General features: G+C 39.0%; 2 protein-coding genes, 1 long non-coding RNA gene and 2 other non-coding genes across 13 annotated transcripts; all 5 read left to right on the plus strand.

Moving 5' to 3' along the window:
• The first annotated feature begins 18,683 nt into the window (after positions 1-18,683).
• supt4h1 (SPT4 homolog, DSIF elongation factor subunit) lies at positions 18,684-27,112 on the plus strand. The gene is made up of 5 exons (NM_001016679.2): positions 18,684-18,762; positions 19,600-19,706; positions 23,446-23,501; positions 26,125-26,178; positions 26,798-27,112. The coding sequence occupies exons 1-5, from the start codon at positions 18,694-18,696 to the stop codon at positions 26,863-26,865; spliced, it is 354 nt and encodes a 117-aa protein (NP_001016679.1). The 5' UTR covers positions 18,684-18,693; the 3' UTR covers positions 26,866-27,112.
• A 3,725-nt stretch (positions 27,113-30,837) lies between these two features.
• Positions 30,838-35,300, plus strand: LOC116408800. The gene is made up of 2 exons (XR_004221257.1): positions 30,838-30,921; positions 35,087-35,300. It is a non-coding gene; the product is annotated as an uncharacterized LOC116408800 (long non-coding RNA).
• A 1,458-nt stretch (positions 35,301-36,758) lies between these two features.
• Positions 36,759-36,844, plus strand: mir142-1 (microRNA mir-142-1). The gene has a single exon (NR_049586.1). It is a non-coding gene; the product is annotated as a microRNA mir-142-1 (primary transcript).
• A 1,128-nt stretch (positions 36,845-37,972) lies between these two features.
• Positions 37,973-38,058, plus strand: mir142-2 (microRNA mir-142-2). The gene has a single exon (NR_049587.1). It is a non-coding gene; the product is annotated as a microRNA mir-142-2 (primary transcript).
• Positions 38,059-51,673: 13,615 nt separating this feature from the next.
• On the plus strand, positions 51,674-116,178 carry tspoap1 (TSPO associated protein 1). 9 transcript variants are annotated; one of them, XM_031896730.1, is made up of 32 exons: positions 51,674-51,786; positions 56,655-57,894; positions 65,805-65,906; positions 66,471-66,599; positions 67,431-67,607; positions 69,961-70,203; positions 80,613-80,696; positions 81,634-81,723; positions 82,581-82,703; positions 83,975-84,079; positions 84,977-85,027; positions 85,112-85,132; positions 85,509-85,704; positions 88,039-88,128; positions 88,972-89,186; positions 90,262-90,371; positions 90,962-91,071; positions 91,937-92,737; positions 93,580-93,731; positions 95,222-95,857; positions 98,074-98,325; positions 98,893-99,069; positions 99,620-100,615; positions 102,988-103,093; positions 103,193-103,386; positions 105,450-105,618; positions 107,179-107,217; positions 107,669-107,769; positions 108,076-108,147; positions 109,093-109,206; positions 111,143-111,204; positions 115,045-116,178. In XM_031896730.1, the coding sequence occupies exons 2-31, from the start codon at positions 56,761-56,763 to the stop codon at positions 111,164-111,166; spliced, it is 6,813 nt and encodes a 2,270-aa protein (XP_031752590.1). In that variant the 5' UTR covers positions 51,674-51,786; positions 56,655-56,760; the 3' UTR covers positions 111,167-111,204; positions 115,045-116,178. The 9 variants fall into 9 exon arrangements, with proteins under 9 accessions (XP_031752590.1, XP_031752588.1, XP_031752585.1 ...); XM_031896728.1 differs by having other exon boundaries at positions 111,140-111,204; positions 115,045-115,133; XM_031896725.1 differs by lacking the exon at positions 111,143-111,204.
• Positions 116,179-121,896: the final 5,718 nt, after the last annotated feature.

Genomic DNA, 121,896 nt, shown 5'->3' on the forward strand with positions numbered 1-121,896 from the left:
CATGCATGCATGTATTGCATGTACAAGATTTAAAAGCGATACAGGAACTCAGAAAAACCAAAGCCTCAAAGTAAAGTCCTGCAGTGGGTAAGAAAGAAAAGCGGGTACCCTGCAGATAGGATTTTTAGATGCCGGTGTACATGCAAGTTGGGTGACCATGGGTCGGGTTGCAGATCTTATCCATATTTCTTATCTTATTATATAACCTATATTATCTATGTTTTTAACATGTTTTAAACATCTTTTCTACCCCTGCCCACTTCTGATGTCACTTTGCAGCAACAGCACTTCCTTTATAATGGTGGTCAACAGTTTGTGGATTGGGTTGCAGTTGCGTGTCAGGTAGCGAGTCAAAGCAAGTAAAAATGTGGCCAAGAAGAAGCCAATTAGGTGAAACACGTCAGGCGTGATGCACTTCCTACCAGCCCACACTGACACGAGGGGAAAAGAATGCTAGTTCATCTTTATCCGGAGTTTTTGTTCACAAATCAAATTGGAGGATTGGTGGGAGTCAAACAACTTTGGTAGGGATTGGTTTGTATATATATGGCTCATTATGTGGAATGAAGAGCACTAAGAGTGTCCCAATAACCCCCTGAGGGTGGTCTCCTCAAGGCATTCCAAACCGTATAATCCAAGAATATGGTTAAAAACACAGATCTTTATTAAAGTACACAGCAGCAACAGTCACCTCATGTGTTTTGGGTGTCTCCACCCCTAATCACAGGCATATGCCTAGAATCTGCATTTTTAACCGAAGCCTTGGAGTGCCAAAATCTTGCTGAAATTCCTATTCTTGGAATGTTTGTATATATATGAACTGCAATTATGGCAAAAAAATTACCCTTATAGACTTGATGAGCTGTATATAACAGGTCCCAATATCTGTATTATATTAAGACTTAGTTGTAGTCCACTTTTAATTGTTTTTAATTCACTTTTTTTCAGTTGGTTTGTTATTTTAGTCAAATAAATGTAAGTTTTATTTCTGAGCAGTCCTGGACCAAGATGGCCAGCTAACCCAAATCCCCTGCCCCCTGTAAGGGCTGGTAATGGTAATACATTTCAATGTTCAGCAGAGATTCTGACTAACATCAAACATTTGTACTGATACTGATCTGGAGATTTAGCGTGGGCGATAAAACGTCCCATGTGCTATCACCCTTAGAGATGAGATTTCCCAGCAGTTTCAGGCCTAATCCCAAAACAGGAAAGAATGAAAACTGAAAGGGATCATAAGTCAGTTAATGACTTTCCAGAGTCAGCGAGGCAGATAGCTGAAATTAAGTGAGTGTTTCTCGCTATGGAAAATGTCACTCCCCTTGTAAAGTTATTTCAGAGAAGACAAAGAGATCTTTTCATTTACTGTCAGTTAATAATAAAGAAACCCATCAGGGGGTATGGCTATACATATTTTGATCAGACAGGCTTGGTTAGCAGAGTGTCCTCGGCACTGCTTATGGCAGAGGCTCTAGTCTAGAGCAAGCTACACTGCCCTTTCTTGATTCTGCCGTTGCTGCCCCTCATATAATGACTGGGACATTCTTTTAACAACGTGAATGGCATTGTATCTATGAAAGTATATGTTACCTTCTAATATCTCCACCCTCTTTATTACAAGAACTAGGTGCATGTATGGGCACCTTAAGTCAGTTGCCAGTTTGGCTGCCCTTAACTATAAATCTATAAAGCAAATTATTTGGGCTGGTAAAGATACATGGCAAATTTGCAGCTTCACCAACTGTGATTTTTTTCGTGAATCCATGCTAAAGTGGATCATTATTGCCTCGAGATTGATATGTCTGATATTCCTGTGTCAAAATAGGAACACCCAACACCTCTGCATCAAGACTGACATGTCTGACATCCCCACAGCCAACATCCTTGCTTTAAAATTGACATATGCAACCGGAATGTAAATTTTCCTTTCCATTGACGCCAATGCATTTTGGCTTCTTCCTCTCTCTCTGTACATGGTTTCTTGCATGTAGAGAAAGCCTTACTGCTATATTTCACACCACATCATACATCAGTGTAAACAAGTAGAGGGCCATTTGTAGAGGTTGCTATCACTTTCTTTGAATGCAAGCATATTGGCATTGTTTTCAGCAGAGCTCACAGTGTTCTTTTGAGCACTTTTGCAATTTACATGATTTGTTCTTAATCCTTTCCCTGCCAACAACATAGATTCTACTTTGTCTGCATTTCATATTTACAGTTTTTCACTGCTAATAACATGAATGTGTAACAGGAATACCCAATGCTGTTACTATTATGTTGAATGATGCTTCTCTGCTTAGTTCTAGATCTGCTGTCACATGGAGAGCAGAGTAAACTTAGATGTTTCCTGCATGAATTATGCATTTAGTCACAGCTGTCCTACCATTTTTATTGAAGGGCAAACACTCCCCTTCCTTTCATTTGTCTTTTTATTTCCAACTTTAATCAACTAGTTAGGGAGCATGCTGAGTATGGGCTAAAGCTGCTGCTAAGTAACATGTCAGCAACAGTTTATTTAATGAATCGCTGACTATTTACTTAGCTGCAAATGAGAAACGTGGGAGGGTGGAGAACTACCTTTTGATGTGTGTACAGTATTTGTTATCCAGAAAGCTCTAAATTATGTGAAGTCCATCTCCCAAAGACTCACTTTTAATAAAAAAAAATTAAAATGTTTTGAAATAATTTTTTTTCTTTATAATAATAAAACAGTACATTGTACTTGATCCCAACTAAGATATAATTAATCCTTTAACCCCAGGACCCAAGCATTTTGGATAATAGGTCCCATATCTCTGGTACTGTATATTTGTGCTGCCTAAAAAGATTGCAGCCTAAAACTCACATCCAACCCAGACTTGGATGACGAGGATTGGGGGGAAGTCCTGGAAGCCCCAGTCTTGTATCATTTAACGCCAAGAGTAGATTAGTCCAAATAAAAATATATTACCCCTGTGCATATGTGTAAAGCCAAAATGCAATCTAACCATAACTGTCCTAAATACCAATCACCAGGTGCAAATCTATTATACCTTATGTGGAGTTGCCCTGCAGTCGCCCAATTCTGGAGTAAGGTCTGGAGATTGTTATCCCTGGCTACCACAATCCCAGTCCAGGTATCTCCCAAAATATGTTTACCTGGGGTTGTAACGTACCTTATTAAATCTCATTGCATACTAACAACAATACAAGAATCACTATTCTTAGCTCGTAATTGTGTTGCTCTTAAAGGGCTCTCAGGTGACCCCCCCTCCCCTATTACTGGTGTGTGGAAAAACCTTTTGCAGGAGCATCTCACCATGGCACGTTTGGCATACATCCAAAAGGGTATACCTGATAAATCTGACCATGTTTGCCAATGTTGACTGGATTCTTTAGATATGGAGGACACCCCACATTAAGACCAATATTTTATTCCTGTGTAGTACCGTATTGCAATGGTATTCTTCATTGTGCCTTCTATTGAAAACAGCAGGTACAACCAAAAAAAGCAATGAACTGTGCATGCCCACCTATTCTTTTCTTTTGTTTATCTATTTGTTTTTTAAAAGCAATAAAAAAGATTATAAAAAAACTCACATCCAACATGTGTCAAGAGAGAGTTACAAATTAAGCAAGTTTCTTTGGTAATGTTAATGCTAATTTTGTAACTGGGACCTATTGTAGGTGTAATAGGTCATCTATCATGTGATGAATCTCCAAGCCATGTGTGGGCTGCGAGGTAGGAGTTTTAGGCTGCGATCTTTTTAGTCAGCACAGATATACAGTGTCAGAGATATACAGAAAGAACAAGGCAGGCCTTTGTTTAACAGGTATGAAAGCAACAAGAGAGTATGAATGGGCCAATTGGGCCCAAGTACCAGCTTAATAATGTTGATTTCAATAGTTTTTTTCAGCTTATCTTAAAGGTATAGATAGATATTTTTTTTAACAGAGATGTAACTCTGTAGTTTTATTTTAGAAAGCAGAAAGTAGTCAGATCATTGACCCTACCCCATCCCTGATGGCACTGACAGCTCAGTCTGTGATATGATTAACAATAATGTGCTGTGCTTTATAAAATAAACATTTCTTTAAAAATGTTAATTTTGTTTAAAATGCTGCTAAACACACTCTCTAGCCTGTACTCCAGGCCATGCAATTGCAACACAACATGTTTCACTGCTCCTCACCCACACCCACACTGCCCTAGCTGTACCACATTTTTGCAACCTGAACTTTATACCCACTCTGCCCTCCAGCTGTCTGTCCTACTGAGAGAAGAGACTCTGCTGCTCAGTGATAGTTCCTAGAACAGCAAATACATGTTGACCCAAATCGTGCCTTAACTGGCAATCTGGCTGATCTTGCATGCATATCTAGGGGAGCAAATAGGCATTCTCCCCAAACCTAACTTGCCTTCATGCTAGGTGACCCACCACCACTCACTACTACCCCAAGTAGTGGGGAACAGTCCCACTTTTGAAATCCACTGCCATAAGAGATAGAAAAGACAAAAAAGCAATAGTGGTAAATACTTCTTAGATAAAGGGTCAAATATAACCAGAAAAGCTGTAATACTCCAAAAAAACTGCAGGTGGAGCAGGTTTCCACGTTGTCCCACCAGCAATGCATATACCGGTATGCATGTATATTATATATATGGTGTTTTTAATGATATAGCACTACATGTGTATTTAAATGGCAAGTTACAAATTCACAATAATTAGACTAATATGTTCTTAAACAGGCAAATACACCATACAAACTATTTAGAAACTATCTTTTATTAATTTGTGTTTTTACCATTTTTGTGAGTTACAGATGAGTGAACTCGAAATACCATTTCAGCGCTGCACAAGAGGAGAGGTGCCAAGAGTGTATGAAACCACAAAGTTAATTCCGTTATTCAGCATTAGCATGAAGTCTCTTATGTCGCTTGGTACATGGGCACCCATCAATAGGTTTAATTTTTTTACTGCCATGCAGTAAACTGCAGTTTAGAAAATAAATTACCATAATGCATAAAGGGCAGGCTGGACATTTTTCTGCACCCATTTACACATCTGATTTACAGCTTAAAGGAGACTCACCTTGACAAAACTATTGTTACCAGGCATGATGTTTTTCATTCCTTTCTTTTTTATATTTTGCCGTTTTTCCAGAAAAGTATGTATAAAATAAATTTGTTTGAATTTTCTTTACACTCCTGGAAGTGCTGCTAAAGATGCTGTAGATTTTTTATATAACAGAAATAAACTAAATGTAGAAAGCTATTGAAAACATTTACTTTTGTGTACCATTTGTTTTGGAAAGGGACACAAACTTTTGCCATAAATCAATGTATCATTTAGTAACAAAAAGAATATCTCCCCAGACCATAAGGCACAAAGCAGAAACAATAAATAGTGCAAGGATTTGCTTTTACATAAATCCCTAGAGTTCTTCCACTTTTCCAAATAATATTATTCATATGGCAGGAATGTCTTTTTGAGCTAAGGGCTCTGAGAAATCCTGGTGTAATAGGCATACTCATGCCATCACTGAAGCTGGTGGAGACCAGACAGGGCTCAGTGGGTGAACCAAGGAATTCCACACCCCAGCACCTACTTTACACACTGATAGATGTGCACATGAGCTGCTGGTTTTGTTATAAGGACAGTGACATGTTATTTATTGCATATGTGAATATCTTTGTTTCCTGCTCCTGGTACTGGCACACTTCATTGATGATGTAACTGCAGTTGCTCGATGAATTCTGAGGTGTATAGAAATATCTTATCTGCTCAAGTTCCAGTGAAGTGTGCCAGTACCTGTGGCAGCCATACATGCCCAAGCCATAACACTCCATGTTTAACAGATGAGTTGATATGCTTTGGATCTTGGGCAGTTCCTTTTTGTCTCCACAGTTTCCTTTTCTCATCACTCTGATACAGGTTAATCTTGGTCTAGTCTGTCCATAACACCTTTTTTTCAGAATTCTGCAGGCTATTATAAGTACTTTTTTCCGCAGACTGTAATTTGGCTATTTTTGTAGCTAACTAATAGTTTGCATCTTGCAGTGTAGCCTCTGTATTTCTGTCTTCTGTGGATAGTAGTCTCTGACAAAGACACACCTACCTCCAGAAGAGTGTTTCTGATCTGTTGGACAGGAGTTTGAGGGATTTTTATTACCATAGTGAGCATTCTTCTGTCATTGGCAGTGGAGGTTTTTCTTGCTTTCTTGGCCTACCTGTTCTTTTGCCATTACTAAGCTCTACAGTGCAGTTTTTCTTCTTAATGATATTCCAGACAGTTGATTTTGGTAATCCTAAGGTTTTAAACCATGTCTCTAATTGTTTTATTCTTGTTTTTCAGCCTCATAATAGTTTCCTTGACTGTTGGCACAGCTTTTCTCCTCTTGTTGAACAGACTCCAAACGGTAGAAGCAGCCTGGGTATCTTATCCCTGCACTAACGAAGCAATGCAACACTGAGTAATCACCAATACTTGTGAAGCCAATTGTCCCAAATATTATGGTACCTTTTATGTATGAAAGTGTTGTAATTTCTACATGGTGAAACTGAAATGTATGCAAATAACTTTAGATTAAAGTTTGGAATGTGCACTTTAATCCCTTGATTTTAAATTGTACACTGAGGAGCAGAGGGGTAAATCAAAGAAAATGTGCCTTTGTCCCAAACATTATGGAGGTTACTGTACATTTCCCTTAAGTTGCCGAGAACTAGAACGCCCAGCATACTCAGTAAGTGAATTGTTATGTGGTTGATGTTATTTGTAGCACTGGTAAAAAAGCCACAACTTACCAATGGCACCTGTATGATACAGATATTGTATGAGTGGAAACTGTCACCTACCATCAGCATTCTAAACAGATAGCAGTGGAACTGTGAAATGTATTTTACACCAGTAGAAGCACTGCTCTAACAAGATTATGCTTAAGCCTTAGTCCAAGCGAACAGCATGGAAACTCTCATAAACACAATTATTTAGATTTGGGCAGGGCCCTCTTTACCTCTTCATCAGCTGCTGTTTTTGTATGTAATTTGTATATTCACTGTATACACCCATTTATAAATCATTTATAAATACATGATATTAATAATAATCTGCTGAGAAGCAATGTTCTGGGAGCACACAATCTGTTTCTCAATAAATATTGTCAATTTAAGAGAAAATTATTAAAGGAGAAGCACTAATTACTAAAAGGCCTATTTTGTGTCAAATAATAGAACTGTCAGTACTTTACAGAGAGGAAGTGCTGGCAGCAACTTCTGTATTTACTTTACAGAACTAACAGCTGTAACTGGCTGTATATGTAAGGAGCTATCATTTACAGCTAATAGCACATACAGTGGTGTGAAAAACTATTTGCCCCCTTCCTGATTTCTTATTCTTTTGCATGTTTGTCACACAAAATGTTTCTGATCATCAAAAACCGTTAACTATTAGTCAAAGATAACATAATTGAACACAAAATGCAGTTTTTAAATGAAGGTTTACGTTATTAAGGGAGAAAAAAACCTCCAAATCTACATGGCCCTGTGTGAAAAAGTGATTGCCCCCCTTGTTAAAAAATAACTTAACTGTGGTTTATCAATTTCAATTTTCAATTTCAATATCAATTTCTGTAGTCACCCCCAGGCCTGATTACTGCCACACCTGTTTCAATCAAGAAATCACTTAAATAGGAGCTACCTGACACAGAGAAGTAGACCAAAAGCACCTCAAAAGCTAGACATTATGCCAAGATCCAAAGAAATTCAGGAACAAATGAGAACAAAAGTAATTGAGATCTATCAGTCTGGTAAAGGTTATAAAGCCATTTCTAAAGCTTTGGGACTCCAGCGAACCACAGTGAGAGCCATTATCCACAAATGGCAAAAACATGGAACAGTGGTGAACCTTCCCAGGAGTGGCCGGCCGACCAAAATTACCCCAAGAGCGCAGAGACAACTCATCCGAGAGGCCACAAAAGACCCCAGGACAACATCTAAAGAACTGCAGGCCTCACTTGCCTCAATTAAGGTCAGTGTTCACGACTCCACCATAAGAAAGAGACTGGGCAAAAACGGCCTGCATGGCAGATTTCCAAGGCGCAAACCACTTTTAAGCAAAAAGAACATTAAGGCTCGTCTCAATTTTGCTAAAAAACATCTCAATGATTGCCAAGACTTTTGTGAAAATACCTTGTGGACCGACGAGACAAAAGTTGAACTTTTTGGAAGGTGCGTGTCCCGTTACATCTGGCGTAAAAGTAACACAGCATTTCAGAAAAAGAACATCATACCAACAGTAAAATATGGTGGTGGTAGTGTGATGGTCTGGGGTTGTTTTGCTGCTTCAGGACCTGGAAGGCTTGCTGTGATAGATGGAACCATGAATTCTACTGTCTACCAAAAAATCCTGAAGGAGAATGTCCGGCCATCTGTTCGTCAACTCAAGCTGAAGCGATCTTGGGTGCTGCAGCAGTACAATGACCCAAAACACACCAGCAAATCCAACTCTGAATGGCTGAAGAAAAACAAAATGAAGACTTTGGAGTGGCCTAGTCAAAGTCCTGACCTGAATCCTATTGAGATGTTGTGGCATGACCTTAAAAAGGCGGTTCATGCTAGAAAACCCTCAAATAAAGCTGAATTACAATAATTCTGCAAAGATGAGTGGGCCAAAATTCCTCCAGAGCGCTGTAAAAGACTCGTTGCAAGTTATCGCAAACGCTTGATTACAGTTATTGCTGCTAAGGGTGGCCCAACCAGTTATTAGGTTCAGGGGGCAATTACTTTTTCACACAGGGCCATGTAGGTTTGGATTTTTTTTCTCCCTAAATAATAAAAACCCTCATTTAAAAACTGCATTTTGTGTTTACTTGTGTTATCTTTGACTAATAGTTAAATGTGTTTGATGATCAGAAACATTTTGTGTGACAAACATGCAAAAGAATAAGAAATCAGGAAGGGGGCAAATAGTTTTTCACACCACTGTATATAAGGCCTCGATGCAGTATATTTGGGTATGTACTGTTGAAGCCAAGTTTGGTATATTAGGGCACAGTGGTCAATATATTTTTAGTTCAAGCCCCTAACCTTTGAGGTCCAATATTATTGTCCAGCTGTGTAAGAAGGTTCTGAATATATCAAATATATAAAAACATCATATCAGTCATTCTGAAGCATCCAAGTCAGTACACCGAATTACCCAAATCTCTCCCTGGTCGTCCCTCGCATACACTGTTTTGGGTACTCCCTCTCTGTATCATGGTATACTGCATACACTTAAAACGTAAATAATAAATAAGGTCACTTTCGGGGTGCAACTTACCCCCCCCCCCCCCAGTGTGCATTCCCTCTGACCCACCTGATGCTCACCCCTTTCCTCCACCGTTGCTTGCTTTGGTGCAATCACTTCCGATAGGGACTGGATGGGTGGGAGATTCAGATGTCCCGCCCAGTCTTTAGTTAAGATGCAGCCAGCCACCTGGTTGGGTTGGGAGTGGGTTAGGGTCGGCAAACAGGCAAACACTCCTGGTAACTTTCAAATTTCCAGTTTTGGCACTTCTAGTGCGGAGAATGTTATTGAGCTCTCTGCACTAGCAAAATGCCCCCCCACCGCCAAACCCCTTCCATTGCAGGAAAGGTAAGCACTGGTGGGCGAGGTTGGGACGGCATTGCAGGGTGATAACTGCCTGACTTAAAGTGATGTCTAATATGACAGTTTTAGTCCAATTTTTCTTTACCCCACCTGCTGGAAATCTTGACTTGCAACAATGTTATATTGCACCAGCTGCTCTTCTATGGGGCACTGCAGTATGCAACAGCGATGGTATCAGTTTGAAGTCAATTTAGTTATTTGCTATGAAATTATTTGGCCAAGAAAAAGTGGGCAGGGCCAACAACAGCCAGTCAGATTTTACCTATAGACTTCATTCGTTTAAATTTAAACTGCTGCCATTCTTCAAACATTAATACTAAGGTCACCAAACTTTGCAGAGCTAGTCACCAGGAAACTGCGGTTCAGAGTTAGAAAAAGTGGGTGGAGCCACCAACAGCCAATCAGATTTTAACTATTGATTTTCAATGGGGAAATTCAACCTGCTGCCATTCTCACAGTATTAACACCAGGGTGACTAGCGGGCTGCATTTTTAGGTTTTAAAGAGTGGGTTGAGACACCAACAGCCAATCAGACTTTACCTATTGAATTTTTTTGGTTTAAATTTAAAATGCTGCCTTTCTCACACTAGTTATGTTAGGGTGCCCAAACTTTGCATAGTCAGTCACTGGCTGACTACGTAATCAGGGTTAGAAAAAGTGGGTGGAGCCACAACAGCCAATCACATTTCACCTATTTACTTTCACTTCGACTCAAGGTTACAACAAATGGGCACACCCACCAACTACCAATCAGAAAAAGTGGGTGGAGCCACCAACTGCCAATCAGATGTCAATCTTTGACTTTCAATGGAAAAATTTAAATTCCTGCCATTCAGACACTATTAAAAACAAGGTCCCCAAACTTTGCACAGTGGTTTTTACAATATAACTGTGGTCCAAGGTTAGAAAAAGTGGGCGGAGTCAACAACAGTTCAGATTTAATTCAGTGCCTTCACGTTTTTCAACCCAACATGAAGTTTGTTTTCAAACTTCCCTTTCTAGTTCTGATATGTCAGAAAAATAAGAACTAGGCCTGGTTTTAATGTCAGGTTGAGAGATCCTCTGCTTTGGGCCTAGTGCTGCCACCAGGCAATTATTACACTAGTCTAGCTGGCACTCCAAATTTACTGGTAATATCCTTCCTGATACATTTAAACTGTTACACCACTATATTATTATATTGTGTTACTATATACATCAGGGTTCCCAACTAGAAGCCCTCCATCTGTTGTTGCCCTGCAGCTCCCAGCATTCCCATTAACAGCTGAGTGCTGGAGGCTAGACATTCATGATTTGAGACACCCTTTAGATTAGACCCCCCCCTACTCTCTTAGCCCATTAAGAAGGATCAGTAACAGCTCATAAGAAATATTGTCACTTTTGGCTTATGTCTTCATTTAGCGTTTTATATATTTAATCCCATATTTTAGGGTAGTGCCACAAGTATCTGGTTCATGTCTGTAAACTACCCATTCTTGTGCCAGCAGTCACACCCAGCTTGATATGCATTGGGCAATAGCTGGACAATGGAAATTCTAGTGTGAAAAGTGAGGTATAATGTTGTGTAAGGGCTCTGACCTGCATTTTTTATGCATTTTACCGAAAGGAAGGCATGAGTTGACACAGATCATTATTTCCTATATTGTGTTCATGCTTTACGGAAGCACCAAATGCAGGTTGAAAGCATTAAGTTGCATTATTTGTTGCTTCCCTGTGACACAGTGAGTACACTTACACCTGTGTTCAGTACTTGTGCCCGTGTGTAAGGGCCATTAGAGAGTCTTCCCTGTTCAGAGCTCCAGCAGCAGAACTACAACTCTCAGAATGCACCACCTTAACCCTGACTCCAGTTTCTGACAAGACCACCATGCAGCCACAGCCACTGCTGCCTTTATTGTAATGCCACTGACTATATGATACATATGATATTTATCATAAGCTTACCAGGTAAATGCAAGTTGCTGAGCTGCACTGTGCCCACTGCTTCATTTAAACTACATGCAAACACTAAAGCCCATCTATCTGGTTTTCTAAACGTTCCCCAGTATTCTTATAACCTGATAAACTTATTTTAACAACAGCTTGATAGTTTCAGGCTGAAGGTGGCTCGCTTCTTTATGTGTTTTTCCAGTATATGGCCTAGTTGTTGCTGTTTAAATAGGATTACATGTTATGTTTGATTAATGGCATGTACTGAAAGTTCATAAATGCCCTCTATGGTTCACTAGGACACCAAAAGGTGAATGGCATTTGAAAGCAAATGAAGCTATGGATGGGAGCCTTTGTACACATGCTTTTGTGATCTCTCAGGCAGATCAAAACAAACAGAGCCAGCATGCAGTTTGACAGAATAAATGTTTGTGCAGTAAGTGCTCTACCCATAAGGATCCGCGATACTTGTCTATTAATTTAACTGTTATTAGATGCAATGATTAATTTGAAAACTTTGGCATGGATTTACTAAAATTCTAACTGGAAAACCTTGCCAGATTCCCAGCATTTACTAAACCAGTGCAGCCAAGCTGATTCCATTACAAATCAGGTGCATCTTAGCCACACCTCTTTTTCACCAAAGGCCACACCTGTTCCATCCACGGATGTAGCCCAGTTCTGCCATGGCCACTATCTACGCATTTCAATATTTTTCAATAAGGAATTGTCAACAGCAGCAAATCTGTGACAAATCTTCTAAAAATACCTTGCCATTCATTAACCTGCTGAAGGTTCTCGATGTTAAGGTATTCTTAGGAGATTTGTCACTTGTGGGTAGTGCAGATTGCCCAAGGGCAACAAATCTCATAGTGTGTTATTACCCTAAAGGTGGCCATACGTTACAATAGTGATTTTTATTGTGACCACTGGACGTTCAGGGTTGAATTGTCAGATATGGAGGAATTCTACCCCTATCTAATGATTCAGCCCTAAAACACAGCCTTTTCTTGGGCGCCTTCTTTTTTCCCGCCCGATCGACAAGACAACTGATATCCAAGGCTTTTGGGATCGCCTCGGCAATTCACCGTACCCGCACCGACTATTGCATAAAACCTCGTTTCGTACGATAATATCAGTGCGTGCATGGCCAGCATCAGTGTGAAAACTCTGGAACAGGATGACTGGACCTTTAATGTAGGTGACAGGGTACAAGTGTAAATTTCTATAATTGTGGTACCCCAAAGGGGCACAAAAAGTAGAATATGACCGCACCACCTATCAAAGATCACTTCCACAGATTTGTTGCTGGGATATTTTCCAAAATATGTCAGTCTGAAAGTATATTGTGGATGGCTGGCTGGATATTATTTAAAACTTAACTTTTAATTATTTTGTGCTAAAAGAAATTAATATACACATCTCATACTTGTATTTAAATGCAATTAAAAGATGTACAGAGTGAGTTGTATGGGAGATTTACCTACTTAATTGTTATGTGTCCTAACGTTCACACACTGCCCTATGTCATTAGGTGGAACCTCCCGCTTGTCATAACAATGCCCATGATTCACAAAATTAGGCTATATGCCTCATTTTTGTGCTCACTAAAGCTGACATTGCCCAATATCAGTATAACATTCACAGGGCTGTTGATCGTGTGGCTAGTACAATGTTGAAATGTGTGCCTGTGAGTATTAGGTGGTTACTTTAGTTTGGTGGTCAAAGCTTTCCCTGCCTCATGGGGTCTTGCCCTTCCAACTTCCAGCCCCTTCCAACCACCCTTTTATCAACTCCCCCACGCCACCCATTCACAGCCCTCTGATGATTTCTATTAGCAACTGCGCCTGATTTCCCCCTTTTCCCCCTATTTTGAACAACAGCCCTGTGAATGTTATATGCATTAGGCGTATAACCTAATATTGCAAATAATGTGAATGATACATAGGAGGTTCCCCTGAATGATATACAGCACAGTGTGAATGTTAGGACACATAACAATTAAGTAGATAAATCTCCCATACAACATGCTTCATACAGTTGATCTTTTAATTGCTTCTAAATATCACGAATGTATATTAATTTCATTTAGCACAAAATAAAAGTTTAGTTTTAAATAATAGACATATGTTTGGAAATTTCCCTGCAACAAATCTGTAGAAGTGATCTTTGATAATTGGTGCAATTGTATTCCACTTTTTGTACCCCTTTGAGGTACCACACTTTATATAAATGTTTCTTTTGGTTTGACAAGCACACTAGGTTGGGTTCTAGTCAGATCTTGGAGTGCTGTACAGTAGTGAAGGTGGAAGGTGCAGGGTTCATTCTTCTCTCTCTTATAATTTACAAGGGTACTAGAGGAACAAATAATGTTACTACCGAAAAACTAGGCTGAGTTGGCATGTCTGCTAAACACTTTTCTTGCAGAAGAATGTATTTGCAATGAGCAAAGCTGATCTCCAACATTTGGCACCCCCAGTGATTATAACTATCCTTCTCCTTTAATCTCGGGCAAGACAGTGACCCATGCATGAAAGGGCATGATTTCAATGGGTTTATGACCCAGACAAAAATTAATAGACATTGGATGAAGTGTAAGAAGCTTACATTATGTGTAAGTAAGCCTTAAGCACTGATAGTAACAGATAAGTACAGATAACTGTAGAATAGCTTGATTGTGTTAAGGGTGAAATCACAAAGGTAAAGTAAAGTAAGGCAGGAGTAAGGAATAGCAGAGGACCTGAAAGAAAGAGCAAAGAATGGTTGGTTGCAATGTTCAGTGACATGTTCAAAATCCAGATAGCTTTTATTAATTACATGTTGGAAAGGGGAAGTATAGATAGGCAAATAACTGGCAAAGCTTTAAGACAGAGCAGGCCTAGTAGTGGCCCAAGCTCCTGCTGGGCGATGTCAGCATAGTGTAATAGTTTAAAAAATGGACATGGCTTACTGGGCTGCTATTGTAAGGTTACCAAAGTGAAATCTGGGAACAGAAAGGGGCCTGCAGCACACGCAGTGCACTGTGCAAAACTGTTATGCCACATCCACTTCTAGCCACTCCCACATTGCCATACACCACTCAACCTCACAGCCACATAATTTGTAATTTGTATATATTTTCCCCTAGAAAAGCTCCAAAATTATTTTATACATATTCCTTCCTTCAGCAACATGCTGGCTTGGGAAGTTTGGAAGACGTGGGAGGAGAGAAGAGAGTCAGGTCACTCCTTTCTTCCTTCTGTCCTGCAATAGCAGTAACTGGCTGGGGGGGGGGGCATTATATTGCCAGATTCAATCCAAATAACCTGGAGAGTACACATGTTCTTCAGTGCAACAGTGTAATTTATTGAGATATCATCGCACATGATTGCGATGATATCTCAATAAATTACACTGTTGCACTGAAGAACATGTGTACTCTCCAGGTTATTTGGATTGAATTTGAAAGTTGTACAGCCAGCACGGGGCCTGTTACCTGTTGTTGAGTACTTCCTTTGAATACTGGAACCTACGGTAGGACTCTGAATTTTCAATTGCATTATATTGCCAGGGGGACAACATTAGATGCAGCATTGCTTGCCACTGTCAATTTTCTATGGGGAGGGGAAATCTAAAACGGTTAAGTCCTGACTTAACCGACTGATAGTAACCATATGCTACAAATAAAAAATAAAGGGTAATAACACCCACAAAATATAAATACATTGTAAAATAGAATATAAGGTCAAAATGCCGGGAAAACTTTTAGGGTGAAAACACACTGAGCTACTAGTAGCAACTACTTGTCGTGGCTACTAAAATAGACACTGCTGATCTTTTACTGATAATTGTTTTTATGTGTGTTTTAGCAGAGGCAATTTTCAGTGTTGTCTATGGCAAGGCATTTTCCGGAGTTTAGTAGCCATGAAAATGTAGCTGCTACTAGTAGCTCAGTGTGTCTTTGCCCTTAATTACCCAGTTCAATCTTTAATAAATCTGCCTTTAAACAAATTCATTTTAAAAAATTACATTTTAGAAAGTAAAGATAAGGGAAATCAGTCAAATAAAGTCAGTATTTCTGGTGCAATTGCTGAAAAAGGTTTTGTTTTTTTTAAAGTAAACTACAGGCATAAGAATTAGTTTGCAAACAACAATATACTTACTACTCACTATACAATCTGTATAAAGGAAAGACAAAGTAAATTCCGAATGAGAAGCTGAACATCCTCAGGATATGTTTAGTGTAAAGCCACAAAAGGGCATCGCCTCAATCAGCACAAGCAAATCATAGGTATTTTTTTTTTCCAAAGAAGACCTTAAAGGCTGTACATTTACACTCAACAGCGGTTTGAAAGCTAGAGTTTGAAGGTTACCTGCTCGCTGCTTGTGTTTTTATATGCCCTAGTTCCTGCTGTTTAAATTTGATTACATATAACTTTTGTTTTTATGACCCCAATGGTCCACTACTTCATTCAAGCAAATAAAGCTGTAGATCATGAAGCATGTGCTGCTTTTGTAAACTGCCAGGCAGATCAGAAGAGACTGTATTCAGTTTTACAGAATCTCTGTAAGTTCCAGCAACACCAGCAGGTAGGGTTGCCACCTAGTTGCTATTTTACTGGCCTGGCCAATAAAATGTATGCTTTATGCCAATGTTATTAATGAAGCAGTAGGGACTGGGAGAGCACTGTGATGTTGGGGGGTGGGCTTGTGATGTCAGGGGCATCCTGCAACTCTGACAGATCTTAGATGATATCTCATATTTGCAGTGCCTCCTCTGTGCATCTTCCTAAGTTAAGATGAGAATTATACCTTAGGTGGCAGTGTGCAGCATTTTACCATGGACAAAAGAAAAGCTGTTTCTGGTAACTCTGAGAGCCTAAATTCTATTTTTTTTTTTTTTCTTTGAAGTGGAAATCGCGCTCTTTTTCTTGAGAATGCTACGGGGGGGGGGGGGGGGGGGGGGGAGCAGCATCGAGTCGGACCCTCAGGTGGCAGGAAACACTCCTGCATGTTTGAAATGTAATGTGCTGATATACCATGTCAGTTGGTAGATGGGCAGATAAAAAAAAATAAAGAGATGCAGTAGATTCTCTTTACTACTTTTAGTTCCCATTATTTGTACTGTTCAACCAGACAAATGAAACAATTAAAGATGGCCATGCATGACCACTTATATCGTATATGTCTGCTAGGCAATTTCAAAAATTTTAGATTATGGTATGGTTTATGGTGGTTTTTACTCAGGGACCGTTTAGCATTTAGTTATGCTACTGGTTGTTATGGTCCTGTGAAAGAGTCACACATTTAGAGTGACAGTTACACATTATAGTGTGCATGCTGAAAGGAAAGGAAATGACTAATTTCATAGAGGCATAGTTGTCAAAGACTGAAAATAGCACCAGTTCACCAGAGGGTAATTATAGCCAACTAGTCCCTTCTACAGGAATTTAGGGGCATGATTTATCCAAAGATTAAAGCAGAACAAACACTGTAATTGCTTATTTTCAGTATGTGCAACCTGACAGCTAGAACTACTTCTTACATTGTGGTAGCAACTTAATTCATTTTGGTCACTTTGGTAAGGGAGGAAGCTCCAATGGGATGCAGAAACAGTCAAAACTAACTGAAAGCTGTCACAGGAGCCATGCATTTAACTCTTAACAAATCTTTTAATATTATTTCAGGGGAATGTAGTAATATCCCCAAATAGAAAAAACTGCACAAATAATAAAAATGAGCATTTGGCAATGTAATATTTTCCATTAGACTGTTATTGCATTGAGAATTCTAATAGCACATTGCGAATGTTTAAGGCATACTTGAAGATGGTGTAATTGATAGGACAAAAATAATGACTTTTTTTTAGACATATTGTAACCCCTAACTACAATATACTGCACACTGGTGCAAGCTATCCTAGTCACATGACAGGCATAGGGTTTGCAACAGTTATTTTGCAAACATTTTCCAATGCAAATTGGGAACTTTTCTTACTTTAGCAACCTATATTAGGTCTTTATTTAAAGGAACAGCAAAAAATGAAAGTGTATAAAAGTAACTAAAATATAATGTGCTGCTGCCCTGCACTGGTAAAAGTTGTGTGTTTACTTCAGAAACTCTACTATAATTTATATAAATAAGCTGCTATGTAGCCATGGAGGCAGCCATTCAGGGCTCTGGCACACGGGGAGATTAGTCGCCCGCAGCAAAACTCCCTGTTCGCGGGCGACTAATCTCCCCGAGTTGCCTTCCCCCTGCCGTCCCATCGGCCGAACATGTAAGTCCCCGGCGGGATGGCAGACGCGGCGGCGCGATTCCACGCAGGGAGTTTTGCCGCGGGCGACTAATCTCCCTGTGTGCCAGAGCCCTCAAAGGAGAAAAGGCACATAGCAGGTAACAGATAAAACACTATAGTAGTCTACAGAACTTATCTGTTATCTGCTGTGTAACCTGTGCCTTTTCTCCTTTTTTCCAGCTTGAATGGCTGCCCCCGTGGCTACACAGCAGCTTATTATATAAACTATAGTAGTGTTACTGTAGCAAACACACCAGTTTTACCAGTGCAGGGCAACAGTACATTATATTTTTATTACTTTAAAGCTCTTTCATTTTTTGGTGTTACTGTTCCTTTAAGGTTCTTGGTTTCTGCAACTTTGTGTACTAGCACTTAAAGCAGGAAGTTAATGATCAGGTTGCTATGGTCCTACTTACTGTGCAATACAGTCAACAGGCAGGGTCCTAGTGTTCTTGCCTCCAAGATCTATTTACCTCAGAACTAGTGATATTGACATGTGACAGCTCTATGCAAGAATAAAAATAAATAATAATATAAATATGAGGAGGATATGAATACAATTCATGAATACAGATGTATGAATACATCATCAAAATGTATCTCTTCCCAATTTGTCTCATCAAACATTTCAGGGAATTAGAGATAAATTGGGTAAAAGCTCGCCTTTTCTTCTAATTATAAAAACAAAACCCATAGCGATATTTTGTACCCAGCGAGGAGCTGGCAGATGGCGCAAGAACGCCCAACCCGTACAATAGAGTATACAAGCGCATACAGTACGTCCAACCTCACATTTGCTTCCTGTTCTGGAATTCTGCTTCCGGAAGTTTTCGTGGCGTGTTTCCGGCCCGGCAGAGATGGCGCTGGAGACTGTACCCAAAGATCTGAGGCATCTGAGGGCTTGTTTGTTATGCTCGTTAGTGAAGGTGAGATATGTTATGGGAGAGCTTAGCAATAACCACAGGCTAAATATTAAAGCGACCAGCAGCTGCGGCTCTCCAGTTGCGGGCTTCAGTATCAAGTGAGGAGTGCTGGGGATTATAGGTCGCGTTGCTAATCAGTTTAGTTCTCTGGAGTGTGAGATTATTGGTAGTATATTTGCCTTGCTTCCAAAACCGACAGTAGGTTAATTAATTTCTACATTCGTAGTTAGGGTGCACAGGGCGACTTTAAAAAACGCATTATTCGTAAAGATGCAGCCTCGGAGACATGCTAGCGGGGTTCAGAGAGGCAATTTGGCAACTCTCACACTCACAAAAATGGTTTCTGCAAATCGTGGACTTGTATCTAATACTTTAGGCAAAAAGGATTTCAGCAATCGCCAGCCAACTCACCTCTGTAATCTCCCCTTTAAGGTGGCCATACACAGGGCGATCTGCTCATTTGGTGAGGCTGCCAAACCAGCAAATCATCTCCTGAGATGGCCGCTTGCGGTGGGTGATATTGGGCTACTTTGATCATTTGACCCTAGGACCATTGATCCAACAACCGACAAGCTGATGGGAAAACCAAACCTGCCCAATCGAGATCTGGCCAATTTTATGCCAGATATCAGTCGGGTAGGCCGGTCAGGGGTGCCCATACACGGTCAGAAAAGCTGTTGAATTGGTCTGAAGGACCCCAATCAGCAGCTGAAATCTGCCTGTGTATGAACACTGGTCCCTCTCTGCTTCATTTCAATTGTTTTATTATTGTACAATTATTGTATGCGCATCCGCATCCTTTGTGAACTTATATTAAACCAATTTTATTTGCTTTTGCAGACAATTGACCAGTTTGAGTATGATGGCTGTGACAATTGCGATGCCTATCTACAGATGAAGGGAAATCGGGAGATGGTTTATGATTGCACAAGTTCGTCGTTTGATGGGTATATCCATTTTTTTTCCTGTGATACCTTATTAGGAAACCGAAGCCATAACAAGTTGATTTTTATTTGTTTGGAAGCTGAAGGTTGCTTTGCTATTTCCGGTGGACAGAAGCTCTCTACGCCCCTATAGTTATATGACTTAGTTTTCTCCCATTATTCTCTGCTGTAAACCACCTCCTCAAAAATATCCAAATAGCAGCACTTATCACCTAAGGCTGAAGGAGTTTAACCCAGTAACTTTAAGGCTAATGCCACATGGGACTGATTCTTGGCCTGCAGATAAATGCAGCCTGTGCACTGATCAGCTTTCAGATTGTTCATTTTGGTGCCAAAATCTGGTCTTTGTGCCTACATCTGGGAGCATAGGGGCTGATTATTGGTCTGCACCATTAGACCATACCATTATTGTGTGCTACACAGCGCACAACATTTTGTGTGTGTGGCAAATGTTATTTGGTGAAACTACTTCAGCCTTACCTTACGGTGATCACAGCTGAGCAATAGATTCATATTTGGGGAATGCACTGTTACATAGTTACATAGGGTTGAAAAAAGACCAGTGTCCATCAAGTTCAACCCATCCAAGTAAACCCAGCACACCTAACCCACACCTACCAATCTATACACTCACATTAGTGCTGGGCGGTATACCGGTATATACCGAACACCGTTTTTTTTTTTTAAAAAAATGATAAAAATTTTTAACTTACCGGCATACCGGTGTGGGCGCCTCCTGGCAATTTTTCTTACTATTTCTGGGTTGTGCGCGCTGACGTTACGTGCGCGCTGACGTTACATGCGCGCTGACGTCACGCGCGCAACCCGGAAATAGTAAGAAAAATTGCCAGGAGGCTCTGTGAGCTGTCGGGGGTGCCTGCGGCTGCCTGGCCAGTAAGTTATATTTATGTGAAGGGGATGGGGGGTGTTTGGGGTTGGATGGGGGGGTGTTTGGGGTTGGATGGGGGGGTGTTTGGGGTTGGGGGGGGTGTTTGGGGTGGTCACCTAATCATGCATGGGGAAAAAAAAATACCGTCAAATACCGTAATACCGATATAATAAAAAAAAATACCGTGATATAAATTTTTGGTCATACCGCCCAGCACTAACTCACATACATAAACTATAAATACAACCACTAGTACTAACTGTAGATATTAGTATCACAATAGCCTTGGATATTCTGATTGATCAAGAACTCATCCAGGCCCCTCTTAAAGGCATTAACAGAATCTGCCATTACCACATCACTAGGAAGGGCATTCCCCAACCTCACTGCCCTCACCGTGAAAAACCACCTACGCTGCTTCAGATGGAAGCTCCGTTCCTCTAATCTAAAGGGGTGACCTCTGGTGCGTTGATTGTTTTTATGGGAAAAAAGAACATCCCCCAACTGCCTATAATCGCCTCTAATGTACTTGTACAGAGTAATCATGTCCCCTCGCAAGCGCCTCTTTTCCAGAGAAAACAACCTCAACCTCGACAGTCTCACCTCATAGTTTAAATCTTCCATCCCCTTAACCAGTTTAGTTGCAGTCTCTGCACTCTCTCCAGCTCATTAATATCCCTCTTAAGGACTGGAGCCCAAAACTGCACCGCATACTCAAGGTGAGGCCTTACCAGGGACCTATAAAGGGGCAAAATTATGTTCTCATCCCTTGAGTCAATGCCCTTTTTTATACAAGACAGCACTTTATTTGCTTTAGTAGCCACAGATCCTTCTCCATTAAGGATACCCCCAACACACTACCATTCAGTAGATAGTTTGCGTTTATATTATTTCTACCAAAGTGCGTAACTTTGCACTTATCAACATTGAACCTCATTTTCCAGTTTGCTGCCCAGTTATCTAATTTTGTCAAATCGCTCTGCAAAGCGGCAGCATCCTGCATGGAACTTATAGTTTTGCACAATTTTGTGTCATCAGCAAAAATAGAAACAGTACTGTCTATGCCCACCTCCAGGTCATTAATAAACAAGTTAAAAAGCAAAGGACCAAGGACTGACCCCTGCGGTACTCCACTAACCACACTGGTCCAATTAGAAAATGTTCCATTTACAACCACTCTTTGTACTCTATCCTTCAGCCAGTTCTCTATCCAATTACAAATATTATGTTCTAGGCCAATATTCCTTAATTTGATCATTAACCTTCTGTGAGGTACTGTATCAAACGCTTTAGCAAAGTCTAAGTAGATGTAGACTCTGGAGCTTTCATACATAGTAAACCCCCTTGTTCCCATCACCCAGGGTAAAGAATTAATTTTGGGGTGCAGGGAAGCATTCTGCATACAAGGGCATAACTTCTTCTTTGGGGTGGGCTTGGGATGCTGAACTAGATGTGCCATCCCCCAAATACATCCGCAGACATACATAACTGGACCTTTCATTTTTAAACCAAATAACAAAATAGTAGAGGCTATCTCCAAAGAACCAGGCTACCAGTGTGTAGATACACTTACTATTTTACTCTTCCTTTATATTTCATAGATATGAAAGCAAGCATTTAGATACAGGCTGTGCAAATGTAGGGGGCTCTGTCCAAAATGTAATACTGTACCATATGACATGGTAGGCCCCATTGAAAAAAAGTGGATTTTTGACAACAGCCATGATGTAAACACAACATTATGTGGTGTTTTTTCAGTGTAATGCATTGAACTTACAGTTCCCATTATATTGCAGGTGTTTTCGACCCTACAGTGATAACTTAGCTAGAAGCAAACCACACATTGTTAAAGTTGGTGCACTCCTGTTATAGTTATTTCCCTCTTCCACACTGTACTTTTAATGTTCAGTGACTTGTGTTTATTGTTTAATTAAAGGAATACAATTTCTGATGATATGACCGTACTTGCAACTTAGCCCTTGTATATAGTCCTTGCAGATGCACATACTTCTAAAGGGGTGAACTGAAAATGTTGGGAGAGGATTCAGAGATGAAGCTGATGAAACCTATCTAGTCATATAGCAGCTCTTTCTAACACAAAGATCTGGACATGACTGAGGACTTAATTTGAAGTGCTAGACTGAAATTGTCAGCAGTGAATGATTTTGAGGTGATTTCACCTTTTCAAACTACTGTGGTATGGTGGACTGGAGTATAATAGCCATTGAAATCTATTTCTTTTGGGTTGTTTTAATTGGTATATGTTTGTAAATATATAGAGATACTGTTTTTATATATACTTGTAGCATTTCATCAATACTGTTATCTAATGTCTCTCCTAAAGGTCAACCATCATCTCTTAATGGGGCGGTTCTTCTTTATGTTAACTTTTAATAAGTTATAGAATGTCTTATTTCCAGCAACTTTGCAATTAGTCTTCATTAATTCTTCTTTTTGTTTTGCCTACCTTTTACGCCTGTTTCCAGCTTTCACATAGTGGTCATTGACCCCAGCAGACAAAAAACTATTGCTCTGTGAGGTTACAATGTTATTGGCTTTACTTTTTATTACTTATCTTTCTATTGAGTCCTTCACCTATTCATATTTCAGCCTCTCATTCAAATCACTGCCTGTTTGCTAGGATAAAAAAGACCCTAGCAACCAGATAGCCGCTGAAATTCCAGACTGGAAAGCTGCTGAACAAAATACTAAATAACGTAAAAACCAAAAAAAAGCAGACCAAAGCAGAGTTTCTGAGAATATTAAAATCTAAAAGTTGATGAGAAACACTTTGAGAAACAGAACTAACCTACCAACAAAATGTAACAACCAACATTATTGTTACTTTTCCAGGATTGTGGCAATGATGAGTCCAGATGACAGCTGGGTATCCAAGTGGCAGAGAATAAGTAAGTGGGAGCTCTATTTTTACTGGGCTAGTGTATAAATATACAGTGTATGTGTATATTTGATGTATTCTGTCCCTTTCAGTGGTGCCATATGACCCAATTTATTGTTATATAATAGCCTGGAATTAAAATACAATATAATACAATATTCAAGGCACTGCAAATCTTCAAGCACTGCTGTGCAGTTGTTTCAAGTTAGTAGAAACCTCTTCATGTTGCTTTCTCTTTATTTAGAAGCAAATGTATATAAAATCTTCATACTACACCAATTTTGTTCCCCAGGCAGTGCACTACTGAGCTTTATCAATCCATTCTGCAGCATGGACAGTTTGTTTATAGGTTGCATATACGCTAATATCAATTGCACTAGTGATTGATGATGCCAAAATACAAAACCAGTCCAATTAGGTACCTTTCTTGTGGATGTGATAATTGGGCAGCCTGAGTCACAAAACATTTTCTTAAGCATGAAAACATTATTGGGTTTGCATTATTTGACTTAAGTAGTGATGACTGTTAGTTAACCTCATTGCTTAACAATACCTAACCATGGGTATTTTCGGCTACAGTGGCCATGGGACTGCAGTACAAGGGACAAATGGTTCAGCTGAGCTGTATGGATCTGTGGATGCAAAGTAATGAACGTTGAAAGGATTAGGACTCATGCAGTTGGATAGGATCATTTATTCCCATTGGTGTTGTGTAGCTTAGCATTATAGAAGATATGGATGACATAGGACCTTTAGCACAGATGGCTTAGGTACCTTAGCTACCTATTATTAATAAGCCAAAATCTAGACTTCAGGAAGGTATTCACTTTGCTCAGGTTGGCACACACCAAAGGTATTCTGTGTTCATGTGTGAATATTTAAATATTGTCTAATTGTATAGGTTTGTGCGACCTGGGAAGTACCAATACCTGCCTGAAAACTTTGCATTTACTCTCTTGTCAATTTTGTTTCTGGTTCTTTCTCAATTTTTGTGCCCTTCCTACCTTCTTTGTCAAAGATCTATGTGCCTTCTGCTCTTCTCAAATCTCTTTATGCCTTTTGTCTGCTCCCTGCTTTCTCAATGGGCTAGATTCCCTCTTCCTCCTTCTCCAATCTGTGCCCCCTGCCCCCATATCAGTTGTCTTGTACAATATATCAGTCAGTATTTTCAGTCATAATAAAACATCTTTTAAATTTATGATAGCCTGTAACTAGTTATTGTAACATGCTGTTCTTTAAGTAAAATTAGTACAGCTTTATTTTGTTATGAACAGCCAGTCTTCAGGCTGGATTTCAAGATAGATAGTAAATTATGGTAGTGCTGGGCGGTATACCGCCATATACCGAATACCGTTTTTTTTAAAAAAAACGATATTAATTTTTTAAATACCCCCATACCGGTGAAGATTGGGTTGCGCCCCGTGCGTACGTGACGTCAGTACGCACGGGGCGTCCGTGCGTACTGATGTCACTTACGCATGGGGCGCAACAGAAGCGGCACAGGCCGCATCGCTGGGCGCATCACTGGCCAACTTGCTGTATGGGGGGTGGTGCTTATAAATAATAATCCTAATTATAAGGGGAAAGGGGGGGGAAGCTTCCTGCTTAGCTGGTCACATGCTCCCTCTACTGGCGCCTCACTGGGACAAACCTCCCAAAATTGCACATTCCAAGTACAGAACTGCATGAAGCAGTGCTTCATATACCGATTTAGAACCTCTGAGGAATTGTACCAACACGAGCCTTTCCATATATTTTCAACTTTGTTCCCTGTGGATTAAATACTAATTGTCTCAATAGCAATATTTAGGGGCCCTGGCCACCAATGTTAATTGGAAAAAAAAATACCGTCAAATACCGCAACACCGATATAATTTTGAAAAACACCGTGATATAAATTTTTGGTCATACCGCCCAGCACTAAATTATGGAATTGGGTCAGTTAGGTAACATAATCTAGGTAATCCAGGTAGTTTTTTTTTCTGTAGGGGACTCCAGCCTTTTAAGTGCTACTAGTGACTTGGGTCCATTTAAACTCAAGATAACTGTGTAAAAAGCATCTACTCAGTTACTTTTTTTTTTGAGAGTAGTTTTTACTTCTGTACATGCAGTATACAAGAACTGGGAAAACACAACAATCTGTCTCTAGTATACATCTACCCCGGGGATAGGCAAACACACTCCAGAGGGCTCATTTACCAACATAGCTGCTAAAAGTGCAGTTGCTATTGGCAACTACACAGCAATTAGTGTTGAATAGTTTACTATGACTGCGTACGACCTTTATAAAACATTTTTTTTCCATACAGTTTTTTTTTTACCTTGGTTGCTGTGGGCTATTGCACTTTGTTTTGATTGAAGCAATAGTGTTAGGTCAAAGTTAGCGATTGCCTCCAATTTAAAAGAACTGCAGGTGCCTTGTTTAACTTGTGATCTTAAATTGTCACCCTACTATTTATTATTTGTGACATTCTAAGTAATAGGAAGCTGTCTACAGAAAATAGTATAATTCATTGTCAATCTGTCACTTTTTATTCGAATATAGAGTACATATTAGATTTGCAAATCAGCAAAGTTGACCTAATTTCAATCTTTTTTTTTTTTAATTTATTTATTTATTTTTTTGCTATCAGCAAATTTCAAGCCAGGAGTGTATGCAGTGTCTGTCACAGGGCGTCTTCCACAAGGTAAAGCATTTATCAGCACGTTGCTTTTTGGCATGGGTATTTTTTTTTTTAAATTGCTGTATTTACTTATGAGAAATTAATAATTAACTTGGAATAATGTGATATAGAACTCCTGTTCTACGCGTGTGTGGATTTTTTGGTGCATTTATCACTGAAGGCAAATGAATATTAAAAAAAAAACACATTTAGCAATATCCTGTCTTTGTACCCATTTTATGTGGCTAACATGGTAATTTGCTCAGAATTTTATGAAGGCGTTACCAGGGTTCATATACTATTTTCTTATGTGTTCCACCACTGTAATGCAGTGTGTTCATTGGTCCCTGAGGGTCTGTGCCCATTAGGAGAGACACCAGTCCTAAACTCAGTGTTGGATGCACATCGTCTGCATAAGAAAGCATTTGAGACAAAATACTCAGTCTTACTGTAATTGACTGACTTAGGGTAATTGCTTATTGGTTACTGTGTGTTGCCACACAGAAATTGGTGAATTCTACCCAAGGGTTTATTTTAAAGGGCATATTACCTTTTGTTAAACATTGCAGTTTTATTATTCATAAAAAAAGCTACATGCTTAAGTATGTTTACTCCGGTTCTAATTGTCATCTCTTTCTTGCAGGCATTGTAAGAGAGCTAAAGAGCCGTGGTGTGCTTTACAAATCCAGAGACACTGCCATCAAGACGTGACTCAGAGAGGGTCTAAAGCAGAGATTGGGTCGAAGTCTACGTCTTGTCTTCCGTTGGTTTTATCTTCCTGTTGTGTTGCTGAAGCTGTGGTTTCACTGTTTCTGGGGGAAGGGCGGTGGCACTGAGCTGCCACACTTATATATTTGTCCTCTTTTCTGTTCTTTACAGACACTTAACCTTGTGACTTGGGGAGGGTATTAAGAGGGTTATTAGATGTACAAATAAAATAAACCTGTGCTTTTCCAAACTGCTCATGGCTATCTTCTCATATACACACAGTAAAAGTGGGTACTGTGGCAGTTAGGGCCACATATATGTTTTTATTATTAAACCTCCTGCTTAACTCTGCCTTACCGAGCTCTTAACTCCTTCCCTACCGCAGAGACGTCATATGGCCTAGACTATTGGTGCTGTGGAAAGGAAGTGGTTAACAGTTACTGTGAGAGCTGAACTGATGGTAACGGAAAGATGGGACTAAAAGCTTTAACTCTTTCCTTGTCTTATGTCTTTTAATTTCTTTTTTATTTTATATCATGTAAAAGTAGTATATTTTTGGGCTTAAAACTATGATTAGGTGATTAATATTTCTGTATTTAAAGGTTTTCTGCATTAGACTTTGGGAACAATTCCTACACGCTGTTTGAAACCGTTTATGACACAATTAAGTGTCATTGTAACTGCATGGGAACGCATAGACAAGGTTTCAAAATTGTTTGTTCTTCAAAAAGCTTCTGTGTGGGGTATAACCGCATAGTCTATTAAGCCTCATAGTATTGCTATTAACCATAGGTAAAGGTACAGTGGAAAGAAGAGGTTAATATTGCATGCGCCGTACTTTACCATTTATGGGCACAACTAGCTCGTTTTAGCTAGCTACTCTAAACCGGCGAGTCGTAACAAGCCTTGTCACTTCCTCTGCGGTGAATGCAGGCGGGAGGCAGAAAGAGAAAAAGTTTGGGGGGGAGGGGGTGGAAGAGTATCTTAATTAGCCTCTGAAGTCCTCCACAATTTCTTTTAAAATCGCTTTTCTGCTGACTGTCAGCTCTTAGGGTTTCTTAGGGATGCTCATTGTCACCTATTTAGGTATGGGCAGATGAGGTTCTAAAAGAAACGTCAAGAACAGCAATTATCGAACTGTATATGGTGATAGGTGTTTTATATAGGAAGATATATCTAATATATAGATATACACACATACTATATAATTTTTTTTATCAATGTGATAAACTGCATAAAAGGAGCTAAAATATAACTGGCAAATCCGAGTGCAAGTGAGAGCCATTACACACAACATACTCCTTGTTGTAGCTGGCTAAACATTCATTTTTTCCTCTGAGGACACTCAAAGGTACAATTGCTAGTCTCTGTGGCTCGGCCCATAAAAAACACAGCAGGTAACCAGTTGCCAGATGCTGTTCTAAAATTGGCCTGACCCATAACAAGCAAATTGTAAATGACTTGGCTAGGTCTAGTACAGTGGGCTGCACATTTAAATCTGTTGTTCAATTAATTTTTACTTACTCAAATGCCGATCTTTCTGTATGTCAGGTCTTTAAATGAGGTATTCAAAAGGGAAAGTTGTGCTTGCTATTATGTATGAGGGATGGGTGTGATCACACAATTCATACAGATATAAAAATAGACCCACTACATTCACCCATATCAATATATTCAATGGCATTAAGATTTAGTGCAAAAAGTAAGAAACAACTCTCTCACCTTTAAAGGAAAAATATAACTCCTTTTTGACAAGAACACATTCAGTTAGTGTATGCACCTTTACTGAACTTCCAGAAATAAATATGCATTCTTTGCTTTATTTCTTTTTTTTTTTATTTAACACAGACATAGCTGATTACACTGATTAAAAGGAAATCAGGATAGACTGTGTCTGTGGTCGCTTAGGCCAGTTCCCCACCCCTCTTTACAGTGTAATGCAACCCTTGGCTCACCTTGTTCCATTGTAAAGTGATGGACTCAAATTTTCTCTGTTTTCCATAGTGGTTGTTTTACTAAGGGACTGGGAAGTGGAGGGACTTCCATAAGCCCAAACGAATGAGCTAATGTCAAAGAGAAGGGGGGGAGCAGTCCCTTTAAACAAACAGATTGTTTCCATAGTGTTTTTTTCACAGAGAGATTGGAAATCAGAGGGACTTCCATAAGTCCAACCAAATGAGCTCATGTCAAAAAGGGGTCCCTTTAAACAAAACACAAAATAGATTGTTTGTCCAATATTTTAAGGCTGGGCAACTAGGTCAAAATCTTCCCTGGCCTAGCCAGTTTAGTTAAAAAAAAAAAAACATTACAGTTATGGGATTTATTATCTGGAATGCCTGAAACATTAGGATATATTGCTCTAGACTTCAAAAAAAAAAACAAAAAAACTTCCCCTTTAACATTCTTTCTGCCAGTATTTTGGTGGGTTTTGCTGTTCTTTGGGAAAGATGTGTTACTAGGCACCAAATAGTTCCCGTGACACTTTCAAATTTTAAACATATTTAATTTTTTTCTAATAATCCAAACTAAGAGATTAATCCATATTGAAGGTAAAACAATCCTATTGAGTTTGTTTAATGATTTTTAGTAGACAAACTATGGAGATCCAAATTATGGAAAGACCCATTACCTGAAAAAACCCAGGTCCTGAACATTCTGGATAACGGATCCCATACCTATATATCTTTATGTAGAACCTTATACATATTGGGCTGTAGAGTTTTACAATGCAATAATTCTGTGAACACGGGGGCAAGTAATATGCTAAATAAAAATAGCTACACACACACCAATAAAAAAAGAGGGTTAACAAAGATGAAGTTGCACATGTTTAGAGACACAGGAGGAAGGTGCCAAACATACTTCTCCATTGTCCCTATTGGCCTCCTCTTCCAAGCAGAATGCTAACCACAGCATGTTGGGCCATAGGCTGCATATAAAGATAAGGTGTATCTATATAGTGGTTCCAGCACTAGTGCTGACTGTCACACCTCCCCCACAGCGCTCCTCGCTTCTCCCAATGTATAGAGCAAGTGCCTTTCGCAATCCTGCAACCCTCTGTCATTGCTTCACTGAGTACTTCCCACCGTGTTTATCTATGGTTACAAATGCAGTTATATCCACATCACTCTAGGGATTCCGAAATCTTTACAAAGGGGACAACTTGAGCAGCTTTGTTCCCTATACCAAGAGATATTACCCTACTTGTAATTGTGGGTGTAAAATATAATTTGCCACTTGCAGGGGGTTCTATCCCGAGGTAGAACTGAAAATGACCTAGATTTGTTCTCAAGTTAAGATAAACAAGTCAAAAGGTTTGTCAATTATTATTTTAAGTTTAAAAAAAAAACTGTGGCTATAGGCCATGGACACAAGTTGGTACCTCCTACATTTAGGCACAATTTTGTATTTAGGTCCTCTATAGATTCAATTTGTGACTTATCTATTATACATATTGGACTTTACCATTGCTTAGTGTTGTTGCCTATACAATGGTTCATGTCTTCCACTAGATCATAAATACAATGATAAGTTCTGATTATGGTCAGACAAGAATCATAATCCATCTCTATGGGCTGCCGTTTGTTGTCTGTTATCAACAAATTACTTTCTTCTATTGCTAAATAGTTACCTTCCCCATGTGCATATAGATTATATTTTTGGCTTCATGACATCTAAAATTTTACGTTTATAATAGGTTTGAATATGTCTATAACTCAACCCTCAGGATGACCAAGGCCGAATTCAGGCAAATGTGCTTTTGAATTTGACTTGATAACAGACATCTCTCTCCCTGGTGTTGGGATGTCTCTTTTTTGTAACAAAGCACTTGCAACACACAGAAGTCTCACATGGTAACAGTCTGATGTCTGGTTTATGGGTGGGACCATTTTAGTTCCTCTCTCTGTGGTCAGTCACGTGGTCTAGAAAGAGGTTAAAAGGAGAAGCTTGACTAGCTGTTATCCTTTTTACCCATCGGTCCTCCGTGAAGACATAGGGAAAATGGCGCCAAGATGTGCAGAGAAGGCACCAGCAGGAGAATGAGTTGGAGAACATACAGTAAGTGTTAGCTGCAGAACAATGGCATTTTTTATACCAGTATATCTTTCTTAAAGACATAGAATTTTTCCCCACAAACTTTAGTTCTTCAAAGTTTTACTTTTTGCAAAGTTACACAAAATTATTATATTTATATAAGATACTGGAATATAAACATGGCAGTGCTTGTTTACTAATTGCTTGTAATGCACAAAAAAGGCATTTGCTTGTCTCTTATCACAGCTGTGTAATGCTCGCTCCAAGTCAGCTCCTCTTAATCCATATACATTCGAGTTATCTCTGTGAAATGCTCTGTACTCCTGTGAGGCTATACCGTTACATCAAATGCATGTTTTAGACTTTGTATTCTTGAAATGAAGGGTGGCTGGTCTACGGGCATAGTGGGAAGTGTCTGACAGTACCCACAATATATACACTTTTAGGGTGAAGACACACGGAGCTACTAGTAGCAGCTACTTGTCACGGCTACAAAAATAGACAATGCTGATCATTAACTGATAATTGTCTCTGTGTGTTTTAGCAGAGTCAGTTCTCATTTATTTCTATGGCAGAGTAAATTCTGCTGTTTAATAGCTGTGACAAGTATCTGCTACTAAGTAGCTCTATGTGTTTTCGCCCTTAGTATTTGGTTGGCACAGCACCTACGGCATGAGGCGTATATGAACTCAGCTAAAACAGTGCTGAAAATAATAAATTGCAGTTTCTGTCTTTTGTTGTCAGACTGCTTATTCTATTTCTTCCACCCCAGTATGGGGTTTTATCAAATGTTTTTAGAAAACATCTTAGTGCTAGGGACTGGGTTAATTATGCTGAACTTTATCGATTTTTTTTTATAATGCCCTTGCCAGGCTTATTAACACTGCCTTTTATACGACTGTGCATGTAGAGTCAGAACTTTAGGTGATAACATTAATTTAGAATAGAGAATCACAGTAATCCCATAGAACTTCCCCTTCATTGCTCTACAGAAGGAACTTTCCACAAAGTCATATAGTTTGGCTGCATTTCAGAATACAGACCGACGCACAAAATCTACAAATTTTATGTATGCACAAAATCAGTAGCAGATTTGCATTGCTTTGTGCTCCCCTTTCTGTACAAAGTGAATTATTACTGATTTGGAGCAGTGCAGCTGCTACTACTGGGCCCCGTTTATGGATGAAAATGTCCCAAACTGTATTTTCACATGGAATTTATGGAAAAAAATACAAAAACATAAAATAAAATTAACAGAAAGGTCCACTATTTTATTGCCTTAAGGGTTTGTGCAGCAGTACTGCAGAAAGACCCATTTATAAATCTTTATCCTATTCTTGCCACTCACAAAGAAAACCTATTTAAAAATATTAAAAAAAAAGGCTTTACCCGATATGTTTTCTTTATCAGACTAATAATTTTCTTTATAGATGGTTCCTAAATATATCTTGGGCCCTCAAGATAAAATTAAACTATTTGTAAATTTGCTGTGAAACTGCGTACGTTATGACATTTTGAAGATTTTTAATTCAGTTAATTGCAACTTTCTCTGCTTGGAGGCACCTTGCATGAAAAAGTAAAATGGCTGCCATTTCCTGTTGGGTAATGGGTTTGAAAGCACGGCCTGTACATGCGAGCCATTCGATTATCCCAAAAGCAGAAGTGAAACAGCATTTGGCGGGAGGTGGTGATCAGACAGCTGATATAGGCCGCAATCTCCTACATGACTGGGGAGGGTGTGGGTTAACAGACTGTGAAAAAGGGTGTAATGGGGCCTTTTTTATTACAAGAACTTCGAATTCAGTTGTTCAGAAAGTCGCCAACTGTTAACAAATGGCACCTGGGCCAATGTGGTTCAGAACGATAATTGTGCCTTCTTCCCTATACATTGTCTGCATCGCTATGTCATTCTCTTTGTGCATAAAGAGTCCCTCACTGCAGTGCCGCCAGTAAAATTTGTTATCTTAATTTACATTAATATTCTTATATATTTCACATTTAAAACTGGTGCTGAACAATTTACAGTATATCATATTAAAATGGGATTTTAGTTTTTGCAGTATATTTTCATTATTTACTAGTTAGCAGTAGAAAAAATCAATAGTGAACTATTTTTTTCAGTAGAACAGTGTAAGTACTCCAACATACAATGCATATTCCTAGTATAATATTATATTATTATACCCAACATAATATTATATTTGTGATTTACAATATAATTATTATTAACAAGTATTTGCTGTACAATAAATGGGTGTATACACCTGATTACATACAAAAATACAACCTATAACTGACACAAGAGGTAAAGTGGGCCCTGCCTAAAAGAGATCACAGTCTTAATGTTACCTAACCCATACACACCTAGTTTACTATTATGTGAGTGTTATGTAGAGAATCCCAGGCAAATGTGCCTTTTTGGTTTTTTGATAAATATATCTCATTATAAAAAGAATAAATAGTGTTGGCCATACAAGTAAAGATATATTTGTTTGGTAGATTTAATGAATAAGTTGAATAGTCGGCTTGGTAAGCTAAATATAAGTGATCCAGGAATTCGACAGGGGACCAGTGTGGCCCTAGGATGGCCAGATTTTCAACCAGGCATTGAACTCTGAATTGAAGGCCATCTCTGCCTATGCTCGTTAGCCTCTTGTCACGGAGCAGCAGTCCTTCTCTGAGCAAATAAGTGCATGCAGAATAACTCTATATAAACCTTAACAGATAAACACTATACGGTTTAGTGAGCTTCTTATTAAATATCTGGTGGCAGGGGGTTTTATATATCACCCATTCATATATGTAATATGACAAATTATGCCTTTCCACTCCCATCACTTAGTGCATCTAATGCCATTTAAGGACTTGATCCATACAAATTGTATGTTTTATGCAAGGGCTTGTACAATCACTGTGGCATATTACTGTTTACATGTTCACCTCTTGAAGTAGAGGTGGTTGGGTCAGAATTTGCCATCCAAACAGTGAGCTATGTAAGTTCAATAGAGGACATAGTTAAAATATTCACTATTGGTTCTGTTAAGAAATTGTAAACCAAACTCCGGTTGCCTAAGCTCAGTCCACCCAGTTTGCCATTGTCCTGGCACTTAACCGTGTGAATTATTCCAAGAAGACCCCAATGCCAGAAATTGCAGAGATTGTTTCCCTTATTTCGTATATATTTTAGTAATATTCTTTATGTCTACATTCCCTCTCCCCTTTTTTAAAGGGAGGCTTATAAAGGATACATTGTGCAGGGCTGTGCTGCAGTCTATGCACTCCCATATATATAATGGAATGCGTGCAAAATACATGTACAAAAAGAACCCGATTTTTGTTTCTCATTTCTTTGGGTGTATTATTTTTGTACGGCATTTTCGTAAATGTATCTGGCTCTATATATTTTGTAAAACCAAATGCTAAAAATAGAGATAGTGTTTGGAAAAAATCAGTAAAGGACTTAAAATGTACAAATTAAATTACCGCAATGCTTGTTCTTTTTTAGCAATTTAATAAATAATTAGTGTGTTAAAGTTCATTGTCCTCATTGAGCTATTAACACCGCCTTAAGGGAATGCACAAAATTTGAATGCATAAAGCAGTCTAAATAATTTTGACAAATTAGTGCATTGAAAAAGCATAAATGTTTTGTAAATGTGAGAGTTCTTTCGAATAGTTTTGTGAATGTGGTCATACACAATCCCACCAGACTGAGTCAGTAGCTTATGGGGCCCACCTAGCAGCCTGCCTAACTGATATCTGACCTAAAATAGGTCCCATATCTATTGAGGAAGTTAGGAAATCCCTTTGGGTGAGGACTACATTGCTGTCCTCTTCTGACAGGTCTCCCTAGGCTCCAATTATAATCTGAATAAAGAATAGATAATTTCAACCTGATCCAGTGTGCTGGAAGCCAGAAAGGGTAAAGATCTGCTCTGGCCTGATGTCAGTTCACCAAACATTTTATTATGACACAGACATATACTGATATTCTAAGACAGAATGCTGTTGGGCTATTATTTTTTTTAATTATTTGCCTATCTGTTCTGCACATTCCAGCCAAGGAGATTCATTCTGAGGCTGGATTTCAGCAGATTTTGTTCTAAAATGTGTTTACTACAAGCCTTTAAACATCCAGAAGATAAAATGGACTGAATGACTTGAATTCATATCTGATCTTCTTTTTCAGAGACTATTTTGTATTCACTTTGAAGGAACCAAACAGATGATCAGTGGGAGATAAAGGTCCTGCAGAGTAAGGGGAAGTATGATATCTGCTGCTGTTCTTCCTTTGAGCAAATAGTACTCCCTCCCACCTCTTTGTACACAGCAACACCCATGTAGATGGATCGCTACCATGAAAAATAATATTTTCTTATATAAATAAATGCAGCCACTACTTAGCTTATTGCTTATTGTGTGTTATAGCATTAACACAAAAATTAGTTGGTACCACCACATTGCTTGCATCTGTTCACAAAGAAAGGCCTAGTGTGAGTGCTTACCTAAAAAAACACATAAAGGAAAGCAATACCCCCTGACAATTTAACATTATTTAAAAAAAACATAACCATATTTTATAAAAATGTACTTTTTAGTAGTTTGTGAATTTTAAAAATTAAGGGCCACCTCCTGGGATCATAAGATTCATGATGCACACAAACAAGCCAAGGCACACATACATACTAGGTCACAGCCAATTAATGGACAAAGTTCTGTCTTTTAATCCCACACAACTTCCTGTTACAGTTAGAGCTACATTATTTCCTATCAGGGGATCTCTGAGGGAGCACACAGCCCATCACAAAATGGTGGCTCAAGGGAAAGTAAAAGGGCAATATTTACTGATATATATTTTCCAGTTTGGCAAGATTCTTAACTAGGTCACTTAACATAATATAAACTATCTGTTGGTTAAGTATTCATTCTGGGGGTATAGTTTTCTTTTAAGACAAGCAATATGGCAGCACGCAAAAATATCTAAATTCAAATATACAGATAAAGAATATGCTGCATATTTAACTCTTCTCACTTTTATTAAAGCTAAATAATGAGGGGTATTGCATAGTTATTATGTTTTTAGCTGTTAAACAATAGCTTTGCCCTCATTAAGCTTTCTAAAAGATAACCATGCCAGAATGTGAAAGGGGAACTGTCTGCACTCCAACTGTAGTGGATGCGTAATTCTTTTTCACTTAAAGGTTTCATTATTCCTTTCCCTATTGCAAACAACGCAACCATGATGTGTCAGTAGTGCATTGCTGACTCAAGCTGGAATCAACCAATCAGAGCAGGCCTAGTTTGCAAGTCTGACTCACAGCATGCATGCTTTTTGCAGGAAGGGAAAACGTTGGGTTGATGAACTCACAAATATATAGTAAAATAGAACAATTGTAAAAAAAAAAAAAAAATAGAAAGACTATGAAACAAATTTGTGAAACAGTTTAGTGTAGTGTCTGCTACAAGTTTAGTGTAGTTCCTATAATAGTAACAGTTCCCCTTTAAGTGTGGATCATATCAGTAGTAACAGTTCCCCTTGAGCATCATGTCAGTAACCAGGCCTATAGTTCAGCTGTCTGCAGGCTCTCATTATGGCCCTGGCACAGAGCCCCCTGTGGATGCAGCAGTTTATCTGCCCATGGCCATTTAAAATACTCTTAATTAGGATTAATTATAAAAAAAAAATCAACCTGCAGGGCAGGGAGTATTTTAGGATATGCTCACAAAGCAGCAGAGTGCATGATGATATGATTCATGATTGTTCACCTATAACAGCAGTTTCCCTTGTGTATGCTATGCGATGCTGGCATGTGTGAGTATTCTAGGGCTACAGGACCACCATCTGGAGAAACCTGGACATGCAGTGCAGCCACCCATAAAGTAGAAAGCACTACTAGACAGGACTGAACGCTGTAGTGTTTCCTACTTTATGGATGAGTGTACTGGGCGCTACGAGACCTCACAGAAGAAAGACTGCTCGGATTACAGCTTCCCCTTAAACGTATAACCACTGTGCTTATTTTTTTATTTCTTACCGTGAACTGAACAGAAAACACTTATCCAATCCATTGCTCAGTATTTGCATTGCATTCTGTACTTTGCTTTGATATATAAATCAGAGTTTTATCCCCTAGATGAAGGTTACAAGTCTGGGATCCATTATTCCAAAACCCATTATCCAGAGAGCTCTGAATTTAGGGATAAAACAATAAAACAATACCTTGTTCTTGATCCTAACTAAGGTATAATTAATCCTTATTGGAGGCAAAACAATCCAGATTGGATAAGGGGAAGAGCCCTTATCCAGAAAACCCCAGCTCCAGAGCAGTCTGGATAACAGGTCCCATCACTTTATAATCTGCATTTTTATAATTTGTTACTCCCGAGGCACGTCTGCCTTTATGCACCAGGCCCCTAGCCACTTTAAAGGTACTCATTTACTAACATAATTGCAGTAAACCATAGTATCCAATCACCAACTAGTTTTTATTAGTCTTCTGCAATATGAAGCATATTTATAAAAGGTTGAAAATACAGCTCACTACAGAGGGCTCACTTTTCCTCACTTTTCTGTTCACTTGAATATTATTTCTAGGGACATATTTGCACAATAGAGGGGTGCAAACAAGGTTTCCCCTATTTTCACCTTTTAATATATAAGCCCCCAAAACAAAAGATAGCTTTAAAATTTCCCTTTGTAAATGGTGGTGAGCTTTATTGCCAACGTTTGATGAACATGACCCTAAACGCCTGATTGCCATGAGTTACTGCACTGCTGCAATTTACACCTTTGTGAGATAAAAGACAAAATTGATGGACAGTGCCTATTCTAATTTATATTTGTTTCCTCATTATTTTAGCATAGATAAGGGACGATCCACCTGGGGGTTTGCCAGTGATATTTTTACAGCAATCTAAATACCAGAGACAGAAGACCTCTTAAATGAAAGCGGAACCTTTCTTTTTAATGTTAAGTTTAATTATGTTTGTATTCTGAAATATTCCACACTGTGACCACCACAGGATGCCTTAGTCTCATCTAGGAATGGCCACCTGGATTCCACTATGTGACATGCAGTGCAGCCACCCATAAAGTAGAAAGCACTACTAGACAGGACTGAACGCTGTAGTGTTTCCTACTTTATGGATGAGTGTACTGGGCTCTACAGGACAACTGAAGCTCTGTGATACAGCGACTGAAGAACTTTCCTCAGGAACGAAACTACAACATATCCTCTAAATATCTATATGTTTATACTGTATCTGTCTGTGTGCTGTGTACAACTTCTTCCAGTGACAACCACAAAATAAATCTAAAATGTGTTGTACTTGCCTGAGTTGATATGATTTTTCAATGTGGGATTATCCAGTGGCACACACTACAAGAGGAATGTATTTTCATGAAAGGCTTTATTTACCGTAGGCTGTTTTATGTACAACCAGCAATATTCAGGGGTATAGTTTCCCATTAACCAGGCTCTTAAAATTTTTTTACTAAATAAACAAGGCAACAATCATATATAACATATGCTTTGTTCAAGTTACTGCTTGATAAATCCAATCATATATGCTAATAATAGTATAATCTGCCACTTATATTGATGTTCATGGGTAAAACTGTACCACATAGAACCACCCATATTTAAACACTGCTTTACTGTATTATCTTAAACCTGGTTAGACCCTTGGTGAGGGTCGGTCTGACATGGGGGACTGATGGTAAGGGCCACACAAAGAGGATATAGTATAACTTTATAAGTATAGTAGTATAATTTATAAAGTGAATAATGTACCCCCTATTGTAAAATATAGGGATATTATAATCACAGAGGAGTTCCATGACCATATAAAAGCACAAGGCCAAAGGCCGAGTGCTTTTATACAGATCATGGAACTCCAAGGTGACTTCTAATATCCCCATATTTTACAACAGGGGATACATTATTTATTATAATATACAGGTATAGGACCCGTTATCCAGAATGCTCGGGACCAAGGGTATTCCGGATAAAGGGTCTTTCCGTAATTTGGATCTTTATACCTTAAGTCTACTAAAAAATCAATAAAACATTAATTAAATCGAATAGGATTGTTTTGCATCCAATAAGGATTAATTATACCTTAGTTGGGATCAAATACAAGGTACTGTTTTATTATTACAGAGAAACAGTAAATCAATTTTAAAAATCATAATTATTTGATTATAATGGAGTCTATGGGAGACAGGCTTTCTGCAATTCGGAGCTTTCTGGATAATGGGTTTCCGGATAAGGGGTCCGATACCTGTACAAGTTTCAGTGAGTCATGTGACAGAAATTACATCACAAAGCACTGTTTATAAGGATATAATTTACAGTTTGGTCCCATAGGGAAATAACCAAACTGTACATTTTATGTAGTATAAGAATATATATATAGTGTATGGAATATATATAGTTGGTCAAACAAGACATTTAGACGTGCAGACTTTGCCAGTATAAGGGCATCTCTGCAATGTGTCCACCGGGAAAGGCTTTTCATAGGGTTAGACACAGAAGGAAAACATTGCTTTGCAAGTATACAGATCAGTATATTCCCCTAGTAATCAAGGAGAGCATCGAAAAGCAAAATCTTTATGTCTGAATAAAAGTGTTAGTGTCGAAGTTGGTAAGAAAAAAGATGCTTTTAAAGCATTCAAGTTAGCTGGGACAGCAGGAACTTTCATCAGGCAAGCTAAAATAGAGATGGAAAGGGAATAAAATTATTTTTTAATTATGTGAATAGTAAAAAAATGAAGCAAGAAGGAGCAGGGTCGGACTGGGGGGTGAAGGGCCCACCGCACTGCCCCCTCCCCGTAGGGGCCCCCCTAACCCCCCGCGCAGGGCCCCCCACCCGACGTCCTCCCCTGAGCGCATAAATTTAACGCGTCAGGGGAGGAGCGGTCAGGCAGGGGGAGCACAGGTGAGGGACGGGTCTGGACCGCCGGGGCCCACTAGAGCCGGGGCCCACTGGGACCCTGAGAAGGGGTGTGAACCTTATTATCATGGGGGGAAGGGGGATAAGTTGGTTGATGAGAACTGAGCTGCCAGCTAATGAAGGCTTCCCATTCTTGTGTCTTTGACTCTTAACTTATTGCAACTGTATTTTTACTGTATTTATCTGTATTTATTGTTATACTTTGTATTTAGCTATTATTTTCTTAATAACCCACTGTTTGTATTAATGTATTTTACTGTACAGCGCTGCGTACATAAGTAGCGCTTTATAAATAAAGATATACATACATACATACATATGCCCAGTTCTAGTAATATACCTACTGACGCATGGGTCACTCGGGAGGAAATTCAAAAGAGACTTGAACATGTAAAGGTAAACAAAGGTCCAGGGCCGGATGGTATACATCCCAGGGTATTAAACAAGCGTAGCGCTGTGATTGACAAGCCTCTTCACTTAATTTTTCAGGATTCATTGAGGGCTGGCATGGTGCAGAGAGACTGGCGGATTGCTAATGTGGTGCCGTTATTTAAAAAGGGATCCCGTTCTCAGCCTTAAAACTATAGGCCTGTTAGTCTAACATCAGTCGTAGGAAATCTTTTGGAAGGGGTAATAAGGGATAGGGTACTTGAATACATTGCAGTTCACAATACTATTAGTTTGTGCCAGCATGGTTTTATGCGTAACAGAACTTGCCAGACTAATTTAGTCGCCTTTTATGAGGAGGTGAGCCGGAACTTTGATGCTGGAATGGCAGTTGAAAAGTGCTTGATACAGTACCTCACAGAAGGTTAATGATCAAATTGAGGAATATTGGCCTACAACATAATATTTGTAATTGGATAGAGAACTGGCTGAAGGATAGAGTACAAAGAGTGGTGGTAAATGGAACCTTTTCTAATTGGACCAGTGTTGTTAGTGGAGTACTGCAGGGGTCAGTCCTTGGTTCTTTGCTTTTATTACTTGTTTATTAACGACCTGGAGGTGGGCATAGACAGTACTGTTTCTATTTTTGCTGATGACACTAAATTGTGCAAAACTATAAGTTCCATGCAGGATACTGCCACTTTGCAGAGCGATTTGACAAAATTGGAAAACTGTGCAGTAAACTGGAAAATGAGGTTCAATGTGGACAAATGCAAAGTTATGCACTTTGGTAGAAATAATATAAACACAAGCTATCTACTGAATGGTAGTTTGTTGGGGGTTTCCTTAATGGGGAAGGATCTGGGTTTTTTTGTAGATAATAAGTTGTCTAATTCCTGGCAATGTCATTCTGTGGCTACTAAAGCAAATAAAGTGCTGTCTTGTATAAGAAAGGGCATTGACTCAAGGGATTAAAACATACATTTGCCTCTTTATAGGTCCCTGGTAAGGCCTCACCTTGAGTATGCAGTGCAGTTTTGAGCTCCAGTCCTTTTTAAAAATCGCTTCAAAGCTTCCAGTCTATAGTATCTTATCTCCTACAGGTCATAAAGTAACCAGATAAAACACCCTAAATATGAATGCCAAGGGTCCACTGAACAGTTTGATGCCCAATATGTATAGGTTTACCTATGTATGTGGCATGTAGGGGCCCCAATGTAAACCTACCCCCATATGATCTATCATTTCTGTCATTTCAGCTTCTGCAAAATCAACACATTTACATCATTTTATGTAGGATAAAGCTATAAAAAGTACGCTCACCCCAGAAAGCCATATATTTTTGGAAAGTACACATTCCCCTGAATTCAAAATGGGTACCCATGTCTTTCTACTCCAAAGTACCAAGCCGCAAAGCTTTCCTAAATTTGGCATTTTTATAACATTTCCAAAAATCCCCTCAAAGCTTCCAGTTTGCAGCATCTTATCTCCCACATAACATTAGGTGCCAAGAGAAAACACCCTGAATTTGAACGCCAGGGGTCCACTGAACAGTTTGATGCCCAAAGTCAGCTTTTTACACACAGAGCCCCCTGACAGCGTATTATGTGCTGTAAGACCCCCTAACTATACAGAGAGGGCCACGGACTAGTGACAGGATACAGGCTAGGATAACCCTTGATCTCTCCCCAGCCGTAGGACCCATAAAGAGTTAAAGGTTATGAACCTGAGGATTGGAATAACTATCCAGACTGCCTTCCAAAGTGGTGCCAAGCTGACAGGTACTTTACCCTGCCCAGACTCTACCAAGAGGTGGGATGAACCGGTGGTACCCTCCTTTACTATTCTCAGTGGGTTCTGCTATATCTGCATGTCTCTGTGCTTATAACATCTGTCTTGGACAATAAAGAGTTAACCAGTTCATCTGCAAGAGCTCCTGGTGTCCTATTACTTTAACACCTTACACAGTACCAGTGGGAGTTGTAGTACAACAACATCATTCAGCCCAAAACCTTCCACATAGCGAAGGCCCATTCCTTTGAAAGAGAGTCCCAATGTACCCCATGCTCTGTCCATAGCCGTGGTTTGTCTATTTCAGCCAAAAAGGGGTTACACATACAAAGGCAAATCACCCCAAATAGGAACACCAGAGGTCTACTGAACAGTTTGATGCCCTATATGCATAGATTTACCAAACTATGTGGGGTACAGGGGCACCCAAATAAAAATAGTGCATATGAATTTTCACAAATGACGCTCCGGCTCGTGCAGTTTTTGCACCCGGTATATGTGTTATGTGCCATAAGACCCCCTAACAGTACGGAGACCCTAGAAAACCATATATTTTCCGAAAATACACATTCTGACAAAACAAAAATGGGTAAATACATCTTTCTACTGCAAACTACCAAACTACAAAGCTATGCTAAACAGAACGGTTTTTATAACATTTCTGAAAATCGTCACAAACTATGCATAACTATGCATAACTGAAAATGCAATAAAATGACTAAAAATGCACCAAAATCACAGAAAATGTAATAAAAACGCCAAAATAATACACAAATGGTATTGCGCAGTGCGGTTAGCTAATACGCTATCCGCAATGGCAATAAAACATTTTTTTCAGGCAAGAAAAAAAATGATGCGAAATAAAAAAAAAAGAATCACAAAATTGCATAAGTGTGTAAGTGTGTGTACACATGGCAAAATGTGTTTTGTGTGCATGTGTGTGTGCAAGTAAGTGTGAGTGCTTTAAGTGCTGTGAATTTGTGAAACCCCCCAACATGTATGTGTGTGTGTAAGTATAAGTATGTAGTAGTGTAATAAGTGTGTGATTGTGTTGTGTATGTGGCACTAACCTGGAAGCAGGAGATCACAGGGACAGCAGCTGCATTGAAGGATCCTGTGAGTGGGAGGTGGAGGGGAGCGGAGGAAGGGAGGGGGGGGCGATCGCACCCAGGGGCCACTAATCCCCCACCTCTGCTCGTTCTCTAGGGGGTTCTTTATCTTGCGCTCCTTCTCTGCACTCAGAATAAGCGGCGAGCACAGCGAACGAGCGCAAGAAAACGTAGCTCCTACGTGCTTGGTGCCTAACGTCTTTTTATGCGACGTTGTTGGCAGGGAAGGGGTTAAGCTATGAGGTTAGACTGTCAAGTTTGGGGTTGTTTTCTCTGGAAAAGAGGTGCTTGCGAGGGGACATAATTACTCTGTACAAGTACATTAGAGGGGATTATAGGCAGATAGGGGATGTTCTTTTTTCCAATAAAAACAATGATCGCACCACAGGCCCCCCTTAAGATTAGAGGAACGAGCTTCTATTTGAAGCAGCGTAGGGGGTTTTCACAGTGAGGGCAGTGAGGTTGGGGAATGCTCTTCCTAGTGATGTTGTAATGGCAGATTCTGTTAATGCCTATAAGAGGGGCCTGGATGAGTTCTTGAACAAGCATAGTATCCATGGCTATTGTGATACTAATATCTACATTTAAAATTAATGTTTGTATATATATATATATATATATATCCAGGGATGGGGTGACGGCATTCTCGGGAATTTACACAAAGAAGTCTTGCAGAAAAAGAGTGAGGCTTTATTCAATCCAACGTTTCAGTTCCAAAATAGAACTTTCCCTGATGAAAGTTCCATTTTGGAACTGAAACGTTGTGGGGCTCAGACTGACAACTGAAATTGGTGTGTGAGGGTCTGTGCCTGCCTGAAGCTGCTTGGAGTATTTCCTCACAAACAAAAGGACCTTCTCAAGGTACTGTAACTCTGGAATTGTGCATGTTTTGGTTTAGCCGGTAATCCCAGTAGGGGACCGGTAATAGAAAGGGAAAGCACCCTATGTATTAGTTAGAGCCCAAGTGTGGAAAGGGTTTTGTTCACTTTTGTTTTGCTTATGCTCCTGCTTGATACCAGAGTTGGTCACTGTACATAATAAATGGACTTTATTCACCTAAAGGACGGTCTGTATGTCTGATCTCGCTTACAATATATATACCAGTTTGTGATATGTTTGCATTGTTACACTGCAGTAAATCTAATTAGTGGGAAGTGGAAAGTAGTGGAAATTCTATTCAAAAAGTCCATCTTAAAATTTAAAGATAAATTTACTGCTTGTGAAATAATTCACTACATTCAATCAGAAGTTTTATTGTATTTTTTAGATTTACAAATGTATCTAGGATATTGGTATTTAACAGTGTACGCAGTGCTGTGAGTTCTGTATTTGAATTTACATTGAAAATATCTGTGCAACAATGGAATCAGCCCCTCCTGCTGCTGAGCTGATACCAATCTGCAGTATAAAGGGACACTTTTTTAGGGCATGCTTTAAAATAAAGTGTGCCATGGGTAGCACACAGTGAGCCTTGGTATGCCAACAAGGCTCTCAACAAAAGATCAGGTATGCCTGGCCCTTCCTGTGTTACTGTACCCTTGGAATTCATACCTCTTACTTGTGCAGCAAAAACATTTGCACAGCCAAACTGTGATATTGCCTGAAGTTAGAATTACAGCTTGCAAATCATTGTAAATATATCCCTAATGTTATTCTATGATATGAATAGCAATTTTCCCTATAACTAAATAATGCATGGCAACCAGCTGTACTTCAAAAAGGGAGGAATCTGAACATACCTGTTTGCTTTTTGATCTTCCGAAATGTTTCAGAAAATCAATTCAAGTTACAGAAACACATAGTTTTTTTGTTACTAAAATATCTTTGTGACAAAGACCAAGTAACATTGAGACTCCCTTTCTTACTCACATGCCTATTATATTTAGCACCCAAGAATAACACAGGTACAAATTAAATCTATTTTGTGCACTTTCCATCTTGTACCACCATAAAAAAATGAAACCCTGTAAGAACAAAGTTTGTTCCATGTTTGCTAACCAATTAAATGCTTCCTGCTGATTGGTTGCTATGGGTTGCTATAGTTGAGCAAATTTCACACCTGTTATTACATTACCCACTAAAAAGTACAAAATTTTATTTTTAAACTTCTTTTTATTTTTCAGTACAGCATAGTTATCACTAAGGTATCAACAAAGGTAAGAACATATGTAAATATTCTATAAACATTATTATAAAACAGTATAGTTTTTTGTATAGACACCGGGTTTGCCTCTTGAACGTTTTGTATTTAGTTTTCTTGTATTGGTTATCAGCCAGTAAGGCTATGTATTTCAGCCTATTGGTGTAAATCTGCTGTCAGGTGCATTCTGGCCTACTCTGGTTTATGTCGTAGGGTCCTCCCATTTTCAAATATCTCGCTATGTGCGTTGTTGTGGTATTGAATATTTGGAATAGGAGTTTCTTCCATGGAGGTGAGGTTTTTTCTGGAAGATGTACTAGCAGGGCAGTTTCCAGTATGCACGGTATTGGTCTTTGAAGGTCTATCGTTATTAGTTTGAATACTTGTTTCCAGAGTTCCATTTCTGGTGAGCAGTACCACCACATATGTAGGAGCGTTAAAAAGTAACATTTTCTCAGACAGAGATAGAGAGAATAAAGAGGTGATGCCAGTTAAACCAGAGGAAGGGGTGACTTGGCAAACACACAGATATGCAGAGACAGAATGATAAATGAACTAAAGATAAAAGAAAGTAGATAAAATGCCTCCAGTGAGAGAATCCAGACATAGAAACTGGCCAATTGGAAAACTCAGTTGTCCTAATGTAATGTACTGAAACCATAATCTGAACTGTTTGTGCCCAGAGAGCTGCAACTTTCATTAATAAAAACCGCCCAGTAATTATAAATAAGTTTAGGTGTCCAAAGGGGACCACTGATTCTGTGGGCATTAAGATTAAGCTTCTATACCAGACTATAATCACAAACATATACTAAATGTTTCCACAACACATGCACAGCACAAAACACATCTGTTCCCCCTACCTGCTGTGAAACTCCTCTGTATCTAGGTAACTTGCCAATTATTCTTATGTCAAACAAACGGGACAGCTACACAGCACCATCTGCTCGTTCAAGTCAGGATTGCAGCAGAAGTACCCAACCTTATAATCTCAGGCAACTGTAGCCCCCTTCTACCTGTAAGTATTATTTACTTATTTTACTATTTACCACTGCTTCTATTCCATAATAATTTTCCTCTTATTTGCATTTGGGGTACCAACCCCAAATCTATGCATAGATAAAGGGGGGAACTATCATCAGTTTATATTTTAGACATGTATATTTATGCAAATGTCATAGTTATAATCATTAAATAATTGTAATTGTTTTTAAGATACCCTTTCCAGTTGCCGCATTGCTTTCTTCTGCTGAGGCTGCTTTGGATTTCTTATAATGAAGGCCTCCCTTCTTTCAAAGCAAACCTCTGGTGTGATAATATTTGGGTGCCCTGATTACTGTACTGATTTGGCCTATTCAGCCTGTGCTTCAGAAGCAGAAGTTGGCTCGATCCAGTAGATGGACCATAAAGTAAAAGGAAGAAAACCAAATGGTAAACACCTGGAATTACTTCCTGCGGATGTGCTAGGGACTAAAGCGTCCTGCAGACCTGGTGACAAAATTGGGAAACCATCCACTTATTTGACATGGATACCAGGAGAGCAGATCTTTCAGAAAATTCATGGACAATAAGTAACCACAAGGCTATTCCCCTGCAATGTTGTTTTCATTAAAAATGTCCTTGACAACATCATGGTCAGAAACTGACCAACAGGTGGCACTGTTTTGCCTTACATTCACTAATTTGAAAGGTTTTCTTATCCTTTAAAGCAGTGCTGTCCAACTTCTGTGGCCTACATGGTGAAGGGCCGATAATGGAAGCCAAGTTTTGACCACTCCCCTGTTTTATATCGCTCCCACTTCAACCCACACCCATGTTATCACAAAAGCTTTTAAGACCATATCCACATGGTGGATGCGCAGGAAAAACTCAAATGGTTGGTGCTCACTGTAGGGATATCACCCATCACTCATATTTTAAAGAATTATATTATGTCATATTAAGACACACCCTTAAATCCATATGCCTCCACCTCCTCCCCGGTGGGTAGCACAGCAACCCCCAGCATATAATTACACACCTTAGGGACCATATAATGACTATTTCCAAATGCTAACAAACTCTCAAAAAAAAAACCCCTGCCACGTTCACCTCCCACAGGCAGGATAGGGCAGGCAGATCAGCCCTCTTTCTTTCTTCTGATAACGTCCCTTACTGCCTATGATTAAGTGCGGTTTCGCACGAAACGCGTTAGGCGTTATGTTTTTAATGGAGAAATAAAGATTGAATTTTAAAAGAATATATCCCAGTCCGGTGTGCTTGGTGTTACCTCTTCTTGGATTTCTGATAACGTCCCTTGACAACATCATGGGCAGAAACTGACCAACAGGCAGAACTGTTGTGCGTTACATTCACTAATTTGAAAGGTTTTCTTATCCTTTAAATCAGTGCTGTACAACTTCTGTGGTACCGAGGGCTGGAATTTTTCTGGCCTACATGGTGAAGGGCCAATAATGGAAGCCAAATTTCTGACCACTCCCCTTTTTTAAACTGCACCCACTTCAAACCACACCCATGTTATCACAAGAGCTTTTAAGGCCATATCCACATGGTGGATGCTCACTGCTCACTGTAGGGATATCACCCTTCATTCATATGTGAAAGAATTATATTATAGAGGGGATTAAATGTTTAAACAATACATGGGTTTACAGCCTGAATATGAGGTGTTAATCCTGCAGGGGGCCAGTTAATCTCAGTACTGATACCATTTAAAGCTTACACAAAGGTAAGTCATCAAAGCAGCCAGACAGGTGCCACACAGAGGGGGTTCGCGGGCCACCGGTTGGACAGCACTGGTATAGGGTATATTTATAAATCTGGCCAATAAATACACCAGACATCCCCATACAGTGGGGATGTAATAATAAAACAGTACCTTGTACTTGATGGTAACTGAGTTGCATGAATCTATATTGGTGGTAAATAGGGATGGGCAAAATGATTCACGCCACAAGCGACTGTAAAATTCGCCGGGCATCACTCTCTATGACGTGTGCATTGGTTTTTGACGCATGCTTGTTTGTTGTTTTTTTTGATGCATGTGTCATTACTTTGGTGTGTGTATTAAAAGCTGTGTCACGCGTCATAGAAAGCGACAACCACGTAAAAGGAGGCAACGATTTTACTGCCACACAAATAATTTCGCCCATCCCTAGTGGTGAAATCATCCTTTTAGGTTTATTTAATGTTTAAATAATTGTGTAGTAGACTTAAGATATGGAGATCCAAATTACAGAGAGACCATCTGGAAAAGCCCAGGTCCCGAACATTCTGGATAACAGGTCTCATACCTGTGTTGGAAATGCCAAGAGTTTAGCCATTAGATATATGTATTTAGGCTAATGTTGCACAATTTGTTCTGCCCATCAGTGAACAATGCTGGGGTAGAAAATGCTGCTCTATGTGTGCAGTAACCAGCAAATGGGGTCCACGTGTCACTTCTCAAACAGGATAGATCCCTTTAATGCTTGTTACTACATACAGGGCAGTCACGAGTATGACTAGTGTTTTCTCCCCCAGCTTTGAAAATGCATTTTGTGAATACCCTTTTACCCATTTGTCTATACATGCCAGGGTGTTTTGACCACTGCTGCCCTCTGGTGGAGAAAAATGGCACTCAAAATAGCCTTAGCCTAGGACTGTGCCTTGGTGGCCTTCCCGTAATCTGGGTCTGTTTCCCTAAATTACTATGTGTACTTTAAAATTTACCCATTTCAGTAAAAAGCCATTCAACTGTTACAAATCTGTTCTTATCTTTTTTTCTTTCTGCATTTCTGTTGTTCTTCCCTGATTTCTAATTAGCCTGTTGGTTTTTTCTAGGCCCTTTCCCAGCTGTTCCTGGAGGGTTCCCTCCCTCTCCTTGTTTTTCTGGATTCTTATGACTTGCTTCGGGCTCAGTGTCACATCCGCAGAATCCAGAATGAGAAGCTGCTTGAGCTTTTGGGAGAGACTCTAGACCAGGACACACCGCCCCAAACCCAGGAACTGACTGCTGAACGGGAATTGCCCCCTCAGTCCAACAAAATATCCTCCACAGTCCAGAAAACTTCCCCCCAAGCAAGCCTTGCCCCAACCTCAAGCCACCAAATTGCCATCGAACCGGGACCCTAAAGTGAAGCCTCGTGATGTGGCTCCAGGGGGGCAACAGCCTTCTCGACCCTGAGAACTGCCCATCCAAACAAGTAAACTTCCCCCTGACTGGAAACATCCTTCCAACCCCAAGGAAAAGCCCCATAATCCCAGAGATCAAAACCCACAGGCCTGTGCTCAACCCATTCCTTCCTCTGCTGCTCCCTCACAGATGCCCCCTGCTGTGTTTCGTCTGCCTCCTCTGCCATGTGGAATGGCACCTGCACTGCTAATCCCAGCAGAGGTGCTTTCTCCTTTTCAGGGTCCATCTGCCCAGTCCCCTGGATGTCTCCCACCACTGGGGCGCCCCAATGCTCAGCAGCAACAACAGCCCCCACGGGCCCCTCTGCGCTTCATTGCTCGCATCTGCTTCCTGAGCACTCGGCACCTCAGGGTGCTGTCCAGAACCCAACGGCAGCAGCAGCAGCACCCTCCAAAGCGATAAGTGACAGGCTTCTGTTGGATAAGGGAGTGGGGCAATTTATGGGACAGGGTAGTTGTCAGTGTGTATGTGCGCAACTGTGTGTGCGCATGTATGTCTGCAGGAGATGTGTATTCTTTGTCAGACAAGGGTTGTTTTATTCACTTCTGGGCCTGTATGATGCAAGTTTGCTTGGTTATGAGTGTCAGTGAGTTGTGTACAGAGTTATTATTGCATATTTCGCCCACTTTGGATGCAATACGCATCCTATGTCTTTTTGGATGCAACATGCACCCAGTGCTTTTCCTTCTTAGTAAGGTTTAAGTCACAGAACTGCAACAGCCCCGCAGCGATACACAGCTAGTGGGCTACAAGTTGAAGATCCTTGCCCCATCCAGTAAATAGGTACTGAGTAAATCATGAAGGGTTGATGTGCGTCCGATTAGGTGCATTGTGCTAGGCATGGTAAGAAGTTATAGTTCATGAGGCTGATGGAGATGTATGTCTGCTGTCTGTGTGTTGGGCATTAAACTTCATGTTGCCATTTTGCATATGAATGAGCTCCACAAATAATGCGTGAGTGAAGTAAGTGACTTGTGTAAATGCCCTTGACCCTGTGCCTGTGTGCCAAATGCTTTCTTGTGCTGAAAGTGCATTGGCAGTATTGCACTTTATCAGCCCTCCAAGTGTGCATCCTACTGTACGTTCTGTGAGTGCTGCCAGACTGAATGCACTGCATTTGCACAAACATACATTCCAGTGAGTATGCTAATGTTGTGTTAAATATAGGGATGCCGGTGTTTTTTTCAGGAAAAAGTGGCAACTCTACATAAAACATACATTCACATTGTGCGCTCAGGGAGGTGCCAAATAAGGGCTAAGATTGGCTATTAGGCAGCCTCTATGCACACTATCAGCTTACAGGAGGCTTTATTTGGTAGTAAATCTTGTTTTTATTCAACCAAAACTTGCCCCCAAGTCAGGAATTCAAAAATAACTCCCTGGTTTGGGGACACTGAGAGCAACATCCAAGGGGTTGGTGAGCATCATGTTGCCCCTGAGCCACTGGTTGGGGATCACTGCTTTAAAGTAAAAAATCTTTTGGATCATGTATCCTTACAAATACCATAAACCACTTCAGTTACTCCCCTTAGCTTTATTTCCTAAGACACCATTTTCCTGAGGTGCTGCCTGTGCTTTGTGATTTAGAATGAAGAACATATGTAGGGACTGGGTGGGCAAGACATGGAAAGCGCTCCTGATTCTGTCATTATGGTGAGCACATACCCCGTTCAGTTAGGACTGTTCCCTTTCATGTGAAGGGAACCCGGCCAGAGGGTGGGACAGTGATGTTATGGGGGGAAAGGTGGTAACATCACGGGCGGTTCTTGTGGCATATGGGGCAGAGCTATAATGTGGTGATTGCCCGATGGCCATGTTAATCATTTTTGGAAAACAGTTTTGAGCCAGGCATCCCCAAAGAAAACTGAGCTGTCCAGGTCAAAACTGGACAGGTGGCAACTCTGTGTTCAGTCCTGACTTCTTTCATTGTGCTTTCTTGCAGAAGGATTGCCTACCACTTGAGCACCCTGCTTTTAACCTGCCCGTCCTCCCTGGCACCCGCCTGTTCAGCACTGGGGCAGGCAGGGGTAGCTATTAGCATGTGTAAAATAATAGAAAAGGGGCATAATAGGATGAATTTGACCCTAAAGGGACAAAAAAAATATTCCTTCTATATGATATATGTCCTCTTTAAGTCATATATGTGCAGGCTGGAAACAGATACACAGGGAGGAATGGGAGGAGTTTTTACTGCTACTTCAGTGTTCATCCTGTCAATCAGAGCTATGACCACTTCCTGTGGGAGAATGAAGAGTCTCTCTCCTCTCATTTCAGCCTAAACTCTAAACAGAAGGGATCTCTCTGCCACTCCCATGTAATGATATTTTTCAGAGGTAAAAAGCTTTCAAAAGTTTTTTCTTATTCATCATTAAATATTGCAAGGAAGGAACAATAATATAACTGAAGATGAGTATTATTTAAAAGGTCTCTTTTTCATGCTTGAAAAGTATGTTGTGATAGGGAAAGCTGGAGACAACTTCAAATGGGTGTTATCGCTTTTTCTGTGGATAGTGATCAGCTAGGATTTATTTGGGCAGGATTTCAACCTTAACTACTATGTAATGAGATGTAATAATAAACCTATGAAACTCATGAGGCCTGTCCAGTATAACTTCCCTGAACCATAAAGCCAAATATACCTGATTAAATGAACTCAAAATATCATGTTGCATGAACAAAAGGCACTTTATCAACATTAAGTATAAATCAGTGTTATTACTTCATTGGATATTTTGCCCACTACTTGAAAAAAGCTGGGCAGTGCTGCTTTAGAGTATGGCGGCCGATACTTGCAATAGCAACACAATTTTGTACCTGTGTTTAAAATTAGGAAAACCCATGACAATGGGACAATCAATAAGGGAGTAAATCTTTTAAAAAAAATCAGACTGAAATGATTGATGAGTTGAAGGATCATTGCATGCTCATACAATTTAAATATAAAAGAGGTAATATATTTCTTTTCAACATGAGTTCAATGAATAGGCCTTGGAACAAACATACTTTTTGCCTGTTATTTTCATCATGAAAAATCTATGGCTTTGGCACAGTCTGGGGTCACGGTAAATTACATCTTTAATTTCTGCATAAACAAACGTATGTGTGTATGTATGTATGTATGTATGTGTGTATGTATAAAAAAAAAAATCATAAAAGCACCAAATACTATGCCCAAAACAACCAGGGTTCACAAGGGTTGTTGTTTACCTTTAAAATAACTATGAATTATTATGTAGAGAATGCTGTTCTGAGATAAACTGCAATTGGGCTTTATTTTTTTATGATTTGTTGTTTTTTATTTGTTACTTCAGCAGCTCTTCAGTTTTTAAAACTATCTGGTTGCTAAGGTTCAAATTACCCTAGCAACCAGGCAGTGGTTTGATTGAGAGACGAGAAATATATAGAAGAGGGTTTGAATGGCAAGAAAAGAAATTTTAAACTAAAGATAACAAAATTGTAGCCTCGAAGAAGGATAGTTTTTTGAATGACAGGGTCAGTGGCCCCCATTTGATAGCTGAAAAGAGGCAAAAGGGGAAGGACAATAATTAAATTATTAGAAATAATGATCAGTTGCAAAGTTGATAGGAATTGTCTATTTTTCTATAACATACTAAAAGTTAAGTTAAAGGGTAACCACCCCTTTAAATTACTGGCTATTTATTACTATGATTTATATACTTAAGTCGCCTATCGGTCATTTCCTACTGATAGTGATGAGTGAATCTGTCCTGTTTTGCTTTGTCAAACTGGTGAAAAATTTGAGAAATGCATTGTAGTCAATAGGCAACAATTTTTTTTTTACAGGTGTAACTTTTTACGGAATTTTGCCATGAAATCATGCGTGGTGAAAAAATTCGCTCATCACTACCCATTGAGCCTCTATAAGTTGCAGGGTACACGTCCAACTATATGCTGCTGTGTATAACCTAACCCAGTGCTGTCCAACTGGCGACCCCTCTCTGTGTGCCCCCCCCCCCCCCACCTGTCTGGATGCTTTGATGGCTTACATTTGTGTAAGCTTTAAATGGTATCAGTACTGAGATTACCTGCTCCCTGCATGGTTCACACCTCAAATTCAGGCTGTTATCCCCCTGTATTTTTTAAATATTGGAAATAGCCATTAAATGGTCCCTAAGGTGTGTAATTATGTGCTGGGTATTGCTGTTCTATCCACAGGGGAGAAGGAGGCATATGGATTTAGGTGTGTTTTAATATGACATTATATAATTCTTTCACATATGAAGGATGGTTGATATCCCCGCAGTGAGCACCAAGCATTTGGGTTTTTGCTGTGTTATCACCATTAATGTGGGCATGGTCTAAAAAGCTCTTGTGGGTATGGTTTGAAGTGCAGTTTAAAAAAGGGGAGGGGTAAACACTGGCTTCCATTAGTGGCCCTCCACCTTGTATGCTAGAGAAATTCCGGTCCTTGGCACCACAGAAACTGGACAGCACTGACCTAACCTATTTGCGCCTGCATTTCAGCTTTTTCTTACTGAACAATGGAGGAACTCCATACTGACTTGACCTAGAGCTTCATCAAAGCCAGTGGCAAACCTACTTTTCTGTGCAAATTCTGCAGGATTGTTCTGAGAATGTCCTGTGTTGCCTGGCAACAGTTCATCTCTGCTTCCTGAATCTTGTGAGAAACAATCCAAGATGGCCATGCATTCCACTGTGGAATGCACATCCAACTTGGATTTTTTTTTCATGAACTTGCAATTTGTGAAAGTTAGAAGTAGTTGCAGCATACAGTTTCTTTGGGATGATCTATTCACTCTCATGCAGCTTCTATCCCAATTCCTTTGCATGTACACAGGGCCAAGGCACAAGTTATTATATAGGGTCCCCATGAACACAGTCGCACAGTGCCAACATTTTAGCCATGTCCTTTGTTTGTGCAACATAAACAGCTGATGTTCCTCTATAATAAGCAGTTCATATAAAGCGTTCCATTGACTAATGTGCTAATTAATGGTCAGTTCATTGGGGGTCAGTGGAGTTTGCCCTAAGTTTTAACCCTACACTCTTTGCTGCCCCTTCTCTGGCTGTCATTGCTTGATATGGAAGTTGTGTAAGTTTTTCATTAAGTTATGTAAATTGCATAAGTTTAGGGACCCAATAACTAGTAAGTAGTAGTTTGTTAAAGCAATGTGCTAATAAGTCAGTATTTTGATTGGGGGGGTCAGTGGAGTTCATATGTAAGTTACTTAAGTTTCTTTGAAAGTAACTTAAGTTTCTAGGCAGCTTTTGTGGAAGTTAATTAAAATGCGTGAGTTGTAACTTTATGCGTTACTTATGCAATTTGCGTAAAGTTGACGATGGAACAACTGTACCTCCCGATGGCGGTTCTGCATGTACATGGACTCATCAGATGCAAAACTTGAACAAAAGTAACATTTATTAAAGGAGAAGGAAATGCCTCTTGGCATTTTACTGCAAATAGATTAGCCACATTAGTGCAAGTTAGAACGTATATTTATTCTGCAGAAAGTTTACCATACCTGAATAAACAGCCCTAGAAGCTCCCTGTGTTTGTGTAAAATAGCAGCTGCCATTTCAGTTTGGTCTCAGTGGCTTCTGTGCTGCTGTAGTTTAGATTACACAGTTGGGAGGGGCAGCAAATTCTGATGCGGGAGGGGGAGAAGGAGAGAAGAGCAAACTGAGCATACTCCTGCCCTTGCCCTAAAGAATTTTTCTGAGAGAAGGAAGTCTGACACTGAAGAACATGTATACACAAAAGAAGAAAAGTAATCCTGTGTTTCTTTTGATAGAGGTGCACTTTTCTGTGAGTGCTTATGGCTGTATTTACATGGACCTTTCTGATAAAACTTACTTGGTTTTAACCTTTCCTTCTCCTTTAACCATTTGAGTGCCTTAGGTCTTTGGTGTTGCTAGTAAATGTTCAGTGTTGCATAAAGCAAAGTTGAAGCTAGGACCAAATTATTATGATAGTACCTTTATGCTGTTTCCATAGGTTCTATGGCACGTGACACTTACAAGGTTAAACTAAAAAAAATATTTACATGTTAGTTGCTTTATGCAACACTTAACATTTCCGGTGTAAGAAAAAAGCTCTGGACATTGTACACGATCCGACTCATCCTGGCCACTGTCTCTTCCAGCTCTTGCCATCAGGAAAGACATATAGAGCAATGAAAGTCAAAACTAATCGATTGAGAGACAGCTTTTATCCAAAAGCAATTATGGCCTTAAATATGGAGTAGTAGAATGACATTTCTATTATTATTATGCCACTGCTTTGAGTTGTTGCTTGCTTCTTTTAAAATCTCGTTGTTTACTATGTGACAATGACAATAAAGATCTATTCTATTCTAAATACAAAATGTATTAATATTCTTCATTGAAGGGGGCAGAAGGGGGGCTGCATTGCTAGTGCAGAGGGCACAATAGCACTCTCTGCACTTTAAAATCAGAATTTCGGCTCTTGAATTTACCAGAAGTGTTTTTTTGCCGCTCCTGGGAAAATTCCACACCCACTGCTATCAATTTCAAAATAGTTTGACTATCCCCTCCTACTTGCTTAGAAATCAAGGTGTCATTCAAATTATGCTTGTTAGCTTTTCCACGAAAATGATATTTCAGCAAGCAACACTGCATAGTGGATCACTACACTGCTGCAGGTCCTTTACATTGGTATGGGGGTTTTGCTTTGCATGCCTAAGTACTCTATAATAAAGCCTGTTGTAGAATCTGATTTGTCTTTTAGATTTTGACTATAAAGGGGTTTTCTTCAAAATGTTCTTGGACTTCTTATAGTAGAGATTGTAAGGTATATTTTATCATTTAATCATTATTTTCCCTGTTTTAAGTGAATTGTCTTTATTTTGTGACCATAATTCAGCTGTTTATGGAAGCCCATTATCTACTAAGTGTCAGCACAACACTATAATTGGTTGGAGGGTTCAGAGATATTATTAAAATCAAGAGCTGTTGATATGTATTAAGGTCTAATGGTTTAATGAAATACTAATACCTTATAAAATTAAAATTATTAGGTCAACTGGAAGGGAGTCCAAGCCTTTGCATGTGCCAAAGGTTTTTAGCAACTAAATAGTAATTATGTATTAAAATGTTCATATTTTTGTTCACTCTAAATATCATTATTGTTAAATAAAAATATTTAGAATTTGTCAGGCACCCCCACCTCCATATTTAGCTGTTTCTTTATTATTCACAGATGCTGCTGTTAATAAAGCTACCTACCAGTGACTGAATGTACCTTGAAATCTATTCACATGCCCCATAGTCTTCTGCTGCATTTCCTTCCTTAAAGTAAATTAAACATGTCGAAAGAGAATCAGAATTATTCAAGTTTTTCACCTGAAAAGTCAGATAGTTTACCACTGGAAGAGTCTCATCGAGAACTTGAGCGGTTAAAAAGAGATTTGGAAAATGAAAAATTAAAAACACAGGATGCCCATAAAAAGTGCAGTATGGAATTAAGAAGATACAAAGAAGCATCGGAAAAAGAGAAAAACAAGTTGGCAAACGATCTGAAATCTAAGTGGGAGCAGCAGAATGCTCGTGAGCTTCAACAACTAAAAGACTCAATAATGCGAGAAAGGGAGATAGAAATAAAGCAATTATTGCGTAGTAAAAAGGAGGAGCTAAAGGAAATGCATGCATTGCTACAGAAGGAGCGTGATGTAGCAGTGAGACAAGCCAGAGAACTTCAAAAGCAGTTGACTGAAGAGTTGCTCAACAAAGGCTATGCAAGAAAGGCAAGCAATACAAAGAAAAAAGAGGCCAACTTTGAGAGTGTTGAATGCCGATGCAAACTTCAAGATGTCCTATCTAAACTTCGCTGGGAATGTGATGGCGAACAGGCTGCTAGCATACGACACCTAAAAATGGAGCTACAGCTAGAAAGGAATTTTTTCTCAAAATATATTCTCGAAAATTTCAGAATAAACATCTCTGCTTTACCCCAGGTCAAAACAAAGCCCTTTGAGTCTGGAGAGAGAAAATATGGACGCTATTCCCTAGGAAGCCATTCACTGAGGCCTCAACATCAAGACCTTTTGCCATCCAAGTTACAGTCTCCTGATAATACAGCACCTGTAGTTTCAGGTATAAAGTATCTAGAATGGGCTTCCCCAGAAACTGACTCTACATGTAGTTCTTTTAAAAGAGAAAGTAAGGATGGTGATCTATCAATACCAAGCAGGTTAGTCAGCTGCAGAGATGATTCTCCATCAAATAAACAATTTGCATCAGAGGATGAAGTAATTTTATGGACTTTTCCATATAATTATTCAAAACAGTCTTTTGAGAACACTGATGAGCAGGACCCCAGTGCCTCTAGCTGTACATCAGGAATAGAAGCTAATGACTTGAGGCAGTTAGTGAATGTGTTGAATCATAGCCAGCCCAATTCTGCAACACAGAAGAGTATTAATACTTTGCAAGAGAGACAGGTAAGTCAATTTAATTAGATTAAACATGTGTTCAAAATGTGGCAGTTTAGTGTTAAAACAATAGGTCAGTGCTGTTCAATTTTTCCACGTAATGTTTAAAATATTTGGTATCCCAGATATTTTAAACATTACGTGGAAGAATTAAACCGCGACATTTGACCAACGGGCCTCCAGTTGGGCAACCCTGAACTTAGGTTATTGATATATTCTGGAGGCATCTCTGAAAAATTTTCCTCATTGTGATCTAGAACATGAAAAACATTTGATACAGTATAAATATAGTGTTCATTGTCCTAGTCTGCATTAGGTAACCAAAATCAATTTCTACTTTATATATTCAATTTTCATTCACTTTCTGACTGCCTGCAATACTTTCACAACTAATTTTTCCTATGGTGAATGTCAGCTCATACTACTGACCGTTGCAGCTGGGATTTTTAAGTGTCCCAGATTGTTCAGAGAGTAGGGGCAAGAGTTTTCTAGGGTCAGTATATAAGGTTCAGTCCCTTGAAGGATTAAACCAGGTGATATAAAGGTAAGGGCTATGCCACACAGAGCTACTTGTTGCAGCACTGGGCTGGAGCAGTTTTATGCTTACATTTGGCACCCCCAGAGCTTGCTGCATTTCGCCATTGGCGAATTGTTTCGCAAACTGCTGAGAAAATTCACCACGAAAAATTCATAGCATGTCAAAAAAAGTTGCGGTCACATCAAAATGGCCACGGCCGGCAAAAGGTGACAAAAAATTTGCGCAACAAACCCGTTTGCCGAATTTTTGGCTGTTTCACGAATTTTGCTGTCGTTTCGCAGATTTTCCGGCGAAAGGGGACAGATTCACTCATCAATACTTTCTAGCTCTTTTATAGTAACTGTCGGTCCTGCTGTGTCTTCTCTTACAAGTTGGATCCTTGTCTGAATAGAAAGTTTTGAGGAATGACCTTTTCTAAGCACTTTCTGGTGGTTTGACTCTTTGACGTTTATGTGCAGCCCAAAATCACACAATTTACTTGCATTTTATATGATTTAAAGGGGATCTGTCACCCTCAGAAATAATTTAAAATCCTTTTTTATCATGTTAATGGAGCAAAATAACCTTTACTTGCACAATATAAATTATATCAATCTTGTTTCTTTCAGTCCTGGAAATCACAATCATGGCAAGCAGACAGGAGTCATTTTGTGAACACTTTTATTATTTTATCATCCTGAAATCTTGTTTATGCACCAGAATGGGACCTATTCCCATGCACAGGCTACACAATTATAAGCAGTGAAGAGGGAGGAGGAATGTGAGGAGGGCAGTGACATCTAGGAAGTGCAGAATGGTTGACAAATACCTTATAATATGTTTAAGAATAATGGGTTTCATATTTAGTTTTTTAAACTGAAATGGCTTTTTAATGTCTATGTGACTGGTCTGCTTTAAAATGCCCCTGTAAGCATTTTCCAGGCAATACTTTCAATACAGTACAATTGAAACATGGCAAGCTTAAAACCAACAATAACTACTTGAAGGTATCTGTATTTAAATTGCTCTATGTATATGTTGGAATTGTGGGATAAATTCCACATGTGATGTTTTATCTGAACATACTGTATAATAAAATATAATATAATGTATAAGTGGACAAGTGGCTTTTCAGCATATTTTTTAAGTATTATGCTGAGAAGCTCTCTGTCCATTTGTTATTTAATTTTGTAGATATTAACTGCCTCTTTCAGGCAAGGAAACAAGGCAGCTTCACTGGGAATTGGATGCGGTAGCTGCAAGTAGCCCCAAGTGTTTAATATATTATATTGTATTGAACAGTGTGACATTTACAGGCAATATTGGGCAACTTAATGTATTTGAACTCTGTATCTGGTAGTCTTCCACAATTTTGAAAGGTGTGATTGTTTTAACTAACTATATGGATTTTAACATATAAACACACTAAATGTGAATAAATGATGATATAAATACTCTTCGTATAAATGCTCTGCCAGTCTTGCTTACAAGCTTGTGTATCTATAGAAAGCATCTTCCCCTGCTTGAACTACTGATGTTTACTAACGCTTTTGAATGCGAACATGCTTGTGATGGTTAATTTTAAGACTTATCTGTGCTGCAGTACCCTAACCTTTCATCATTAGGCAGAAAACACTCCATTCCAGTACAGTTTCCATGGCAACCATCTGCCTTTCTTTCATTGGTTGCTTAGTGCTAGCCATACAAATCTGGTAGGTTTTACTCCTCTATTAATATTGATGACTTAAAAGCTAGCAGAGGTAGAACGCTGTTAACTTTAAACAGTGCGACGTCTCTTCTGCTAATATAGGATAGCAGGGCCTGCAGCCACAACATGATTACGGCACTGTGTGCATTCAAAAGGAATTGCAAATAATAAACCAGCAGTGAACATGGGAAACTAGACATATATACGGCGCTGCCATTTCTGCATTGCCTTTAGAATCGAGGAGGAAAGACATGACTGAAATATGTCCTGCAGAAGAGAACAGATATTACATTTTCTGCCTGAGCGAAGCATGACAGCCAAGCAATCATTTAGCTCATGAATATGCATCGTTTAACTGCTGCGTGGAAATCGGGAGTCTCATCAATCAAGGATATATGGACTTAATGTTGCTGCTTATTCCTCGTTTTCTCCCTGTTTTCTGGCAGTTTTATTTGTAAAATTTAATTCCTGTTATGATCTTCTTTTGGGGCCGATGGGCTTTATAGCAAAATACATAGATCCTTTGACAGCTTTCAGGGATTCATGATTTTTAGAGACCAGAGTAATGTGCAGTCTCGTTCGCAGTCCTTTCTCTGCTGGTGCTATGCACAAGCATGAGCGTGAGGTGCCACGTTCAAAGAAATTACCTTACAACGAGGCTCCTTTCCTGATATTTTCATCTGGTGATGTCCCGCCAGCACCTGAGATGGATGACAGAATATCGTGATGCAAGGTCTGCAATGCTCCTTTCCACTGGAACAGCTCATGGATGTTACATATTCGACTGTGGAGGTTATAGGAGCTATGCTCCCTAGCAAAGATTCATTCATGGACGACTCAATACCTTCATTTGATGGCCATAAAAATAAAGTCAGTGCCGAAGATCAGTTTGTGAACATGTCTGCTTTTACTGCAAGCTCGGGGCTCTCTGTCACAAATTTTTCAAGGACTAAGCTTAAGGGTATTACATGTGTTTCCGTGCCAACAGATAATCAGGAAGTGCCAGTCAGCCTGCATAAAAATGGGATTAGGCCTAGCAGCGCTGAATCCTTGCTAAAGCCTTTCAATACAGTGTCTGAGAAGGAGGACTATTCCAATACAATCAGCAAGGTAGGAAGTCCGAATATCCATATAAGAAACATACAGCTGGTTTTGGCATAAGGTCATGTGATAGCGATTTCTGTTTGTCATTGCTGTAAGCATCATGGCGAGCTCTATGTTCATTGCTGAATGTGTCCTATTAGGAAGGGAGAGCAGCTTGTCTGTATTCTCACGAGAATCATTTTAAGCTCCACAGCAGCTTTTCTGCCGTTTGCTTTGTTTGAATACATATTGTTTCTGTCTTGCTTTGTGTGTAGCCCTTAATTGTTTAGCTCTTGGTGAAGGCTGTCTGCAGTCACTTCTCATGGCTGTTGAGTTACTGAGTTCTGTACACAGTCTGCTGCTAACTAGTTACACATATTTCCTTCAGTGATTCATTGAATGTCCTTTTATATCTAAAAATATTATTCAGTTTGCTAAGCTAAATTGTTTTAACAATTATTTCTATATAAAACATAGTTTTCTTTAGAAGGAAAATACTCTTCATGCTTTTTGGTTTGGGATATGAATTGTCAGTATAGTTATTTGCTTGATTTGAAATACCACACTTTTCTTTTGAAGTAATATATTTAAAAAGCAAAGTTCCTGGTGTTCACATGCTAGGGTGTCCCCAATATGGATTATTATAAAATTGTGTTACAAATATAGGAATTACAAATTACAAAGCTGTTGAGTTTGAAAAAAGATCCATTAAGTTTAACTTTGACCAAATAAATGGAACCAGTTTACACTCTGCCCCTGGTAATATGCAGGGCTGTATTAACCATACAGGGACCTGAGGGATTATGCCTAGGGCAGCAGCTTTAGGGTTTTTATGTTGTTTATTGAAAACTTTACAAAATATAATTAACAGAGCTTAGGAGACGTCCCTTGGGTGCCTATATGGTAAATTGAAAAGCTTCCCTGGGGTGGGGCTTACCTGGATCCTCTATGATTGGCACATGCAGAGTATACCAGGACCATCTGCACCTATCATGGGCCATGGTCCAGTGCCAGGCAGCACCACCCCACTACAGCCCTGTAAATATGACTAATAATTGCATACTTTTTTAGGAAGTTGCTTGTTTTCTTCTACATCTCTCTTCTTTACTACTTTAAATCATGCAGAAGGTAATGCACAGCCTACATTCTGTATTAAAAACCTGGAGTGCTTTGTCATGCTTTAGTTGACCTTGATTGCTGTAGCCAATACAGCTGGCACATACCAGCGCATATTTTCATTAAACTTACTACAACATATTGTCTTATTATAAGCTTTCCTGGTAATCAAGTGACTATTTTTCTTTTCTGCTGAACAACAGAAGCCCTATCTTGCTTTATTGCAGAATTTTTATATATACTGTCAGCAGGGCCGCTTTAAGGTACCAGTGGGCCCAGGGCAAAGATTTCGCTGCTTCAATAAATCTATTATAAGACTAGCCACCAGCATTGAGTACAATAAAGCGGAGAAAAGTATGTGCTTACTCAAATAGACGATTAGCATTATATGTCCTTTAAAGGAGAAGAAAAGGCTAAGTCACTTGGCGGTGCTAAAATGTTAGGCACCCCCAAGTGACTTTAATCGCTTACCTCGTACCCCGGGCTGGTGCCCCTGTTAGGAGAAAACAGCACCAGCCCGGGGTACCTGGAGTGATGCGCTTCCTCCTTCCGGCTTGGTTTTGCTAAGACTAACACAATAGGCGCATGCGCAGTAGAGTGAAAAGCCGACTTCTCTGTTAAAGTTCGGCTTTTCACTCTACTGCGCATGCGCGCGCTAGCGATCACGGAAGGAGGAGTCGCTGCAGGTACCCCGGGCTGGTGCTGTTCTCTCCGTACAGGGGCAGCAGCCCAGGGTAAAAGGTAGGCCTTTCCTTCTCCTTTAAATATTTTTCTCTATGGGAGCTTGCATCATTTGAAACAAGACAGCATTTTATGCTTTCAGGCTGGAAAAGGTGGAATAGTAAGGGAGGTTACTTAAAAAAAAAACAAAAAAAACACAAAACACACACACTAAAAATCCCATTACAGCCCTGTTTAAATTACCTAAGTCTACAAGATTCTAAGTTAAAATGAATACATTTCACCTTTGTTATTATCTATTTCTGATATTATCTCCACCATATTATTTCCTCCACTATATGTATATATAGTTTATGTATGTGAGTGTATAGATTGGTTAGTATAGGTTGTGTGCTGGGTTTACTCGGATGGGTTGAACTTGATGGACAATGGTCTTTTTTCAACCCTATGTAACTATAAGGCCAATGGCACATGGGAAGATTTGTCATGGTTACATCTGGGCTACCACTGGCAACAAATATCCCCCCAAAATGCTTTTCCACTGGCAATAAAGTGAATTGCCGGTGGGGAAGCGTACCCAGTGCTTCACTTTACAAAATCATCCAAAGAGAGATTTGTGGGCTGCAGTAGCCCAGATTTAACTGGGGGCAACAAATATCCCCCTGTGCCATAAGCTTAATGTATAGACAATGACAAGAATTTATGAATCTATGAATTACCCCTAGTTCCACCCTGGCTAATGGACTGCACAAATATGGCAGCCCCCTCATAGACGAACATGTAAAAGCACAGGCAACTACTTTTATGGCAAAATTGTAAAGAGCATACAAAGGCAACGTTATGATAAATGTAAAAAAAAGGTTTCATTTCTGGTGTCATTATCTTTTTAAGTAGAATAATAGCAGTTAATAGCTATACACCAAAACTTAACACCCTCACCAGTGACTCCAGGCTTTCCTATTCCTTTAATACAACAGTGACCATAAAATATACAGTAGGAAGCCTTAGTTGATTTTCCATGTACTCCCCAACCTAATTTTTCAGGCATCATCAAGACAAGCATAATCTCTCGTCTGTCTTTGTAATATATTGCTTTTATTGACTATATTTTCCTTGTAAATATTAAATAAAACACTTTACCCATGAGTAAAATAAAATTAAACTAATTAATACTACACTGTTTCATAGCTGGAAAAGTGGCTTTTTGTGAATAAATATTTAATGAGAAAAGCTATACAATCTCCCAGGGGATTTGCCTCCTTGATAGTTAAACTGAAATAGCTGGTGTGCCTAGTGTCAATAGTGTTTATAGGTTTTGGCACCACTAGACAAATTAAATGTTTTTGTTGATTTTCTACATATTTGTTCATTTTTGAATGCATTTACTACAGACTGAAGAATTTTTAATTAGGAAATGTCATTAAGAAATAACCGGAACTGTTGAAGCATAGCTCTGCTCATACACTAGGCTGAGGTTACTGCAAAGGACCTACAAGAAGATATAGGGGGAAATTTTAAAGACTGGGAAAATTTCACCTGGAAAAAACCAATGGCAACCAATCAGGCATTTGCTTTTATTACTCAACCTGCAGCTGGATGAAAAAGGCTAATTGCTGATCAGTTGCTATAGTTTACTGCCCCAGTGCAAAATTACCCATTCTTTATAAATGGTTGGCATAGGAGCATCAGGGAGTGGCTTTCACAAACATAAGGCATTTTGAAACCAAGTGTTATGGTTTGAATTATTAAATAGATCCTTTGGTTCTAAGAGAGAAAGCATCAGGGTGAATTAATATATGCTTTTGGGGAGGGTGACAGCCACTATCGCGATTTCGGGAAATCGCCGAAAAAGACTCGCGAGTCTTTTTCGGCGATTTGCGCGAAATCGCGCCGCCGCGTCTGCCATCCCGCCGGCGACTTACATGTTCGCCGGTGGGATGGCAGAGGGAAGGCAACTCGGGGAGATTAGTCGCCCGCGAGCAGGGAGTTTTGCCGCGGGCGACTAATCTCCCCGTGTACCAGAGCCCTATATGTAAATAATGGAGAGAGATAATTTAGCGATGCCAGCTCAGTAAAATTGGACAGTCTTGCTGTAGATCATGTATTTGGGGTGTCGGTGTCCACTATCTCTCATTGTAGATAATGTATTTGGTGTACTAAGTCCCTGCCTCAAACTGTATATCAGCGATCCCCAACCAGTGGCTCGGGGGCAACATGTTGCTCATTAACCCTTTGGATGTTCCTGACTTGTTTTGGTTGAATAAAAACAAGATTTACTACCAAATAAAGCCTCATGTAAGCTGATAGTGTGCATAGAGGCTGCCTAATAGCCAATCTTAGCCCTTATTTGGCACCTCCATGAACTTTTATACTGCTTGTGTTGCTCTCCAAGTCTTTTTACATTTAACTGTGGCTCACAGGTAAAAAAAAGGTTGGGGACCCCTGCTGTATATAATGTGCTTAGAGTGGCAATACCCACTGCATCTATGATATGTCTGTAATATGCTTGGGGTATCAGTATTCACAATCTCTTACTGTGTTTGGGGTTCTGGGATGAATAAACTGCCAAAACACCATACTCACCTGACATAATCATGTAAAACAGGGGGGTCAAAAATGGTATAATTTAAAAAAAATGGTGGTAATTAGATGCATCAAAGTTTCTATGGCACGTAGATGAACAAGTGGGCCTCTGGTGGCTCCAGTGTGAACCTTTGACTACAGCCAGGTACATCTTTTAACCTGCTAACCATGAGCAGCATTCTGAAAACAAAAAAAAAATCTGCTTACTCAGTTTTTTCATGCCTTATACAGAATGAAAGAGACGGTTCCCAGTTAAAACAAGAAGACTTGCTCAGTGAACTGAAGGTTTTGGAACAACGTTGTAACACTTTAAAAGAGGAAAATATATCACTGGTGAGATTAGATGATTTTTATCTCCACAATCTCTGCTTTTTTTGCTTTCTACTGTAACTGCTGCTATATGAATCACTTGCTGTATAACTTAGAACAATTAAGAACTCGGAACCATAGAATCTAGAGAACTTGGCAGTACTTGCCAACCAGTAGTGTAGGTTCTATGATCTGTTGGCAGGTAAGGACTAAGTACAAAGAAGGGATGTCAGCATAAATTAGGAAACTTTTCTTATGTTTATTTTTCAACCTTCAATATTTTGTCTTTTTAACCCGACATTAGTAGTACTTACTGTGTACACAGCTGTCACATCTTTGTAGTTTTTTCTGTATTTTTTCTGTATTTGTCTCTACAATAGTTCTTATATCCTACAATTTTCTTAGTATGAGTTCATTTATTAGAGAAGTTAATTTACTTGTTGATACCTGTATATATTTGATTTGTCATTTTGTTGGTAATAATAAATGTGTACAGTTGCTTATCATTTTTAATCCCCTACTTCTTAATAGGTTTTGCAAATTTGTATACCTTGCCACCCACTTTCACTGACTTAAGTTATTTTTTAGAGGAAGAACTGTTTCCCAGAGACAGAGGAGAAAGTTAAACGACTGAAAAGAAAGAACGCAGAGCTTGCAGTCATTGCCAAACGTTTAGAGGAAAGAGCACAGAAGCTACAAGAGGCCAATCTGAAAATGGTAATTATCTAATAAAAGGGAGATGATGCTTCACCTGTAGGTAAGGTACATGCTCTAATTATTTCCAGTAAAACACCAGCTAAAAACCTGCGCAGGGGAACCATTGTGGTTTAGAACTAAGCTATAACTCAGAGAGTGGTTGTGATCTCCAGTAGTATTCTGTATGAAAATCATAGTACTATGTGTCCATATTGTGTTCCATGCCAATCAGTAGGCACTAAACAATACTAGTCCCTTTTATAGTTCTTATTGAGCTTTGAAATAGATCTAAAAGAGAGAGAGTCCCAATTTAGATGAATAGCCCAGGTTTATCTGAATTGAATACATATCCATATGGTAAAAAATGGAGCACTCATGAGAAAAGTGAAAATATTTGTTGGTAAGTTGTCTTGAGAAAGGTCCTCTATTTGCCAACTGGATATATCTAATATACAATTCCCCCCCGCCCCCCCCCCCCCCCCCCCCCTCAGGTGTTATAGATGAGAGTAGTTGATCAAAGAGATGTAGACCAATTCCTCAGGCCTAAAACCACTTTTTTTTGTTATCGAATGTAGAATTGTCCTGCTAATAAAAGTGTAAATTGTAAGCAATATTTCGTTTTTGTATTAGTATAATGTAGATATTGGAAAAATATGAGTTCTAAAACACATATTCGGTATACAATTTAACCTTGATTTTTACATTTCCCAGTTTGTTTGCCAGGGTGCCATGTGGAGGGTAACATTAAAGTTCTACCGCAAGTACTCTAATCAAGACAAGATACAGTCTTTTCAGTCTGTCATGTACGAGCATAGACTTGCTGTTTCTGATAACGTTCCTCTGACTTTGCAGGTTAATACTCCTATGCACCTTAAAGGACCAAGTCTTGAAATATGTAAGAAAGCTTTTGCACGTCAGCGAGCCAAAGACATGGCTGAACAGGCTTGTGTTCTGTTGGCAAAAGACAAACAAATTGCATTATTGAAACATGAATGTCTGGAGTTGCAAGCCAAGCTGAGTCTGGGGAAGGTAATTTACACATTTCTTACTACAAAATACTATTATTTTAAAGTTTGGTCAATAATTTGTCCATGTTTTTGTCTTTGCTATGTTTATTGATTGTGGCTCCAAATTGTACTTGGAGGCTAAAATAGGGGTTATTACCAACTGAGTAAAAAAAAAAAACTGTCCTAGGCTATTTTTAAAAATTATGGCGTTATTATATTGTAATGTAAATCATCAGCCCCCACTTTTTTATTCTTTGAAGGGGGACCCTGCTTTAACAAGGTCTAACGGTTAGAGCGTCACCCTTGAATTTTTGCTTTTGAATCTAAACCCACCAATAATATTGCATAAGGTGTGATGGAAAGCTCTGCATTTGGGCTAATTTTTTTGTGTGTGTAAACGTTTCAACTTCTTAGCGTTCTTCCTCTCTCTCACTCTCTGTCTGGTGTTATATATAAGTCATGGCGCTCACCTCAAGTAATGCAGATGTACCCAGCATTAAAATGTTTCTGAGATTATTCTTTTGTTTGCAGAAGAAGGGAAATCCCTCCACAGGGGTCTGGAACTTCAAACATAGTACACTTAAAAGGCAATTTGTAGAAATACAGATTTGTAGTTGTACATGTCCATGGCACATAGGGCATTCTAATAATGTATGGTCCTTTCAGGGAGAACAATCAATCAAAACACCCTTTCCCAAAGATAGCCACTTCCCATTCATATGAATGCATTCTCTATGGCACACTCATGTACCAGTAAAGGGTATTGCTTGGGAACAGGGCAGTCAGAGTTCCAGAGTGATACCCTCATATTAAAAAGAATTGTGTTTAATACACATTACATCATGTGAAGTGACTGTAAATGGGGATGGGCATTCTGATCAATGTGTTTCTCCCTTAGAGGGCAGTGTCCATCAAAATATCCAGTGCACCATCACCCTTGCAGCGCACCAGCTCCACTGGGTAGGATGGCTTGGCTGGCTTATTGAGGTGAGTTTACAGATTCCTCCCAAAACAGTGCTAGCAGATACTTTATGGCCAGCTGTTAACTGGAAGGCAGAATAACTGCTATTCTGACTTACATTTGGTGTATTACTACTAACCACTAGTAATATCATTAAAGGAGAAGGAAAGGTAAAAGCTAAGTAAGCTTGATCAGAAAGGTCTATGTAAATACAGCCATAAGCACTTACAGTAATGCTGCACTGAGTCCTCTATCAAAAGAAACACAGGATTTCTTGTTTCATTTTTTTGTAAACATGATGTTCCAGTGTTTGACTTTCTCTCTCAGAAACATCATTAATTCCCCTGGTCAGAGTCTTCCCAGTTCTCTCCTCTCTTCCCTCTCCTGCTCCCCCTCCCACTAGAATGCTAAGTACTCCCTCCCCCCTCCCTTAGGAATGTGTGATCTGAGCTATAACCACTAGAGATGCAGGAAGGAAGCTACTTAAAATGGCAGCTGCTATCTTAAGCAAACAGAGAAAGCTTCTAAAGCTGTTTACTTAGGTATAGTAATGGTTTCTGCGGAATAAACATAGTGTTCTAGGTTGTGCTAATGTGGCAAATCTATTTGTAGTAAAATGCCAAAATGACTTTCCTTCTCCTTTTAAATATCATTGTTACATTCATCATTATCAAATAAGCTACCATTGATAAAAAGCCTGGCCCACTCACTTTTTTTTTTTTTTTTATCTACTTTATACTGTGACCATGGATTCTCAAATCATGGAGGCCTACACTGGGGTACCAAGGGTTTATGGAGTAGCTCGGACATAGTTTCCAAAGCACCTAAAACAACCCCATTTCTCAAGGTCACACTAAGTACATTGGTAGAGGCAAGGAGGAGTCTTGTTTAGAAAGTACAATGCAAAGCAGGAAATAGGAACCCCACACAAATATAAATTAAAATGGTACAACCCATTTATTAGCAGACTAAGAAGAAAATGAATAACAGTTGACTATGTATGTATATTTATATTCACAAGATAAAGTTCGCACTCAATACTTTTGTCATGGTATTTTAATGCTTTTGTACTCTTTTTTTGTACTCTATTTTCTCTATTACCTTGTGTGCAAATTCCTGTGAGTGCTGTCGCTACTTGTGAAGATATATATATATGTGTGTGGTGCCTATATTCTACATTGCTTTGTACATATGATACCTTGCCAGGCACATACGAGACTATTGCATCATGTATAACTGTGCAATTTTGTTTGTGGGAACATTTTCCTATAAGGTATTGTCTGGATAGTGATTATGTTATATTTTTATTTTTTAGATAAAATGTAATTAATTTTGTCACAGCACCATTATAAGGGCACATAATTATATTATGATCCAACTACTTATAAAATGACTTTATTACTGTGTTATACAGGAGTGCTCAAGTTTGTTCAAGCTGAGTGACTTTGACCGCCTGCTGCGCGAGTCTCAAAAGGAAGTCTTGCGGCTACAGAGACAAATAGCCATCAAATATTTAAAGGAATCTCTTCACGTCTCAAAATCAGATTCCCAGAGTTACAGCTCTGATTCTGCATTGGTTGATCCCTGTTTTCAGTCAGACAAAGTCAAAGAGAGTCCTGACAAAACAAAAGTGGCCTCATCAGGAGATGGCATCAAGGTGAGCTACAGTTTCTAATAAAATGTTTCCTTCCCTAACTGCAGTTATAAAAGGAACAGTAGTATTAAACAATAAAATAGAAGGGTGTTTTCAAGTAATTGAAGTATAATGTACTGGTGCATTGCACTGGTAACTTTGTAGCCATTGGGGCAGCCATTAAGTTAGAGGCTAAATTACACAGCTTAAATAGCTGATAATTTATAAGCTCTGTAGAACAATGTCATGGGTTTAGTTCTTGCACTCCGATCTAAACCCATTGAATTCTACAGAGCTTATCTGCTATGTAACCTGTGCCTTTCTCCCTTTTCAGACTGAATGGCTGCCCCCTCTGGCTACAAAGCAGCTTATCTATATAAACTATAGTAGCGTTTCTGAAACAAAACACACCAGTTTTACCAGTTAAAACTGATGCCACGAAGGGCGTATTCTCGGTAAGCAATATTTTCAGCAAACTTTTTTCCATTTGACGATAATATATACGCCATACGGTCAGTGTGGCATTAGCCTATGGGCAACAGTGCATTATGTATTAATTATTTTTAAAGCACTTTCATTTTTTGGTGTTATTGTTCTTATAGCATCACAAAACATTAAACTTTCTCCTGTTAACATTCTCTCCTGTTTGAATATCACAGCTTCCTTCTAAAATGTGACAGTTGATGTTTTCTGCCTCTGCTGGCCAGCACAAACAAAATAAAAATCACCTTTATATTTCTCTCCTTTGCTTCTCCTTCTTCTCTGCCCTACATAATTCTTAGAAGAAGGTGAAACACTTTTCTGTTTAACATGGCATTTGAGATTGAGATCCTGCTGTTTTCAGTTCTGAAACACTAAAACATTTAAAGGGATATTGTTATAATTTTTATGGTGTACTTTTTATTTCTAAATTACACTGTTTACATAGCAAATAATTTACTCTACCATTCTTCTCTACCAGTGTTATTCTTGTACCAACAAATGTATTTTTTAAGCTGTAATATTGGTGTGTAGGCGCCATCTCAGTGCATTGTGCCTGAGTCTGAGCTTTCAGACGGAGCCAGCCCCACACAATAGAACTGCTTTAAGGTAACCTATTGTTTCTCCTGCTCCCATGTAACTGGAGGAGTCCCAAGCGGGACTTAGATTTCTTATTATTGAGTGCTATTCTGATATCTGCTGGGAGCTGCTATCTTACTTCCTTCCCATTGTTCTGCTGATCGGCTGCTGGGGGGAAGGGAGGGGGGTGATATCACTCCAACTTGCAGCTCAGCAGTAAAGTGTGAAGTTTATCAGAGCACAGGTCACATGGCTGTGGCACCCTGGGAAATGAAGAATATGGCTAGCCCCATGTGAAATTTTAATATTAAATATAACAAAATCTGTTTGTGTTTTTGAAAAACAGATGTCAATGCAGCATTCTGCTGGAGAAGCTCTATTAACTGATGGGTTTTGAAAAAAAAATATTATTCCTTTAAACATGTCTTTGTTTCTCTAATCAATAAACCTTTTAACTTGCCTTTAATATTCTTTAATTTAAACGTGCAAACTTAAAATGTTCATAGTTTTAAAACACATTTTACATTTACCAAAATAGATTGTTCAGTTTGCTCTTGGTTTGTAATGATTGGCACCTGTGCCCAGTCATTAGCATAGCTGGTAACTTTGTTCAAATTGGAATTTTTCCCTTTTCTTTTGTAATGTTATTTTTTTTAGTTTTAATGGTACGTGTAAAATAATTTGAATTTAAAATGTATGATGTACTATAAATGCAAAGCATGCTTGCAGCTCAGGGTATAAAAAGCTGCAAGAGTCAGTTGGGTGCTGGCTTTCGAAAAGGACATATGAAGAGATTGCACTGCTTTAAGTGATACTGTGCTTCATTGGGCTGTAATATATTATTTTCCTTTCGTGAGCAAGCTTAAGCCAAATCTGTAAAGGAATATCCACCACACCAACTCGTAAGGTCTTTACATCCTTACTTTTTCCTACCCCATGTCACACTCCATTCTTCTCCTATTCTTGCAACACTACCTTAACTTGCTGCATGTGAAGATGCTCCTGATCACAAGCATTTCTTTGTAGAAGCTCACAAACTATTTTGAAGGAAATCAGATCAATGCTTTCCTGCTAAAACAGAGCTCTTTCCCTGGCTAAGCAAACGGTACTTCTTTTCTCATGACCTCTCCTCTTTATCCTCTTAACCCCTAGAGCTTATTTGCTACATTCAACTACCTTCTGGGCGGTTCATCCCCAACCCACTAACTTCACTGCAAAAGAGCTTGCTAGTTTATTTAGAGGCAAACAGTATTAAGTTCGTTATACCAGTACAGAATAACCAATTCTTTATACCCAGCAATGTAGCTATATCTACACTTCATTTAACTTTACATTTTGCACATTTTTATCATTTCATTTTCACTGGTATGCACAAAATTATGCATTTTCACACAATTATTTGTGAACACCACAATTATATTGTGCACGCTAGCTTCAAAATGTGTGTGCATGCATGAACATAAATTAGAGTAAACCGTGCTCTGGGGTGCCAGTTTGTAGAGAACCCCCAGTATATGAAATCACTAAAAGAAAAAAAAAAAGCACCATCCTGGGATTTCATCTACCACCATGTTGGTGTTCTTTCCCAGGGATCTCTTGCACTTTTATACTTGCAGACTTGCCCAGTACAGTATCTTTTTTGGCTTTACAGCACTGCACATATGCAGGTCTATCAGGTACAAGGGACAACACTATGGAAGAAGGGTGAGATGGTGATTGTTATAGGTAAATAGGACAGAGATCACAAGATTGTTAGTCTGAATGCTTGGGAAAGACAAGCTCTAACTCCCAAAAGGGCTACTTTTGTCCAATTAAAAATGTGTTCCAAAAATAGTTTTCTCATGTATACTAGCAGCTCAATATGTGTAAATGATTTCCATTTTCAAGTTTACATCTAGGACATTTTTTTGTATATTTTAACATGGTATTAAATAGGCCCTAATCAGGATACTGAATAAATCTGTACCTGTATTTGGAGGATACCTAGGGAAGAACATGACACTTCCTGTCACATAGTACCAAGGTCTACCTCCCACGTGCTTTTTAATAGAAGTGAATCTTGGCATAAAATGTAGAAAGTTGTTGTTCTAGTTGCATATGACGGTGACAAATAGTTTACGCGCCTTTGTAAGTGAACTTAGAGTATGTGAGCCACTCCAAGGTGGGGAAATTAAATAGGAGCTTCAGCTGTCGGACCCCTCCACCTTAAAGGGGAAGGAAAGGTAAAATCACTGGGGTGCCTAACATTTGATTGTAGTAGCTTACCTGAAACCCCAAGCAGGTGCTTCTGTTAGCAGAAAACTGCACCGGCCTGGGGTATATCCTCTTCTCATTGCATGCACCAAATATCTGTTATAGAAACAATAGAGACTGTTGGTTTAAATCCATGTTTACTATATGGCTCCAAAATTTAGCAAGGTTAAAAGGTTAAAGGCTTAAAGGGAGTCAACTGAGTTGCTGCACAGTGTGTGTGTGTGTGTGTATATATATATATATATATATATATATATATATATATATATATATATATATCAAAATAAAACAGCCAGCACCAAGGGTCTTTGTGTTTCAAAAAATCTCTCGTGTATTATAATTGCATGTACAACAGACGTTTCGGTCCCTTTTGGGACCTTTTTCAAAAAGGGACCGAAACGTCGGTTGTACATGCAATTATAATACACGAGAGATTTTTTGAAACACAAAGACCCTTGGTGCTGGCTGTTTTATTTTGATATTTATATGATATCCCGTGCACAGGGGCAACTGCAGAGCAGCAGATTTTGGAGTGTGGTGCTGTCGTGTGGACTGTTTTATATATATATATATATATATATATATATATATATATATATATATATATATATATATATATATATATATATATATATATATATATACAGTGGAGGAAATAATTATTTGACCCCTCACTGATTTTGTAAGTTTGTCCAATGACAAAGAAATGAAAAGTCTCAGAACAGTATCATTTCAATGGTAGGTTTATTTTAACAGTGGCAGATAGCACATCAAAAGGAAAATCGAAAAAATAACTTTAAATAAAAGATAGCAACTGATTTGCATTTCATTGAGTGAAATAAGTTTTTGAACCCCTACCAACCATTAAGAGTTCTGGCTCCCACAGAGTGGTTAGACACTTCTACTCAATTAGTCAACCTCATTAAGGACACCTGTCTTAACTAGTCACCTGTATAAAAGACACCTGTCCACAGAATCAATCAATCAAGCAGACTCCAAACTCTCCAACATGGGAAAGACCAAAGAGCTGTCCAAGGATGTCAGAGACAAAATTGTAGACCTGCACAAGGCTGGAATGGGCTACAAAACCATTAGCAAGAAGCTGGGAGAGAAGGTGACAACTGTTGGTGCGATTGTTCGAAAATGGAAGGAGCACAAAATGACCATCAATCGACCTCGCTCTGGGGCTCCACGCAAGATCTCACCTCGTGGGGTGTCAATGATTCTGAGAAAGGTGAAAAAGCATCCTAGAACTACACGGGAGGAGTTAGTTAATGACCTCAAATTAGCAGGGACCACAGTCACCAAGAAAACCATTGGAAACACATTACACCGCAATGGATTAAAATCCTGCAGGGCTCGCAAGGTCCCCCTGCTCAAGAAGGCACATGTGCAGGCCCGTCTGAAGTTTGCCAATGAACACCTGAATGATTCTGTGAGTGACTGGGAGAAGGTGCTGTGGTCTGATGAGACCAAAATAGAGCTCTTTGGCATTAACTCAACTTGCTGTGTTTGGAGGAAGAAAAATGCTGCCTATGACCCCCGAAACACCGTCCCCACCGTCAAGCATGGGGGTGGAAACATTTTGCTTTGGGGGTGTTTTTCTGCTAAGGGCACAGGACAACTTATTCGCATTAACGGGAAAATGGACGGAGCCATGTATCGTGAAATCCTGAACGACAACCTCCTTCCCTCTGCCAGGAAACTGAAAATGGGTCGTGGATGGGTGTTCCAGCACGACAATGACCCAAAACATACAGCAAAGGCAACAAAGGAGTGGCTCAAGAAGAAGCACATTAAGGTCATGGAGTGGCCTAATCAGTCTCCGGACCTTAATCCAATAGAAAACCTATGGAGGGAGCTCAAGCTCAGAGTTGCACAGAGACAGCCTCGAAACCTTAGGGATTTAGAGATGATCTGCAAAGAGGAGTGGACCAACATTCCTCCTAAAATGTGCGCAAACTTGGTCATCAATTACAAGAAACGTTTGACCTCTGTGCTTGCAAACAAGGGTTTTTCCACTAAGTATTAAGTCTTTTTTTGTTAGAGGGTTCAAAAACTTATTTCACTCAATGAAATGCAAATCAGTTGCTATCTTTTATTTAAAGTTATTTTTTCGATTTTCCTTTTGATGTGCTATCTGCCACTGTTAAAATAAACCTACCATTGAAATGATACTGTTCTGAGACTTTTCATTTCTTTGTCATTGGACAAACTTACAAAATCAGTGAGGGGTCAAATAATTATTTCCTCCACTGTATATCTAAAGATACATCTCCGATACATATCAGATAAGTTTTATTTTATTTTTTTAAATTAGGATGGACTTTGGTTGGGGCCTGTAGGAGCTTTTAGTTCAGCTTGGTGAAAGAACATTCTAATCATGTGTGATCTACCAATGGGCCCAGGGGGAGGATTTTCTTCAAGGAACAGGTTATGGTCATAAAAAGTGGTTGTAGGCAACTGAATTTGACTGTTGACTGTTTGTAAGGAAATCCTTGGGTTTCCAGCTCTTCTTCCTAATCAACAGTCACCTTTTTTTCCTTTTATTTTTTTTGGGTCAAGGGTCTACATGAGTTAAAAAACACATGCAGGAAATGTCGAGTGTTGAGGAAGCCCAAGGTACAGTGGGACAGTGCTATGTATTATAGTCACACCCAAGCCCCTTTGCTGCTTTAATTTTGCTTGGTGCAGGAAGTGCAGCTGACTGGGGTGGGGAACCAGTGAAGCCCAGCCACTTAGAATGTCTCCTTGACAGAAGTAACCAGAGCTGCCATCGGGGGAAGAGGGGGTACTATTGTACTGGGCCCTGTGAAATCTACTTTGGAATGAGGGCCTGGCCATATCGCAAAAGTTACTTAAATTGCATAAGTTACATAGAAAGTTAGAACAAAACTTACACAATTTACGTAACTTTAACAGCTGTCTAGAAACACGTGTAACTTGTCTATAAACTTCTGTAGCTTCCATATCAGGCTAAATACAATGTAGAGAAGCATGACAGGTTTAAAAACTTAAGGTAAATTCCACTGCCCCCAATAAACTGACTAACTTATTAGGACATAAATTATTAATTTTAACTATTCATATGAACTGCTTATTGTAGAGTAACATTAGCTGTTTTATTGGGATCTATTTATTGAATTATATGAGTATCTCCTACATGAACTTTTCAGCAGTAGAAATGACTGGTTATTGAGCCCCACAGCAACATCATTGGGCCCCTACGCTCATGCAATTTACGTAACTTGTGCACAAACCTACGTTACTTTTAAAAAACGTACACTTGCATAACTTACGTAAACGTAAGTTACATATGAACTCAATTAAAAGACTGACTTATTAGCACATTAGTTATTTTTACTATTTTTATGACCTAATACTGAGTTATTGGGGCCCCACAGCAATATTTTTGGGCCCCTTAATGTACGCAGATATTGTAACTTATACAAAAACTTATGCAAATTAAACAATGACAGCCAGAGCAGGGGCAGGAAGGAGTGTAGGGTTTACATTTAGGGGAAACTTCACTGAATCTCAATGAACTGACCATTAATTGGTGCATTAATTAATGGAACTCTTTGTGAACTGCAATAGTATAGAGTAACATACACAGCGGTTTATAGTGTGCACAAAAGGGTGTGTCCTAAATGTTGGTGCTGTGCACTTGTGGGAGGGCCCCATATAAACAACTTGTATAGGGCCCCACATTTTTAGATGGCAGTCCTGATGGAAAACGATTCCTGTTTTAGCTTCTTCTGTTTTACATTGGATTATGGGATTAGTAGTCTTCAAACATGGCCAATTTACAAAGCTAGCACAAGAGCATGGCATTTTAAGTGACATCAGCTTGTAGCAACTGGCATTTGTAAGGCTTTGCAGCATATCATAAAAATGTATTCTTTCTAGACATATCAGCGAAGAAAGTGGTGCAGCACTGTGAGAGACGTGGTATGTTACAATTAGTTATACATTTTTTGTTATATGTATATTGTGTAGAAAGAATCTATACAGTGCTTTGTTTCCTGAGGTTGCTGCCTGTACTAAGATCTGTACATTAGGATTGCAAAGGCAATGTTTCCAGCATAATATTATTCACCCCTCTGTCATTCCCATCCTCCTTGTACGCAGAACAGTATATAGAAGAGGATTTTGTGTGTGCTGTCAGTCATGACACCTGCTAAGGACAGCCTTTAGGGATTTAAGCTCCATACTCAGCGGCTGAATTATTTGCAATCACTGCAACATAATTATGAGGACAGAGCATTGTTTGTTTGTTTCAAGTCTGTACACCAATGATAACAACATATATACACATCTCATATGTAGATGATATATTTACATGTAATCATTCTTTCTTGACTTTAATCTGATTTCCCTCATCTGTCCTTCTCCCCTGCTTGGCTAGTGGTCTGATCCACTTAATCCTTTCGGTTGCTGTGGTAGCCGGGGGATTGGGCTGCTCTAACAGGTAGGGCACACAATACAATATAAATTTCTTTCTGGCAACAGGCACCATGCAGAACAGCACAGAAATTAAGCAGAGTCAATTTAATTTACACTAGATTAGGCTCTTTCGGCATCTGTATGAAAGAATTGCAGCACAAGACAATGAATGAAGACATTTTATGGAAGATGACAAACGTTTCTTGCAGTCTAGCCTTTTTTTTCTAAAGTGGCCTGTTAATGGCTGCTCTAACTCCAACAGGTAACGTAATGCATAACCTTATGTAATTTTATCAGATGGCAATAGTACTGTACAATAACCTCAGTGAATTAGAAATTCTTTGTTTAAAACAAATGACCTATAAACTAAAGGAATTCAATCCAAAGGACTATTTGGATTAGAACATATGTCCTATTTGTTAAATTTACTTTAAAACATTGAACCTTTGAAATCCACTTGTCACGGAGAAAGTATTTGTAACAGCTACTTTTAATGTACTGCTTCATTATCAGGTAAGATTAATTCTCTTTATTAGACTTGTTAAGCAGATGTATGTGTGCTAAATATTTGATGCAGGCAATTCATTCATACACATTGTGCACCCACTTTTTTCTTGTGCGAGGTTTTCTTTGTTATTGTAAAATATTTGATGCAGAACATAGAATACTGGTATTGATTACTGTTCCTTTCCCCTTACTTGTTAAGTGGTTTTGCTTGATGCAGTACATCTAATGATATATTGATGAACCGTACCTTTCCCCCTTTACTGGTTGGACATAACATTAGATAAGTGATGGCATGTGGGCATACACATACACACACATGTATTGAAATTGCTCATCAATGTTCCATTGGGTTGCCTATACCTCCTGGGCACCCTAGCAGTCACAGGGACAGTTTAGATACGATTTTGAACCAGATCAATCTTAAATTAAAGAAAATTTGATGAGAATTAACTTTTTTTTTCATTTTACAGTATTTTTTTATTTTGACACTTATTCCATGGAAAATGAACAGCAGGGATTCTTGAGTATTTTAATGGCGCACCCCAGGGAGAATTAATAATGCAGGAAACTTCTCCAATTGATAGTTTTTCTAAATCATGTTTGCTCCTTGCCGTTTCCTTCATTTCTGTGCTGGGCTCTGGAGGGAAGGTGCAGCTAGCCCCAGACCAGCTGAGCTGTCAAATGTCAGTCCTCTTATTCGTCATGTCTGGTCTTATTGGGAAACCAGAATGGATTCAATACTCCCACTAAGATTTGTTGTGTAGCAAAGTGGCTTAAGCAATACTTAGAAAGCTGTGCTGTCAAATCTGCTCTGTTTGCTAAACCTGCTGTTCAGTAGTAACTGCAGTATACTGGAATCAATTACGTTTGCCACCTTTCTCCTTCCCAAAGGCTGGGCTGGGCAGGCAATTATGTCACTGGGTGAGATGGGTTATCACGGGAGGGGGGGGGGGGTGGTCTGTGGCTGTCATCGATTTTTGTTCTTCTATATTACTAAAATAGGATATTCTGTGATACTCAAGCAAAGTCAGTGATAAACTAGAGATTCTTAACCTATGGATGGGGACACAAAATAACAAAGGCCCAGTCTGGCAATTTGTGGATGATTCTTGCAAATGCTGGAGGGGCCATAGGCAGTCACTATTTATTGGGCTGATAGGGGTCTGTTTGGGCCTCTGTGTACTTGAAATGCCAGGGCCTATTTTAAATCCCAGTCTAGAGCTGGTCACAGATATATCTAGAAAAATAGTAATTAAAGTATTGCACTGACATGTTCCATAGCTTTTTGTAGAGATTTTTCATTATTCACATCAGTCACCACTCAGGCGGAGTCTACAGTAAATTTATTTCTCGTTTTAGCCAAAAGTGCAGTTGTAACGCTTACATAATTGGTGTAATGTAAGAGTGAAAAGGGGTTTTTGCATTTACCACAGGCAGCAATCCTTTCCAACAATGAAGATACAAAACCGAGGATTAGAGCTGAGGGAAGTTACCAGCTAAAGTGAAACAAATCTGTTGACCTAACCCCAGTGGTGCCTAGCTTGCCATTTTCATGCTGAAGCCCTGACAAAATTGTTGTTATATTGGAGTTGATTTTGAAAAGAGACGTTGAACATGATATTAATATGTAAATACAGTGGTGTGAAAAACTATTTGCCCCCTTCCTGATTTCTTATTCTTTTGCATGTTTGTCACACAAAATGTTTCTGATCATCAAACACATTTAACTATTAGTCAAAGATAACACAAGTAAACACAAAATGCAGTTTTTAAATGAGGGTTTTTATTATTTAGGGAGAAAAAAAATCCAAACCTACATGGCCCTACATGGCAAATAGTTTTTCACACCACTGTATGTATAAAATGCTTTAACTTTGCAAAGTGTTTTGGGAAGTTCTCGATTAGCTGAGACTGTGGTGGGAGATGGTTCTGTTCTGTCTCAAGCTGGGTACAATCCTCCACTAGGCTGGAATAATATTCAAATTTGTGCCCTACCTATAGAAGGCTTTTGCCATCCCCAGCCCTTATGGACCTGTCTCTTTGCTCAGCCACGTGAGATTGGCAGGGACTGTAACTATGAGCTGAGGGGTGGCTGTTTTTTTACATTTTAACACATTTTGTCTGCTTAAATAATTTTTACGTATATGTCTATGGTCATGTCTTACTAGGAGTTGGAATTAAAGAAGAAGAGAAAAGAATGCGAAATTTTAGAACAAGAAGTGAAGAAAAAGCAGAAGAGATGTGAAGATTTGGTAAGTCAGGTCTCCATTGAATGAAATCACACCTTACACTGTCATAGCAAGTACCAGATTATAGTTAATCTGTAAATAAAACTATAAGATATTATCTGATATACTTTGTACCTGTTTTGCCATAAACATGGATTTATAGTAAGAATCACATACAATGCATTATGTTTAATGCAGAAAAATCTAATCAGTCAAAAGTTTGGAATTCAATGGCATTGGCTATATTTAGGAGCTTTGGGTAAATTGTTTTTAGACAACAGAACCTATATCTGTGTGTCCCAGGCTATCTCTGTCAGTTTTTATTCCTGTTCTTGTCTTTCTTTACCTCTTTGCCTGCATCTCACTCATTCTCTGTACTGCTCTTTGAATTGTTGAGCCAGATAGGAGAATTTCAACCAGCACTTGTTTTCCTATGGCTGACATTTAAGTAGGAATACTGCATGCAATGTGCCCAGCTCTGGCTAGACTTTATGGGTGACTCTTCTTACCTGGGGAATACAGCTGTTTGATAATATCATACTTTTCTTTTTGGCCTATCACTGTGAGCCACTGTAGATGCCTTCTCTTTAAAAGTGATAGAGAAATGGTGGTAGAGGTGGGGTATGGGAACAGTAGTGTATGTGGAGAGAGAAATGCTCTATGTGGATATTTAATGGGGGCAGCAGCTGTTAAAAAAAAAAAAAAAAAATCTTCTGTCTCTTTCTCTGGTGGCTGCTTACGGTTCTGCTAGATATATAATCAATTGTTTTGAGGTCAGAACATATTTTGACCTTTCTGACAGTCAATTTTTATTTTAACATTTTAAAAATCTGTAAATGTCATAATGAGCCCTTGAATAGGGTGACAAATTATTTAAAACCCATACGTAACTTAAAGTAACGTAAAGTACATCCTACTCTGCATTGGATCATTGATTTATATCTAAAATAACTTTTGACAGGAAACAAAGCTTCATGAGGTTCAGACAGAGAATGCTCGACTAGTGGAAGAAAACTCACAACTAAGCAGCAAAGTAAAATGGGCAGGAAAGGTACATTTCTATTTGTGTTTTTTGGTGGTCTAGTAAAAATGAAAGGGAATTTGTATTTTAAAAGGGATCTAAAGTCAGAAACAAATTGCACTTACTTTGCACTTATTTTTTATTCAGAAACATTTTGGTCTATACTGCCGATGCAAAAACTTGTGTTTTTTCTGCCGGTTAACACAAGAGAATGGTAATGGCTCTGGCGTTTGAACCTTTAACAATTTTTTATTTGTATTTTGAAATTGCTAAAGAAAATGTGCCATATTTTGCTGTCTCACAGTAAAGTACAGTAACTTTACTGACTAAGCGATAACCAAAGTCTAAAAAGAACATGGACAGAAATTCTGAATTTTATATACTGACTCTCCTGTACTGGCCCACAGTTTTATCTATCTTAAAATAGTATCAGTTGTACACAGGAGCTCTTAAGCTCTATTTATCTGGTTAGGCTAGTTAGACTGCACAGGCTCAGTGTACTCTGGGCTCCTGCTGCTCAGAAGCTAAACTTAGCACTCTTAAGAAATAATCAACATATTAGAAAGTTAGGTTACAAAGAAGCCAAATAATGTGAATATAAAATCATTAGTAATCAGCCAGTCCCTAAGTTCAAGTAGCTGGCACCACAGCATGTGCTGTGAATCAAAATTGGAGCAACTGGGAAGATATTCGGAGGCCACAGATTATTAGCACAGAAGCTTAAGACATAAGGTTTAGCATTTCAGGTATAATTCTTTGTTGAGCCTTAGTTCTTCAAGAAATGTTTTCAGTGCCCCACAGGTGTCAAATAGCCTTCATAAGCAGTGAATATTGTTTAAGAATTTTTTTGCAGCAGCAAAGTTGTACTCAGAATATGTTTTACACAGGTCGAAACAGAAAATGCTGACCTGAAAGGACACTTGGCTGAGGTGACTGGGCAAAGGGATTCTGCTCTTAAAGAGAGTCATCAACTGCAAAGCAAACTGGATAACCTAGAGCAAGTGCTGAAGGTTGGTGGAACTCTTTTAAAGGTTAAATATAACTGTAATGTGTAAAAATTATGTTGTTATGCTTTGGATTTTAAATGGTGCTTTAGGATTATTATCTTCTTCTCACCATTTGAGTCTTGGGGTTCTGGCGCATTTGTGTGCCACAAAATATTGGATATTCTGTAATCTGTTAAGGCATTACTAAGACATTAAAGGGGAAGAAAAGTTAAAAACTAAGTAAGCTTTATCAGAAAGGTGTATGTAAATACAGCCATACGCACTCACAGAAAAGCTGCACTGAGTCCTCTAAAAAAAAAAAAAAGGAGACAAGAAATCCTGTGTTTTTTTGGTAAACATGTTCTTTGGTATATGACTTTCTCTCTCAGAAAAATCCTTCATTCCTGGGGCCAGACTCTACGCAGCTCTCTCCTCTCTCTCTCTCTTCTCCTGCTCCCCCTCCCATAAGAATTCATAAAACTCACTCCCCCCCTTAGGAATGTGTAAACTGAGCTACCAGCCTCTAGAGCTGCAGCAGGTAGCTAGGAAGACCAAGCTAAAATGGCAGCTGCTATCTTAAACAAATGGAGGGAGCTTATAGGGCTCTTTACTCAGGTATAGTAAAGCTTTCTGCAGAATAAATATAGCATTCTAGGTGGCACTAATGTGGCAAATCTAATGGAAGTAAAATGCCAAAATGGCTTTCCTTCTCCTTTAAATTGCACTGTAGTAATACTGTAGATGAACTGCCATTTTTATTGTGGGTTCTCCAATAACTATTAGGCCGTGGTTTATAGGACAGATTAGTAATTTACCTGGGACTGCATGCCTCCTTTTGTTCAAACTTTAATATCCAAAGCCTCATCTAGCAGCCACAGGCCCAGTAATATGAAATGGGATCAGCCACACACATGTAACCATAAATAAAGGCAGAAACCACTAAGTTTAATATGCAAATAAGGATTCCAATTCCAGTTGATTTGCTGTATGCATGAATTTTATTTTGGAAGAATTTGGTATCTGTTCCTATTTTTTTAGGTAATTTACTCTTAACACAACATTGATGGCATGTAAGGTTCTTGATTGTTGGTGTGCAGAGTTCAGGGGTGTGACTGGTTAGAGTCCTGGCTGTTTGTAGAGGCATAGCAGGGAGTTATTTTATAATATACAGGTTTTCTGTTGTTGAATGTGCTTTCCATTAAGGTTGTAGATCTCTCTTGTAAAACACTTGTACACCTGCCTTTGACCCCCCCACTGAAACTTTTGTACAACATTAGCCTGTTACTGTATTGCAGCACATGCGAGATGTGGCAGAGAGAAGACAGCAGCTGGAAAAAGACCATGAAGATGCATTATTTGCTCTACAGAAAAGGCAGGAGGAAGTAAAACGTCTCAATGAGGTACTGAGTTTCCTTCCTTTCAGAAAACACTTCAACAACAAGCAACCTTAGCTCTAGGTTTAAAGGACTGGTCCTTAAGAAATCCGAGCCTGAGTTGGTTTGATGGCATGCAGAAACTTAACATTTCAGACTATATAATAAAAAGCATGTAATTACCGTATGAGAGATTTGTTTTTAGATTTCTACAGTTACATTTTGTATAGTCTAAGGGGCAGATTTATCAAATTTTGAGTTTAATACATAAAAACTCACCCACATTCTGTTCATTCATATAGGATTTTTAGAAACCTATTTATCAACTTTTACCAATTGATAAAGAGTTTTTCTGTGGTAAACTCTAATCTCACATTTAAATCTGCCCCTATGGGGCTGATTTACTAACCCACGAATCCGACCCGAATTGGAAAAGTTCCGACTTCAAAACGAACATTTTGCGACTTTTTCGTATGTTTTGCGACTTTTTCGGCGTCTTTACGAATTTTTCGTTACCAATATGATTTTTGCGTAAAAACGCGAGTTTTTCGTAGCCTTTACGAAAGTTGCGTAAAATCTTGCGATTTTTCCGTAGCGTTAAAACTTACGCGAAAAGTTGCGCCTTTTTCGTAGCGTTAAAACTTAAAAGGTGCGAAGTTTCGCGTAAGTTTTAACGCTACGAAAAAAGCGCAACTTTTTGCGCAAGTTTTAACGCTACGAAAAATCGCAAGATTTTACGCAACTTTCGTAATGGCTACGAAAAACTCGCGTTTTTACACAAAAATCGTATTGGTAACGAAAAATTCGTAAAGACGCCGAAAAAATCGCAAAATACCGATCTTTACGAAAAAACGCAATCGGACTCATTTCGACCCGTTCGTGGGTTAGTAAATCAGCCCCTAAGTGTTTATTTTCTGTTCACAGGCTCAGGTTGAAGCCAAGAAAGAGCATGAAGAAGCAACCAAGCTTCTAGAGGTATGATCCAATCATATACTATATATTAGTATGCATGTGAAGTATGCATGATTCACTTTGTTTTTTTTTTCCTTAAATTTAAAGCACACTTTGGACAGCTTGCAGGTATTGTCTGACAGCATGATATGCATTTTTACACGTTTCTACTTTCTGTCTAATGATGTTTTGTAGCACATTGGTCATTTTAGCATGTTCTGACTACTAGCCTTTTTGTAAAGCATCAAAATGACTAATTTTTTAAAATGTGTTCTTGAGCCCAAAGATGGAAAAAACATTATTTTCAGTAGTCAAAAAATATATTTGTGTTAATAGAAAATATCTGGCAAAAGCCATTACAATTCATAAAGTAACAATTTTATGTTTTTTTGAACTAAATATTAACTCTTGACATGATAGGTAGACATAGCAGTTTAGTCTGAAACCCTTTTACCTATAAAGACTGTCTTTTGTAAATCATCTTAAATATCTATAAACTTTGTAGGCAAAAGTAAAAAATTTGGAAGAGAAGTGTCGCAGTCAGACAGAGCAGTTTAGTCTACTCTCTCAGGAGCTGGAGAGATTCCGCCTACAAACTGGAGATATCGGTCTCCTCACCTCCACTCTGGTGACTACAGACTTGCCTCCTCCTCAGTGCTGCTCTACACCTGGGGTGCCTCAAGTCAAGCAAGACTTCACAGGTTAATCCTACTTTTTTGAGGCACATCTAAGTTTAAATAAACCTGTTTACCTTTTATTTAAAAATATATTCTGAAAAATGTAAAGATGTTGAGATATTTGGTTTGATGGTTCCTTTTAATTTGGAGATGCTGATATGCAATAATTTTAGATATTTAAAAAAAACACTAGACTCTTAATACAGGGGAGATATCTGTTTTCCAGAATCCCATTATCCAGAAATCTCAGAATTACAGAGTCCATTTTAATTAAATTTACATTTCCTTTGTCTCTGTAATAATAAAACAGTACCTTCATCTCACCTAAGATATCAGTAATCCTTACTGTAGGCAAAACAATCCTTTTGGGTTTATTTAACCTTTAAAATTATTTTTAAGTAGACTTAAAGTATGGTGATCCAAATTACGGAAAACCTCAGGTCCAGAGCATTCTGGATAATAAGTACTATGCCTGTGCTGAATATTCAGCAAGCTGAAATGATTGCATTGTTCTGTAACCCTATATTGGCACATTCCTGCAGAACAGGATCACACTCACTTTTCAACACCTGTCTTCATACTGGTGACCACACACTGGAGCCTTCCAATATCTTCCCTTAGATAGATTGCTCGCTTCGGACCATCATGGTGGTAAAGGCATCCAACAGCAGCTAGGCAAAACTTTCTTTTTATATGGTGGAAGCTCAATGCTTCTACCAAGCAAAGCACACTGCAGTTGCTGTATAAATAATGCTTTGCAGTTTTCGTTACTTAAGTGTGACATGTGCCATTTTTCTTACAGTTACTAAAGAGTGCTTTGTGCAGTATGAGCCCACACAGTATTGGGTTAGTGACCCATATATAGGGTAGGGTGAAACAGGCAAAACTTACAATAGTTCAGCATGTGCATACATTTTGCAGACCATAGAAAAATATATGTGTTTTGTGGGTTGTGTGATGTGTAGAATTTCCTGGGTTATGCAAAGTGTATTATCTAAATGACAAATATATAGTCTAAGCATGTGGAAAAAAAATATAATATCTTTGAACCCTCCCCTAGGAAATCCTAAAGAGAAGAACCCAAGTGGATAGTGCTAAGGGTAGGGAGTATAGTAATGAATGTAGAGAATGGCTGTTTATGTAAAAGCCTTGGCAACCAAAGAGTAAAGACTAGGGGGCTGATTTACTAACCCACGAATCCGACCCGAATTGGAAAAGTTCCGACTTGAAAACTAACATTTTGCGACTTTTTCGTATGTTTTGCGATTTTTTCGGCGTCTTTACGAATTTTTCGTTACCAATACGATTTTTGCGTAAAAACGCGAGTTTTTCGTAGCCTTTACGAAAGTTGCGTAAAATCTTGCGATTTTTCCGTAGCGTTAAAACTTACGCGAAAAGTTGCGCCTTTTTCGTAGCGTTAAAACTTAAAAGGTGTGAAGTTTCGCGTAAGTTTTAACCCTACGAAAAAAGCGCAACTTTTTGCGCAAGTTTTAACGCTACGAAAAATCGCAAGATTTTACGCAACTTTCGTAATGGCTACGAAAACTCGCGTTTTTACGCAAAAATCGTATTGGTAACGAAAAATTCGTAAAGACGCCGAAAAAATCGCAAAAAATACGAAAAAATCGCAAAATACCGATCTTTACGAAAAAAACGCAATCGGACTCATTTCGACCCGTTCGTGGGTTAGTAAATCAGCCCCTAGGATTATTTTGGCAAAAAAGGAGTAGCCACAGAATAATTAAATGATTTATTTAATTGATTTTTATATATTAGACAAAAATGTCAAGGAGGACTGGAATATTATGCCCAGCCAATTAATTGTGTTTCGTAGTAGCGACAGAAAATTTGAGTGAGACCAGGTTGGAGAAATCTAAGTTCAAGCTTACACATGTCTGTGACAGAAACTAGTCAACAAAACAACTTTCGCAAAGAAAGAGGAAAAAAAACTTTCTGGACTGGGATGCCAGAGCAAATCAGGAGACCTCAGTCGGCATCCTAGTCATACTTCTCTGTACTATCATCTAGTCTTCTCTATATTGCTACTCTGTGTTATTCAGAAAAGAGGAATGATCAATATACAGGCATACAAGACTCAGTGGAGCAGTAAGGTCCATGGACACCTGGGCCCACCCTGGAGTTTTCATGGTATCCTGGTGGCCCAGTCCGACACTGAACCTTGAAAACTGAACCTTGAAAAACACTTTCTGAAAGGTCCAAAAATTAGGAAAAGTTAGAAGATCCTCTATAATTGTGTAGGTTGTTTGTTAGACTTTAGTCACTTTGGCCAATATAACTAACATAATTTACAGCATTAACTTAGTTGTTGTTACTTACTCTTACCCATTCTCTTTCCAGATGAATTCTTGTCCTGGGAAATTATAAGTTTGGTAGACTTTAGCGTCGGCAGCAACTTCAGTTTTGTATACGTACAATCGTCATTAGAGGGTACTAAAATACAGTACATGTGTTTTGTAATTGATCACCCCCTGGTGTCTGGCTTTGGGAGTTGTGGTATGTTTTGTTATATGCACTGGGCACTGCAAAGTATAAGGCACATTGGTACAGTGAGGGAAATATATACTTGTCCAACTCTGACACCCATTGGTAGAACCTATATAAATAAAAAATGGAAACTGCATCTCCAACTATAGACACCTATAGACAAAAAACTTTAAAACCATTGACATTTTTCAATTAATGAATACTGGAAAGTTGCTTAGATTAACATTATTTAAATTTCCCCTTTAATGTATATTTGAAAACTCCTGCACTTTCTTTTAATGTGCAAATAAAACAGTTTGTATTTTATAGCACCTATTCAGATTGCTGTTAATCCTTCCTGTAACTGTTCTCTCTGGGGTTAATAAAGTAGTAGCACCTCTAAATCAAAATTTTGCATTCAAATTGATGTCTAAACAATTCTGTATGCATTTAAGGAGTCAGAGCATTTAACAGCTTTATCATAACTGAATTTCTAAAAAATTTTTTAATTTGTCTGTATGTAGTTTTACAAATACAACTATATAGCATTTAGTTTTGGTCTGGAAACACTGCTGCTTTAATGATTTATAATTAACTTGCTTCTGCAGAACCTGTTCCACCGCTGACACTGAACTTTTCATGTGCATGTTTGTCACTTTATAGTCTCACTCCTTTGGTGATCAATATGGGGACATGGGAACTTTACTGCATCAAATTGTTTGCTTCCGCATCTGTTGTACTTTAAATTAGCCAGGGTTTTACATATATGTCTTCCATAAGTAACAATATAAGTATCTCTAACTCTAGATAACATAGAACCAGTGAATGAAGAGAAAATTAAGACAGGTGAGTGCGATAAGGAGAGGCCAATACCTCAACCACTTGACTCGAGCTGTGAAAATAGAAAAGCAGAGGCCCACAATCATGCAGTTGCCAAAGAAAAACAAAAGCTTGAAGCCCCACAGAGCTCATCTAAGTCTGAATCAGTTCACGAAAGTCCAAAGTCTTGCCCCACGCCAGAGGTAAGACACATTCTTGTATTTTTCTTTTAAAAGGGTCACATAGCAAGTCTTAATGATTATTAGACACATTTTAGTCATGTCATATTTCAAAGTTTGTTTTCAGTGCATGTATGTGCTAAACAATTAAGACATTGCATGTAATTAAATAAAAAAATATTTCTATAATTTTGTGCTTTTAAACATTGCACTGCGCTATCCATGGAATGTTTAGAGAGTAAGCAATTTAGAAGTATGAACAGCTACTCACAAAGAGGCATATAAATACAGTGCCTCTGTTTAGAACCCAGCACAGGTACTGAGTCATGTCACCCCCCTTACTTCCAGCTCCCCCTGACTTCCATTGTTATATGTTTTAGTCACTTTTTTAATATTTAGCTTTATCATGTGTTATCGTTCAGTAACATCACAAGGATACTAAAGCATATTACTATTTTTCTTAAACGTTTTAGCTAATTTTTCTTAATTCAAAAGTGGAGACTCTAGCTGCTGTTTGTATTATAACCAAGCTTCAGCAGTGTAGGTGGTAAGAGAAATCGGCAGTATATGCCCTTGTACAACCTGAGCGCAGTTAATAGGGCCAGTGAAAAACATACAATTTTTATATCCGTTTAATCAAAAACAATCTTTTTGTTTTTGTTATTTCTGAAGTGAACCAAGGCAAAAGGCGAGATTGAAGCTACTTCATGTTTGGTCCTTGCTAAGTTGACTATTATTACCAGTATACAACTTTCTTCTTTCCCCCTTTGTTTGCAGTAGGCAAAAATTAAGTTTGGCAAAACCCATATTTATTGAACTTTTGTTGAACATGGCGGTATGCTGTTATAATTAAGGTTTAACAGTGATACAAGATGTGTGGATGATGGCACATGCTTTAGTGTACATTTATTTGATCCCAACAAAGATATAATTAATCTTTATTGGATGCAAATGTGCATGTGTTGCGAGGCATTAGCATTTCACTTTTGTTTTACATGCAGCAACCTTTTTTTTTTTTTTTTTTACAGTTTTCAAAATCTCTGTTAATCCTTATTCTAGAGTCTAGACATTTTGCTTATGGGACCCTGTATTAATTTAGGTGGATACCGCAAGTGAAATGGAGGATTTGGATGCTGATAGCATTTCATTACATCCAGAACCTGAAAGCCGTTTTCCTGCCAAGTTACACGTTTATCTTGCTCGCTACAGGTGAGCTAAACACTGGTTACATTGATTTTGTCAAATAGTACTAAAAAAAAAAACCAGCACACTCATTGGTATTTCTAACATCTATATAAGTGTAAGTAACGTTTATTTTGCTTGATAAACCCAATAGAAAAGAACTTGGAATTATTTCTTAGGTTGACAGTTTGCCCTTCACCTACTCCATGAGGATGCTATATAATGAATTTACAATTTCCTTCTCATTAAGTCTTTAATGTCAGTAATTCTAAACATCTGTAACATGGAAAGCTTTGGGCATGAAAGTGTAAGGAAAAATAGTTTTATTATACTGCCTATAATATTGCATGTCAGAAACATGGTTTTATTTAGGGATGCACCGAACCCAGCTTTTGAATTTGCCCGAACCCCTGAATCCATCGTAAGGGATTTGGGCGAATACCAAACCGAATCCAAATCCTAATTAGGACTGCTAATTAGGACTTGAAAGGCTTAAATGGGAACCCTGCTGAAAAAGGCCGAATCCTGGCCGAATACCAAAACGAATCCTGGATTTGGTGCATCCCTAGTTTTATTGGTGTTATGTTTCTAAAGCTTTGAAGTAACTTAATTTCTAGCTACAATCCATTTGATGGGCCTAATGAAAACCCTGAAGCCGAATTGCCTCTTACAGCTGGAGAATACATTTATATCTATGGAGACATGGATGATGATGGATTTTATGAAGGTGGGCACAATATTTAATATTGCCTTTCTCACTGAGAACATTTCTCTGTCATGGGTTTAAATAGGACTTATACTTCCAATGTACTTCCAAAATGTACTTCTAAAAATGTTTGTACAAAATATAAGCTTGTTTATAAGCCCTTGTCCCACCCAGACTATGCAAACAATCTCTTGCTGTTACTGTTGGAGTAAGCGTTTTCTACTTTTTCTGTGCAATCTTTGTCGATCCACCTTAGGCAACCTAAATGCTAAAAACCTGTGTCATGATGTAAACTCTAAAGCAGTATTCCCCAACTAGTAGCTTGTGAGCAACATGCTCACCACCCCCATTGACGTTGCTCCCAGTGGCCTCAAAGCAAAAGCCAATTTTTTTTTATTTTTGGCTTTTGAGTTTTGAGCCTCCTGCAGGCTAGCAGTCACCATGGATCTATCAAATAGCCAATCACAGCCCTTATTTGGCACCCCCAAGAACTTTTTTTTCATGCTTGTGTGGCTCTTCTATACTTTTTACATCTGAGTGTAGTTCATAAAGTAGTAAAGAGTAAAAAAGGTTGGGGATCCCTGTTTTAAAGATATGCGACACATATACTCACCACTAGGGAATAAAGTTGGCCATACACATAAAGATCTGCTCATTTTACCAGGTCTCCAAAAGAGTTGATTTTTGGCTACTGTCCCTTTAATATCTTGTAAAATTTCTTCAAATCCTTTATTAGATTATGCAGCATCTTATTTGCCCTCCCTTCCATAGTTTTTATTAACATCCTCGCCACCTGAACTGAAATGCTTGAATCTGCCCTGATTAAATGTATTATCCCAAAACCTTGCAAATGCAACTTCAACTTATATGTTTTTACTCCACATAGGAGAACTGATGGATGGGAGACGTGGACTTGTCCCTTCCAACTTTGTTGAACGAGTCTCAGATGATGATCTAATAGCCTTTCAGCCCACTGAGATCAATGAACTGTCACAGAGCTCTGGGCAGGACATCAGCTTTTTAAGTGGAAGTAGCAATGAGAGAAGTGAAGATGGAAGCAGCCTTAGCCCATTGCCATGTGAAACGCAAGCAACCAGCGAGGGAGCGTCCGATATCTTAGCCGTGCCTTACCCCCGAAAGCTAGCGATTATCAAACAGCTAGCCCGAAGTATTGTTGTTGGCTGGGAGCCTCCCTTGGTAACAGCAGGTACCAGAAACATTCAGAGTTATAATATTTACATTGATAATGAACTTAGACAAAACGTGCAGTGCGGAGGGCAAACAAAAGCCTTGATTGAGAAACTAGAGCTGAAAACGCGCACTTACCGCATCTCTGTGCAAAGTGTGACAGAGGATGGCTGCTCAGACAGAATGCGTTGCACTCTGCTTGTAGGACATGGATATTCACTTGCACCCACCCAGCTACGTGTGCGCAGCCTGTCAGCCACTTGTGCTGAGATCACCTGGCAGCCATGTAACAGCAACTACTCTCATGCCTTGTATATGAATGATGAAAGGTGTGGACTGGCAAAGGCTGGGACTTACTGGTACAGCTTTAGCAGTCTTAGACCATCTACATTGTATAATGTGAAAGTCGAAGCGCATCCTCAGAGAATTCCCTGGGAACTGCCGCTTGAGAGACGGGAGCAAAAGGCTACAGTCATTCAGCTGACGACCCCTTCAGCAGGTAACTATAACTTTTACAAAGTGATTTTTTTTTCTGCGATTAGATGAATATTTGTCCATTTATGGGAAACTTAATGCCTATGTTTTTATCTAAGTAAGGGTTGGCCAAATTATTATGTTATTTTAATGGAAGTCTGGACTCCTAGCTTCTTAAATTGTTAGCTTCCTTTTACAATTTACTTTGACAGGTTCTGTCATTTTAAATCCTCAAGGTCTGATATCCAAGGGGGGGCACATTTTTCCTAAAATCTCCTATTTTATGTAAAGTAGCAGGACTTGATATTAGGTGTCTGACTAAAGAGTGCTTAGAAAGTTAGATTGCTACACACTTCCATAGGAGTCCATGTGTCCTAGTGGTTGGGTCCAGGTCTGGACTGTCAGTCAGAATAGGTCCTGGCATTTCAAGTACATAGAGACCTAAACATCTCTATGCAGGACCACTAAATAGTAACTGTCTATGGCATCTTACTGCAGCCCCACAGTGGCCAGTCCAGGCCTGACTTATTCCTTTAAGGAGCAAGGACAGGTAGAACACCACTTCCAGCATGCCCTAGTGACTCAGGCTAGATGTTTCTGGCAGAGAGGATGCTTCAAAAGTGCAGTTTATTGAAATGCATTATTAAACTACATTTGCAGCACCTTTTCATGACTGTAAATATTGTTTGGAGGGATTTATAAAGAAAATCCCTATTGCATTTTAAGGTAAAAGGTCTTTCTGTTTTTGTGAAGTATGTTAAGTTTGTATTGAAATGTTAATGATTAGTATACAATCATATAGCTGTAAGGATTTTAGCAGATTGTTGGCTAAATGTTACATACTTGTCTCCATGTCACTCACTGTAGGTCCTCCTGATGCTCCTCTTGATGTTCAGGTTGAATTGGGTCCAACACCAGGTGTTCTGCTGATAAGCTGGTTGCCTGTGACAATTGATGCTGCAGGTTCATCAAATGGGGTGCGGGTTACCGGCTATGCAGTGTATGCTGATGGGCAGAAGGTAAAAGTGTGACATCATTAAAATTAGTATTTACTCATTTTAGTCAAATAATGACCGTTGCAACTTGTAAACCTTGTAAACCCAGTGTCAACCACTAAAAAATTCCCAAACCTAAATGTATAAATACTCTCAATTTGAAAATTATATACAATGAAAATAAGATTGTTACTTTAAACTAGGTAAAACAGCCACTGTATCTATACCACATACCATAGCCGTCTCAGAATTACAAAAAAATACATACAAACCGTAACTATACCCTCATGCATTTTACAGATTCCCAGATTTCACACGGTTGTGATCCTGCTGATTCTGCTTTTCCCTTATTTTTTTTCCCCTGCATTTTGCACCTACGTATATACCCTAATTTTCTTTAAAATAATTGTAGATGTAAACCTGTAAATATTTAACAATTTATATTTAATTTCCATTTTTTTTAAATCAAAAAGTATTTTGTAGTCATCACCATATCTGTTCTGAAATAACTTATACGGTACCATGTTTCTGTTGTAAAACACAGTTCATCCTGTGCTCATGATTTAGTAGGGTAATCTACAGTACATATGCTCCAAATGTGCTCCAACTGCAAGTGCCAAAGAACTAGGGGGTTCCAATCTTCCTTAGTAATCTTTTACCCAGCACTTACGCCTGGATCATAGATACACTGTGCACCTTACACTGCAATTTTTAAACCTGTCAGAGGTGCAAAGTGCAGAAATAGTGGGTGCAGGGCAGTCCTGTCCTTGGCGACTGCCAAAGGGCAGATGATAAGGACAGGGCTCCTTTGTGCTTTTTGCCCACTGGCACCCCCTAACTTGTGTGCTTCCTATTTCTGGAGTGAAGACCTGCAGCTACTTGAGCATAATAGTGCTAAAAACATGGCTATTTTCACCCTGCATCATATATTATTTGGGCAAACTACCCCTTATGTCTGTCCTTAGTTACAGGCTTCTATAGTCTCCTCAATATTTCGCAAGGATATTCTTTCTGAACAAATTTATCCTTCATGATGTAAAGTACTCTCTTTTCTATATAAGCTCATTATTATTCAGGGCAGAAATTGACATTTCAGAATTAAGTTAATTTGTTTAGGATGGGAATTTTAACATTATAATATTTTAAATCAATCAGTATTTATAGATTGTTGCAGAGTCTTTAACAAGTCCTCACTCTTATAAAATAAAACATCAAGAAAATGTTTCTTCATACTACTAAATATATTTCAGGTTAATATTGGGGTATATATTGTTCAGAAGGTTCTAAAACTGCTCTAGGGACTTGGCTATAAATTGGCAATTTAGCCCCCTATTTGAAAAGGGATATGTGTTATGCACAGATTACTGGATATTTGGTTTATAAATGGTAGGGCATTCTTATTATGTATTGAATAACAGAGGCCAGTAATTATGTTATAAAATATGGCATTGAATGCAGTAATTTAGGCATTTCGGTATTACATTTTCTTACATGTCTATATCTCTTTCATTCAGGTCCTGGAAGTTACCTCTCCAACTGCTGGCAGTGTGCTGGTTGGCATGTCACATCTGCAGCTGCTGCAGGTGTCGAAGGAGATATCTATTAGAACTATGTCCCCAAGTGGAGAATCTGTAGATTCAGTGCCAGCAAAGATCCCTTCTGCCTTGCTTAATAATCCTGATTGTTCATCCTTGATAAACCCATTTTCTAATAGCCTTACCAGTGAGCCAGCAATGGAGAAGTCCTTAGATGCTTGTTTTGAAAAATTTCCTTCAAAGCCTCTTTCTTCGTCTTCCCCCTATTCACCACCCGCAACACTTGATGCATGCACTAAAGCCAAATTTTCAATCCATACGAGCTGCAGCAGAGGGAAATCCACAGACTCACTGCCAGTACGGATATCTCCTCTTCTTTTGCTCTCTCCACTCAGTACTTCCTCTGGCTACTGCCAAGGATCTTCCAGATCTGACTGTTTGGAGCCAGTTGTTTCACAGGATGGTACACATGAAAATGCACCCCCAGCTTTACCCCAGACTGCATCTATTGCTGTTAGTGGAAGTGTTCAGCCTTTGGACAGTGCTTCTGACAGTGTAGAAGTATCCAAAATTTCTTTACAAGAAAAGGAATCCACATTTATTCAAGAAAGTGTGGTGAGTGCTAATTTCAAAGATGATAGAAAAATATTAGCATTTAGAGTTTACATAAAAGGTAAAAATATCCCCCTTATTGAGCTTAAACAGCTGGACTCATATAGAAAAGGTCTGAAACACTCTCTGAACTCCCAAAAATAAATATACTATTTAGTTTTTTGTTTGTGCTAGAAAACGATTCCACATTTTGAAGGTGTAGATCACCTTTATGTTTAGTATGATGTAGACTGGTTTTATTTTTATTTATTTTTTAGGGTTTTTCAGTTATTTAGCTTTTTGTTCAACAGCTCTTGTTTGAATGAGAGACTGTAATATGAATAGGTGGAGGGGCAGAGTAGGAATATAAGCATTAACAATAACCATAACAATGTAGCCTCACAGAGGAATAGTCTTTGACTGCTGGAGACATTGACCCCAGTGAAAGTAAGAAAGAGGCAGAAGAGGAAGGCAAATAATTCATAAACTATAAAATATAAATAATGAAGACCAATTGCAAAGTTGCTAGGAATAGGACATTATATAATATAATAAAAGTTAATTTAAAGGTGATTCTGATCAACTCGATCTCTGACTCGTAGAAATAATTTCTAAACCCTCACTTAGGCTTACAGAATGATTCAACCCTTCCCTCACCTTGTTCCATTGTGAAGTGACAAATTGTGGGCACCTGAAGTCTCTCTGCTTTCTGTAGTAGGTGGTACACAGGTTCTCTATTGCAGATGCCATTTTGTGAACACACAGTAAGGCAAGCTTTGCATCATCCCAATATATTGGCTTATGCGCCAGAATGGGAGACCCCATGCACAGGCTACATAAATATAGAAAGTGATTTGGGAGGGGGAAATTAGGGAGTGCAGTGACATCTAGTCATACCTCCCAATTCGCAGGACAGACCCAGATTCTTATTGAAAAGTCCCTCATTGGTCTTCAATCTCATACAGTGAAGGCCAAAAAAGATACAAAGTATTTTAAACTTAATTAAATAAGTAGGATTTTGGCAGATACAATTGTAACTAATAAGCTAAACAGATATCTTGGGGAGACTTGCAGCTTAAAGGGCAATTTTTCCTTCTTTAGCAAAACTGTAATAACACCTAAAACAAGACCCCAAAACCCTAGAAATGTGCTAAAACTTTAAATAACCTGTCAAATTTTGTAAAATTGGAGTGGTATTTAGAGGGGGTGGTCACAATGGGCGTAGTGAAAAAATTTCGCAACGCTACGCACAGCATTTCTTTTTGTCGCTCTTTGCATATTTCAAATGTTGGTAGGTATGATCTAATAAGTACAGAATGCAAAGTGAGAGCTGCAGCCTTCCCCACCCTTACGCCTGAGACATAGAGGCGGGGCAGGCAATAAATGATTGACAGTTGAGATTTTTATGTTTTTTTTTAACAAAGAAAAGAATTTGGGTTTCCTGTTTAATTTAAAAAGCACAGCATTTTATGTCCAGGTGACAGGTCTATAAAGCTATAAATGCTTTTTATATTTGCTACTAGTGTTGTTTCAAGACTTGGATGTTTTTGGCCTTGAGAATAAAATGGGTTTTGACTTCTTTTTAAAGCTAAGTTATACATTCTGGAGAAGAAACAATGGGAGACATGATGTAGAGAGTGCTAATCTGATACCATATGCAGTTGGTCTTCATTTTTTTGCAATTTTTGAAGTGTTTAGCATTTTGTTCAGGAGCAACCCAGTTTGGAATTTCAGCAGCTATGTGGTTGCTAGGGTCCAATTTAACCCACAAACCCAGCAGTGGTTTGAAAGAGAGACTGGAATGTGAATAGAGGAGGGCCTAAATAGAAAGATAAGTAATATAAAGTAACAATAAAATTGCAGCCTCGTAGACAAGTCCAGATTTGTGGCAAGGCTAAGAAAGATTTGAGGGGGCAGCTAAGGATGCTGGCCTCTGAGCACCCTGAAGAGAAATCCAGCCCTGCTCACAGCAATACTTTTTTGCCTGCTGGGGGTCAGTGACCCCCATTTGAATGCTGGAAGAGTCAGAAAGCAAATCATTAAAATAATGTAAAAAAATGAAGACCAATGGAAAAGTTGCTAAGTATAGGCCATTCTATGAAATACTCCTTTAATCTGAAGGTGAACTGCATCTTTAATGCTACATAATGAATAGAAGTAATAAAGAATGTGTCTACAATGCTACAGTTTGCATTAAAATTGTCTTTAAATAATCATTTGAATGGGTATATTTTATTTAGGAGCTTTCCAACACCAAATATTCTGATATGAAGGCAGTAACAAGCAGTCAGCCAAGCTCGCTTGAAATAGGTAAAACGTGGAATGACAGTCTGACTGAACGTAGCACAGCTTCCAAAGAAGACTGCTCAAGCCCAGAGACGGAGCATTTGGAGGAAGAAAATAAGAGAAGATGTAATCGAGAGATCTCCATTGAGGACTTTCTTGAAGAAGGGCCGGAGAAAACTGCAAATAATTATACTAATGAAGGCCTGGTTAGTACTAATGCTGGACTCTGCACCCTTCCCCTTAGAATACTGTATGCAGGTATATACTAATACAAAAACTGTTCAAATTAGTGTTACGTTCAAAAGCTAAGCACTACGACCAATGAAATTATTGTATTTGTTTTAAATCAAATTAAATGTAAAGCAAGTACTGCAGGTGAGTTATTCTAGCGCCCAAGGCTTTAGCTGCCAAAAACTTTCACATGGATCTCTGCCTTTAGTGTTGCTTGCTTCCTGCTGCTGGCATGAATTCAGGCAATCATCCACTTGTAATACATGTAATAAAGCTTTGACACCTATTCACACCCTGCACAACGTTTCGGGGGGATATTGGGTTACAACCCCCCCCCCCCACAAACATTGTGCAGGGTGTGAATAGGTGTCAGTCTTTACCACATGCAGTACCAGTGCCAGGCCAGATGCCTTAGGCAATCTCATTGCCAACACCTGACCACCCCTCTGTTGGGCACGGGTGCATACATTAGAGTAATCACTAAGCATTAGATGGGGAACTAGCAGACTAATTTGTTGTTCCTTTTCTCTCATATAATTTAGGAAGAGGAGGCATCGCTGCCAGAACCAATTGTTTCTAATCTGGAACACAGTCCTAGTTCCACACTTTCAGACATCATGGAGGAAGAAGAGGGTGAGAATCCTGAGGAAGAAGACAGTCCTAAAATAAACAAGAAGCGTCAGATAGGTGCGAAGGCTCGTTGTGAGAACTTATCAAAGGTACATATAGTTAGCTTTACTGTCAAATTCACTCAGGCTACACAGGGTCCCCTTGTTATTTAGCCTGAAGAAAATTATCCTGCTAAAATGCTACTCTATTTAAAGAATTACTATAGCTGAATTTTGATTTTGACAAATGCCTAATTTTGATGGCTGTAATAGTCTGCATTGCCTTGCCTTTTGAAACTACAATTTAGGGCACCGTGTTCAAACTGGTAGATGAAGTTTTCCACAAGCATAAACTGGAAATGATTGGAATCACTGGGGGGTGCCTAACATGTGGCATCCCCAGCGATTTTACATTTTCTTCTTCTTTAAAATTAAGCCAATGGGAGATTAATTTGGAATAAATCACCATAATTCAGAGCTTTCTGGGTAACAGGTTTCCTGATAACCAATCCCATACCTGTATTTATTTGTGTTTCTGCAGTTTGCATATCTTCAGAATGCCAGTTCTCTGGCTAATTTCTATTGAATTTTAAATGTACTGTTACTGTTACTTTAAACAATTTTTTCCTGCAAATTTTGATTCCTTTGCATGCACACGAAGTTGGACTGTTGTGAGACAGACAGTGATGAGGAAATTCTTGAAAGGATGTTAGCTCTCCCCTTACAGAAACACTGCAGCAAGAAACTTTTTAGCATTCCTGAAGTTACCGAGGAAGAAGATGAAGAAGAGGTGTATTATAAAGCACCTCTGGCAAAGACCACAATGCACTCAAATGACCTGACTTCTGAGCACTGTGGAAAAGGGAGTCTCTTAAACAACAAATCCTCATGTGTCTTGGAAGACTGTGCCTTGGAAAACAGTGCATTACTAAGTCAGGATTGGGATCTGAAACCAAATGTACTCATATCTCAGCATCAGCATGAGAACACAAAGACCCCTCTCTTTGGAAGTTCAACGTGTAACCCAAAGCGAAGCTACTGTTGGACTGACAGGGCTAACTCTTGCCCTGAATCAAATAGAAAGAGGCAGGGTGATGCGCGGGAACAATGTAGCCGTATGGTTGCAAATTCCAGCCAGACTGTATTTTTCAATCCACGTAGCCACAACCAGAAAGAGCAGGGATTACATACTGCTGCTAAAAATACTCCCCAGGTTAACCAAAAAAATGGCAAAAGCAATCCCCAGAAATGCTTTCAAAGTCCACAGTATTCTGATTATTCAGACGTAAATATAAAAAGGGCATCCAGTTATGGTAGCCCAGGGGGCTTGGAAATTGACATTGAATATGATACAGAGGATGAAGAGGACTTGTCCAGTTTAAAATGTTCAAACCATAGCAGGCCAAACATTTGGGAGGATAGTTCCCAAACAGAGAGAGATGGCTGGAGTGACTGTTCTAGCCAGTCTGAGCCAATCAGGCATACTAAAAAAAGAAGGGCATTAAAAAAGCAGGTCAATGTACAAGATAATAGTGCAGAGATAACGCTTGGCCACAACATTCAGGGGTCAAGGCAAGGCAGCAGGAATGACGATCTGTCTAGCAGACTTGGAAGCAATACCATTGTACATACATCTGGACGGGACGGTGCTGGAAAGGTGAACTCTAATTTTTCCAGTGCATCCGTGTGTTTATTCTGTGATTTCTGACACCTTGTGTAGTGGCTACAGCTGTGTTTGTCCCATCCCTTCCTTGCTTGCTTTACCCATGGTCCCAGCGCTTTATTCCAACATCAACCAGCTAACGATCCAGGCTGACAGTAAACTAACACCACAGCTTATTTACTGCTTCTGCATTTAGTGCTTTATACAGTCTGCAGCTTTAAACATACAGTATCTCTCATGGAATCATTTATATGGCTAATATTTATTAGTGATTGTATCCAGTTATATAGCTTTGTGCCTTTTCTGTCCTTCAATCAGCATTTTGTTCCTTAAATAACGATTTGTTACAGTTTAACAACATACCGAATAAAATGTTAGCAAATAGTAGTTATCCTGTGTGGCCCAAAGCCTAGTACGGATTTCATAGGGATTAGAATAAGAACCATAACAAAAACTCTCCAAGTCCAAGAACTGTCCAATGATAAACTGCCCACTTTGATGAAGTAATTGCTTCAGGATGTTGGTAATGAAACATTCTCCAATTATCACATTTATATACACAGCATATTGCTGTTTGAGGGCAGGAAACTCTGCTTATTTTCTTATTATCTGAGATTATATTGCAAGAATTGTAGCAGTATTTATTACTCTATGGATGCACATACATTAAACACTGATTATTAGATATAAATGCATGCTACATCTGGCACATAGCCCTGCACTATCCAGAAAACGTGAGTAATGCTCTCATACATGCACACAGTGCAACAACTGAGTAGTAATGTCACACTGTTTCTAATGAGTGTGTGACACTCTATGTTGTCATTGGCTGCATAGCCAGAATCAAAAGGCCCAATAATGGTGGAGAGAAATTTAGAGAGAACAAAAACACTAGTTTTATTATATCTAATAGAGAGAGAGAGCATCAATATGCATTTTTCTGTGCTTGAACACAAAGTTTTCTCTTAAATTAGTTTTTTTCATTACCTATAATAATTTTATTTTTTGTCAAAATGGATAAGTTGTAGATCTTTCAGATGATCAAATGGTCCTCCACATAATGTATTACAAATCAAAAATCAGCTATTTTGCTGCTGGTAAAATATATATAAGTATATTATAATATATGAGTATTACATTAACTTTTAAATGGTGCATGTCCCAGAAATAACCAACTTCTCTGTTTTATCAGCTGGAACATATAATACATAAACAGTCACCTTAAATGCGAAGTATACCCTCTTGTTCAGCAAGAGTGCAATGAATAGGGCTTGTGCTGAACATACTTTATTAACCTAATGTTTTAATCACAAACAATCTGTTTTATTTCTCGAGTTAAACAGAAAAAATGAAGCTACTCCACGACTGATTCCTGTGACATAGATAATTGAATTACCATTGAACAGATAAACCATAAATCCATTATGCAGGGGAATTATTTGTGTACTGGTAATCTAACAATCTACCTCACAAGTACTAAACATGGAGTAGTCACTGTACAGGCAAAAAGCATGTTCAGAATCAGCCCTAATCACTGAACTCCTTCTAAACAAGGGGGTGTACTGCTCCATTAAAGGGGTGGTTAACCTTTACGTTAACTTTTAGTATGATATAAAATGTAGTATATAGCAACTTTGCAATTGGTCTTCGTTTATTTTTGCATAGTTTTTTACTTATTTGCCTTCCTCATTTTCCTTCTACAGCTTTCCAATTTTCAAATGGGGGTCACTGATTCCCACAGCCAAAAAAAAACTATTGCTCTGTGAGCTTACAGTTTTATTATTATTGTTACATGTCCCTCTCATATTCATATTGCAGTCTCTCACTCAAACCACTGCCTGGTTGCTCAGGTAAAAAAGAACCCTAGCAACCAGACATCTGCTGACATTTCAACCTTGAAAGCTGCTAAACAAACAAAAAATGAACACCAATTGCTAATCGTCTCAGAATTTAATTGTCTATGTCATACTAAAAGTTAATTTACAGGTAATCAACCATTTCAAACAGAGAGGTTGTTTAAAATCCAGCCTTTAAATCCAGAATAAAATTCCCACCACGTGATGTTTAGTCTCATCTCTTCTTTATGAAGAGCTTAGTTGAATTTGACATCTAGTTATACATACCTACTTGCTGGGTAATTTTTGCCATCTTGCAGCAAACTGATGAATATAAGCAGATTCAGACTTTAGTATCTACAAGACTGATGTGACAATAATTAAGACAGGAGAAATACTGTATGCCATTTAGCTTTGTATATTTTCCCTCTTACAGTATGCTGTTGAGTCCCCATTCTCCCTTTCATGTTGCATTTGTTTTAAAAATAAAATGTAAATGTGACTAAAATCCTTATTGATTATGTGCTTTAGGATGGCTGGAACGGAAACACTCCATCATCCCTCCCAGACTATCAAGAGGCTCCATCACCAGGCAAGGCAACTGGGACAAGTCAGCTGACATCTGGATCTGAGTCAGGTGCTCCATTCTTTTTTTTGGTTGCTTTTCTCATACTATTTGCTGTATTTACAGCACAACTGTGTTTTCTTTCCCTTTAACTAAGTTTTCTTCCTACAGAAGCTGCATATTATATTTCACCAGAATATCATCAAGAAGTCATTCCACATAAAGAGCAAAGCCCCTTAAAACCACAAAAGCTGGAAACAGCAAGGATATTTGTTGCCCTTTTTGACTATGACCCAGTTATCATGTCACCCAACCCCGATGCATATGAAGAAGAGGTACCATTTAAAGAGGGACAAATTTTACAGGTAAGGACAAAAATTATATATAGAGGTAAAAATCCTCAGTAACCATTGTCATCTACATGCCGTTTGGCATTTGTTAACAAGTAAAATAATAACTTTATATATAATGAGCTGAGAGGGAAGCAAAAATGCAATATGCATTAAATGTTTTCATTTAAATTGAACAAAATTTGTTTATTTTATTCTGTTTCCTGTTTTTGACTCTACAATGTAGCGAAAGTCTGTTCTCTGGTTATGTTAATCATCTGCTACATTGTTTTAGTAATCAGAGCCTATAGTCTACAAAGCATATACCCCTAATAGCCTTCAATAGTAATTATATTTAATAACCATTGAAAATGTATATTGGAGTAGTGGGGTTTTTCAGTGTTTACATATTTTTGTAAGAAAAAATATACAACTTTAGATATTTAATGCCCCAGACTGTGAGCCCATATGACCTTAAAGGGGTGGTTAACTTTAAGTACGTTATAGAATGGGCTAGGCCTAGCACATTTGCAGTTGGTCTTCATTATTTATTCTTTATAGTTTTTGAATTATTTGCCCCCTTTTTCAGGCTTTCAAATGGGGGTTATTGAATCCAGCAGCTGTAAAAATGACTGCTCTGTGAGCCTGCAAATTTATTATGGTAACTTTCTATTACTTAAATTCCTATTCAGTGTCCCTCCTATACTATTCCAATCTCTCACTAAAACCTTTGCCTGGTTGCTAGGGAAAATAAGACCGTGCCAACCCAATAACTGCTGAAATACCAAACTGGAAAGCTGCTGAGGAAATGGCTAAATAATTAAAAAAAAAAAAAAAAACCATTAAACATAAGAATTAAAAAAAGAAGGCCAGTTGCAAATTGTCTCAGAATATTGCTATGTCATACTAAATCTAAAGGTAAACTACCAGTTAAACTTTAATTCCACTAGATAAACTTTAATTCCACTAGATGTCCCTGCAGTGCTGTAGCATTTGGGAGAGGAATATGTTACACACATTGCTCTCTACTCAGATATTGAACAAATTAGTTTTAACAATAAATATTGTTGGTGCCAAAATATTTTATTTGCTGATGTTGGACAGGCAGAACAAATCTGTAACTATGTGTAAAGAATTTACAGTTTTTGTTGTTACCAGCCCTTTAATATGGCATGGCACAACAATAACAAGCAGTCAAAATTAGAGTTGTATTTACTATAGTCTTTCAAATTCAAGTTCTTGTAAAAGTAGGACCTTCATGCAGTGCCAGAGTGTCACCCACAAGGCAGATGCGGAGTAATTTTATATATGTGTTCAAAGTGTTCAGACCTGATGAACTGACCCATATCCATAGTATAAAGATAGAATAGATTTATATAATAGCATGTTTAGCGCATGTGTCTGTATTTGCGCCCAGTCTCCCATACAAGGTACAAACATATTGCTGTTAGTTGATACATGATTTCTTCCTAAGGTCATACTGATAAGTTAAGAATCATTGATATAATGCTTTTAATGTGTCCATAAACGTTTTTACTGTTTTTCTTCTGTGATTTCTCAGATGATTTTCAACTATGTGTAAACTTGGGGCACATTTTTTATAGTTATAGTTTAAACCAACATATTTCCATAGAAACCAGTCAGCAATTAGATTTGAATGGTCACCTACAAGATATAAAACAAAGGCAACAATCTTATTGGTTGCTATGGGCAACAGACTATAATAAATATGGCAAATAGGGTTGAGTGGTGCAATTAGATGTTACTGGGCCCCAGAGCAAATTAAAAATAGGGCCCCAAAATATTATAAAGTTGACCTATTCTACCAAGATATATGTTGAAATGACTTATGGTCCCTGTACCCTCCCGGGTCCCCCTGAAACCGCAGGGACTGCTTCCTCTGTAATTACACCCTTGATAGGGTTACTTCAGGCCTACTCTGCAGACATTTAATCAGTGGGACTGTATGGGCATACCTTTTCATGGGTTTCAGGCTATATGTTAATTATGAAACCCATTAACAGTTTAATGGTAAGACTAGGTGTCTAAGGCTTTAAACAAATTAATTTCTAGTGGTATGACTGTTTTTGATCATTCAGATTTTTGGAGATAAAGATGCGGATGGGTTTTACCATGGAGAATGTGCTGGGAAAACAGGATACATTCCTTGTAACATGGTTTCTGAGTTACACATTCAAAATGAGGACATGGGAGCGGAACTACTGAAACGGGGTTGGGTAACATCACCCACCATACTGAATGATTTGGGTAAGTGTTTGAATATGCTTCTGCACTCTAATGCTTTTACAGTTTGTTTCATGGTCAACCCAAGCATATGGAAACCTCTTCCCTGTGCTGAGCGATGTATCTTTTCTGTGAACCAGCAGATGTGTGAAAAGTTATTATGAGTTGGATTAGACACAGAAGTAAGTTTGGGAAACCCAGGGGGCAGGAATTTAGTTAGGATTTGGAATGCTAAGGTTAGGATAGATAGGGTCTCTGTAGGCCCTGCTTTACATTACACAGTGTACTACTGTGACCACTAAGATGTAGATGTCAAAGGGTGTAGGGAATACAGCTGCTTAAAATGAACTCATCAGTGACAAATAGTTTTCAACTTAAGGCTAATGCCAAAAACGTTTGCCGAAAAGAGCGCCATACGCTCCTACCTCTGCCTGCACCCGAATGAATAGAATACGCTCGGGTGCAGACACATGTAGCCGATATCTGCCGAAGATATGAAGTCTCGCGTTTTTTGGTGGATATCGGCTATATGTGCCTGCACCCGAGGGTATTCTATTCATTCGTGTGCAGGCACAAGGTAGGATAAATTTATAGTAGCGGGGTGTGTACTCAGCAAGCGTTTTACGGCTTGCCGAGAATACACCCGTGTGGCATTAGCCTAATCCCTTTTTGTAAGGAAATTCCTTTGATGAACATTGCTCAGAATGGCAGAATCACCATGAATCACAATCATTAGGCTTGTGTGCAAACACAGGACTTTAGACTCATGTCTTTCATGGAAATATTTATTTTAACTGAGTTCTTATCAGGGAAGACAACATAGATAAGTTGCATGTTTTTTCAAGTTTGCTAACATAAAAGCATGAAGCAATACAATCTTTAAATCTTAGCAGCCCTTAATGCCACTATTTTGGTGTGGCAGTGCAACGTGCATGCTGCTACTGGAATGATTTAGGATATACATGTGTGTGTTCTGCTTACTTTATGCTGCCTTTTCTCGTCTGTGCTGCTTTTTTGTCTTGGATGTCTTGAAGAGATCAGAGCTTTCTCTCCTCCACATCCTTCTCCTTCTCTTGCTCCCTCTGGCCGCCTTATCATCCCTCCTCCAAAACCCCGGCGCTCCAAGAAAGGTCTGTCTTTCCAATGTGCTATGTATTGTCCATCTGTGCTTTGCTTTTACAACAGATGTGCATGTACTAATAAAAAGCAATTTAGTCAGCTTGAAATATGCAAGAGACGTACAGTAAGGAACAAAGCCAGCAACCCCATGGTGTTCAGTACTCAAAGACAGTAGCTTGTACTTGATGATAACATGGATTTATGCCTAGAAATATGATAGTAAAACAATTTGTTTTTGTCAGTATTTAAATATATTTTGGTAGCATTAAGACATGGTTTTCCATATTACAGAATGATTCCTTATCCTGAAAACCAAAGCAGTCTGGATAATGGATTCCATACAATTTCCATATTTTATGGTATCCTATGTAGAGTCTCTCGCCATTCCTAACTCCGTATGTCCATAGATGTTCGATAGCCTGCTTATTTTTCTATTATCAAATGTTGTTTTTATTTTCTCTCTAGTGGACATTGTGCCTGTTCCAGATGTGACAGATGTACCAGGTTATTTATTTTTTTATTTTTCCTGTAAGATTCTGTATACCTGTATTAGATTGAGTATTTCTGTGGATACCTACTTGCTATATAGATTAGATTAACTAAAGGAAGCTCAGGATTTTTTGTGTTAAAAATGATTATAAGCCATTTCTAAGAGATATAGTGGCTAATTTATTTTGTCTTAAGTGGTAGCAATGGCTTCCACTCAGTAAGAGAAAAAGGCATTACCTATTTAACAATTTCCGAATTATACAAAACCTTTCACTCTGCAATCAGGGGATTTCGATGAGGGTTAGCAGTTTATATGCCAAACTTGAGAGCTGCAGACCAGTTTCAGATATTTTTGAAAGGCCTGTCTGCATCCTATTTACATTTTATTGTAACATTCCCTACCTTTTTATTGAGCCTGTCTAGTCTTTCTATCACAAAAACATTTTTGTTATAATCTTCCTTGCAGAAAAGAGCAGAAAAATACAGCATGATCTGAGTGTTCCCAAAAAAATGGTGGCAATATTTGATTATAACCCCAGAGAAAATTCTCCAAACATGGATGTTGAGGTGAGATTTTGGGGTTTTACCATTATTCTTATAATCTGTATAACCAGGGCCGGAACTAGGGGTAGGCAGAAGAGGAACCTGCCTAGGGCGCAACGATTGGGGGGCACCAGGCAGGAACCTCTCCTGCTTACCCCTAGTCTGCGCTGCCTTGTTAGTACCAATGCAGTGCATGGGTAAACCAACTAGTAACCCTAACGTGTATACTTTTAAATACTATGCAGATATTTGTATTTTGTTAGTGGCCAGGTAAAGAATGAAAGGAATGTATCTTCATCTAAATGCTGTACTTTTATTTCCGTGTACCAGGCAGAACTGAACTTCACTGCAGGAGATCTCATAACTGTGTTTGGGCCAATGGACGAGGATGGCTTTTATTATGTAAGTTACTGAATTTTATATTGGTTCAGATTTAATACCAGGCTTATATTATGTGACATCAAATTTAGTATAATACTGAAAGTTGCATGAAAATTTCTTAAAGGTGGTTTAACTTTAACTTGTAGTATGTTATAGAATGGCCAATTTTAAGCAACTTTTCATTTGGTCTTTATTATTTATTTTTTAGTGTTTTTGAATTATTTGCTTATTTACTTTTTGCAGCTTTTAAATGGGAGTCACTGACCCCAGCAGCCAAAAACCTATTGTTCTTTGAGACTACAGTTTTATTGTTATAGTTAACCTTTTATTACTTATATTTATATTCTTCCTTATCAATATATCAGTCTCTCATTATAAAAAATGAAGACCAACTGCAATTTCTCTCTCTACATCATACTAAAAGTTAACCAAAAGGTTAACAACCCCTTTAAGCTGATGCACAACTTCTCCCATAATCCTCAGCTTGAAGCAGTGTAACTCAGTAGAACTCTGAAACACTAACTTTACTTGTCTAATACACGGTCATCTGCGTTTAACAAGGGTAATGGGTAGCTTATAAGTATAGGCTTGTTAATTATGGTATGTTTTTATATTGTTGAAGAGATACATATATATTTATGGATAAATGAGCATATAATGTCTACATATTTGCCAGGTTATGATCTACAGTAGGGATGCACTGAATCCAGGATTTGATTCGGCCAAAATTCAACTTTTTTGGCACGATTCGGATTTGGCCAAACCAAATCTGAATCCTTAAAATCACATGACTTTTTGTCATGTAACCACATATGAAAATGAGGGTTCGGATTCGGTTCGATATTCGGCTGAATCTCTCACAAAGGATTTGTGGTTCAGCTGAATCCAAAAAAGTGGATTGGGTGCATCCCTAATCTACAGATAAAGTTATTGTTACCTTTTTTCATGTTCCTTTTCTGCCCACAGGGGGAGCTAAATGGGTTAAGAGGACTTGTACCTTCCAATTTTTTGGAAAGTGCCCAGCCACAAGTAGAAGAATCAGATGCACAGATGGCTCTTCATGCAAGAGACAATACTGAGGTAAGATACTTCTCAATTTTTCTCACCATTTCTTGCAGTTTTCAGTTCTCTGATATTTTTATGTGCATTAAGCACAGGTTTTCTATAGACTTTATTGCTAAAGCAACTCAGTGATGCTAGAGAGCTCTCAAGTATTCTTAAAGGAGAAGGAAAGGCTAAGTCACTTGGGGGTGCCAAAATTTTAGGCACCTCCAAGTGACTTTAATTGCTTACCTTGTACCCTGGGCTGGTGCCCCTGTTAGGAGAAAACCGCACCAGCCCGGGGTACCTGTAGCGATGCGCTTCCTCCTTCCTGGTTAGTTTTTCCGGGACCCCAGGACCAGCCCATGTGCAGTAGAGTGAAAAGCCGACTCCTCTGTTAAAGGAGGAAGCGCTACAGGTACCCCGGACTGGTGCTGTTCTCTCCGAACAGGGGCACCAGCCCGGGGTAAAAGGTAAGCGATTTAAGTCACTTGGGGGTGCCTAACATTTTGGCACCCCCCAGTAACTTTGCCTTTCCTTGTCCTTTAAGTAAGCGGAGTTCCAGTCACACATGGGCTGACATGCCCATTGGTTTAAATAAATCGTGCCAGCTTTCAGATCCTGAAGTCTTTTGGCAAGAAATAACAGCGAGAAGACATAAGAAAATCTTAATCTGTGTGTGAAATGCACGTGTTTTGTTTTTGTTGCGCAACATTTCATTTTTAGTATTGGATTAGCCTGCCCTCTAATGTAATTAACTCCTCTAAATCTTTGAAAACAGGAAACATTTCTTAGAAATATATGTATTGTATATTCTAACTATAGATATATTGTGTAAATTTTGAAAAATCACCCAAAAGTAGAAAAATCTTTAATTTTAAAGAGGTGAGTTTATATTTTGGATTCCAATATTCCCTCATGTGCAGCACGTCACATTTTTAGCAGTAGGTTTAGTAGGCAAGTACCCAAAGCTATTGCACAGGAGACATGTGACTTCTACTAAAGCTGTGATGTGCTGCGGGGGTACAGGGGCCTGTGTTTGGAACTGATACTGCCAGTAGCCCCGGGAACAGGCAAGAGCTTAAGGCCCAGCACCTGCAGCCGCCACATCACTCTCTGCACTGGGTTTTTGAATTCTGATTCATTTCAGCTCGTAAAGTTGCCAGGAGCAGCAAACTTTTGAGACACTGCTGGCTGAGGCAATATTCTCAACTTGCATCATGGCAGCAGTGCCCCAAGGCCACAATCAGGGGGGACTCTTGCCCCAGGCTCTATGAAATATTGATTGAACGTTAAAACTTACACAATTTACGCAACTTACACAATTAAGTTACTTTTGTAGAATGTTACGTGACTTGGGTATCAGAGCAAAGTGACAAGTACAGGCAGAGGATTAGGGTAAAATTTAGGGCAAATTCCAATAACTTGGCTCACTTATTAGCACATTAATCGCTGAAACTATTAATACTACTTATTTCAAGAAGATCATTGGGCCCCTAAACTCTAGGAACATGACATTTTCCATTAACATATATTAAAGCTGCTTATAGTCCATTCGGCCTCCTATTGTTTCTGGGCCTACACATACTCATATTTTACTTTTTTCATTCACTACTACCCCAAAATAGCACCAACTTGGGTTATACATAGTTCCCAGGGACCTGCATTTTTAACTCTGGGACAATGGGATTCTCTCAGTCCCACTTAACTATGTAATTTCCATAGTGTTGTACATTTATTAAATATGCTGCAATGCAGTCTAATCCGTACAGCTCAGCAATAGGCTTACTCTGGATTTTTTTTAATCATATCTATTTATTGAATATAATGATATTCCCTACATTAGATGCATTACCCACATACATAAAGATGTTGCAGAATAGTTGAAATACGTGTGCAATATTGTCTTTGATATTGTTTTTGATGTGTTATCTGTTTGTCTATGCCTGTGTTTCTTTACTGTGTGGATCAGCAGAGGTTGAGAAGAAGATCCAAGTGATTTATTTAAAATGAGAAAGTCAGAGCCAGCCATGTACAGTAAGTGAGATCTCATCCCCCAGCACCAATTAGCCTAGGATTAGAATAGAACCACTCCCCACCTTCCACTTGTGCAAATCCTGAATGTAACTGTTCACTGAATTAATTCACTTATTGTGTGTTTTTTCAAAGACTAGCGCATATTCTAACTATATTCTGTCTTAATTCTAAAACCCAAAGCATGCGCTACTACAGTAGCATCAACCTTGTAACATAAACATTTTCTAAATAAAGTATTAAAACAATTAAACAACTTTGAATATGTAAAAATGCCCTCTATTCCATGTTGACCTCCACAAGTCTGCTCCAAGCAAGTATTAAATACAAAATGCTCTAAGCCAGCGGTTCTCAACCTGGGGGTCGCGACCCCTTTGGGGGTCGAATGACCCTTTCTCGGGGGTCGCGACAGTCCCGGTTTTTACAGCGCGTCCCGCTGTCCCGGATTAAACAATCCAGGCCAGCGGGACGCGCTGTCTGCAGCCGACCGCTCCCGCATCGTCTGTTCTTGGGCTCCTGCTTCTTATTCGGCGGCGACAGTACGTCATACGTACGCACGGGCGCAACCTTACAAAAGGTCCTGTCGCCGCCGTACGAGGAGCCGAATAAGGAGCAGGAGCCCAAGAACAGACGGTGCGTGAGCGGTCGGCTGCAGGTACTCTCTATGGGGGCAATTGGGGGGCTCTGTGTATGGGGGGGGTACTGTGTATGGGGGGCACTGTATGGGGGGATACTGTAAGGAGGGCTACTGTGTATGGGGGGCACTGTATGGGGGGATACTGTAAGGAGGGCTACTGTGTATGGGGGGGCACTGTGTAAGGAGGGCTACTGTGTATGGGGGGCACTGTATGGGGGCATTGTGTATGGAGGGTACTTTCTATGGGGGCTACTGTCTGTGGGGCAATTGAGGGCATGGTCTATGGGGGGGTACTGTTTATGGGGGCAAATGAGGCACTGTGTATGGGGGGCACTGCATGGGGGTGCTGTCTATTGTGCCATCTTGGGTACTATTTTAAAAATGGGGTGTGGCAACTGGGGCGTGGCCACAAAGTGGGCGTGGTCAAAAAAATTGAGAACCACTGCTCTAAGTGCTCTGCAAGTTGTAAGATCTATGATTGACTTAAAAAGCAGCTACCTTTCAGCTGTCTGATGCCTGAATGAAACTGTTCTCTGCTCACACATTCACCCTTTTACTTGACTAAAGTCAGATTCACTTCTTGTAATAAAGAAATGCTTTTTAACCCATCATGATTTTATATTGACAGCAATTCTGTTGATTTTAAGTCTAATGGTACATGGAATGCCTTGGCTACCACTCTGCTCGGGCACAAAACAGTAGCCTTAAAATACCCCTCTCTGCTACATGTACCATCAGCCTACCTGTTTTAGCTGCCTTAAGGGATGGTGCTACAGACTACACTGAATACACTCTGGTTTCATGTGTTCCTGCTAGTATCTGTAAAAATACCAAGGGTCAGGCAAGCAGCTTTGGAGCATAGAGACCTTGAGGCATAGAGTTAAAAAAAGGTGTCTTGTCTGCTGTTTGCACTTTACACAATAACAAATAATAATAACAAATGACCCCTAACTGACTTAAAAATCCATAAAGGGGCGGTTCACCTTTTATTATGTTATAGAATGGCCAGTTCTAAGCAACTTTTCAATTGGTCGTCATCATTTAATTGTTATAGTTTTTGAATTATTTGCCACCTTCTTCCAAATCTTTGCAGTTCTTGAATATGAGTCACTGACCCCAACAGCAAAAAACGATTGCTCTCTGAGCCTACAGTTTTATTGGCATTGTTCTTTTCTATTCAGGCCCTGTCCTATTCATAAACCACTCCCTCGTTGCTAAGGTAACTTGGACCCTAGCAACCAAATAGCTGCAGAAACTCCAAATGGGAGAATTCCTGAGAGGAAAACAAAATAAACCGTTATCTACTCAGAAAGTTCTGAATAACAGAAAGGCCATATCCCATAGATTTTATTTTAAATCAGATTTTTCAAAATGATTTCCATTTCCTCTTTAATAATAAAACAGTACTTTTGTACTTGATCCCAACTGCAATATGATTGATCCTTATTGGAGGCAAAACAATCCTATTGTGTTTAATGTTTAAATGACTTATTAGCTTTAAGGAATGGAGAACCAAATTACAGAAGACCTCTTATCCAGAAAACCCCCAGTGCTGAGCATTATGGATAATGGGTCCCGTACCTGTAATACATTTGCATTGGTGAAATTTGGGGGATTGTGTTAATATCTTGTTACCCCTTTTAATAATCCAGTTTATTTTACTAAAGAAGCAATTGTCTGGTATCCCTTCATTCAGGTATATAAATGATATGACACAGGAATCACTTGAAATGTTGCTTTTTAATGTTAGGGTTTCACAATGTTTCTACGGTATGCTCCCTGTCAGTCTTTTTGAGCCCAGCTGTTTTTTTTTTTTGGTGTAATTTGAGCCTACACGTCTCTTTGCATTCTCTCATCATCCATAAGGTGTATTGGTCTTTGCCTACAAGGTCCACTCTTTGGTCTCAGGCAAGTATAGGGGCCCATACAAAAAGACCCCTGCATGATGTTTTCTGCTCAGCCTCTCTGTGAATTTAAACAGGGTTATGCAACAATTTAGTCTGAATAAAAAGCAGATAAATATCAGTTTTAGAGAAATCAGCATGTGTCACAGCTACACTTTAGTTTAATACATGTGGTTGCAAGGAGCCTATAGATGCATGAACTGCACATTTTGTATCCTAGAAAGCTACAAACTGCACAGCCCCCTTGCACTCGCTACCTGCTCGCCATGCAACTCACTTGGCTTTATAAAGAGAATGCTATTTAATCCAACTCATGCAATTTAATTATTATTATTATTAACATTTATTTATAAAGCGCCAACATATTCCGCAGCGCTGTACAATAAGTGGGTTTCATACATTGGACATACAGAGTAACATATAAAGCAATCAATAACCGATACAAGAGGTGAAGAGAGCCCTGCCCAAAAGAGCTTACTATCTACAATCTAATGCACATTTCCCTGGAAGATTAACCTGAAAGTAAGACAGGGTGCTGCTATAAAGGGGCTGAAGTGAAAAAGCAAGCACTGTATGTTTTTTTTCCCTCACCTTTTCTTGTACGTTTACCTCTGCCTACAGCAGACTGCACTCTGCATAGTTACCTCCAGTTCTAGATTTACAGATAGACTGCAACTTACACAAAGTGGGCGGCATTTCCAGATGATACTATGCACATTTTTTTGTGCATAGTGTTTTTATTTATTTATTCTTTTTAAAAGGAGAGTTTAGATTCTGTTTAATGACTGTTGCATAAAACCCCAATGGTTTGAATGGTAAGGGGGCATCTGAGGGGAAAGAATGATGTGCATGGCCCCCAGGCATAAGTTTTACCTGCCTGCATAATAATTTTTCTAATATATTTCCACTCAACCATAAGGGATCTTCCCCAGCTCATATGGGTACATACTGTAAGTATTTAAACATAAGGAAAATGGCAGTATGCAGAGTTAAAGAGGTATTTCACCTTTTAGTTAACTTTTACTGTTACAGATTGGCAATTCTTGCCATTTTTTTATTTTCTATAGTTTGTAATTATTTGCCTTCTTCATCTAACTCTTTCTAGCTTTCAAATGGGGGTCACTGAATTGTTATTCTTTTTTTGTTTATATTTCTATTCATGCCTCTCCTATTCACAAATAACAATATACCACAATAACCTTGCAGTTGAAGAACAAGTGCCGTAAGAGTACAAATCTCCTTAATTAGTGGCTCAGGTCTGACTTCTTTCATTCTCATTGTTTTTGTTTGTTTCTGTCCCAGTTAAGGGTTGCAGCACCCGTTGACCCTCCAGATTCCCCCACTGAAGATCCCATTTCTTGTGGACAAGCCGCTAATTCCAAGCTGATGTCTGAGAGACAGCACCCATATCAAGGCTTTGCATCCAACAAAAAGAAGAAAAGTTTATTCTCCAAAGGACGAAAACTGTTTAAAAAGCTAGGATCTTCTGGCAAGAGCTTGTAGATATCCCATAGGCATCTATCCATCCAGCAATAATATTTGTAGAAGGAGGCAATTAAGAGCTTTTATTTATTGCAGTCCCCCTGCTGGCATAGATAGGTATTGCCATTTGTAAATAGTATTATTTATTGTTACAGTAAAAGGTTTCTTGGTGTCTGTGACAGCAAGAGGTAATAAAGAATGTAAAGTATATGGTGGTGTCTGGATATAGGATGATGACTGGAAAAAAAATGATTTGAAGCACTAAAGAATTATATGATATACCACAGGGATTTTAAAGCCTGCTCCATGGCTTGGCACTTGTGCACTAGGTATATGACAATGCCTTCTAGAACAACACGGAATGTTTGCACTATATCTTCCCCCTGACTGGACTCCAAGCTTGAGTGCTAAGCAGTCTGGAACCATTCTGCCCGAGCACTGAGTCATAACAAGGGGGAGAGCAAAAGGCCAAAGTAGCGACCTTGGCAAGAGTATGATAATAGCGCTTATCCCTTCTTAGGAATAATAATAACAGCAGATTTTTATGTTGGGTGCATGTTGGTAAAAATGTTCATTTGCCTTATTTTTATCTTCTTAAATATTTTAATTGTTTACAATGTTGTAACTGCTGTGGGAAAAGAAGCAAGGTGTTGGGCTTGGCGCAGTAGGGATCAGTAGTAGGGAAGTTTGGAGTCGATTCTATTCCTTTGTCGCTGACAATTCTACATCAGAGCCATTACAATGTATAAATGTAACCAGCATTTTGTACCATGTGGCCAGCATTCAATGCTTTCTGTGCTCATACTATTTATTTTGCATGTTTCATAAAAGAAAAAAAAACTGAATTTGTTAGGAAGTGTTTGAAACACAAAGTGACGCCCGTTGGTGTTGCAACATGCCCATTGTTTACAATTCAAATACATTTTATTATAATAAAGTATATTTTCACAGTTCTGATAGTGTCTGACTTTTCTTTTAGTTCCTGACCTACATTGCATTACCCACTGGTTCCCTTCATGATATGAGCCATTCTATGCATACTCTACGGAGTCGAGCGCTTTCCTCTTTCCCCTCTTTAACATAATTTTATTTATACTTGAGCAGTGTTTAGAAAAACAAACATGGAGTGAGAACTTCCCTGTGTCACAATAGCCTTGGATTAGTATCCAACGAACTTATCCTGTGTTATGGGGGTTAGTGTAACATGCATGCATATTGTGTAACTGGCATCAGTCTGGATACAGGATCACTTCCTGTCTCCAAGATGCAATATATTCTACTAAGAGACCCCCAGCCAAGCAGCCTGGTCACTGCCAGAGTACAAAATCCTTCCTCATCTTGCTTTCTCTGTCACTTTTCTACAGAACCTCTCCTAAAGCAGCTCTCTGTCTGTCTGCCCAGCACACCTCACTTCTGACAATCCTTCTTTTTTTACCTATAGGTGGGAGTTGCCATACCATTGTCCTCTGTGCACATACAGCAGAGCAAGCACTATGGCAGCTCTTACGTATATGTGTAAAGGCTGAGAAAGGTTTAGTTCTGCACAGTATGCCTTCCTACTTATAAACACTACCCCACAGTTACAGCACTGATACAGCTCTGCCAAACTCTATACACTGTCCCATAATTACCTGACACATTTTATCATACTATACACAGTCCATTCTCCTGGTACCATCTTGCCTTACCATATACATTCTCCCATGGATACACCATCTTGTCTTATTCACTTGTAAACGCCATTTAAAATTCTGTCCCTAATGCTCATTTCCTTTCACTTACAGCTGCTCTATTTTGTCCTGGAGGACATCAGGACAGATAACATCGAACTTGAAGCCATTGCCTCCTATTATGGTAAATTCCTATATTAATCATCAATCTCCTAAGTCACTGTGCTTGTAAGTAGGCAACAGCCTTTCCCCCAACATAGAAAGTCTCACTCCCAGTATTCCCAGTTACATTCAGCAACTTTAGTTTGCCGCACCCTGATTCACCAAAGCGGCTTTCTTGGTACCTGACTGCCCATGTACCCAACTTGGATCAGTAGAAGGGATACCTGGGGCAGGGAAATGGGGAAAGTACCATGGGCTGGTGACTTTTAAACAAGATGCTCCATGGGAATAAGTCTACAAAACATGGCACTTTAGCCCCAAATGTAACAGACAGTGCCAACATGGCATTTATAATTAAAGGAAAAGTAACACTAAACATTTTTAACTAAAAAATCTATTCTACCCTGCCCCAATAATTGCCCTATTCTACAAACCATTTATTATTTTGAATGCTGTAGTACAAAATACCTGTTAAAAGTTGGCTTCTGGTCATTTGAAGAAAGGCGATACGGCGATGCAGGGGAAGTGTCCACTATGCGGCGATCGATTGATCGAGCCTAGCCTGACTCCTTCCTATACAGAAGGAAGGCTAGGCTCGTCAGCGCCAGTTTCACCAACAACAAAACTCTTAGCAACTGTTGCAATGCATTATTGGGCTATGCACAGACACTGCCTAGAGTTTTGTTACAAGGGGCCAATGTAATGGCATTGGTGCAAAACCGTTCTTAACATTGACTCTCTTCTCCCACAGAATGTGCAGGTAGAGACAATGGTGCGAGGGCAGCATGTAGGGCTCCTGCAGCTCCAGGATGTAAGTTCACTGTTCCTGATGCTTTTTTTGAGTGTTTATTGCCAAATTCTGCAGGACCCACTCCATGTTTTTGAGACTATAGGCAATATTAACCGTAATTGTGGGTTTTTTGCCAATATTTGTTTGCTGAAAAGGAAGGACACTGTCCATTAATTTGAGTACAAATATTTAAGGGAATGTATAGGAATAATGCAGTGACCCACAGTAACCATGTGACAATTCACTTTGATTGGTCTATTGCAAATAGGACAGTTGCATGGGATGTGCTTTGGAACATAGTGGCAGAAGACAGACTGCTGCTCAGGGATACTTACAATACCACATACCCCTTTAGTATTCTCTATTTATCGGCTACTGATAAGGGATTTGGTTTATGGATGGACAATATTGGGTGCAGAACCAAGCAGATATTCTGTGCAAGTACCACTTTCTCCAGTACAGAGTATAGTCACATAGTTATTTAAAGTTGAAAATAAACAACAGTCTGTCAAGTTAAACCCCTCCAAATGACCCCCAATACATACATGTATATACATACCTACAGAGACCAAGCAATACACTCCCACCAGGGAATCCCACACCCTCACAGGCCTCTCTATTCATATATTATTACATATGGGTGGCATGGGGATGCACAGAATTAGGCATTGGAATAGTTTGAATGCCAGCCAGACAGCCATGAGTGAGCAATGACTTGTTGCAGCTTCCCCTTCACATCACAAAATACTTATTTAAAAGAGAAGGAATGCTGCTGCTGCAGATTTTTTGCCAATAGATTAGCCACATTAGTGCAAGCTAGAACACTATATTTATTCTATAGAATGCTTTACCAAACCTGGGTAAAAAGCCCTAGAAGCTGGTATGTGGGAGCTATACAGATTGAGGAGAACAAAATAGAGCTATAACAAAACCTTGCATTCTTCCATACACTATAAGATCCGCTCGCTTGGCGATGTCGCCAAGCGAGCGGATCTTCACCCGATATCCCCACCTACGGGGTGGGCGATATCAGGTAGCAAGTAGCTAAAAAAAAAAAATGGCCCTGGGGCCAAACGATTGAATTACATTTGCGGCCATGGGGCAGTCGGTTCAGGGACCGCATCAACGAGCCGATGTGGTCCCCGATCCGACTGGATTTTCTAACCTGGCCGATTGGTCGGTTCTGCCCATACTGACCGATATCGGCAGCTACTATCGGCCCATGTATGGGGACCTTTAGACCGGTAAGGGAAACCCCACAGGAGTGGAAAATGCCATATTGGTGAGCCCACCCATTTGCCCTAAAGGCTTGCCTCAGTGACTCTGTAATCCCTATACACGAACCAGCGGATGGAGAAGCCTTTTGCTAGTCTTTGGAATTACATTGAGGAATGGGCTAAATATTCTCCTGGTATGTACATAAAATGTTCCTCAAACCGCACCTGCTGGTTCCCCAATATTTACACAATCTGCTCTGACCTCACCAAAGGGTTTGCTGAAATATATACCTCAGCTTTGCCCATTAATACTAAATCTCTGACTTTTCATCTACTTGGTTATGCTCACAGTTTTTTAACCCACTAACCATTTTTCAGACTTCATTAGTTAAAGAAAACACTCCATGGAAACAAAGGCAAACGATAATGCAAGAATACGATACAGCCTACACTGATTACTACAGTGAAACTGCAATCTGGGTTTAAATCCACAACGTTTCTTCCATCCTAGATCTATTAGATTGAGCTCAGCGTGTATTGTGGAAAGGCACAAGCCCATCCCTCTGGGTTGATATATGGAAAGACCTATGGACCGGCACCAATTTATACCTATCTTAACTAGCGGGGCACAATGAGAATTTTGAACCCTCTTTCCATTTACTTGTTCCATTCTAAATATACAATATGACAAAGGCTTGTGGACCGCACTTATTTTTTATCCCACCGAATAACGTTACGGTAATGGTGTATTCTCCGGAGACTTTTTCATCCAAGATTATACATCCACACTACACACATATGGATAATGTGGGCTCCTTATGTTTTCTTATACATCATGTTTCAGGTCCCCCAAATTAAACCTTCATTATGATTCTGCTTCTGTCCTCTTTCTTACCTATTGAAAGTTGGTTGATTAAAGTAAGAGTCTGTTATATAGCCAATCAGATTGTTAGCTTGTTACGTTTAATATAGGGTTAACTTTAGGGTTAAAAGTATTATTCTTTTAGACCCTATTTCCCCTGCCATTTGTACCCATTCTTTGAACACTCACAGGTACCAATGCTATTGATTCTGATCAGGGAAGGGTTGTGGAGTGGGGCGGACTACTGCTACTTCAGTGACCACTATTGCCCGCCATGTGTACGCATTCTCCATGCAGTGGGGAATTTCAAAAGGTGCCCTCTGTCAGTGGAAGTGTAAACCTTAGTTTATCCTTGAGGAATAATTTGTTTACCTTCTCCGTTTTCTTTTTTCCCTATTATCACCCTTTCTCACTACTGTTATCATAATATTATTTCTTTGACTCTCCAGTCCAGACAGTGTATAAATCAGGCAAGGGTGATAAACACACATACATGCATGTGCCTAGGCAGGCACGTATGAAAATACTTAACTTAAATGTACTTAAAGGGGACCTGTCGCTCTAAGAAATAATTCCAAAAATTGTTTTCTACTGTGTTTGTCAAGCAAAATAAACTTCACCTACACTGTAGAAATTATTTTAATCTTATTTTCTTCAGCCTTGGAATTCACAATTGCAGCAAGCAGGCAGGGGCCATTTTGTGGACACTGTTATTAAGGCAAGCTTTGTATCCTGCCAAAATCTTGTTTCTGTGCCAGTATTGGGGGACCTGATACCCATATCCATGCACTGGTTACAAAATTACATGGTGAGGAGGGAGGGGGAATGTGAGGAGAGCAGCAACATCTAATAAGTTCTGAATTGAAAGTGAAAGTAACTGTCTGCCCCACCCCTATGCCTAAGGCATAAAGGCGTGGTAAGCAATATATGATTGACAGCTGTGATTTTTTAATGCTTTTATAAGGGATATGGATGTGTTAATAAAAAAATGGCTTTTGGTTTCATATTTAATTTGAAAAGGGCTTTTATTATACAGCTTTTTATGCCTGGGTGACAGGTCCACTTTAACTCCTCTCAAAAGAGGTTTCTTTTATCAACAGAGTTAAAAAGACATGAGACACAGGTCACCTTAATACAGAATGACATTTTAAGAATAGTCAGGTACCTAGATGGCCAAGCAAATATTATCCTGACATATACACTAGGGAGCCACAACCAACTAAAACACTAAAACCAGAGGGGTTGCTAGACTGTTTGCCAGAAACTGCAATATTAAATTCCATGTATAATACTCCAGAACACAAGTCCTGTTTCCATAAATCAAATCTCTCTGAGTGCTGCAAGATATTTATTGATGTTGGTTTGCTTAGCCTTCCCAAGCCTTCATTTATACTTATGTATGGTTTTAACCAACTTCTGGCATAGTTTTTCCCAGGACACCGTTCCACACTCCTGGAGGAAATACCCTTGCCCAGTTTAGTCTTTGGCAAAGTCCCTTCCCCAGACCTCTTTAGTTTCCCAGGTAGCGCTACCTGACCCAAAGTACCTCTCCCTTTGGATAGGCAGCTGCTCCCACGTAGCAGGCACTCGAAAAATACCTGTCCTCCCACAGGGTACACACTGGTGACTTACATGGAAGTAAAGGCATTCACCAGCAACTAAACAGACCTTTATTTTGCTAGTCTAGAGCTTGATGCAAAGCAGAGCACATGGCTGGTTACTCAGTCCGGATCTGGTTCTCTCTAGCTGGCACTGTAGCAGGGGATACTTTATAACCTGCTGGCCCCACCCCTGGTTTTGGCTCCAAAGCCAGGCACTCCCAGGATCCTTCTTTTCTCCCAGAAGTGCACTGGGGCTCCCAGCCAGTCAGGTTTCTCTCCAGTCTGTAACCCGGCTGGATGATATTACAGACAGAAGAACAGGGGAAAGGGTTCTCTGTTCCCCTACAAGCCCAGTGCACCAGCCCCTTAA

Source organism: Xenopus tropicalis, chromosome 2 (assembly GCF_000004195.4).
Source record: "Xenopus tropicalis strain Nigerian chromosome 2, UCB_Xtro_10.0, whole genome shotgun sequence".
Lineage (NCBI taxonomy): Eukaryota > Metazoa > Chordata > Amphibia > Anura > Pipidae > Xenopus > Xenopus tropicalis.

Bases quoted from the DNA above. Each gene is read 5' to 3' on its own strand.
- supt4h1 (NM_001016679.2), top strand. From the start codon at position 18,694: ATGGCGCTGGAGACTGTACCCAAAGATCTGAGGCATCTGAGGGCTTGT. The intron at 19,707-23,445 runs GTATATCCATTT...TTACTTTTCCAG, and splicing joins ACAAGTTCGTCGTTTGATGG to GATTGTGGCAATGATGAGTC. The intron at 26,179-26,797 runs GTAAAGCATTTA...TCTTTCTTGCAG, and splicing joins CACAGGGCGTCTTCCACAAG to GCATTGTAAGAGAGCTAAAG.
- tspoap1 (XM_031896725.1), top strand. From the start codon at position 56,761: ATGTCGAAAGAGAATCAGAATTATTCAAGTTTTTCACCTGAAAAGTCA. The intron at 85,705-88,038 runs GTTAATCCTACT...TTCTCTTTCCAG, and splicing joins AGTCAAGCAAGACTTCACAG to ATGAATTCTTGTCCTGGGAA. The intron at 108,148-109,092 runs GTAAGTTACTGA...TTCTGCCCACAG, and splicing joins ACGAGGATGGCTTTTATTAT to GGGGAGCTAAATGGGTTAAG.